We start from the raw sequence: 129398 nt of genomic DNA on the forward strand, positions 1-129398 counted from the left end.
AGGGCCACTGGCAGTTTAACTGGCCTTCCCAGGGTCACACAGCCAACATGCATCACGTCTAGGAGCTGAAAGGACTCACTGGTTTCAAGGTGCAATTCCTCTTCCGTTGTGAGACTAGAATAAATAAAGGGGGATGGAGGGATGCTTTGCCAAACTTGGTCCTCCAGTGACACCTCCTGGGAGGAAGGGGGAATTATTCTGCTTTTTCTTTTGGTGTTTTGCTTTTTCTTCTCTCGGCTTGGGAATTCAGATACTATTTCATTCTTTCTCTTTTGCTGCTGCTTCTTCTTTGAACAAAACCTTTTTTCTCAGATCTCCCACCCTTTGCCATTTCCCACAAAGATAGTCTCGACTTTATTTCAAACTGGGAATGCTGAGACCATGGAGAAGCCCTTCCTTCCTTCCTTCCTTCCTTCCTTCCTCCCTTCCTCCCTCCTTCCTTCCTTCCTTCCTTCCTTCCTTCCTTCCTTCCTTCCTTCCTTTCCTCCCTCCCTCTTTTCCTTCCTTCCTTCCTTCCTTCCTTCCTTCCTTCCTTCCTTCCTTCCTTCCTCCCTTCCTTCCTTCCTCCCTTCCTTCCTTTCCTCCCTCCCTCTTTTCCTTCCTTCCTTCCTTCCTTCCTTCCTTCCTTCCTTCCTTCCTTCCTTCCTTCCTTCCTTCCTTCCTTCCTTCCTTCCTTCCTTCCTTCTTCCTGTCTGTCCATCCATCCATCCATCCGTCCGTCTGTCTGTCTGCCTGTGTGTCTAGTGACCTGTGTATTTCCTCTCCCTTCCCCTAATGATGAAAGCAGTTCAATGAAGACTGAAACTCGACAGCACTCTCAGTGAGATGCTACAGGTAAGGTTGGGGCATCCATCTTACAGAGAAGGCAGGCCCTCAAGAAAGCCGCTACCTCTGTGCCCCGTGGCAAGGCAGAAGACAGCTTTGTTTTGGTTTGTTTAACTGATTATATGAAAGTCTTGGCCCAAAGGGCAGGTCAAGCCTGGGGCAGGAGGGAGACGCCTTACATGGAGCGCTGGGCCCAGCAATTCTTCAAGGGCAAATACCCCAAATGTACTCCTAGGCTGGCTCTTTTCATAACCTCACCCTGACCCAGCTAGCCATTCGGGGCTTCATCAAGAGACGCTCTGCTCTGCCCTCTGACAAGCCCTGACTCCCAACAGGGTTACATTTCAGAGGCTCAGACCAGGCGTCAAAAACATGTCTGTCTACTCCAGCCATTCCGGGGTGAAACCCTGAGCCCTGCAGGCTCTCAAAGTGGCTCGTTCTCTGGCGCAGCTGCTTTCTGAACCCGTTATGGCCAGGAAACTTGCTCTCCTCTGCATCTACTTTGGCCAAGATCCCTAAATCCTCGGCTTTCTTGTGCCCAAGAAATGCCTCCACCTCATTCGTGGCTTTCCTTCATGACCCTTTTTCTCCCTTCCCACAGTACTGGGAAAGCTGTCAAGTTCTCATGGAACTTCACGCCGCCTTAGCCCTTCCCCCTTTCGTGGTCCTGCACTCTTACTGACCACACAACGGCAGAATAAGCATCCATCAATGACTCTCCAAGGGCTTGTGGGGGTCTGCTAGGTTTCCGGCTCTTTGCTAGGCTCTGGGGACACCAAGATATAAATTCGCCCTGTATCGTCCGGCACATCCTCGTCTGCATACCTTCTCCCCTCTGTCCCTTATCCACTGGATAAATGGGTTCATTTGCTGTTCCCCGTGTCCTCGTGGGCCCGGCATTCACTGGGAAGGAGGTGGGGAGCGCCTTTCCCCCACTGAAGGGACGGGGGGACAAACTCGCCCCGAGTGACAACATTCACAGTCGACAGACTGCGCCCCTTCTCCGAGGAGAGCACAACAGCCGCGTCCGTGACCTCCCTTGGAGGACCCATGGAGAAGGCTCGAGAGAGACCCGCCTCGACAGACCCGGGCCACCTCGGTCCTCCTCCCTCCCGAAAATCGCTGAAAGGTCCTCAGGCCAGCGACCTCATTGTTTCCCACACAATTCAGAAACGGCCTCCTTTCCTGGGAAATGGGAGTCTGCTGCCCACACAGACATTCCCGAGATCTCAGCAAGCCACACTAGCATACTGCAGCTGGGTCTGAAGCCAGGAAGATCCGAGTTCAAATCCAGCCTCAGGCACCTATTCATTGTGTGAGGCTCCCGCGCCCACTTCCTCCCATTATGCTATAAGAACGGCAGCACCAGCCTTGCACAGTTGTCTCACCAAGAGAACATTATACACTGCTTCGCACAGTTTCCGGCATGTCAAAGGCACTCGGTGTGCTCCTGCCCTGCCTTCCAGCCACGAGAGCCAAGTAATGGTCAAGGACAGTCCGTTTTCTTTTCCTCCATAGGACAGGTTACTTCCATATAAAAGAATGGCAGCCGACAACATGGCGGCCAACGGGCAGGGGGCGCCAGGAGGAAGGAGCCTCTCTCTGGTGAGTCGGAGTCCCTCGCACCCTCTGGCCGACCCAGCCCACCATGGCCCTCTTCCTGCGGAGAGTGAAGAGCAGAGAACAAACCAAGGCCAAAGCCAGCAGATGGAAAGGCAACGAAAGCAGCAGGACCGCTACATTCCCCACAAAAGGGCCCGAGGCTGCCGGACCAAGCTGCACGGCACTCGGGGCTCTTTCTGCCAGCTGCGTGGGGGGACCCTGTTTGGGGGTCTTGTTTTTCCTCTCTCTGATGATTACCACTTTTTTTCCCAAAGGACTTGGGGGAAAAATCACTCCATAAAAATGATCTATCATCTCCATTCTTGAGAGTCTTTGAATGAGTATGGAATGTTATTCCACTGCAACATTTGATGTGTATCATCAACAAGAAGAAACAGAAAGAAAAGGGTTTTGGTACTATGTTCCACCACTATTACTCCTCCATTGCCCAAGTAAGTATTCACATACTTAAACCACATTCCATTTAATTGTGTTTGAGTTTTAAAATATATAAATATCCATAAAATATATGAACTCTCTCTATAAAAGAATGGCATACTGTCACAAGGAAGCAAGACACAACTATCCATCAGAGCAGAAGGACAAGCAAGAAGAACAACCCCTCCAAAGGCTTTGGTATTGATATTTCTATTGAGACAAACAACAACTGTGTTAGGGAAAAGTTTAAAGAATCAATAGGAATGAGTGTGCCTAAACAGTAATAAGCTCCATTTCTTGAATGAAACACCTTGGCCACATCTCTCCTCCTTTCCTCCAGTTTGGTCATTATTTCAGGGAAATGAAACTCATTTTCAGTCTACACAAAGGAAACCTTGCCTTCCATTGAGAAAATTGCCCAAATGAAGGTACCCAACAGTTCAGCACCTAAAACACAGTGGCATCACTTGGGACCTCCGTTTAGAATTAGAAATTAAGGAGCTTTCTGGAAACAAAGAAATCACCTGAAACTCCCCCGATACATTCCTGTGTGCATTCTCAATGGATGGGAGATGGTTCATGAAGTAGACATACTCCTAGAAGAAATTAAGACACTCAGCTCTCATTCAGTTTCTTGAGGACATTCTGATAGGAGATATCTTGGAAACTGAAGGAAAAGATCAATATAATCTGTTGGAATCAAAGGACATGATCAGTGACTTCAGACATTCTCCTTCACAGAGAGACTTCCTATATTTCTTATGGTTTACTTTGATTCCACTCAATTTAAAAAATGTTTCTCTTTGAATGACAAAACATGAAATCTTGCCTTCTCCATGTCTGCTGCTTACCTGTGGATACAAGAGCTTTCAGAAAACCAGACTAAGTTCTTTCTCTAGCAACCAAGACATACCTGCAAATCCTCAATACCATGCTGGAGTCAAGAAACTGTCTTGGGGCCCATCTGTCTTATTTCCTTTTTCCAACAACCCATCATGAAAAACACAACATCATCTAATCATTAATGTACACGATGCATACTCTGGTCTATTCCTTGAATTAAGTACACTAAATATTCTTTATCCCTTTTGGGTTTTTTATCCCTATTTGGCTTTGTCGTGGATCTTATCTATCTCTTTGAAACCAACAGAATGATGTCATCTTGCTTCCCAATGAGGAATCACCTTCGCTTGTGAAGACAATCGATAGCTCAACAAAGAAAGCACATGGCCATATTGTATATCACAGCTTTCTGATGTCCAATAAAGGTTAGGAAACTCAACAGATTCACTTTCTTTGGGTGCCTCCAGCCTTTGGGATTTATTTCTTAATAAAAGAAAGTCATTGTAACTGGGAAGTAAGAGAGCTCTCAAATCACTCATTTGAGAAAAGCAACCCAAACCCTTTAAGCCTATACTGCAAGAGCAGAGTGACAAAAAGGAGGCGTCCAGGCACAAAAATATAGAGTAGCACTTCTCACACTAGCAAGGAACTGGAAACAAAGCAGGCACTTCCCAATTGGGGCTAAACAAACTGTGATACATCAATGGAATGGAATATTATTGTGCTTTAAGAACTGATAGATATGATTATCCAAAATCAGTTAAAGAACAAATCATAGAAACAATTAACAACTTCATTGAAGAAAATGACAATGAGGAGACATCCTTTCAAAATCTATGGGATGCAGCCAAAGCAGTACTCAGGGTGAAATTTATATCCTTGAGTTCATATATTAACAAATTAGGGAGGGCAGAGGTCAATGAATTGGACATGCAAATCAAAAAAACTTGAAAGCGAACAAAGTAACAATCCTCATAAGAAAACTAAATTAGAGATTCTAAAAATCAAAGGATAAATTAATAAAGTTGAAAGTCAAAGAACTCTTGATTTAATAAATAAGACTAGAAGCTGGTACTTTGAAAAAAAAACAAATAAAATAGACAAAATACTGGTCAATCTAATTTTTAAAAAAGGAAAGAAGAAAACCAAATTGAAAGTATCCAAGATGAAAAGGGAGATCTCACTCTAATCTCCTCTAATGAAGAGGAAATTAAGGCAATCATGAAAAACTATTAAGAAATGATAGGCATAAACTCAGGGAAGCCTGGACAAAACCTATGAAAAGTGAAGTAGGCAGAACCAAGAGAACGATATACACAGCAATCGCAACATCAATGAAAAGAATGGCACAAAACAATTGAAATGAGCCTTTGTAATTATGACTGGAGATGTAAGGAGAGGCCTTTTCCCACAATGATGGGAGAATCCTGCAGAATTGTTTTTAATTTTGCTGTGCTTTTTTCTTTCTTCACATATGTGGGGAATTATAAAGGATGGCTCAGGGTGGAGGAGAGGTAGAATAGCAAGTGCTATAAAAAACAAAACTCTGTGTGTGTGTGTGTGTGTGTGTGTGTGTGTGTGTGTGTGTGTGTGTGCGCATGTATAAATAAGGGGAGCAGTCCAGTGGTTTGGTGGATTGAAAGCAAGGCCCACAGACAGTACATCCTAGGTTCAAATGTGGCCACAGACACTTCCTAGTTGGGTGACCCTGGGCAAGTCACTTGACCCCCATTGCCTAGCCCTCACTGCTCTTCTGCCTTGGAATCAATACATAGTATTGATTCTAAGACAGAAAGTAAGGTTTTTTAAAAAGATATATATAAATTCATTTAATAAAAGAATGGAGCAATGGAGTGGCATGTTCTTTCCATTTAGGTTATTAATAGGAATTTTATTATTGTTTGGGGCAGCTGGGTGGCTCAGTGGATAGAAAGCCAGGCTAGAGTCAGGAGGTCCTAAGTTCAAATTTGACTTCAAAGGATTCCTAGCTGTACAATCCTGGTCAAGTCACTTAACCCCCACTGACTAGCCCTTACTGCTCTTCTTCCTCAGAAATAATACTAAGCATCGATTCCAAGACAGAAGGTGAGGGTTGCTCTTTTTATTATTGTTCTCTTTGGAAGAGATGGAAAGGTTGGAAGGGAATACCTCCAGCAGTAGCCCTTCACAGCTTCTGAGGCCCGAGGCTCGCTCGGGGGTATCTTGCTCCCCCAGCCCGTGCAGCCCCCGAGCTGCCCTGATCATGGCAGCCTCTTCCTACAGGGGATTTTATGGCTCGGTGTTGTTGGGCTTGTTACTTGCATATTTCTGCAGAAGCTCCATTCTCAGTCTTCTCCCTGAACGTGACCCTCCCTCGTATCATTCAGCATTTGGACGGTGCCTAGAGAGAGCTTTGGCTCCCCTCTCTGCCCTACGAAGGGGGGGGGGGGGAGGATCCTCTGTTTCCGGGCTGGTCCTGGTCTTGCTACAATGAGGATTTCCACCACTGCGGCGGGCTCCTACTGCCCATTTACTGAGTTTGTGGTGAGAGCCTCAGACGTTTCTTCCCACGTACGACGGCAGCATTGCATTCGTGTGCCCGTTTGTTCTCTCCACCTCCGGCGACGGTGATCCGCTTTGGCCGGGTCTTTGTTGCCCACAAATATTTGGTGTGTCGCATTCCTAACTTTCTTGGAGCACCTGCCGACCGGTAGAAGCACCAGGCCAAAGGCTCGGGGAGCCCCTCGTCTCACCAAGCTGCCATTGGAAGCATGGGTGGGGTGTGTACTTAGAGTTGAGGTTGTAGGATTTTCTGAGGCTGATGGGGCAGGGGGAGGGGTGGGTTGGCTAGGAGGGTTAGTGTTAAAATTAATTCAGGTCCTTCTATGGCTGCTAGCTTTGCAGCAGCATCTGCTCAATCATTTCCTCTAGTGGCTTGGCCTGAAATGTTTGGTGAAGGGAAAGGCAAGTTAGAACAGACTGACGTTCTCTCTCTCCCCTCCCCCCCATTTTCCAGTGGGAGCAAGGACAGACGTGGCATTTGCTTGGTGTAAGAGGGGCACGACTGACACCACACAGGGCCGTCCCTGGAAGGAAGGAGGGAGAAGGGAGGGATGTTCCTGGCCTTGAAAGCCTCCCCTGCACTCCCGAGACAAAGCAGCCCCTTCAAGGAGAAACCAGGAGCTTGACGTCGCCGCTGGACTGTGACCAACTGCTGCCTCTCCAGAGTTCCACTGAGCACTACAAAGCAGGGCCCACCTAGTGAAGGCTCCTGGAGATGCCCCGAAAGTCCAAGCCCCGGGTCTGCCCCTCTGCACACCTCATCTGCCAGCCTCACTCTCTATCTGTAAGGTGAAGGCACAGCCTGATTTCTGAAGATCCTGGAATCGCAGAAGAGCAAAGAGAGAAACCAAAGACCAAGAAGAAGGGCCTATTTGTGCACCCAGAGGTCCGAGGGACCTCTGCCGGGTGCCTTTCACTTCTTACTGTGGAGCCGCCTCTGCCCAGAGGTCCCCAGGGAGCACGCTGCGATGAAGAAGCAGTTGGGAAAAGCCTCCCAGTTCTTCCATTCCTAACCTCTGCCATGGCTGTTGTGGCAAAGTGGAATCTGCACTTTCTCACCAACTGTTCCTCCCAATCTCCATCCCCAACGGCGCTCTCTCTTCATCAGAAATGTGCCACTGGGGAGAGTGAGAGGACTTCCTACTTGTGTGACCCTGGGCAAGTCACCTAACCTCAACTGGCGACACACGGAGGGGAGGGGAGGGAGGGGGGAGGAGGGAGGGAAGGGGAGGGGAGGGGAAGGGAGGGAAGGGGAGGGGAGACTCTCAGTCACATTCCATGAGCTCAGACTGCTCCTTGAAGGGATCAAATAGACCCTTCTGTGGTCCCTGGAAGTCTGCACAGCACTTCATGCATTGACATAGGCATTGGAGCTCTTCTACTTCTTTTTCAGATGAGTAAGGGAGGCTCTGAAAGATGAGATGGCGGCTCATGAAGCCAGATTTCCATCTGTTAAAGCTTCCTCGTGCCGGGCCTAACCAGGACAGAACGTCCCTAGGGTGCACTCAGATGGGGCCTAACCAGGACAGAACATCCCTGCGGTGCACTCAGATGGGGCCTAACCAGGACAGAACATCCCTGCGGTGCACTCAGATGGGGCCTAACCAGGACAGAACATCACCGGGGTGCACTCAGACAGCCCGTACTGAGCCCGGCTGGCATTGGAACTCCACAGCTAGCTGGCTTCAAAAAGGAGACAAGCTGATGCACACTCATTCTCCCCCCTTCCCAGTACAGATAACATACAGGCCAAGACCATTGGGAAACCTCGTGCCACTTGTCATCACTGATGGGCCATGTTCCTGTCGGGAGAAAGTGGAGAGCAGGAAGGGAGCAGAGCCCCTCTGAGGGCAGGGCCCGGGCGTCAGAGGGTCATCTAACGCCCAGGTGCCTACACTAAGCCTGCGTCTGCCCTCCAGGCCAACGAGAACGGAGATGCCCGGGAGGCGCGAGTCAGAGAAAGCCCCTCAGGAGGCGATGGGAAAGCGCAGAGGTTCCCATGCTACTAACCGACGGGTTACGACCCGAAAACAGTAGTCAAACAAGAATTTTCATTTCAAGGAATGACAAAATCTTCCCAGCACTGACCAGAGCAAAACTGTGTCAGAGACAGAAGTGCAGTTTGGTGTCACACACGCAGAAAAACCGCTTGCACTGTTCTCTATAGGACAGGCACACGCTGGGGACACAAGGACACGGCCCACCCAGAAAAATAGCAACATAAAGAAAGAGCCGATTGCTAGGAAGGAAAGAACTAAAGAGAGGGATGTGAAGAAGGGAGGGAAGGGAAGGAAAATGGAGACAGACGTTTCTCTGGCATTTTTCCCCTCGGTAAAAAGTCATTTCAAAATGCTTTGGCCCGACTGCTTGGAGGATATGGCCGGAGCGGGAACGGACTCATTCAGAGAAATGTCTCCTCCCCCAAAGCTGGTGTGCTCAAGTAGCACATGGTCCTTCGGGGATTCCAATGTGCTTTATTTAAGAAGAGCAACCAATCAACATCATTGAAATCACAGGTCGCCTTTACCATTCATCCATCCTGCGGATGAGGGCGACGACTTTCTGCTACTAAAGCGTTGACTCTGGAAGCTCCCAGGATCATCCTCGAACTGACTGTCCCTGGAAGAAGAATCTCAAGTGTTTGAAGCAGAAAAGGGCTGGGGGGAGGGGGGATAGGAAAAGCTGTGGAACACTCTTCAAAAAGAGACACCTCAACTTGTTCACAAAGGAAACTTTATCAGTGCCGTGCATGCTTTCCAACTCCTGCAGAAACTCCCCAGAGCAATTTCTGAGGAGGGCAGCATGGACGTTTCTGAGAGCAGAGGGAATCAGAACGGAATACCAAACAATCAATTCATGTAGCAAAACGTAGACGGGAAAACAGAGAACCAAGTGTGAAGAGGATATGCTTAAAAACGGCAATGCACTCCATTCTGTTTGCAGGCAATCCATGTACACCAGAAGGCACTGTTATCCACATATAAATCCACCAATTATACATGGCAAAGACCTGAGAAGTGCAATTGGGCTCAACCTAAGCCACCTTTGGAGGACGCGGTTTGCTCTGAAGTCCAACCTTTTTCTTTCTGAGAATTTCAGACACGACCGTGGCTGTATGGAACGCAAGGAGCAGGGAGGAGCTCAGTGTGCTGCTTAAGGAAAGTGGTCGAGCGACCCACTTAACAGGGAGCGCTCCCCTCACTTCTCCCCTTCCTCCTCCAGTCAGCAGCCACTGCTCCGTGTGGGCGTTGCCGCCTTCAGTTGTTGCTGGGCACAGTCCCAAAGCTGAACGCCGGCAAGAGGCCTTTACTGTTGAACGGAAAAGCTCCTGGGGGCTCACTCTTCTTTGTCTCTGGAGTGACCAAAAAAGAGAGTGGAGTAAGAACGGGAAGTGGCCTGCGAATCTTCCCTCCTCTTTCCTAGAGAGAGCACGAGGCTTGCCAAGATTTGGGTACATCCAACCTCTGGGGGGAATCCTGTCTAGAAAACAGCTATAAATGGTACAACCTGGAAAAGTCATTCCTAAGTGATCGTGAACAAAAGGAAAGCCAGTTTCAAAGCTCTTTTCTGTTAGATTTACTGGGAGAAAAAGACGACTCAGGAGCAGCGACGGCTCCTACGATCTCCAGAGCGCTTTCCTCGAGAGGTCTCGGAGACACAATGGCCACACGGGCTCCCTGCACAAGGCCCTCTCCAGGCCTTTGTCCTGAGGTTCAAAGGCCTCTTTTCACTCTTTCACCCCATTTAACACATTCCCCCAAGGTCCCAGGAGCTGCGCTCTCTCCCCTCTCCTGGAGCTGACGAGCGATGCCACCGGTCCTGCGTCTCCCATCACCCACACCCACCTCCTCATCCCTCCTTTCTGCACCAGAGTCATCTTAGAGCCAACCCCAGGGGCGCTTATGGAAGCGGAAGCGCTCCTCGTCTCCTCTGGCCCATGGCCCTCTTGGCTCCCCATCCCTCCTCTCTTAGGGTCGGCCTCTCCATCTACACAATGAGGGCCCGTCGGGGAGGCCAGACCCAGCACCCCCCTTCCAGAGACGCCGACACGACTCACCTGGGGCACTCCGGCGGTGTTCTGCCAGCGTGTAGATCTCCTGGAGCGCCTTCTTCTGCTCCTCGCTGAGCGCCGCCGTCAACAGGTGGTACCAGGCGGCGTCCCGTCGCTGCACACCTGGGGGGAGGGGGGGCAGCACATGAGCGAGCAGCGTCACTTTGGTGGCATGAAGGAGGGGAGCGGCCCAGGTGATCCCGGAAGAGGCCCACACAACCTCCTCGGCTCCCCTACCCTGCAGCTGCCTCTCCCGGCCCTCTGGAGGCACTCTCGCCCCAAGAGCCTGGAGGCCGGTGGACAGAACCAAGGGCCAGACAGACCTCCATCCCCTTCCCAGCCTGTCTGCGGAAGGCTTCGGTCTGGGCTAAGGAACCATCCCTTCCCGTAGAGGCCGGGCCATTCTGCCAGCTCCCTCCCCGGGACTCCGCATCCGAAGCCTCACTGCCTCCCGTCCTTTCTTCCCGGGGAGCCTCTCAGGGCTGGCTGGGGGCCGCGGACACAAGGAAAGCAAAAATGCAGTCCCAACGGGGTGCCATGCATAGGGCCAGGCCCACCGATGGGAGTCCTGGGTTCCAATCTGGCCTCAGACAGTTCCTGGTGGGCTGACCCTCCCCCCCACATGGCCTTGCCCTTTCTGCCCTCTGCTCAGCACCAGGACAATCCCCAAGAACCACGTGCAGAGAAGAGGGCCAAGAACGAGCTCTGTGTGGAGGGGGAACAGAACGCCACGCCGCAGGGGTGAAGGCCCCCGAAGGCCCCAAGCCCTGGGCCAGAAGGCTGGCGAGCGGGCCACGGTCACCCTAGACTCCATGCCAACAGGCATGAGGGAGGTCCCCAGCCATGAAAAGGGCCGCCCATCCCGGCTGCACCACCTCCCCAGATCTCCCTAGAGGAGGAGAGACCCTGAGTTTCTGTGCCCAGGAAGCTCCCATCTAGGGATCAGGACCTACTGAGGAGCGCCTGCGTAAAGAACTGATATTCATCCACGCCGTCGTCCAGATCCAGGGGGGTGCTGAAGCCCTCCAGAGCCGTCTCCTCTAAGACTTCCTCGTCCCAGTCGTCGTCGTCCTCCTCCTCGTCTTCCCCGCCACCGCGCTCGTGCAGCGCTTGCCTGGCCTCGTTCGTGTCTTCCTCGTCGCTTGGGATTTCCTCTGTCAAAAATGGCCCCAAGTCAATGCACAGCACGGAACCCCGGGACGACGAGCGTCCTTCCCACCCACGCAGCGCTCTAGGGGCTGCCCCACTGGAGCCAAACACCAGCTTCTGCCCGTCAGACAGCGGAAACAAGGAAAACAAGTGTCAAGGAATGGGAGAAGAGCCTTGTCTGGTTCATGAAAACTGTACCCATGAACTTGTTTAAAAAGACTTGTTTAAGAAAAGGGGTGGCCAGCTGGCTTAGTGGATGGAGAGCCAGGCCTGGAGATGGGAGGTCCTGGGTTCCAATCTGGCCTCAGACATTTCCCAGTCGTGTGACCCTGGGCCAGTCCCTTGACCCCCATGGCCTAGCCCTTCCCAGCCTTGGAGCCAATACGCAGCACTGATTCTAAGAAAGAAGGTGAGGGGCTAAAAAATAACAATAAAAATTTATTTTAGAAAAAAGGACTTTTCCCTCCTCTGCCAAGCTGTTTCCACCAATCCCTAAGTCAGTCATCTCTCTAGTTCCCGCATCCTGGTCCCTGCAAGAAGAGAATCTCTCGTGAACTTCCTCTGTCTTTGGAGGAGGAAATGTTCGGAATGAGCCGGGTGCTGGTCACGACTAGACTAACACAGGCGTTCTGGAGCTGCCTGAAAGCACTCGCGACCAGGCTGACCTGCAAAAAAAAGGCAGGCGGCTGGCCCTGCCGGGAGGGGGGGAAGCAGATGAAAGCGGAACTCCGGGTTCCCCAGGACCAGGCTGACCTGCAGCCAGGCCAGCAGCCTCACAGCAGAGGGCCTTTATTGGGGTGTCCCACAGTTCCCGAGTTTGTCTACGCAGACGGATCCCCACATATTACACTGTCTCGAGAGATGCTGATGGACCTTCTCCTTCTCACTCTGGTGGCTGAGTTTTGTTGGAAATGAAAATGCTGATGGTTACGTGGGTTTGTTTTGTGCCCGGCCACTGCGCTAGTCACTAGGATTTCCACTGGGTGGTAGCCGGTTTTTCTTGGATCCTCTAAGAAGAGCATCACGTCATCCGCACAGAGGGACCGTCTCGTTTCCTCACTGCCTCCTTGAATCCCTTCGGTTTCCTTCTCTCCAATCACTCCATCTAGCATGTACAATGGGAAGTAGTGGGGTGATGGCGGGCACCCCCAGTTCGCTCCTGATCTTCGTGGGAAGTTTATCCCCATTGCAGATGATGTTGGCTGCTGGTTTTAGATATATGCTGTTTATTATTTTTAGGAACGACCCTTCTATTCCTATGCTTTCTAGTGTTTTTAATAGGAATGGGTGTTGTATTTTATCAAAGGCTTTTTCTGCGTCTATTGAGATAATCATGTGGTTCTTGTTGGTTTGCTTGTTGATGTGGTCAATTATGTGGATGGTTTTCCTAATGTTGAACCAGCCCTGCATCCCTGGTATAAATCCTACTTGATCATGGTGAATGATCCTTCTGATCACTTGCTGGAGTCTTTTTGCTAGTATCCTATTTAAAATTTTTGCATCTATATTCATTAGGGAGATTGGTCTATAGTTTTCTTTCTCTGTTTTTGTCCTGCCTGGTTTTGGAATCAGTACCATGTTTGTGTCATAAAAGGAGTTTGGTAGCACTCCCTCTTTGCTTATTATGTCAAATAGTTTGTATAGTATTAGGATTAACTGTTCTCTGAGTGTTTGATAGAATTCCCTTGTGCGACTCTGCTAGAGCTGCTACTCAATAATGACTCTAAGACAGAAGGCAAAAGGGGTTTAAGAAACAAAAATGCAATGAACAAAAGGCATGATGGGCCGTTTTCTGGAATCATTCTGATTCTTCACAAGCAGGAAAGAAGAGGATGTAGGGCTGATCCTTTATTCTTTTCCCTTGGAGTAAACCCAGGAAGCGGGGCGACCAAAAAAGGCATCTCAGCCCCACTGAGGACAACGCGGCCGTTCTTTCTCTGTCTGCTGATACAGGATACCGGGTGGAGGTTCCATCCAAAGCGGATAGACAGTTCTCCTTAGCTCCCCCAAAGCACATCATAAGGATGCGAGGTCATCTCATGTTGGCTAAACGTGCCCCTGTCGGGAGTGAGCGCGAGCCCCCCCCGTAAAATGAGGACGTTCGATTGGTCTAAAGTTTCTTCCAACTCTGAAAGTCTGGGTTTTGAGTTCGGGGGAGAATCGAACGCCACGAGCTTGGAGAAGGACTTCTTCCGTTTCAAAATTAACGTGTAGGAAAAGCTGGCCGTGTGTCTGCGTAGAGCCGAGTCTGATCTAGTGGCCCGCTGGAACTAGTTTTTTCTCCTTGACATCGGCAATGACTACCTGGCTCTCCAGATTCCTAGTCCTGGTGAGCCCTTCTTGATGCAAGCGTACTCACGTGTGTCACCCAAACCCGTGCTCAAATTCAAAGCAGCATCTTCAACGAGTCCCAGCGATTACCCAGCACTCCCTACTGTCGAGGCTCGTTTTCAGCAGGCATCGGCACCTTCTCTAAAGCTGACAGCGCACTAAACCGTCCAGCTGGCAAAGCAAAGGCACTGCTGCGTTTGTCTCCTAAGTACTCCCAACGTCCCAGTGTCACTTGGGATATCGGTGCCCCCCCCACACACATAGATAGGGGAAGACTCAGCGTGCTGCCATCGAGGGAGAGGAAGCCTTTTGAGCGTGCCGAGAACAAAGGTTCCTGGGCAAAGAAGACTGACTGCACCGATAAGGTACCAAGTTTAAACCAAATTTAAGCTCGGAAGAAAATGTCTTTTCAGATGGGCTTTCGTGGTAGTACCGAGCTGCATTGGAGGAACTATGGAAGGATGCAGAGGCAGCTCCCCCCTCCGACCCGTACCGGCTCTGGGAGCCTGGATACGCTGCTGAGCTCCTCAGGGCCCTCCAGGAGAGTCTAAGACTCGGCCCCAGCAGGTAGCCAGCGGATACTGGCGGGGGGTTTCCACGTCCAGGCCCAAACCCTCCAATGATGGCGACTACTCTACGGTACAGTCAAGACGGCGCTTTTACCATTGACTTCTGCCTCGGCCTTTTCCTCCTTAGAACGATCTTCTTGGCCTGGAAGTTGTCTAGTGGAACAGACTTGTTTGAGGCCCAAGAAAAGGAAAAGGATCGAAGGAACGATCTGTCCAGCCACGGCATCGACGGCAGGCGGTCGGCTCTGTAAGTCCAGGAGGATGCTCAGGCCGATGATACACATCTTGCGGTCATGGTGCCTAAAGGTCAAAAAAAACGAAGGCATCAGCGATGAGCACACAACAAAGACCTGGACAAGGGCTCGGGAACGCGCTCTTGTGAGCGAGCGCCAAGGCCAGTTTTCAGAGCGGCTTCCCATGGGTCCATGGGCTCCGTCGGCCAAACGGTCACGGCCTGAAGGGGGCGCACACTCTTCCGAGGAAACTCGCCCCAAACCCTCTCAAAACGCCGCGACACATTTCTTCAATCATGGCTGCGTTTGCACTTGAACGAACAGGACTTCCTCCACGGAAGCCCACCTGCATTTGGTACAACACGAGAGAAAGCGACTTGGGCGAAAGCCAGGCCGACGTCCACCCGGCCCAAGCACGGCCACAGCGTGAGAGTGGTCTCTCGAGTCACGTGAGCCTAAGCCCGGCCAGCTGGCCAAGAGCAAGTCAGACATGGCGCGTTGGACCCCGACCCAGGAGGCCGACCCCGGCACCAAACGCCCGCTCTGGCTGGACTTCCAGAGCATGTGATGTCAGTCATCGGCGGGACCAACACTGACTTCCCAGCCCAGTGCCGCGGGCGTGCACAGGCAGGAAGAGTGATGGAGCAGGAAGGCCGCCACCCTGCAGAGACAGCTGAGTGTCTGCCTGTCGTGCTTCACGCCTGGTCGCTCCAACGTTTACCTTGGCTCGTGGGCTGCGTTCACTTCCGAGCCATCTGGACGGACGGGCGGATCGAGATAGGCAGCCAGGTTGGCGGATGGCTGGACAGGCAGGAAGACAGACACTCTGCACGCCTCTACTTATCCGGGACTCCTGAGGGAGGAGCTGCTTCCTCCATAGGCCCTCCTGAGCCACAAGCCGCTCACGGGCTGCGCAAGGCCCGTGGGACGGTCCCCGGCGCCCTCGCGGAAGACGGTGCGGCGCCTTGAGACAACGCCCAGGAGGGCCTCTTCTGTCTTCCCGCGTGTGGCAAACACTGGGGCTTGGACGGGGGTTCTTCCGAGCCTTTCACTCTCTTTCCTACCGGCAACTACGGGCCTGAGCGCATGTCGTCTGTGACTGCGCTACCGTCTCGGCCGCTCCCCCGTTCCCCGGGAGTCCTGGCTCGGCTGTGGGTGATCGTCACACTCGGGCTCCGGCCGGCCTCGAGGGAAGCGCGGCGCTCTGGAGGAGGAACTCTCGTCTGAGCTAACTTAAAAGCGAAAGGCGGGCCAGGAAGAGGCCGAAACGCAGCATTCGGGGCGGATGTGCTTCCGAGACGTGGCCGAGGCTTAGGGCGCGTCCCCAAACCACCTGCACCGAGTCGCTTGGGATGCTCAACTCTGCGGCCCTCTGTATGGGACGTGTTTTAAGTCTCACGGCTGGAAAGTTGCAGAGCTTTGAAGGGGGCTCTCGGCTCGTCTGGGCGTTCCTCACTCCGGGATTCCCTGCGGACACTCTCCATCCTCGGCTGGTCTCGGGGAAAGGCGCGCTCCGGTCTCGTTTTACACCCTCACTCTTCCCTGCAACACATTTTCCCCTTAAAGCACCGACTCGGAAGCAGTCACACCGGGACACGCTCCAAGCTTCCCTACTAGTCACTTGGCCCTGTAGGCAGGGAAGACAGCAGGCCGACACATGGTCAACCTTTTCTGAGTCTCGTTCAAGCACCAAAGTCCTGAAACACAGATCAGAACACAAAACGGACCCGAAGCTGAAGAGCAGCTCGGCTTCATCTCCATCTCCCTCCTGGGAAGCGGACTGCTAGAAAGATCCACGAGAAACATTGCCAGAGGATGACTCACGGGGTCCGAGGATGCGCTCAAGCTGGCCATCCAGGTGGCTTGACCCTTCTGTTTGCAGATGAGGAAACTCAAGGTCCTGGAGATTAAGTATCCTGACCCAGTGGAGGGTTCAGAAGCAGGATTTGAACCCGTGTCCTGGCACTGCAAAGCTAGCGCTGTTTCCACTGTTTTGTCTGACGCCATTCAGGCGTTCACGATTTCCAAATCGTTGTCAAAAACACCCAAGGCTCCAAAGGCGAGTGTCAGTCACGAAGCCGCAGAAGATGAAGGCTGGAGGAGACTCCCGAGGATTTCGGATCAGAAGAAGTCCTGGGAATCCTCTAATCCAACACTCAACCGATGGAGGCACCAGTGGAGGTCCGACAGTACTGCACCGGATGTAGTCACTAGTTTCATTTCCAGGGCCAGTGTTTGGCCAACAGAAAGCAAGACAGCCAAAGTGAGCAGGGCTACAGGGCTCAAGAGAGAGCTACGGGTAAACGCACAGACAGAGATTAGGGAACCCCGATTCACACCTCATTTTCTTCACGCCATTTTGGCTCCTCGGAAACGTTCATTTTTGAACTCAAAAGAACCTTTCCTCAAGTTCTAAAAAAGGCAAGAAAACCAAAAGAGCGACTTGGTTTGGGAAAAGTGAAGCTACAAGAGTGAAGCTGGCCATGCAGTGCGAGTCATCAAGAAAACCGACGTGGCTTTGCGGAAGTGTTTCCAGGAAGAACGCGCCGTGGCTCAACGGCGCCAAAACAAACGCCAATAATACAAAAATGCACTCTGGGCTCGGCTGCATTCAAAGGGTCGACGGTCGTGTTTCAGGGGAGACGTTGGGCGGAGAGAGGCTGGGATGGAGGTGATTAACCGCGGACGAAAGGCTGTCCGGTCGGGAGGACATGACCTAGATGGCGCCGCGCTCAAAATCACGTGGGACTCTTTCCCTCCATCTCAAGGTCCACGGCTTTCTGTGGCCTGCGGATGCCGAGAAGCTGGGCGCCCACGGCAGTCCTTTTCACCCCCCGAGGGCAAGTCCTCTGGCCTCCACCGCAACTTTCCAAACATCCTGATACATCTTCGCCCAGTTCCCTTCTGGTTCGGTACTGCTCTCCTGTGAGTCACGCGGGCGCCCCCAATGCTTCAATAGCTCATGAAGGTCTGCCCGATGGGGCCTGTGATCCAACAGCCGCTCAGTCACCAATTTGGTGGCACCTGCTCTTCTCAGGCCTAAAACGACTCCCGGCCCCGAGCTAGCCGACAGGAGTCCCAATCCACGGCGCACATTTCCTGGCCTCCCGCCCTTCTCCGCGCCCTGCCACTTCACACCCACCTCAGCCCAAGCCACGCGGGACAGTAGAACAAGAAGTGGCTGCGACGTGGGACGCCTGGGTCTGAGCCCCAGCTGTGATACTGACCAGCCGTGGGGCTTACTCGAGCGCCTACCAAAACCTCTTTGGGCCTCAGTTTCCCCGTCTGTAAGACGGAGATCATCAGGTTTGCACTGCAGGCATCCCGTGGAGACTGTGAAAAGGCCCTCTGGGAACGAGCCTCCGAATCGTCATCGTGGACCATGGCGGTAGACTCCCTCCCTGAAGGCCCTTTCTCAGTCCCTCTGCAGCAGGGGAGAGCACGACTGCTCGCTCGCTCCTCCTCTGACTCTGCGCTCTCGCTGCTCCTCTTCCGCGTCCGGCCATCGCTGGGTCTGGCCGTGCCGCGCTCCTCCTCCAGAGGCTCCGGGACGCCCATCGCCTCGTGTCGGCATCGGAAGCGTTTCACGATTCGGCCCCTGCTGACGCACGACGTCCCTTCGCGCTCTCTGCAGACCGGCCAAACTGGCCCTCCTGCGCCCTCGACTTGACCCCAGGCCGGACGGCGCCTCGGCTCTGCTTCGGGGGATCGCCAGGCTCCCTGGGGGACGCGCCATCCCTTCACTGGAACGGCTCCCGCCTGGCGGCCGTCTCTCTCCCCTCACGGCCGGCCTGCACGACGTGCTCTGGAGCGTCCAGGGTGTTTCTCGGCCTCTTTCGGGCCTTTCCTGGCCGTCGGAAGGCTGACAGGCTCAGAGCTTTCGCACCACCAGGTGGCGATTCCCAACGAAAACGGGCCGCTCGATGGCTTCCTCGCCTCGGGGGACCCCCAGCGGCCTCTCTGTGCCGAAGTGGCCTCGGGGGTCTCCCGGAGACAAGACTTGAGTCAGCCCATCGGGCCCCGCAGCCTCGTGCCGACCTGCTTCTCCGCCCCATCCGCCAAACGGCCGTCGGCCAACATGGCGAACGCGGGCCCTCCTGGCAGCGCGGGGCCGTGGCTCCAGCTGGCACGCTTCCTGGGACTCGGAGGCTCCTCCAAATCGCTCTCACTGGATACTCCGGTGGCGCCCTCCCGGGCGTCTGGAGGGAAACGGCACGAAGGGGCCGAGCCAGCCTTCCAGGGCACTGGAAAGCCGGACGGTCTCCACAGCTTCCGGCCGAGCCGCCTCCACGGAGGGCAGAAACCACCGCGCCACGGGCTCTGACAAACAACTTCCCGGCCTCCCCGTGGCTCCCCGAGAGCATCGTCACCTTCTGTCCCACGGTCGGTCCTCCGTATTGGCTCCAAGGCAGAGGAGGGGCAAAGGCCAGGCCACTGGGAGGAAGTGGCTTGCCCGAGGTCACACCACCAGGAAGTGTCTGAGGCAAGATGTGAACCCAGGACCTCCGGTCTCTGCCCGCCTCTATCCCCGCTGCCCCAGTCATCCGAGCGGGGAGCAAACCTCGGGGCGCTCCGCGTGCCCGGAAGCTGGGCCGCAGCCCGGCACGTCTTATCTGCGGCTGGTCCAGACCGGTCGGCGACTGGGAGCAAATCTGGGCTCTCCTGGCTCCAGGGAATGGCGCCGACTGGCTCCTGCCCGCCCAGCGCAGACGGCAGGTCGGACCCTGCAGTCTGGCGCTCGCGTCCCGTTTCCGTCTAGAGCACAGGCAGCTGCTTCCCCAGCGAGGCACCCGGCACGCGCGCTGCTCAGCCGGTCCCTCGGGGCGGCCCAGCCTGGCCGGCAGCACGCTCGTCCCTTTCGCACCCTCTCCTGGAGCTTCGCCGCCCCGAGCCGCGACAATGCTCGAGGAAGTCGCGTTCTCGCGCCCCAACGCTGCACCTGCGCCCTCGGCTCCGCCCCTCGAAGCCTCGGCGTCCCCGTAGGCAGGGTGGCGCGCTCACAGCCACGATGGACCACTGCATGGCATACAAGACTGGAGCAGGAAGCCTCCCCTTCCTCCCCTGCCCAGGGCTGCTCAGGGGGCCCAGGCAGGCGGGAAGGGGCTCGGGGGCTGGAAGGACACAGGCCCGTGCCGCCGCCGCGCCCCACGCGAGGCGAGGACGTACCCCAGGAAGCAGTCGGTGTCGTTCATCCACTGATTGATGAACTGCGCCGTGATGGGCCCGGGGTTGTGGGGGAAGTGAAGGCGCTCCAGGGTGTGCAGGAGCAGATCGGGGTTGTAGTACAAGGCAGCAATCGCGACCTGCAGACACATCGTGCGCAGCTCGCTGGTTTTCACCCCTCGCGTCAGCCTTTCCAACACGACTTCCACAAACAGCGGAATACACTAAAGAGAAAGCAGACGAGAAAAGGAAAAGTGAGCGCGGGATTCATGCCAGGCCCGCCACCCATTGGGGAGATTAGTACCGAGGGGGCAGCTGGGGGACTCAGCGGCTGGAGAGCCAGGCCTAGAGACGGGAGGTCCTGGGCTCAAATCCGGCACTTCCGCCCTGGGTGACCCAGGGCAAGTCCCTTGACCCCCATGGCCTGGCCCTTACCGCTTTTCTGCCTTGGAACCAAGATGGAAGGGAGCCAGCCTTTCTCCAATGGCGTCCAGACTTTGCCCTCCCCAGTGACCATCAGGCCCTGCCATCGGCCCAGCCCTTCAACGCCCGACTCTGCGGGCATCCCCGCATCCTCGAGGTGAGGGATGGGCCAGCTGGTCCTCTCCGCGCCCTCAGCACTAACACAGGCCTCGAGACACGTATGGGAGAAACTTTGTCGGCGTCCGATTTGTCCTGAAAGCAGCGACCAGCGTGGGAGAAAGCAGTAAAGAGCGACGGAGGGCTCCGAGGGCCCATCTGGCGCAAAGGGCGAATTGCCTGGGGTGGTGCCGAGGGCGGGGCGCCTACGGGACGGCCCCCCAGCAATGGGGCTCTCTGGACCGCGAAGAATGGAGGAGAGCCGCAGCCCATGTGGAAAGGGTCGTGTAAAAAGACCTGAGGAAGGCAATACGTCAGTGGAAGACTTGAAGGAGGAGATTGAAATGTTAAAGGAACAATGGAAAAAGAAGGGAGAGGCCATGGCCCTTTGCGGGAATCCACGGATAAGTCAGTAACCGCCACTCCTGTGGGAAGAAGGCCACAGAGTGACGGACTGTAGAATGAATGATCGGAAGGAATACGCAGCTTAATAACAACTTTAGAAATAACAACGATAGAAATGATGATAATCCTAGAAAGCACAACTATGGAAATAACCGTAATGACTACAGAAATAAGGACTTTAGAAACCAAAAGGACAGAAATAGGAATTGGGACAATGATGACAGAGCTCCAAATGAAGAAAATGATGATACCCAACAACAATACATGAGAAATGGTGCTCGTCCAAAAAATGCTCAAGGTGCTAATGCCCCTCAGGGGGTGCCCAAGGAACGTCCCAAACAATGAAGGTGGTTCTTCTTAGACTCTATTGATTTTGTTGATGTTAATTAACCTTTTTCAGTTTTGTCTCCTCTCCAAATAGTAGGAGAGAATGAACATAGAACTTAAAACGATACTGGAAAATTATGCACTGAGACCCATTTAAAATGGCCTGAAATCCTCCCTCTGGCCCTATTTTATCTCAGGAGCAGGCCTAGAGGAGACTTACACATCTCACCATTTGAGATGCTTTTTGGACATCCGCCTATACAGGCTAAGCCTTTCTCCCCGGCTTATACATCGCTATTAGGGGGAGATATTACTATTGCTTCCTATATACAGGAGTTACAGCACAAACTGTGTGAACTTCATGAATCCAGAGCTGCAGTACAAGCTGGACCATTAGACTTTTCTCTGCATGGCCTGAACCCAGGAGATAAAGTTTATATCAAGAATTTCAAGCGAACTGGAGCAACTGAACCTTCATGGGAAGGACCATTCCAAATATTATTAACTACTCCAACATCTATAAAGATTGGAGAAAGGGACTCTTGGATTCACTGCTCACATGTGAAGAAAGCATCTTCTGCTGAGACTGATTAACTCTATCCTATCATATGAATTGTGACTCTATCTTATCATATGAATTGGAGATCATAATCCATAGACAAATGGATGCTGTTTTTCAAGAACACATTGAATTCTTGATTTTTCCCTTATTTTTATTATTGCTTTTCTTTTATTTTGATTAGAATATTTGATTTTTTCTCATTAATTGTACTAAAAGTACACATAATTAATATAATATTTTTGCAGTAATATAAGTTTAATATATATATATGTATGTATATATATATATATATACTTGCTATAATATAAATGCATACCCCAAAGCTTTAAACTATGGGAACCTGCCATTTATTGATAAAATGTTATGGGACTGTGATTAATATGTATGATTCCAGGAAATGGGATATAAACGAGGAGCACAGACTTAACCTAAAAAGTGCCAAAAAGAACACACAGGTCAAAATGAAACCAATCCATGTGGGATTGATGAACTTCTACACCAATATGAAAGGAGCTGAAATTAGTGTGAGACTCAAGGTGGCGACACTTGACATATGTTAAGTCATAGGACTTCCTTGTATCTACATTCTTTGCGAAGTACTCATACAAGTACAAAATTTGACTATCATGCTGGCTCCCTATATCCCTGAGAATGACAAAAAAGTCAGACAAGGGAATGACGCTTCCCATCAAAATAGAATTCTAGATTTTTTTTCTTCTTATGTTATGGCAACTTCCTGTAGTCTTGGCTGCAAATGGGTAAGTGAAATATCACTGCATTCTGTCCTACAGACTTGTAGAATAGAAATTACTTTGAATTGGACCTATATAAGGGCCTGTTAGAAATTTTTTAAGCCCAAATAAGGGCCTATTTTGAATTTTTTTCCCCTTATGTTTTTGGTTGTGTTTTTCTCTTCTTTTGATAACTGACTCAAACACCCCCATAACTCAACATTGCATCCTGAGCTGAACTGGATGTTTTTTAACACCTACTTCAGGGGGGGATTGTATTTTAATTTAAAATCCAAGATTTTTTATTTTTGTTTGAGATTGTATTTTTATAAAAATCCAAGATTTTGATTTTGTTCAAGAAAAGATCTTCAAGGAAGAAGCTTGCTAACTCCTAAATCCAGAGAATGAACTGTTGCAGAAAGATGCCAAAAAACCCACACCACATCAAGAAGATCAAGAATGAACTTTGGGTGTGGTTGATTGAACTTAAGTTTGATTGAACATTTATTGTAAATTTATGCCAAAAGGGACTGCCCTTAATTTAGCTTTCTGGTAATGTGCCTAGCAAAACATTGGTTTTGCTTTCTTTCTTTTCTATTTCCTCCCTCACTACTCTAATTTTCTCTTAGAAAATTGAATATTTTATATATCTGTAATTAGAAGTACAAGATGATTATGTTAAATGATCAATGGGGAGACTAGTCTCCCAATGATTATCAGGGGGGATTGTGAATCTTAAAATTTCTCAGACTTGTGAATGTTAAAAATTCTCAGACTCTACCTTAGAACATTTGGTTAAGACCATTCCCCATTTTAAACAATGAAGGAAATTAATCACTAAAAGGTCAAGCAAGCTTAGCAAGAGGTGTGAGGTTTTAGTCTACCCAGAGAAGGTGAGAACTAAAGAAGATGTGAATTAAGAATGGTCAGTCCTGTGAAAATGTCTACTATGATTGGTAGATGTGAAAACTTAGGGGAGGTGACATAGGAGAAAATTCTCTTTAAAAGGAGGTCAGAAGGCCTCTGAACATAACTCAGCTATGGAGCTGAATTGGAGGTTGGTCTCTATCTCGGTGGCTGAAAGGGAGTGCAGCTTTGGAAGCTGAAGTGGAGCTCAGGAGCTAAACTGGAGGATCTCTCTGAACACTAGAGTTTTGCTTGGAAGGATCTTGTGGTGAGTGATTAAAGACTGACTTAGTCTCTCTCTTAAGGCTCAGGCCTAGGCCATGTTGACCTAGGCCCTTCAATACTATATTTCTCTTATTCTCTCTCCTTTTTCTTAATTCCTTCATTTGTATTAATTAAAATCTCCATAAAAACCCAGCTGACTTGGGTATTTCATATTTGGGAATTTTCCCATGGTGACCACTTTATTTTTAATATAAAATCAAGACACAAAAAAATTACAGTTTTGACAATTCAAAGTCTTGAAACCATATTTTCACGGTCACAGTTTATGGCAACCACTCTTTTATCTGTAACATACTGTGGACAGTGTCCTCCCCACCCCCCCCCCCAGTCATCCAGGCTCACAAGCCGAGGGTCCCCCTTTACTCATTCTCTTTCATTTTTTCACACATCCAGCCATGACCCCATCTGGTGGTTTCTACCGTCATGCCATTACTCATATATCCCCCTCCTGTCTTCCGACAATGATGCCATCAGGGAGAAGTCCCTCCCCATCTCACCTCAAGCCTGGACTCTGCCCACTCCCATCCATCCTCTAGATAGCTTCTGGAGGCCTGGCCATGTCACTCCCCTCCTCAGCAGACTCCAGTGGCTCCCTGTCACCCAGGACCCAACAGAAAATCCTCTGGCTTGGCTTTTGAAGCCCTCCATCACCACCTGACTTCCTGACTCTTCCAGTCCTTTCACACTTACACACTTCTCTCCTTCCCCTCCCCTCCCACACACCGGGTACCCCAGTGACTCTGGCCTTCTTCCTCCCATCTCTGGGCATTTTCATGCACCGTAATCAACTAGCCCCTGCCTAGAACTGGGCTAAAGAGCAGACGATAAATATGACCAGAAGGGTTTGTAAAAGTCAGGGTCAGTGGAATAAGGGGCGGACGAAGAATCCCCTTAAGGGATGAGAATAGGGAGTACGGATTAAGAGACATGTAGGCATGAAGATAAATTAGAAGGGATGGAGGTCCATATCAAGAAACTGGGGAAGGCAAGGTGTCATAAGGAAAACAAAGGTGAGGGAATAAGAGGGAAATTTAGAACTCTGAAACTTATATGAATAAATTAGAGAAAAGAACAGATCGATGAATTGGGAAGACAATTCTTAAAAAAAACAGATAAAGAACAAATTAAAAATATCCAACAAACACCAAACCAAAAATCCTCAAAAGTAAAGGCAACACTAATAAAACGGAGTGTTAATAATACCCCTGAATTAATAAGTAAATCTAGGAGCTGGATTTATGAAAAAATCAACCAGATAGATAAACCATTGGTCAATGGGATCAAAAAAGAGAGAAGAAAACCAAATCAATATCATTAAAAATGAAAAGAGTAAATCTACCATCAGTGAAGAAGAAATTAAAACAATCATTAGGAGTTAGTCAGCTCAATTCTATGCCAACAAATTTACCAATTAGAAGTGAAGTGGAAAAATACTAATAAAATTATAAACTGCCTGGATAGACTATCAGAGGAGGAAATCAATATCTAGACAAACCAGTCTTTGGGAAAAAAAAACCAAACAGGTCTCATACATGAACTCCATAAAAAGAAAACATCAGGGGCAGATGGATTCACATGGGAATACTACCAAACAGATAAAAGCCAACCAATTCTAATATTAAATAAATGGTTTGAAATAATAAGTAAAGAGTTTCACCAAACTCCTTTTCTGAAACAAATATGGCATTGATACCTAAACCAGAAGGAGCAAAAACAGAGAAAGAAAAGTATAGACCCAAGATGGTGAACCTATGGTGCCTGTGTCAGAGAGGGCATGCCAGAGTTCATTACTAGAAAGGCAGAGCTGCTCCCCACCCCCCATCTTCACTCTCTGGAGGATATTTCTCACATGACCCACCCCTCTGCCCAGCAGCCCAGGATTACATAGGATTTATACATATGTATATGTATATGTCATACACAGGGTATGACAGATTGACATGATTTTTCAGAAGACAAAGGAGCTAGGATTACAACCAAGAATCATCTACTCAGCAACACTGAGTAGAATCCTTCAAGGGAAAAAAAATTTATATTTGAAAAAAAAAAAATCAAGGCCTTCCAAGCATTCAATTACAAGACCAAAGATGGAACAGAAAAAGGTAAACAGGAAAGAGAAAGCACAAGGGATTTTATAAGGTTAAACTGTTACATTCCCATACAGAAAGATACTTGAATCCCTTGAGAACTTGAACACTACTAGAACAATTAGAAGGCATATATAGACAGAGGGTGGGGGAATAAGCTAACTATGACGGGATGATATCCAAAAAAAAACAAAAATAAGGGGTGGAATAAGAGGAGTGCACTAGGAGAAGGAAGGGAGAGACAGAACGGGGTAAAGGAGGACGAGTGGCAGGAAACATATGAACTTCCTTTTATTAGAATTGACTCAAGGAGAGAATAACATACACACTCATATAAAAGGGGATAGAAATCTATCCTTGGTAGTGGCTAATTTGGTAGTGGCTAAGAAATTAAGTGGAGGATCAATGGAGTAGATTAGGTACATAATTCACATTAGTAATGACCATAAGTAATCAATTAGTTAATAAATCCTAAGATACAAGCTTTTGAGACAAGAACTCACTATCTGATTAAAAACTTTGCGAAAACTGGAAAGCAGTTTGGCAGAAACTATGTTATATAGACCAACATCATTCAGACATAAAGGGTGACATCATAATCAAAATAAAGGGGCGTGGAATAGTTTACCTGAACATAGGAAGACTTTATGACTAAATAAGAGAGAGTAACACAGGATATAAAATGAATACTTTTGATTATATTGAATTTAAAGTTTTTAGCACAAACAAAACCAATGCAACCAAGATTAGAAGGAAAGCAGAAAATGGGGGAAATTTTTATAACTGTCTCTGATAAAGACTTCATTCCTCAAGTATGTAGAGAATGCTGTAAACTGTATAAGAATAAAAGTCATTCCCCAATTCATAAATGGTCAAAAATACTAAACAAATACTTTTCAGATGAATAAAAGTTACCTACAGTCATCTGAAAAAAAATGCTCTAAATCCCTATTGATTAGAGAAATGCAAATTAAAACAATGCTGAGGTATCACCTTTCATCCAGTAAACTGGCTAATATGATAGAAAAGGTGTGAATCTTAAAATTTCTCAGACTCTACCTTAGAACATTTGGTTAAGGCTATTTTCCCCATTTAAACAATGGAGGTACTTGATCAGGAATGTACTGGGAACTCTAACATTACTCCACCCATACTTAGGCATACTTTAGGGGAAGATAAAGTTGTAAACTCCTGATGGAACAATGAGAAAAAGTCCCCAACCCTACTTATAGTGAGGACAAAACCTTAAGCTAGGTCTATTTTTAGATCTAATACAAAAGGGTGCTAAGTACCTATGAAGGTCAAATTAATCACTAAAAGGTCAGGCAACTTGCAAGGGGTAAGCTTAACAAAGAGGTGTGAAGTACTCAGAGGATTTAATCTGAGAGTCTGAGAGACAGAGAGACAGAGACGGAGAGAGGGGGGGGGGGGAGAGAGAGAGAGAGAGAGAGAGAGAAAGGCAGACAGAGAGACAAAGATAGAGACAGAGAGACAGAGAGAGGAACAGAGAGACAGAGAGAGAGAGACAGAGACAGAGACAATCTGTCATCTACTCGACGACAATGGAATCTATCCAGGGCCCAGGGAAATGTGGAGATTGTGTGATCACCAAGAGTACTAACACAATGGGAGGCATTCCAGCTAAAAGCCATAAAGGAGAAAAACTGCTTTTATTTATGGGCATTATTGATATTCTGCAATCTTATAGGTTAATGAAGAAGTTAGAACATTCCTGGAAAGCACTTGTTTATGATGGGAACACCGTTTCAGTTCATAGACCAAGTTTTTATGCAGATAGGTTTTTAAAGTTCATGAATTCCAGAGTTTTCAAAAAAATGCAAGCTTTGAAGTCCTCATCTTCTAAGAGAAGGTGTAATTCCATTGCAGCCTTAAAGGCTACATCCCAGAAAATTGTTTCTTCTTTGAGCCAAGAATGGAAGGATGAAAAGAGTGATTTGCTTACTGAAGGGCAGAGCTATAGCAGCCTTGATGAAGAAGCACTGGGATCCAGGCACCGACCAGACCTTGTGCCGAGCACTCCATCTCTATTTGAAGCGACTTCCTTAGCAACGACAATTTCTCTGCCCCTTGAGTCCTTCTATGATTTCTTCAAATATAGCATCACATTTTTTAATATAATCAAGCCTTTCAGATTCGGAGGATTCTTTTAATTATCTCTATTTTATTTTCTATTTTTTCAATTACCTGCAAAATGTTGAGCTCCAGATTCTCTCCCTCTTTCTCATCCGCACCTCACTGAGCAGCTCTGATCATTCCTAAAATTCTCTCTCCCTGGCCATCTTCCAGGTCAGGCGTTTCTGAGAGGATGTAACCCACGTGTTCTGCTACATTTTGAGTCTTTTGCATTTTGTAGGAAGATTTCTTATTACATTTAAATAATCTCGGTTCTTTTTGCTCCATTCCCTTTTTCAACGAGTTCACTTCGATTCCACCTTCTGTTCTAAATTATTCTTTCTCCTTCCAACTTTTTCCTCGGGAGCTCTAATTGAATTTTTAATTTCTTGCTTTATTTGTGGTCAAGTCATTTTCTCCAATGGCCCTACTCATATTTATTGTGGAGCTATTCTGCTGGCCTCCTTTGACCTCAAATTTTCCTCATTATATTTTTCTTCGTTGTGTTTTCTTCTCTTTATTTGTGATTCTGACCACCATCTTTTTTTCCCTCCTTTGGGACTGTGTTAAGCCCTCATTCTTGTATTCTTGGATAGGGAAGGTGGCTCCCATTGTTCTTCACAGAGTAGTTGGTTGGGAGACCTCAGATAAGGAGCTGGGATAGCCCCATTCCATTCCTCAGTTTCTGATTTCTGCCTACATGTTTTGGTGACCCAAAGTGAGTGTAGGGTTGGGGTTGGCTAGAAGTTGGCTTTATACACTGTTGGAGCTCATTCAGACTTCCGGTCAAGATGGCAGCTTAGAAGCAGTGAAAGTTCAGACCTCGGAAACCCTTCCTTACCGATTGCAAACTGAGTGCTCCTAGGACACTGAAATTCAAGCTGAACAACAGGACAGACCCAGGGAACCCTCCTCCTGGACCTGGATCAAAAGGTATGGCCCCCCCAAAAGCCAAAACCCTAGATCACTCAGATCTAAGGGGTAGGCAGAAGGAAGGTCCCAGGACCCATCCCCCCCAACCCAGAGTGCTGAGCCCAGGGCAGCAGCCCAAACCTCAGGACCAGCAAAAGGGCCTCAGGGCTGGCTATTCTGAAGAACTCACCTTGAAAGCAACCTGAGCCATTCTCCGGGGAGCCCAACACAGACGGCAGGGAAGCATAGAGAGAAGGGGGAAGCCTGTAGCCCCCTGGCTGGGTCCTTACATCTGAGTTTCAAGGGATGTTCCAGCTTTAGGGCACCAGCTGAACCCAATCCCATCAGGAGCCCTCAGAGCTACTGAAAGGACAGAAACCTCAGGGCCGGCAAAGGAGTTGCTCCGAAGATCTTACTTTGAAAGCAACCTGGGCTAGTCTCTGGGAATTCAAAACAGATTGTGGAGGAGGAGGTTTTTTGCTTCAGGGTATAGTCACAAACCAGCTGAACCTAATCCCATCAGGAGCCCTCAGAGCCCAGGGAGGCCACGACCCCACCCCCTTAGAGAGCAGGGTCTTCTGAAAAAAACAGAAACCTAGAGGCAGAGTCAAGAGGGCAGCGTAGAAGGAGCATAGGCCTGGCAGCCTGGCCAGAGCTTTGGAGATCCTCCATATTTGCTCCAGCCATCCAGGAAGTTTAAAACTCAGAGTAAACCCAACCCAACTAAGCTGAACTTAATCCCATCAAAAGTCTCCAGAACCCAGGGAAGCCCAGGCTCCCCACCCATCCTCATTGACTGCTGGACTTTAAGCCAATCAAAAGCCTCCAGATGACAGGGAAGCTCAAACCCCCAAGAACCCTCCCCCAGAGACTACACCAAGAGATCTTCTGTTAAAGCTACAAGAGGGGAGACTGATAGAAGTCCCCCCCCAAAAAAAAAAACAAAAAAAGAGAGGAACAAGAGCACAGACAAATACGGGGAGTAAAGAAGGGGTGAATTTGAGCAAACAACAGAAAAAGAAGAAAGAAACTACAATAGACAGCTACTACTCAGCAAATGGAACAGAGGGGGAGAGATCAGCAAACGATAAACCAGAAATCCCAGCGAATTGGATACAGGCTGTGGAAGAACTCAAAACACAACTAAGAGAGGCTGAAGACAATTGGGAAAAGAACTTAAAAATTAAGATAAGTCATCTGGAAACAGAGGCACTTGAACTAAAACAAGAAAATAGTGTCTTGAAAGCCAATATCAACCAGCTGGAAAATGAGGCAAAGGAGATGAAAGACAAGGTAAAGAGGATGAAAGACAATCTTCAAAGAAAATCAGACCAGAAGAAAAAGGATGACCAAAAAGCCAGAGATGAAATGCAATCTTTAAGAACCAGAATAAAACAACTATAATCAAGTGACATCACAAGGCAGCAGGACACTATAAAACAAAACAAAAAGAATGAAAAAATTGAGGAAAATGTGAAGCATCTCATTCACAAAACAGACGATTTAGAAAATCGTTCAAGAAGAGACAATTTAAGAATAATTGGACTACCAGAAGACTACGACAAAAGAAAAAGCCTGGACATAATACTAGTAGAACAAGAGGGGAAAGTGGAGATTGAAAGAATCCACAGATCACCCCCTGTATTTAATCCCCAACTGACAACACCAAGAAATGTTATAGCCAAATTAAAAAACAACAAGATGAAAGAAAAGATATTACAAGCTGCCAAGAAGAAGCCATTCAGATACCATGGAAACATGGTGAGGTTAACACAGGATCTGGCTGCAGCCACACTGAAGGACCGAAAGGCCTGGAATACGATATTCTGGAAAGCAAGGGAACTAGGTCTACAACCAAGAATAAAATACTCGTCAAAACTGACTATATTCTTACAGGGAAAATTATGGTCATTCAACACAACAGAAGAGTTCCAAGCATTCATGAATAAAATACCAGACCTGAACAGAAAATGTGATGTCCAAGCACAGAACTCAAGAGAATCATCAAAAGGTAATTTAAAAAGAGGGGGAAAAAACAAACAAAACAACAACAAAAATTTTTTAAGAGACTCAATAAGTTAAAATGATATGTATCCCTATAAGAAAAGAGGTCAATGGTAACTCTTAAAAACTGTTGCTATCACCTGGGAAGCTAGAAGAACTACACTCAGAGTGAACAGTGACAAACTGTATAGGATGAAAGGACAAGACATAAATAGGTATATAGATATATGCATGCATAAATACATATACATGTGTATGTATATATATAGATATATACATACACATGACTAGAGCTAAAAAAAAGAGGTTATGACCAAAAGAAAAGGGAAAAGAAACAAATGGGGGTAAATGTATATGTCACAAAGAAGCTCATGGCGGGAGTGGGGAGAACATCAATACACTGGAAGGGTAAAGGGTTGGAGATAGGAAATGCTCAACTCTTACGTACTTTGAAACTGACCCAAAGAGTTCCCAATCCATTGGGGCAGAGAATACATTTGCGCCATATAGGGGAGTAGAAGAGTAAAAAATGGACTGGTGGGGAGGGAAGAAGTACAAGGGAGGGAGAGGGTGGGGGGAAAACTTTAAAAAGACTACAGGGGAAAATAAGGGAGGGAATAAGAAGGGAGGGGGGTAGAAAGGGAAGTAAAATAAGGGGGAGAACTAGGGGGACTGACTATAAACAAACATTGGTGTAGAAGGAAATAGTGAAAGAAGAAAAGGCAGGACCAGGAGTAGAAATCAAAATGCTGGGAAATACACAGCTAGTAATCATAACTCTGAATGTGAATGGAATGAACTCTCCCAAAAAATGCAAGTGAATAGCAGAGTGGATTAGAATCCAAAACCCTACCATATGCTGCCTGCAAGAAACACATATGAGGAAGGTAGATATGCATAGGGTGAAAGTAAGAGGATGGAGCCAAATCTATTGGGCATCAAATGATAAAAAGAAGGCAGGAGTCGCAATCATGATATTGGACAAAGCCAAAGTAAAAATAAATCTAGTTAAAAGAGATAGGGAAGGTAATTACATCCCGATAAAAGGCAGTATAGACAGTGAGGAAATATCTGTACTCAACATGTATGCACCAAAGGGCAGAGCATCCAAAATTTTAAAGGAGAAACTAGAGGAGCTCAAGGATGAAATAGGTAGAAAAACTATACTACTGGGAGATCTGAACCTTCCCCTATCCGAACTAGATAAATCAAATCAAAAAATAAATAAGAAAGAGGTGAGAAAAGCAAATGACATCTTAGAAAAATTAGAGTTAGTAGACATATGAAGAAAAATAAATAGGGACAAAAAGGAATACACCTTCTTTTCAGCAGTACATGGTACATTCACAAAAACTGACCATGTACTAGGGCACAAAATCATTGCAAACAAGTGAAAAAGGGCAGAAATAATAAATGCAACCTTCTCAGACCACAATGCAATAAAAATAATAATTAGTAAGGGTACATGGAGAGATAAATCAAAAATTAATTGGAAATTAAACAATATGATTCTCCAAAACCAGCTAGTTAAAGAACAAATCGTAGAAACAATTAATAACTTCATTGAAGAAAATGACAATGGTGAGACATCATTTCAAAACCTATGGGATGCAGCCCAAGCAGTACTCAGGGGATACTTATATCCTTGAGTTCATATATAAACAAATTAAGAAGGGTAGAGGTCAATGAATTGGGCATGCAAATTTAAAAACTAGAAAGTGAACAAATTAAAAACCCTCAGATGAAGACTAAATTAGAGATCCTAAAAATCAAAAGGAGAAATTAATAAAATTGAAAGTCAAAGAACTATTGATCTAATAAATAAGACTAGAAGCTGGTACTTTGAAAAAACAAATAAAATTGACAAAGTACTAATCAGTCTAATTAAAAAAAGGAAAGAAAAAAACCAAATTGACAGTATCCAAGATGAAAAGGGAGACCTCACCTCTAATGAAGAGGAAATCAAGGCAATCATTAAAAACTACTATGCCCAATTATATGGCAAAAAAATATGGCAATCTAAGTGATATGGATGAATACTTACAAAAATATAAATTGCCTATACTAAAAGAAGAAGAAATAAATTACCTAAATAACCCCATATCAGAAAAAGAAATTGAACAAGCCATCAAAGAACTCCCTAAGAAAAAATCCCAAGGTCCAGACAGATTTACAAATGAATTCTATCAAACATTCAAAGAACAGCTAACCCCAATACTATACAAACTATTTGACAGAATAAGCCAAGAAGGGGTTCTACCAAATTCTTTTTACGACACAAACATGGTACTGATCCCAAGCCAAGGCAGGTTAAAAACAGAGAAAGAAAACTATAGGCTAATCTCCCTAATGAATATAGATGAAAAATCTTAAATAGGATACTAGCAAAAAGACTCCAGCAAGTCATCACAAGGGTTATCCACTACGATCAGGTAGGATTCATTCCAGGAATGCAAGGATGGTTCAATAGTAGGAAAACCATCCACATAATTAACCATTTAAACAAGCAAACCGACAAAAATCACATGATTATTACAATAGATGTAGAAAAAGCCTTTGACAAAATACAACACCCATATCTATTGAAAACACTAGAAAGTATAGGAATAGAAGGGCCTTTCCTAAAAATAATAAACAGTATATACCTAAAACCATCAGCAAACATCATCTGTAATGGGGAAAAATTCAAAGCCTTCCCAATAAGATCAGAAGTCAAACAAGGATGCCCATTATCACCTTTATTATTTAATATTGTACTAGAAACACTAGCAGTAGCAATTAGAGAAGAAAAAGAAATTGAAGGTATTAAAATTGGCAATGAGGAGACCAAGCTGTCACTCTTTGTGGATGATATGATGATTTACTTAAAGAATACCAGGGAATCCACCAAAAAGCTAATCGAAATAATCAACAACTTTAGCAAAGTTGCAGGATACAAAATAAACCCACATAAGTCATCAGCATTTCTATATATCTCCAACCCAGTTCAGCAACAAGAATTAGAAAGGGAAATTCCATTTAAAGTCACCTGAGACAATATAAAATACTTAGGAATCTATCTGCCAAGACAAACACAGGAACTACATGAACACAACTACAAAACACTCTCCACACAATTAAAACTAGATCTAAACAATTGGAAAAACATTGATTGCTCATGGGTGGGATGAGCTAACATAATAAAAATGACTATCCTACCCAAACTTATCTATCTATTTAGTGCCATACCCATTGAACTACCAAAAAACTATTTTACTGAATTAGAGAAAAACATAACAAAGTTCATTTGGAAGAATCAAGGATCAAGGATATCCAGGGAAATAATGAGAAAAAAATAAAAAGGAAGGTGGCCTCAGTCCCAGATCTCAAACTATATTACAAAGCAGCGGTCATCAAAACAATTTGGTACTGGCTAAGAGGCAGAAAGGAGGATCAGTGGAATAGACTTGGGGTAAATTACCTCAGTAAGACAGTCTTTGACAAACCCGAAGACCCCAGCTTTTGGGACAAAAATCCAGTATTTGATAAAAACTGCTGGGAAAAATGGAAGACAGTGTGAGAGAGATTAGGTTTGGATCAACACCTCACACCCTACACCAAGATAAACTCAGAATGGACGAATGACTTGAATATAAAGAAGGAAACTATAAGTAAATTAGGTGAACACAGAATAGTGTACATGTCGGAACTTTGGGAAGGGAAAGATTTTAAAACCAAACAAGACTTAGAAAGAGTCACAAAATGCAAAATAAATAATGTGGATTATATCAAATTAAAAAGGTTTTGTACAAAGAAAACCAATGTAACTAAAATTAGAAGGAAAGCAACAAATTGGGAAACAATCTTCATAACAAAAACCTCTGACAAAGGTCTAATTACTCAAATCTATAAAGAGCTAAACCAGTTGTACAAAAAAATCAAGCCATTCTCCAATTCGAAAATGGGCAAGGGATATGAATAGGCAATTTTCAGTTAAAGAAATCAAGACTATTAATAAGCACATGAAAAAGTGTTCTAAATCTCTTATAATCAGAGAGATGAAAATCAAAACAACTCTGAGGTATCACCTCACACTAGCAGATTGTTCATGCTGTCATGCAAAGGAAAGTAATGAATGCTGGAGGGAATGTGGCAAAGTAGGGACATTAATGCATTGCTGATGGAGTTGTGAATTGATCCAACCATTCTGGAGGGCAATTTGGAACTATGCCCAAAGGGCGACAAAAGAATGTCTACCCTTTGATCCAGCCATAGCACTGCTGGGTTTGTACCCCAAAGAGATAATGGACAAAAAGACTTGTACAAGAATATTCATAGCTGCGCTCTTTGAGGTAGCCAAAAATTGGAAAATGAGGGGATGCCCATCAATTGGGGAACGGCTGAACAAATTGTGGTACATGTTGGTGATGGAATACTATTGTGCTCAAAGGAATGATAAAGTGGAGGAATTCCATGGAGACTGGAACAACCTCCAGGAAGTGATGCAGAGCGAGAGGAGCAGAACCAGGAGAACGTTGTACACAGAGACTGACACACTGTGGTATAAGAGAACGCAATGGACTTCTCCAGTAATGGCTTTACAATGTCCCTGAACAACCTGCAGCGATCTACGAGAAAAAAAAAACTATCCTCAAGGAGAGGACAAACAGAGGGAGTAGAAACACCGAGGAAAAGCAACTGCTTGACTATAGAGGTTGAGGGGACATGATGGAGGAGTGACGCTAAATGAGCGCCCTAATGCAAATACCAACAACAAGGAAATGGGTTCAGAGCAAGGACACATGTGATACCCAGACGAATCACGGGTCGGCTAGGGAAGGAGGGGGGGAGGGGGCATTTGGCGGGGAGGAAAAGAAAATGATCTGTTTCCAATGAACAATGTATGAAAATGACCAAATAAAATAATGCTTAAAAAAAAACAAATATTGGCTGACTGAGAAGAGCTGGTGAAAATCGCTGCTACTGGCTCACGATTCAAGAAAGAATTGAAATGAGTACTTCTTGTGGGAATCTGAAATAGAAGAACCCATGGAAGAGAGCACAACGAGGGATGGGTGGGTTACGTGGCCATTCTACACGTCAAAAATAATGACGCATCAAATGCTCCTGTGTACACTGGCACGTTTATCTGAACTGTTTTAAAAGGTGAGCAATAGATAAGGAGGTGAGAAGATGAAATGGTCGTTAAGGAGATTTAAAGAGTAAGAATGTGGCACAAAGACAAAAGCGCTCCAAGGGAGTATCCGTGTGGAGCAGAGAGACTGCTCTTTCTAAGAATCCTAATCAAAGGGTCCTCCTGCAATCTCTCCTTTAGCTCTTCACCAATAACTTTTGGAAAGCATCAAAAAATTCGCCGTCTCTTCCTTTCTTGCCAGGGACAGGAGAAAAGATTGCCAAGTCGCGTTGGGTGTGTTTGCCCAGGGATCGAGCACGCCTCGCCACTACCGGCTGGTTGCCCCGAAGCAGAGACCATCTTTTCTGTTGCCTTTAAAAGCAAACCTTTGTTCAGCACGTGGTTGTGTGTTAAGACAACAGACAGGCTGCTTCCATAACAGTCATTACCTGATCGATTCCTCTTCCTCGGCACTGAAGAACAATCACTTCTAGGAGTTTGGCCGCGTGACACTCGGCATCTTCTCCTGCATCGCCAGTCAGTACCTACAATCATTTGCTACAGTTTAGCATGGCGACAGACAAGGTGCAAAGGAGACAATCCTAGCAGTTAAAAGCCAACGCCTTTGCCTCCCCCTTCTATGTTACAGAATCACCCAGAATATTAATGACTATTTACATCATGTGATCACACCGATTCTGTGGGAGGGGGCCAGGTGCACTATTTACATCATGTGATCACACTGGCCAGGTGCACTATTTACATCATGTGATCACATCGATTCTGTGGGGGGTGGCCAGGTGCACTATTTACATCATGTGATCACACTGGCCAGGTGCACTATTTACATCATGTGATCACACCGATTCTGTGGGGGGCGGCCAGGTGCACTATTTACATCATGTGATCACACCGGCCAGGTGCACTATTTACATCATGTGATCACACTGATTCTGTGGGAGGCGGCCAGAGCAGACTCCAATAGCATCCCTGAGAGGAGTGTGGCTTTTGGAGTGCTTTCATGGGCTTGTCCAGGGCCACGGAGCTAGCAAAAGAGTCAAGGAAAAAGCAGGGCTCCACCTCGCCCCCATTGGGACATGCCCCACGAGGGACTTGTCTAAGTGACACCTGTGGCTGCGCCCTTTCCGGGGGCCTCTTTCGGAGTGTTCCACAGCTGCCACTGCGCACCTTCCGAGTGACACGGGAGGAGGCCCAGCGGCCCTATGAAAGCGGAGCTCACTGTAGCTGGCTGATGAGCCCCTTCACTTTGCAGCCCTTGCTGTTGGCTAGTCATGGAAGCCCGCAAGAATGGAGGGTGCTCCAGGCTGCTGCCAATGCCTGAGAGCTCCCAGAATTCGCCTGTCTAAACCCTCAGGCACATTGGAGAGGGGGATGGTGGAGACGGGCCTGAGGAACTCGCTGAAGTCACACAGCGGCATAGGCTGGAGCTCAGGCCTGCCCGTGCCTGCTTCAGTCACCAGTCACGGCACCTTGCAGGGGTGTGTGAGTGTGCATGAGTGTGCTGGACGCGGAGAAGGCAAAGACAAAATGAAAGCAGGCCGTCCTCCGAAAGCTCCCATTCGGCCAGGGTCGCCAGCAGGCCCCGAGCACATTGAAGCGTGTACAAACTAGAGGCAGTGGAGACAAGTGGCCCTCGAAGGATGCTCGTGGGGGGGATTCACGGGGCTGGCAGAGTCTGAAGGAAACAGGGACCCTAAGGGCAGTGGCCAGAGGAGAGCCCATTCCAAGAACGAGGCCCGGAGGTGGAAGAAGGGATGTCTGGTGTGCAACACAGCAGATGTCTTGGCAGGCACATAAAGGAGGACGTAGAACAAGCCAGCAAGAGTCAATGGGAGCCAGATTCATCCCAGCTGCGCTTGGGCCATCCCACGAATGGAAGCGGGAGCAGAATGGAGAGCTCCTGGAGTCGACTGTCCTGGTCCAGACAAAGGGGAGTGACAGCCTCCATGAAGGGGCCCGCTGGGCGATCAGCGAGGATTGGAGGGGAGAAATAAAGCGCCAAGCTGACCCGGGATATAAGCAGGGCGCGGGAGAGGGAGAAGTAAAGGAGGAGGCTAGAAGGATGGAAATGAGTGTAGGGGAGCGCCACATTCAGAAGACGGAGGGAGGTTTCAGGGGAAAAGAATCTGCTTCCAGGGTTTGGGTATGGATGCCTTGGGGACATCCGCTTTGAAATGCTCACCAGGAGGCCTAGGCCTGGAGTTCAGGGCTGGCTGTATAAAGACGTGTTGTAATGATAGCTGAATAAACAATGACCATGAAATAAAAGGTCATTTCCAAGTCTTACTAGAATTTGTTTTGAAGTCTGACGGGGTTAAAATGGCACGTGCGCAGGAAAGGAGAATGGCATGATTTAGCAATTCTGTCCTAATTCCCAGTACGAGAACCTTATAGGCTCAATGCTCAATGTTTTACATACTCTATTATAAAGCTTGTCTTTAAGAACTTTGGGAGAAAATAAATACTTTGGCTGCAGTTCCATCCATTACCAGTGGGTGGCATCGCCATGCTTCTAAGAAGCCTCTGGCAACCACGTAGGAACGGGGCCTCCACACCCGCACACAGACGGACAGGTCTGAGAGGGAGGCTTCCCAGAGAGGAAGTATCTCCTCCATCCAGGGAGCCCTCCTCGAAGCATCAGCAGCGTGGAGGCCCGAGAGAGACTCTCTTTCAGCGAGCTTGTTTGGGGGCAGCTGAAAGCCAGGAGCTCGGTCCTCGAATGGCCTAGAGGGCCTAGAGGGCCACAGCAGCAATGGAGACGGGACTCCGGCCACAGATATCCACGCTGGACACACCGGCTTTGTATGTCACTCCCAGGCATGCAGGGGAAGCCCAAGTCACAGCAAGGATTGTGAGAAGGGCCTCCCGGGAAGCGGGGGAAAGCATGGAACCCAGAGTTGGGACGCAGGAGACCGAGGACAGTCTCTGATCCTTCGCATGCGCTCGGCTCCTCGGGGTTAGTGTTCCTGGCGGGAGGGCGATTCAGGCCTCTGGCCAGCAGGTGTGCTCTTCTGTTTCTGAGGGCACCCAGCCAGGATCGGACAACAGTAACAGTCCATTTGACCCAAGTGTTTGACTTTGAACTACTCTATGGCTGTCGTGAAGCCGATGACGCTACAGACTTGGGAGTGAGTGATGAAGATAAACGACAGTTTTACCATCTGAGCTGTGCGACCTGCCAACGTTCTGCATATTTTCAAACAATGAAATTATTTGGGGGAAAAGTGTGGGAAGATGACTCTCGTGGGGAACAGAATGGCCTGTATTAAAGCAGCGAAGGCACAACGGACAGACAATGGGGACCAATTCGATGGGAAAATGAAGAGAGGGCATTCTTACCTTTCTGCACATGGTGTAAATGATCTCCAAGTGCTTAGGGTTGGAGAGTAAAGTAGCCGTATCTATAGTGACATAATTATGCAGGAGGGGCATCATGTCTGAAAAAGAGAAAACGTCACAGCCTGCGAGAGAATCCCCCAAACCGAAATGGCCTTTTCTCACCAAAAACGTCCTTTCGCTTTCCTCACTCGGGGTTAAACTCAGAAGGGCCTCCGAAGTAACCCTCCAAAGCAGTTCTTGTTGACACCGCAAACGGCGGCACACGGCCGGTTGGTTTAAGCTCCGTGACCAAGCAAGCCTAGCGACTGACTACTGAGAACATTTCCGAGAAAGCGCACGCTGCCTATAATGCTCACCTTCCTGGGCCTCCGCACGCTACTTGTGAAGCTCCTCAAACCATTCGGCACTGGCAAAATAATGCTGGCTTTGAGACCAGTTACCAGGAGGAAGCGTACGCTTCTTGTATTCCTCTGACTTACCGACACATGAGGGAACATTCAACCGCAAAATGGCACCAGGAAAAAGGAGCTTTACCTGCAAAGTATTCGAAGCAATCCTGCTGAAAGACTTCAAACAATATGCCCAACAGCTGCCACATCTGAGGCGAAATCATCTGGCAAGTCAAACTATAGGCCAACGAGAGAATTTCTTCATAAAATTCTGGAAGAGAGGAGGAAAAAACCCTTGAAAACCACAAAAGCCTGGAAATGGAACGTCCCTCCAACGACGCTCGTCTTCACATGGGCAACATCTGGAAGCATCTCGCCGTGTAACTGCCTCAAGTTTGTTCCTTGGACTCTGCCCGCCATTCTACTGCTCTGTCCTGCACTGCCAAGGGAGGGGAGCCACGCCAGGTGGGTTTCTGTTTTCACTTTCACTTCATTAGCAAGACTAAAGAAGAACTTAAAATATATTTGAAAAATAAAACGGTATTGATTAGGGCCACAATAAAGCTCTTCTTCTCCCTCAATCTGCAATCATACAGTCGTTGCCAATTGACTTCAAGAAATGATTTCTTCATCGGGAAGGACACTCTGTGGGAGCCATAATCCCATGAGGCTTCTCAATGGCCTGAGAACTACACAGACGTAGTTACTTGGAGGCCCGTGCAAGGAGGGGCAATAATCTTATCTAGAGATGCGGATAAAAAGCAAAAGCCAAAGCCAACATCGTTCCACCCGTGTCCCCTCCAACAGCGCTAAGAGAAATCCAACTGCTCACATCGATGAGATCGGCCTCTTTCCAGACGGAGCCGTTACTCTAGGAGTCGGCCGTCTTCCCCTTCTCCTTTATGCCAGAATGCAAGCAAAGGCTAACAGCACGGAGAGAAAGGAAAGAAAGCCAAACCAATGGTAAACAGGTGAGGCCGAGCACTGCAGGGTCCACACTGGCCAGGAACTAAAACAGCACTCAGCCGGCTCTCCACGTCCTTCCCCTCTGTGAGGAGCGACGTTACACCACACGCTGCATCGTTACCCCTCTGGAATGGTGGCTGGCCATTCCACCGATCACAAAATTGTATCAACCATTCGCTCCTGTCTACGCGCTCCCCCATCCCCCAATGGAGGGGCCCGCACTAAGGCCCCCCCACGTCACTGCTCCAGAGATGCTCCGAGTCTCTTTCAGATGTCCTTCCTCCACCTGCTCCCCCATCTCCTCCCTTTTCTCGGCTGCTTTCCCATTGAGTAGAAAGTCTTTTTGTACCCAACCGAATCGCTGCTCTCCCTCCTCAACAATCAGCGCCGCCGCTCTCCCCCAAAGGCCCCCCCGTCTGTGCTGATGTTGCCTGGGAAAGCCCACTTCCCGCGCTGACTGTCTCCCCTCCCCCAGTGTAGTTTTCTTCCCAAGAAGGAGGCTGGGTGACAGGCAGGCGCCGAGAGCCTCCACAGCACAGCCCAGACCGATGGGCGGAAGGCAGATGAGTGGGAGGCCGCGTGGGCAGCGCCAAGGATTCTGGAAGCAGAGAGGCGAGGAGCCCCGGGCCCTCCCGGCCCAGCAGCTCTTTAGAGAAGGCCGTGGGGTCGTTGAGCCGGTCTAGGCCGTGCAGCCGGGTGTCCCGAGAAGCAGCGTCGGCTCTTTCCAGATGCCTGTGGAGAAGCGACGTTTCGGCCGGTGTGATATTGAGCGTCCTCGGAGGCCGCTCGCCGCTGCCACGGCCCCCGACGCCGCTCTCCTTCCCAGAGTCCTCGGCGCCCTCGGAGGGATCCCAAACGGGGGGGAGGGGCCTGGAACCGCTCTGACCCATGGGCAGGGGAGGCCTCCTTCTGGGCTCTTCGCTCTCCAGACTCCCAGCATGCAGCCTGTATTTGGCACCTCATAGCGGCTTAGCAGATGCCCCATTTATCCGCTCATAGGCTTGCGCTTGATGAGCTTCAGCCAGGCATCTCCGCTTGCTTCCAGACATTTGCCGGCATCTTGAACTCGTGTGTCCGGCGTGTCCGACTTCGTCCTCACACCCGGCCCCCCCTCGTTCTCGTCTACTTAGTCCTCGATCTCCACTCCCAAAGTGACCCTTGGCACGGGCGCCCCCAACTCCTCCCTGAGAAAGCAACAGCGGCGGCCACTAGATGGACACTCAGAGGCGAGCGGCCTGCGAGGGCGCCGAGGACTCTGGGAAGGAGAGCGGCGTCGGGGGCCGTGGCAGCGGCGAGCGGCCTGCGAGGGCGCCGAGGACTCTGGGAAGGAGAGCGGCGTCGGGGCCGTGGCAGCGGCGAGTGGCCTGCGAGGACGCCGAGGACTCTGGGAAGGAGAGCGGCGTCGGGGGCCGTGGCAGCGGCGAGCGGCCTGCGAGGGCGCCGAGGACTCTGGGAAGGAGAGCGGCGTCGGGGGCCGTGGCAGCGGCGAGCGGCCTCTGAGGACGCCGAGGACTCTGGGAAGGAGAGCGACGTCGGGGGCCGTGGCAGCGGCGAGCGGCCTGCGAGGACGCTCGATATCACACCGGCCGAAACGTCGCTTCTCCACAGGCATCTGGAAAGAGCCGACGCTGCTTCTCGGGACACCCGGCTGCACGGCCTAGACCGGCTCAAGGACCCCGCGGCCTCCTCTAAAGAGCTGCTGGGCCGGGAGGGCCCGGGGCGCCTCGCCTCTCTGCTCCCCCAGAGCGAGCCGGGCCTCTGAAGGGCCGGGCCGGGCCCTGCCCACTTTCTTGGGCCCCTCGGAGCCTGAGTGGAGAGCGTGGCCAAAGCAGGGGGATGGCTCGACTTGCCCGGCCCGCGGGGCCTGCCTCCTCTCCCTCAGAGGGTCCCGCAGGCAGCCACGGGGGGCCACGAGCGCCCTCCCTGGATGGGGCCCGTCGGCCAGCGGCCAAGGCTGGCAGGCGTAAGTGTGTCTGGCTACGGTCACGCCATCGCAGCTCACGTGGCCCCCAGAAGCCTGCGGGAGGGAGCTCAGAGATGACGCGGAAGCCAGAGCGGAAAGAGCCTCCGAGCCGCCGCACGGGCCAGCCTCCATCCCCGCAGCCTCCGCCTCGGGCGCTGCCTCCCAGATCTCGGCTCTCCTCGGGCCGCCCTGCACAAGGCCAGACAGAGGGAGCCCGAGGAGCGCTCTGGCCAGCGACCGAAGACGTCGAGGAGCTCCCCCGGTCCTCGGACCCCTCGGCCCCCAAGAGGCCCCCCCGGCGCGAAGGAGGCCCTGAGCCGCGGCAGCAGCCCCCGCCTGTCCTCGGAGGAAGGCGAAAGGCGCCTGTCCTCCACTGAGGCACCGGAGCCGCCGGCCCCTCGGACAGGACTCCGAAGCCTTGTCCCGAGGCCTGGTGTTCCTGCCCTGCCTTCGGTCTCAGAATCAGGGCTGTGTAGTGGCTCCAAGGCGGAAGACGCTAGGCAGTGGGGGTCAAGTGCCTCGCCCAGGGTCACACAACCAGGACGGGTCTGAGGCCAGATTGGAACCCGGGACCTCCCCGTCCCCCCGCCCCCTAAACGCCAGGAAGTTCACTCTGATCGGAAGTGACTTGGGCTGCGCTCGGATCCTACGCCGTCTCCATGGGAGGCCGCCTTCGCTATCAGGAGGGATCAGGAACTAAGCAGGGCAGGCACCCACCTATCACGTGCTTCTGCAGGACGAGGCCGATGATCCGCAGACAAATGCTCTCCAGCTGCTGAGTTATCTGAAAAGGAGGAGCAAAGAGGGCTCAAGACTCACCGGAAGAGCCTTTCCGTGGCGGGCGGCGAGGCACCAGGAAGGGGCTTCCCAGGGGGCCGCTTTGAGCTCTCTTAGCCCGGAGGCAGCACAGCACTCAAAGGGCGCACGTGAGAGCGTCCCGGGACACGCGCACACACACAGAGGGCGCACGTGAGAGCGTCCCGGGACACGCGCACACACACAGAGGGCGCACGTGAGAGCGTCCCAGGACACGCACACCAGGACACGCGCACACACACAAAGGGTGCACTTTAGAGCATCCCAGGGCACGCGCACACACACAAAGGGCGCACGTGAGAGCGTCCCAGGACACGCACACCAGGACACGCGCACACACACAAAGGGTGCACTTTAGAGCGTCCCAGGACACGCGCACACACACAAAGGGCGCACTTTAGAGCGTCCCAGGACACGCGCACACACACAAAGGGTGCACTTTAGAGCGTCCCGGGACACGCACACCAGGACACGCGCACACACACAAAGGGCACACTTTAGAGCGTCCCAGGACACGCACACCAGGACACGCGCACACACACAAAGGGCGCACTTTAGAGCGTCCCAGGACACGCGCACACACACAAAGGGTGCACTTTAGAGCGTCCCGGGACACGCACACCAGGACACGCGCACACACACAAAGGGCACACTTTAGAGCGTCCCAGGACACGCACACCAGGACACGTGCACACACACAAAGGGCGCACGTGAGAGCGTCCCAGGACACGCACACCAGGACACGCGCACACACACAAAGGGCACGGCGCAGGCCTGCCTTCACGGGGCAAAGACACTGCCCGACAGTGTGGGCACAGCCTATACCGGATGCCTCAATGTCGGGGGGGGGGTAGAGAAAATGAGGGTCGCCCAACGTCAGAAAACAGAGGCTGACATCGGGGGGCAAAAAGGCTCTGTAACTCCAGCCTAGACGGGCATGAATTTGGATTCTATACCTTCGGGGGCCTCTATTGCAGAATGAAGAGGCCTGCTAGGAGCTGGAGAATGGCCCTCGGGGGACTACGGTGCCCTAAGAAGGGACGCCTATGAAGAGGACAGAAGAAGACGAGGAGATGCAGGAATCATGCGAAATGGAGAACAACAACAACGTGAAGGAGAAGAACAAAGACCGTGAAACCGAGTTGTGCATAACTATGATGACCCATCTGGCCCGGAAGAGGAAAGGATAAAATGCACCCCCTTTTGGGCCCTTGAAGAATGACCCTTCCTTCTGTCTTAGTGTCAACTCTAGGACAGACGGGCTTAAGGACTAGGTGAGGGGAGTGACGTGACTTGGCCAGGGTCACAGAGCTAGGAGGTGGCTGAGGTCCTATTTGAACGCAGGTGCTCTACCCAGCGTGCTGGCGAGCTGCCCCTTGACGATGGTCCACACACCGAGAATGCTCTCCCCTTCACCAGCACCTCCCAGTTTGGCCTTGTTCCTTCAAAGGCTGGCTCACCTCCTGCCTTCCACAGGAAGTCTCTCTTCCCCTAAATCTGGTGTCTTTCCCTCTGGACAATTTCCAAATCGTGCCTGGCATTTGTGTGCGCGTGGCTGCCAGCAGGAGGCGATGCCCGACAGCCAGGACCTGTCTTTGACATTTCTGTGCATCGTCACACAACAGTCGCTGCCCGACTGGTGTGGCGAACAAGAGCCTCAAAGGGAGCCTCGGCATGCTATTTCCTCGATAGGCTTCCCTGTAATTCAGGAAGTATAGGTGGTAATCAACAGGCAAAACCTTCATTTCAAAGGTGTGGCCGGATGACTACAGTCAGTAACTGGTCTCCCTCTCCTTTGGGGGGGGGGGGGGGAGAGAGACTTTTTTATCTCTTCTTTTAGTTTATCCCAAGTCTAAATACAACAATAAAGTGGATACAAGAAAACGCACCTCTTTGTGATCTTCCACAACCGTCAAAATAGTATCAATGGTGTGCAAAATCCCCATGGCCATCACAGTTTTGTCCTCCACTTCTTCATACTCGTCACTGTGAAGAACTTTGCCAAATATCTCAGCCTATAAAGTAAGGCACTTGGTTATTCCAGTCCTTCCTGTAAAGGGTCGGCACCCGCAGGGCACTTCCCCGTAGGACCTATCGAGCGGGAGGGACGCAAAGCCTAGACTCCCTCCCACGGTTGTCCAGAGAGTTCCTGTCGGTGTCAGGGAAGACCAGGAAGAACCCCGGGACAAACAGATGCACAACAGTAACAGCACTTCCTTCACCCAAGCTGTTTCCGGGAGTCAGGAGAGGAATTTTAAGCTCCTCCTCCTTCCACGCCTTCCACACAGCGGGCGGCCACAGACATAACAGAGTGGAGAAATATCCGAATCGGGGATCATCCACAAAGCTCACAGTCGGCCCTAAGTAGCCAACTGCAATTCGTGTCATTGATGAGCATTGGGAATAAGGACCGTTTAATGAAATGAATTTCAATTAACAATCGTGACATTTCATTGAAAACGACTGATGCGGGCGATCCCTAAAAACGCCCCCAATCCCCGGGAGCCCCTGGGAAGGAAGGGCCAGAGGCATCATCGACGTGCACTCCCCAAAGGCTGCTGCGAGGGTGCCCAACGTCCTGACATTAGAGAAATGGGATCGGAGGCAACCCAGCATCCCATTCGATTCGCTTCCAAAGCGGAAGCTGGGGGGGGATCCTGACCGCTCCACGGAACAGAGTCCTGCCCACAGCGACTCTGCCCCGGCCGAAAGCCAGCCAAGCCTGGGAACTTGTGCCTGCGACGTGGCAGGGCTTATTCTAGAGCAGCATCAAACCGGGTGCTCGCGCGCGAGTTGTGCTCTTACCAAGTGCTGAGTCATGTCCACAGCGAAAGTGGCCACCTCCTGGCTGTACTCACAGATCATCTTCTGGATGACGTTCGTGACGTCGTCGTTCTCGGTCTCTCTGACAATGTGCAAGAGCTCCTGCATAACAGGCCTCACGTGCGCCTTCACATACTCTTTGGCTGATTCGGTTGGACAGTAAAGACAAGGAGCAGCACTTTAACAGCGGAAACGACGGGCGGGGAGGCAAGCAAGCCATCCCACTTGGCGCGACGGGCGGGGAAGCTTCCAAGGCTCTGGGCACAACGGGGCGGTTCCTCCCTGGAGGAGGGCCTCAACACTTTCCGACCTCCAGCCATGGCTGGGGGCAGAAAGGGCCGGAGGGTGGAGGGGGCCACAGCGTGTCCGTGGACAGCCCAACCTCAGCACTTCCCTATTCTAAAGGATGAAGGCTTCCCTCCCTCCATTAGAGCTATTCCCGGCTCGTCCTGTCCTGGCCCCGCAGCCCACACAAGTGCCGCGTTCCGTGCTACAACTGAGTGCCTGTCCATAGAGGAGGCAGACGTGGATCTAGAAGTCAGCATTCGTCTGTTTTTCAGAGTTCTCTTTCTTTAACCAGGCTCTCATTCGCTGCCTGCCCATGGAGATATCTATGAAACGTCACCCTCTAGACAAGGCGGGGACAGCTAGCTAACAGAGTAGAGGCGGCCAAAGCAGGGTCCGGAAAGACCTTGACGAGGCACGACACGGGGCTGGATGGATCGAGGATGAAGTGGAATAAGCATAAAAGCAAAATCTCACAACTGAGTTCAAAAAAATCATCCTCTGGTACAAGTAACAGAGAGCAGTTCATCTGACAAAATCTCGAGGTCGATGGACTGCCAACTCAATGGAATTCAACCGTTTTGAGACGGAAGTCAAAATGTGGCTTTTGAACCCTTTATATTCCATCTTAGAATCAATACTGTATCGTTTCCAAGGCACAAGAGTGGGAAGGGCTGCTCAATGGGGGTGAAGTGACTTGCCCAGGGTCACACAGCTAGGAAATGTCTGGGGCCAGATTTGAGCCGAGGACCTCCCGTCTCTAGGCCTGGCTCTCCATCCACTGAGCTGGCCTAGCTCTCCCTTCAAAATGTGATCTTGTCCTGCATTCAGAATGGCATGTTGAAGACTTGGGACATGACACTCCTTCCATACCCTGCCATGGTCAGGGCACATCTGGAGAAATATGTTCGTTCTAGACAAATCTTACAGGAAACATCAATAAGACAGAATCATCCAAAAGAGTGTGGCCAGAATGGAGATCATGGGTATATGGCTATTGGCTGAAGGGATGTCTAATAAGGAGAATAAGACTCAAGGAGGCCACGATTGGGGCTTCTGAGTACTTGGGAGTCTTCTACATGGAAGGAGTAGACTTGTTCTCTTTGCGTTCAGATAGAAGAAGTTGGAACAAAGAGAAGATATTCTTCAAAGAGGCAAAACTGGCCTTGCTATGAGGAAAACCTGCCTAATAATGAGAAGCAAACAAAAGTGGAAGTGGTGGGTTACCCTGCACTGAAGGTCTTTAGGCAGAAACTAGAGGATCGTTTGTTGGGCATGTTGAAGAGGAGACTTACTCAACTAGGGATTCGGTTGGATGTTCTAGCTCTGAAATTCTAGAATTCTTCAAGAACTGAATTTTGGAGCTGAAGGATTCCTCAGATTATCTACTCCAACGCCTTCATTTCTCAAATGAGAAAACTGTAATCTAGAGAAGTAAAGACATGGACGCTAGGTAACAGCTAATTAGCGGCGTCGCTGAGGGAAGAGGCAGTCTCCTGCCTCACAAGCCAGCACTCTTGCCACCACCATCCTTCTTGGGAGCACTGACCCGCCACAACCCGCACAAAATCCGTCCTAACATCCCCCGGTCTGCACGTTCTCCTAACTTTTCCTCAGGGATCTTCAGCTACGGTGACGAGCTGAAGACGAGGCCAGGCCTCATTTCCCAATGCTGAGGTTGGACAAGTAGGCCCCTTCCTACCTTTCCAGTATTCTCTCATTTTATTTGCCTCCACATATTCCACCACCACTGAGATAAGGGAACCTTTTGGAAGTCAGAGGGAAGCATATAAGCAAGCAATTTAAGGAGGGAGTGACAAACAAGTACCGTTAAGCAGATTCTGACTTTACCTTGTTCCTGATTACAAATTAATGACTGAAGAGCTATTGCAGCCTCCACTTTGACAGGCATTTCCTTGTCTTCAATTAGGCTCTTTTTTGTTAGTTCAACTGCATTTCTTAGGTTGAGCTCATTATGGAATTTCAAAGTGCTGAATGAATGAAGAACCCAACAGGACTGTAGTATAATAAGAAAGTAAGTGGAAGCAATTACAACTTATCAATTATGTAGACAAAAATTCCCTATGCAATCAAATAGCCTAGCTGGGGATGGAGGGTCCGGGGATGAACTGTCAGCGAGTTCCTTTAAAGAGATGCAATGTTTGACCTTTCAAATTGCAAAATGCAATAACTCTTTAAGGGGCACAGGAGAGACAGCTTAGCTATCCTAAGGCAAATTACTGTGCCACCCCAAAATTCCTGGTGACAAACTCCAGATGTCTTTCAGTCCCAGACTAATTAATTCTCTCACACCCTCCTTTTTCCCTCCCAAGCCTTGCCTACCTCCTACCTTGGCAAATGGGTGCAGTCACTCCTAGCATTCCCCCTGGCCACCTCCCTTCATGCTACTATTGTGAAATAGCCACATTGGCTTCTTTCTGTTTTCTGTGACATTTTACTGCCAATAACGATATCATTTGGAACCCTGATCCGTTTCCCTAAATAAAAGGAGGCAAGTTACAAGTCTGTAGAAAGTTTCCAAAGGTCACGTCTGTCTTCGACAAACTATGAAATGGGGCTTCGGCTGGAAACATTGTGAACTCTTCTTCTCCACTGGTACTCCTGTACCGGATGGAAGCGAAATCAGCCTCTGAGGATCCCGTGCCAAAGGAGGCCAGCCTGGCCGTTAGCACTAAGAAGCTTGCTTTGTAATTCTATTTCTAGGGGATTCTGTTTGAACCTCGGGTAACGTTCAACCTGACTACAATTCTAGTCTTCGTTTTTCCTGGAGACTTTCCCATTCCAACCCTCAGCTAATTCAAACTCACTAGTTGCCACGTGCCATGAAAAAGGGGATGTTAACGGGGTAGGTAGGCCTCCCTCCCCAGAAAGACCACACAAAAAGGCTTATTTCCCTCCTACTTCGAAGTCTGGGTTCCTTGTTGAACCTCTCACTAAGTTGTTGGCTTTTTCCCCAATATGAGAGATGAGCCAAAACTGAGCTGACTGCCGGGCAGTGCCAACCAGCCCTGCCTTTTCTGATTCATGTTTCCAGGCCTGTACACTTCTCCAGCTTCCTTCGCTGACTAGTCACTACGGTGCTCTCCCAGGAGGAATTTGTCAGATTCCAAAACAATAAGAGATCATTTCGGTGAACACTTAAAGTATATAAAGCACATTTTGCACATTGGTCCTATGAGGCAGGCAGTGCAGGGAGCACTTTACAGTTAAGGAACCAACTGATCATCGTTTCTCCAATTCCATTTTCCTCTCCACCTCATGACCCCTAAGCCTGTCCTTCCTTTTGGCAATTCCCACGACCCCTTAGTTCTCTCCCGGGACAGAAGCTCTCTCCTAGCTATACTGGCTTTCCTTTGCCATCTCGAATAATCAGGGAACCAGTTTGTTTCTAGGCCATTTCTCAACCATGCCTTGCCAAGCCCCCACTTCCTGCCTTCTTTGTCCCTAATCTTATACTAGCAAAGAGAGATGGAGAAGAATCACAAAACTGTGCTGAGTGGGTCTACTACAAATGTACGTCACACAACTTCCACTGGGCCCTCGCAGCAGCAAGGCAACTCCTCTACATCTCCTTACCCAACTCACTACGCCACTCATCACACAGCCTGTTCCAATGGCTTTCATCTTTCTTGGAGCCTTCCATGGCACACCAGCCCCCAGGCCTCTCAGCTGAAGGAAGACCTTGCCTCCTACTCTACGGAAAAGAATGGAAGCCATTCACCAAGAGCCCCCTCTTCTACCTTCCCTTCAACACCCTTCAGATGTCTTCCTCTCTTTGCCAAGGCAATCTCTCTCCATGGGCCATTCTTGGCATGCTCTTCTTTCTCCCCCAGTACAACGCCCCCTCTGCCATCCTGAATCACGTTTCAACTTTTACTCAGCTGCTGAAGTCATCTTCCAAAAGTATGGATCTGGCCGTGTCTCCACCACCCCTTGCTCTAAAAACTCCAGTACTGCCAGGGTCCTCCACAAGGTGGTCCCTTTCTACCTCTGCAGTATTCTCTCATTTTATTTGCCTCCACATCCCCGTTCTGGCTGTTACTCTCCCAGGACACTCCATCTCTGACCTGGACCTCTTTTCAGGTGTTCTCCTCTGTCTCTCCTCCCCTCCCTCCATGTCCTGAATTTCCTGGCTTCCTTCAAATGGCGGCTCAAGCCCTGCCTTCTGTAGGAGGGCTTTCCAAGTCCCCCTGCCCCCCCCACCCTAAACCTGCTTTAAGGGGCTTCCCTCTGACATTGTCTTCTAGCTTCCACTGCACAAATCTTCGAAGTATAGTTTGTGCCATTACACACGAGGGCAGGGACCAGAGAGTGTTCTTTCTTTTCACTTCTTGCACTTGTGATAGTGGCTGCTTAAGAAATCATTGTGGAGTGACTACAAAAGCACAGGAAGTAGCTGCATGGAAGTAGTAGCAAATTCTCCAATGAATGAAGACGCCATTCTAACCCGGGGAATGGGCATTAGACGGTCTTTGCACAGGCCCTGGGAGACAGCCTGGATCCATGCCGCAGTTAGGCCCAGGAAGTTCAGGGAATTGAAAACACCCCTAAAACCAGGACGAATCTAAAACGGCGAGTTCCAGGCTCCGTTTGAGTGCAGAGAACGACGGCGGTAGCCGCTCATGAAGGAGGCTCGGGGGGACACTTGGTTCAGATACGGAACCAGTCCGAGGCCTCAGTGGGGCTCTACGATCCTGTTCTAAGATTCCGAAATAAGCTCCTTCGGATTTGCTTGTCGTAACACACCATAAAGCCTGGGCCAATCTGAAACGCGATAGATGTTCTTGAACTTGAACATGGCTGGAATTTAACTCTGCCAAAAGCTAAGCAAGGCAGCGCCCGTCGGGACAGGAGATCCGGTCACCATCCAAGGAACAACGGATTGCCCTAACTACTTGGCCCAAATTCCTTTTTGTCCACAAGAAGGCCAAACGCAGGGTGCCCACAACATTTTAGGAATGAAGAAAGAAGGGAGGCTCCTTGGGCACAACACGGACTCAGCAAGTCCCCTGGAGCTGCCGCTGACGCCCACTTCCTTTTTGCAAAGACAGAGAAATCATCCATTTACCCATTTTTAAGCAGGTGCTTTCACTGAATTGCTGGCATTCTTTTTCTTTTAAAAGATCCAATTTATTTATTTTTTTAAACCCTTCCCTTCTATCTTGGAGTCAGTCCTGTGTATTGGCTCCAAGGCAGAAGAGTGGTACTGGGCCATGGGCGTCAAGTGACTTGCCCAGGGTCACCCAGCTGGGAAGTGTCTGAGGCCGGATTTGAACCCAGGACCTCCTGTCTCTAGGCCTGGCTCTCCATCCTCTGAGCCACCCAGCTGCCCCCTTAAAGATCCAATTTAGAAGAAAAAAAGCCTTGAAAAAGTCAGAAAATGAAAAGCAGGACTCACTAAAAATGGCTCCAAAGGCCAATTTAGGAACAGCATTTGGGGGGGTTTTTTCCTCTCACTAATTACTTGATACACTGAACTATGAAAACTCGAAGTTTCCCAAAGGGGCCACCCGAACACGGTTCCTGAATGGACCGAATATCCAACACGGCACCAGGGGAATCCGTTAGGAGTGTGATGCTGCCAGCCTGGTTAGAAGCGGGGAAGCGATTACAATGGCTGCAACGCAGGCCGAGCACCAAGGGGCTCAGTTCTGGAGAGCCGCTGCAGAGACCCGTCTCAGAGCTAGCGGTGCCGAGTTCGGGGGCTCGTTGGAAGTGCAGCCGCGGAGCCAGAGAGACAACGCAAGTGGGCCCGCAGGCAGATCGAGGCGCGCCCTCTGCAGCTCCCTCGGGCAGGGCCAATGTGGCTTCCCTGGCAGCGGACCGACTTTCTCGGGGAGCAGGAGGGGGGCCAGAGCGTGGGGCGTTCCTCTGGGGCAGGGGGTAGAGGCCGTATAAAGGGGCGGACTGACGCCGCCTCGTTAAGAGCGTCAGGGAGCCTCGGGATAGAGCGACCAGAGCGCAGCACTCTACTCGCACAAGAGGGTCTTACACAGGGAAGGGAAGCAAAGGTGGCCAGGACACTTACTCTTGCTCGGAGGTATCCCAGGCTAGACAAAAACAGGGGAAACACATGGTTCTGCAGCATTAATTCCATTTGGTCCTTGAACACACTCTTCTGTAGAAAGGAAAACATGCAATTGTGGGTTCACCCAGGCCCGGCAACCCGGAAACAAGCCCCAAACAAAGCATCCCCTCCAATGGCTCCAGGGTGCTGCTGGAGGAAATGGCCCATTTCCTGCCGGAGAGGCTCTGCGGGGACCAGGAAGTCCTTTTTTCTTTTCTTTTTCTAAGCTCTTGCTGCCTTCTGTCTTAGAACAATGCCAAGTACGGTCCCAAGAGAGAAGAAGAGGGGCGCTCAGGCCATTTGGGTCTATCCACTAAGCCACCTCGCTGCCCTGCAACGATTTCTTAACGAAAGACAAACGTACAACAGTAAGAAGTTGAGATCTTTCCTGAAAAAAGACCATTTGTTTATTCTACTACATAATAAGAAGAGCAAAAGCCTTCTAAGATATTATCAGATTCCCATGGAAGCTAGGTGGCTTGGTGGACAGAAAACCAAGTCTAGAGACAGGAGGTCTTGGGTTCAAATTTAGCCTCAGACACTAACTCGCTGTGTGATCCTGAGCAAGTCACTTAGCCCCAGTTGCCTGGTCCTTATCACTCTTCTGCCCTAGAAAAGTTGTTCAGTATCCCTTTTGTTTTGTTAAACCTTTACCTTGCATCTTAAAATGGATACTGAGTTTTGGTTCCAAAGCAAAAGAGCACACAGGCAATTGAGGGGAAGTGACTTGCCCAAGATCAACACAGCTGGTAAGTGTCTGGGGACACATTTGAACCCAGAACCTCCTGACTCCAGGCCTGGCTCTCTAATCGCTGGGCTGTCTAGGTGTCCCTTAGTATTTATTCTAAGACATAAGATCAGGGTCGAAAAAACTAAAAGATTCCCATGGGGAGAAATCTGAGACCGGAGAGGTCCTTGAGGGTATCGGTAACTACTTACTGAAAAATCATGTATAATACAGCAGATCAGATGTATCTGCTGTGACGTACTCAAATGAGCGGAAGTGGCCACGAAGACTTGGGAAAATGTGTAAAAAGAGGGACTTCTGCCACTCGCCATGTCCTTCTTTTCTGCTACTCTACCATTTCCTGTCCCATTTAATGGAGGAAATGAAGACAAAACTCAGCCCAATCAGTTCTGGCTTTGCTTTTCGTGTGATCTGGTACCCAAAAAAAGAAAAGTTCATAGAGGAGAGGATGGAAAGGATCGGCCAAAATCCACATTCACTGCAGATTCGCCCCGTCACCGGAGAGAATCAGAATTTACCCCAAAGCATTTCAGCTTTGCCAGCAAACGTTGATTTTCCCCCCAATTAAGTCACGTTTTCAATTGCTCCACAGACCACATCTGGTTGAAAAAAATACCCAGGAGCAAGAACGTAGCGATCATTCCTCCCAGTTGTTCCAAAATAATGGACTCTTTTGCTCTATTCAGCTATCAAACCATGTTATTCAGCCTCCAACCGAAATAGGAGGAAACTCTGTTAGAATATTAAATTGAACATGAACCTTCAGTAAAATATCGGCCAAGGAGCCTATCACGTGCAACGCTCCATCCTTCTTCCTGGGGTCAAAGTTCGGCTCTGTGAGGATTTGGTAACAAAACGACATCATTTTGGGCAACACCTAGAGAAGAATGACATCAGTTTTAGTCTACATGACCTCAGACAGGCCTCCTCCCTCAACACGTCATTCAAAAAGCAAACTTCAAGTGATTTCCATCAATAAAACAACCAAAGGAGCATGGAGAGCCCGAAGGTTACCGTTCCGATAGATGCTACGACATGTACGGAACGCAACGGAACAAAAGCCAGTAATGTAAGGCCTTTCCACTCCCCAATGCTGGAGAAACAGCCCCCCGGAACGGACTTCCAACCATGTGTTTCTGTTGCCCAAACGCGCTGAGGACACTTAAAAGTGGGCGAGCGGTAGCGTACCTCTTTTCTTTTCTTTGCGGCAGTGTAGAGCAGGTTCTGCGCCGCTGTGGTTGGAGACGCGTAATCTTCAAAAACGTCTAAGATTGCAGACAAGGAAACCATTAGGAGCACGATTTTTGACTGCAGCTAGAGAAAACCTTTGGGGAAAAGGTGACTTCTTACTCTGCAGCATCACAAGAAAACTTTAGTTTACGGCATAAAATACTCGCTTCTTAGATGGAAAAATCGCAACCCAGAGAAGTCGTTCAGGGCGACAGTAAATACCGAAAAAACCACCTGCAACCAGCAGATGTCAGCTGCAACGATCGTCTGAGATCGGCAGAAACATCGTAAGCAGAGAATCCTGGCCCGACAGCTGGCAAGGACAGCGCCCAGAAGGAAGCTGTCCGGCTGACTTCAAACTACAGGGGGCAGTTCTCAGGCTCTTCCTCAATGAGTGAGGAACGTGTAAACCTCTCTGGGGACGTCAAAAGCCCTCATTTAGTGCAGGCCACTCCTCAAGCACGAGCCCCCCTCGCTGCCCGGCACGTGTCGTGTCCACACACTGTGATCGCGGGCGAGTCACCGAGAAGGCGAACACCGAAGGAAGAAGCGTCTGAACCGTAAATACGGTCACGGCATCCTGCAGAGACTAGACTGGGGCCGTGCTCACGTCCTGCCTCTGCCTCTCCTGCCCAGGCTAGGAGGAGCAAGTCACCCGACCTAGCCGGGTCGCAGAGCACTGCCTGGAAGCGCGTGTCGCTAAGCGAGACGCGTGGAGAAAGATCCTAGCCAAGAGCTGCCCACACTGGTGAAATACGAGGTCAGAAGAGGAAGTGTCTGCCAGCTTACTTCCAAAACATGACGAACAGAGTGTCAGTCAACTAACAGACAAGTCACTAGGGACAGAATTTGTGCAAATGATTTCCTGATATTGTTACTGAATAGTAGGGACAAAGTAAAATGGTGAGAACTATGGGGCAAACTCAGCAGACCACTCTCACGCGACAAATATCGATGTATATGTGTATATATATCTTAATTCAACTTAAATAGCCCCTCCAAAGAGATTTTGGACACTGATGATATCGTACCTTTAAAAGGATCACGGGGGGGGGGGGGGGGGGAGGAGGACTTTGCTACCACAGAAAAAAATCTTGAAGCGGACATTTAAGAGCCGCGGGAGGAAAAACCTGCCGGGACGTGCTTTGGTGGAACAAGAACTCTACAGAGTCCGGGGCGATTCCTGAGGACAGCTGAGGGAATGCTTTGGGGGAAGACTGGCCGGCACTCAGAGAGGCGGCCCAAGCGGGGCAGCAGGGGAATTGGGAGTCTAGAGAAAGGGCCGGAGTGAGACAGTCCTGGAGAGGGTCTCCATCATCGGCACGCGCTGCTCACATTCTCATCGTCGACAAGGATCACGCTTGGCCGCGCCTCTAAGTGGCGTGGGAAACGGGGAGAGGGCAGCTTTCCCACCGCTCCACTTGTCTCACTCTGACGGAGACAGCGGCCAGGCACGAGGCCAGAGGGCCAGGGGTGACCCGCGCTGCTCTCCCTCCTCCGAGCTGACAGGTCTCGAGACACAGAATAAACACCACATTGGGGGCAGGGCCAGAGCGGAAATCTGTTGTGCCTGACTGGGCACGTTGCTCGGGACCAAGACTTTCATTGCCGATCTCCTCTTTGGGGGAGAGGGTAGGAGAGGCGTGGTGGGGCGAGAGATGGAGCGGCACCAAGGTCCAATCCTAAAGGGCGGCAGTGGAAAGAAGGGAGTCCAGAAAGGACGGCAAACAAGCAGCCCAGCTTTGAAAGGCAGACGGCGGAGCTCTTCTCTGGCAAAATGGAAGGAAGCCGAACAGAACAGAGTCACGATTTGACTGCCAAGGTTGTTTTCTGTACACTGGGTGGAGGGAAATGCCCACTTTATTTGGTAGTTACTGAAATAAAATTGTAAATAAAAAATCGGGGCAAGGCAAAAAGAAACAGCTGTTCGAAAAGCCGCTCCGGCCTCTATCAGAAAGTCCACGGGCAAAAAGAGCGCCGTCTCTTCCCTTTCTCTGGGCGCCTGAAGGCACAAGAGGAAGAAGGGCGGACTGCACACCCCAAAGATCGCTCCCCCAAATCTCACCTCTGGCCGGACTTCCCTTCCTTTCCTTACCGCTGCTTATTTCTTCTCAGCTACACCTAAACGACTTTGTTCACTTCCATTTTTAAGATTTGGGGTCCTAAGTTCACGCCCCTCTCCTTGGCTGTCCCCCCGACTTGAGAAGACGAGCCATTGGCCAGGGATGACACGCGAGGCATCCAGCCGATCTCGCCACACGAGCCACGTGGCGAAAGAAGGCGTGGCCAAAAGGCCCCGCTAAGGAAGGAAAGGGCAACGACTCGGCTCTGAGCCCGCTCGTTCTCCCTCGAGGGACAGGCCGCATCTGTCACCAGAAGTCCTTCGCGATTGGCCAGACTCGTCTTTTGGAGAGTGTTTGGGCCAGAAAAGAATCGAGGCCTTTTGTACACGCCCCCTGGAAGGCGGGGGTCGCACCTCGTAAGTAACGGGGTGAGAGGCGGACCCGGAATAAGGGCAGCCGAAGGGCTCCTCTACGCCCCTCCGGGCGGCCCTAGAATAAGGGCAGCCGAAGGGCTCCTCTACGCCCCGTCCGGCCCTAGAATAAGGGCAGCCGAAGGGCTCCTCGACGCCCCGTCCGGCCCTAGAATAAGCGCAGCCGAAGGGCTCCTCGACGCCCCTCCAGGCGGCCCTAGAATAAGGGCAGCCGAAGGGCTCCTCTACGCCCCTCCGGGCGGCCCTAGAATAAGGGCAGCCGAAGGGCTCCTCTACAGACCCTGAGCGGCCCTAGAATAAGGGCAGCCGAAGGGCTCCTCTACGCCCCGTCCGGCCCTAAAATAAGCGCAGCCGAAGGGCTCCTCGACGCCCCTCCGGGCGGCCCTAGAATAAGCGCAGCCGAAGGGCTCCTCTACGCCCCTCCGGGCGGCCCTAGAATAAGGGCAGCCGAAGGGCTCCTCTACGCCCCGTCCGGGCGGCCCTAGAATAAGCGCAGCCGAAGGGCTCCTCGACGCCCCGTCCGGCCCTAGAATAAGGGCAGCCGAAGGGCTCCTCTACGCCCCGTCCGGGCGGCCCTAGAATAAGCGTAGCCGAAGGGCTCCTCGACGCCCCTCCAGGCGGCCCTAGAATAAGGGCAGCCGAAGGGCTCCTCTACGCCCCGTCCGGCCCTAAAATAAGCGCAGCCGAAGGGCTCCTCGACGCCCCTCCAGGCGGCCCTAGAATAAGCGCAGCCGAAGGGCTCCTCTACAGACCCTGAGCGGCGGGGGCCGCTCCGGAGACTCTGGAGAGGAGCGCGCGGCTGCCCTGCAGAGCACGGCCTGCGCGCGAGGCAGCCTCAGAAGTAGAGCTACATGGATCCCCCCGTTCGAATCACCGGCTAATCATCCTGAAAAGAGCAACAAGGGAGAAAGGAAAGCGTCCGTTACCGAACTTCATGCGGATGTATTCGTACGGGTCCTCCTGCCACAGCTCCTCGTCCTCGTCTTTGTAGCACATCACCGTGAAGATCACGTCTTCGCATATGTTCTAGGAGCAAGGAAAGTCTCCATCAGCAAGCGCACCTCTACGGACATCGACCCCTTGGCTAAGAAAAGCTTCTGGTCCTCACCAGAAGGAGGAGGGCCTCGGGCACAGCCCACTGACCCCCCGGCCACAGGACAAGGCCCGCGACGTGGCCGCCAACGTAAGAAAGCGCTTAGAAACATTCAGTGACACGACGGGGCACGCGGGCTCCCCGGGCCACCGCCAGCGGGGCTCTGAGACCTTCCTGGGCCTTGACGTCAACACTTCACAAGGGAAGGGGAGGCCCAGATCGCTTGGGGGACCCGAAGGGCCAGAGCCCCCTGGCACGTTGGGCACTGGCGGTCCCTTTTGGGGGACAAGCATGAGCACCTTCGTCGCCAGAGGGGCCAGAGGGGCGAGCGCGAAGGAGAAGCCATTGTCCTTTCTTCCTGGCTTCAATAGAGTGCGCACAAACCTAGTGTGAGATGAGGCGGCCTAACGCAAATGCAAAGCTGCTCAAGATTGGGGGAACAACTGCGGCTCGCAGAGAGGGCGCCCCGGAAGTGGAGCAGAAGCAAGCGCTCTCCCCAAGCACGGGCGAAGACACATTTTACAGGCATCCTGGGGAAGACTCGACTCATTCCACAGACCACCCCCACGAAAAGCAGGAACCCAAGTTGGGCATGTGAAAAGAAGGGCCCGGAGCTCCCAGGAACCCACAGACGAGCGGCAAGCAGGAAGCAGAAGCTTGCGGCTGTGCCCCTTCCCTGGAGGAGCCCAGCGAGCCGGGCCTTGGCCGACCTTCAAACCACCAGCAGGGCCCCAGGGGAAGGAAGGCATCCTGGGACACGCGGCAGAGCAGGGGGTGTAGTCGAGGCATTGCCGTAAAGGCAGAACCGTAAGGGTTAAGCCTCCTCTTCCTCCCCAGTTGAGTTGCATCGTCGGGGTCGTGGGTTGAACTGTGTACAACCTGCCCAGCTGTGTGCTCAAGGTTGGAATAGCAGCTGTGGGAGGATTGACAAGGTCTGTGAGAAAGAAACTGTAAGGTCGGAGTAGCCAGCAGAAGACTGATAAGGGTTGTGAGAAATGACGAGAGTCTGTGGGAAAGTTATTTCTCTGTCTTTGTTTGGAATCTTCTCGGTTCTTCCCTGTGCCTGGCAGGTCACGCCATGAATTCCTATGAATCTGCCCAATTATTGGTTCCTGCTGTTGCTGGGCGGTAACATTATATCTTCCTGTGTGTTAACCTATATATTGCTTTGTTTGAACTCAATAAAAGGTCGTTACACATTTTCCATTAGCGTCCATTCATCACTTTGCATAATCGTTACCCCACGCAAGGTCGCAAGAAGGTTGGCCACCTTTCAGACGAGCCTTGCATTTTGGCGCCCAAATAGGGACATAAATGCCGTTCGTAACCCCGATTCTTTTGCTGGTCAAAGGATGACACAAAGTGACGGGCTTTGTGACAATATCTTGGATTGGGTAAGCAGAGCAAATTTGGGACAGAGCCAAGAGAAATCCGTCTTTACGGGTTTCCTCTGTTCTATAATCTTTTCTATCTCCTTTCTTTGTTTTGTGGGTTATTTCTCAGGTGGTATGGGAAACTCAACTGGGGAGGAAGAGGAGGCTTAACCCTTACAGTTCTGCCTTTACAGCAATGCCTCGACTACAGAGGGCGCCAAAGGCCCGAAAAGAGGCAGCCAGGAGCCAGCAGGCCAGACTCACCTGTATGTGTGGCTTCATCTGCTTCCAGGTTATGGAATGCACGACCCCCTGGTTGAGATAGTTCAGCGTCTGCTGGAGGACGCGTGGAGCGACGTACTCTTTCTGCCGATACTGGTTTATAATTTTGAGAAGTACCTGGGGAGAGTTTGCAGGGAAGGAAGAGAGGCATCAGCCAGAGAGGGGGCAGCTCCAGCCCCAGCCCGTCCCCTCCCCAGAGGTGGCAGAGCCCATGCCACGGGCAGCAGGACACCCCAAAGCGGAGCCTGAGGGCCACTTGTTAGCCACGCCAAACGGTGTCCATCCCAGTCCAAGAACATTTCTTAAAACCCAATAAAGGAAGTCCCTGCCCTGGAGGCACCCCAGAAGAGACACCCCAGGACTATCATCACAGCCTGGGTAGCCAAGGGACGAATTTAGTTCCCATCATCTTAAATTCTAGTTTACCAAATTTGTCCGCGACACAGCCAGGCCCGAGACCCGGGCCATGCAACGACAAGCCTGGGTTCTTCAAGAGCAGAAGAATAAAAATGTATTTCTTGGAAAACTTTCTTAAGGCTTCCCTTTTCTCAGAATCAATCCTCTGTGTTGGCTTCAAGGCAGAAGAGCAGTAGGGGCCAGGCAATGGGGATGAAATGACTTGGCCATGGTCCCACAGCTAGGAAGTGTCTTGGGCCAGATTCTTTCCAAATGACAAGATTGTGATATTTTCATGGATATTTCCTGAAAATGTTAGAACTATACAAATCAAGGCACCAAGATAACAGTAAGAGCCACGAGGCACGGTTAAGATCCCACTACCCTTCACTTCACTTCACATAGGCATCCGTTATGCCCAGCTCGGAGTCGCTTCCAGCGGGAACAGAACAATAAAATGAAATCCCACCTTGTCTGTGCAGTACGCAGGCTGGAAAATATCTATAGGCAACCCTTTTTTTAACCCTTCACTTCCCTTCCAGCTTAGCACCATAACTGTGTGTGGCCTCCCCAGCTAGGCCCTGGGGGGAGGGTCTGAGGCCAGCTTGGAGCCTGGGCCCGCCCTCTCCATCCATGGAGTCCCCATGGATGCTCCAACCCCAGGCCTCTCTTCAAGAGGAAGAGGCGGCAGCATCAGGGTTGCTCAGACACACCTTCGTGGGGACGCGCGTGCCCAGGGGCTCTCTCCTCCCTCCCTCTTTCCTGTCTTTCCTTCTGCTCTTTCCTCCAGCAGAGGATGAAGGATACAGAGAGGCCTCTTTCCAACTCTAAAAAGCACAGCGCTAGCAGTTTTTAAGAGGAAACATCGACAGGACGGCCAGAAAGCCATGTGGGAAACTGACTGTACCTTGTATAAGACAGAGGCAGCAACCAGGAAGACCTGGGTTCGAGTTCCATCTGAGACCCAGGCAGGCTAAAGAACAAGCTTTGGAGAGCAGAGTTAGCTTCACTCTCTAAGAGGCGGAGACCAAAAGTACAAGATGGAGATTAGGAGTGTTTCCATAGACCAGAAGCAGCAGGAGTCAGCAGCATGAGGCTAGCTAAAGATGTGACAATCACCTTAGCTTGCCAGAAGAAAACGGCTTATGGCCAGTCAGAAACAAAGGCTCCTGCACACCAGAAAGGCCAGAAGAGCGCAGCAGACGCTGTGGGAGAGACTCAAATGCCCGCCCCAGCCCCCCAGGGAATGTAATGGCAGGCTTGGTGCTGTATTTGAGGGGGATCCCGAAGGCCCATCTCCTGAGCCTGGACCAGGGAAGCCCTAACAGAATCAGGGAGGAGCGGGCTTCCGGCAGGAAGGAAAGGCCATGGGAAGTGGGCTGGCATGTTAGGGAAGAGCACAGCACAGGGCTGCTCCCAGGCAGACAGACGCCAAGCACTCTCCGCTTGGTCTTCTCCACATTTCCTAGAAGGCAGGAAGGCGGGGGGGTGCATGGTTCAGCCAGGCAAGGTCCTGACAGCAAGGCAGGCTGGGCAATCGCCACCTCCGGGATCTTCGCCCGCATAGGCTATCCCAGGAAAAGGCTCCCTGCCGTTCTGCTTGGACGAAATGGGCTGAAGCTGCTGCAGGCTCAGGCACGCCAGCCTCCATCAGGTTTGCTGCATGAAGCTCAGTGGCACACCCGATTCCTGGCCCCTTTACCCCACCTGCCCAGTGCCCAGGACCCACCCGGGGCAGCAAAAGCATTCCCTGCCCACTGGGCCTCACAGGGATGGACAGAGAGCCAGGTCTGGGCCGGGAGGTCCCGGGTTCCAGTCTGAACGAGGCACTCGCTCCACCCCGTGCCCAGCCACCCCCAAAACTAAGGCAGGAGGGAGAGGCTGAGAAGAGGCTTCACCAACCGCGTGCACACCCCACGAGCAGGGCCTGTACCTGGTGACCCAAAGATCCACTCTCGGCCTGAATCTCCCCCAGCATCCAGGGAGTACCAAAGGCTGGCGCCTCCAGAGACGGACACGGAACCAAAACGGCTTTGCCTTCATCCACGGGCTTAAACTCCCTCCGAAGGGGCTGCCCAGGCTCTGGTCAGCGTCCACGTCAAGTGTCACTGCATCCCGGGGTCCCCCAAACCCGTCAGGGGTCAGGGAACCTCTCCATGCAGGAGAAGCGGAAGCAGTGCAGGAAGCAGGCTGGGGCGACCCCACACCGAGGACGGAAAGGAGGGGACAGCCATTGGGAAGTCCTTAAGGAGGTTCTCGCTGTTCTGTCCAGGCATGTCTGACTCTTCGTGACCCCGGGAGCACCCAGGACTGTCTTCTTGTCATTTTCTTCTCCCATGATACCAGGGGATCCTGTTGTCGGTCAGTCAGAGGTTAAGTGACTTGCCCAGGGTCACACAGCTAAGAGCTTCCTGAGGGTGGATGGGAATGGAGGCCTGCCTGGCTCGAGGCCTAGGGCTCTAACCACTGAGTCACTAGCTCCTGACACTTGAGGAATGAAGAGCCCGATCCCCTCCTGCATCCGTGCTGCTTTATCAAAGACGCAGCCTCAGACGGAGAAGCCATCCAACTCTGCCAAGCAGGCCGGTGACCAAGCTCTGTTTTAGAAGTCCATTCCAGGGGAGCCAAGATGGCGGCCGAGCAGCCCCTAAAGCCCAAACCTCTCCGACCGTCCTTCCCAACCAATATCGATGCTGCACTTCAAAGAAAAAAGAAATCCAAACCCAACAATAAGTCACGAGACTCTCCTGCTGAAAACAACCAGAAAGGTCGCCACCGTGTGTCTACTTTCAGGGGAAAGGGAGGAAGAGGCCCCCGCCAGTGCCGAGACCCGCAGCGAGACCCCGCGGCCGATGGGAGCCCTCCCAGAGATGGACGCCCACCTGGCGTGGCCCAGGGCTCTTGACAAAGGCTGGCAGGGAGGGACACCCGCTGACAGGCCCACCCAACAGATTAGCTCAACCAGCTGAATGCACTCGACAGCTGAGGATGAGAAAAGAGAAGCCTGGGCTCCAGGGCAGAGCAGCGCTAACCCACTGGCTCAGTAAGTCAGCTGAGGACCAAGCTTGTATAGTCCGTGGGGCAGTAAAAAAATAAACAAAATGAGTCAACAAGAGGGAAAACAGCTACCATTGAAAGATTCTATGAGGGCAAAGACAAAGAACAGGACCAACGGACAGGATGAGATCCACAAAACATGAAGCAAAGCATCAAAAAAACTAGAGAATTGGATGCCGGCTATGGAAGAACTTGAAAAGGAATTTAAAAATCAAATAAGATGGGTTGGAGTAAAATGGCGCAAGGAAAATGGCGGCCTAAAAACCAAAAAAGGTCATCTGGAAACAGAGGCATAGGCATGGAAAGCCAGAACTGACTGGCTGAAAAATGATGCAAAAAAATTAGAAGAAGAGAAGAATGACTTGAAAGGAAGAATGGACCAAAAGAAAACTCTTACCTTCTGTCTTAGAATCAATACTGTGTATTGGTTCCAAGGCAGAAAAGTGGCAAAGGCTAGGCAAGGGGGGTCAAGTGACTTGCCCAGGGTCACCCAGGTAGGAAGTGTCTGAGGCCAATTTGAGCCCAGGACCTCCTGTCTCTAGGCCTGACTCTCAATCCATTGAACCACCCAGATGACCCCAGAAATTCAGTCTTTAAAAATTGGAATTGGGCAATTAAAATCTAATGACTTCATAAGAACCAAGATATATCAAAATAAAAGCAAAAGAATGAAAAAACTGAAGATAATATGAGACACTTCAATGAGAAAACAACTGATATGGAAAATAGATTCAGGTGAGACAATTTAAAAGTCATGACCAAAAAAAAAAAGCCAAACATCATACTATAGGAAATTATCTCCAGAAACTAACCTGAAATTCTTGAACATGAGGGTAAAATAGAGACTGAAAGAATTCACAGGTCACCTCCAGCATTAAATATTAATTAAGTCCCCAACTGACAACTCCCAGGAATGTCACAGCCAAGCTCAAAAACTCCCAGGCCAAGAAGATATTGCAAACTGCTAGAAAAAAACAATTCCAATATCATGGAGCACCAACTAGGATTATTCAGGATCTGACAGCATCCATGCTGCAAGATGTGAAGGCTTGGAATATCCTATTTCAGAAGGCAAGGGAATTGAGTCTATAAGCAAGAATCGTTTACCCAGCAAAATTGACTATATTCTTTCAGGGGAAAGTATGGTCATTTAATAAAATACAAGATTTCCAAGCATTCCAGAAAAAAAAAAAAGACCAGACCTAAACAGAAAACTTAATACCTAAATACATAATTCAAGAAAAATACAAAAATGTAAATAAGAAAGGGGCTTTAGTAAGGCTAAATGGCATGTATTCCTAATATCTTAAACTCTCAAAAATGGTATCATTATCACAGTAGCTAGAAGTATACATAGAGGGTGCAGCGGTAAGCTGTTTTGAATGATATGTCAAAAAATATATAAAAACAAGGGATAAAAAAGAGGATAATACAAAGAGAAATGGGAAAAGAGGTAAAATGGGGTAAAATATATCACATAAAGAAGCGTGGGGAGGAGGGAGGAGAAGACCAATACAATGTAAGGGAGGAAGAGATTGGCAACAGGTAATACTTAAAGCTTACTCTCATTGGAATTGGCTCGGAGAGGGAAGAACAGTCAGATCCATTGGGTTACAGAATCGTCTCTTGCCCTATATTGAAGGAGAAGGGTAATAAGAAACAGGGTGGTGAGAGGGGAATAACATAACGGAGGGAGAGGCTGGAATACATTCAAAAGACCCCATATAATAAAAGAGGAATAAGAAGGGAGGTGGTGGAAAGAGGGGGGGGGGGGAGACTAACTAAAAGCAAAACACTAGAGGGGAGGGAAAGGGGAAAAGGAGAAAGGTTAGGATAAAAGGAGGAAGTCAAAATGGAGGGGAATACACAGACAGTAATAACTATGAATGTGAATGGGATGAACTCACCCATAAAAGAGAAGCAGAGAGCAGAATGGATTATAAATCAGAATTCTACCATGTTGTCTACAAGAAACACTCTTGAGGCAGGTAGACACACAGAGGGTAAAGGTAAGAGGCTGGAACACAATCTATTGGGCTGCAACTGAGACAAGGAAGGTAGGAGTAACAATAATGATTGTAGACAAAGCTAAAGTAAAAATATTTGATTAAAAGAGATAAATAAGGCAATTTCATCTTGGTAAAAGGTAGTATAAATAATGAAGAAATATCACTACTTAGCATATATACACAAAATGGTATGGCATCCAGATTTTTAAAGGAGAAACTAAAGGAGCTTAAGGAGGAAATAGATAGCAAAACCATGTTAGTGGGAGACCTCAACCTCCCTATCAAAACTAAATAAATCGAAACCAAAGAATATATAAGAAGTAAGGGAATTGAATAAAATATTAGAAAAATTAGAATTAATAGATATCTGGAGAAAACTGAATGGGTATAAAAAGGAATATACCTTCTTTTCAGCAGCACATGAAACATAGACAAAGACTGATCATGTACTAGGGCATAAAAACATTGCAAGCAAATGGAGAAAAGCAGAAATAATAAATGTAACTTTTTTCAGATCATAATGTGATAAAATCATAATTAATAAGGGTTCACATAGAGATAAATTTAAAATTAATTGGAAACAGAACAAATTATAGAAACAATTACTGATTTCACTGAAAAGAAAGACGAGGACACAACATATCAAATCCAAGGGATAAAGCCAAAACAGTACTCAGGAGAAAATTTATATCCCTAAATCAACAAAATAGAGAGGAAGGAGAAAAGTGAATTGGGCATGCAACTTAAAAAGCTAGAAATTGAAAAAATTAAAACTCCCTAATTAGAAAATCCTAAAAATCAAAGGAGACATTAATAAAATTGAAAGTAAAAGAACTATTATTTGAAAAAACAAATAAAGTACTGGTTAATCTATTAAAAAAGAAAGAAGTTTCTGAGAGCCATCAAAGACCACCCTGTTTGACATGGTCCACGTGGAAACCGGGGACAGCAAAGCAGCCCACAGGAAGGATGGAAACACCCACTGAAACTCCCCCAAGTGACTTTCATTATTAACATCCCCTTATTATTGGAATTGCTATGATTATTATTCTTACTTAGCCCCAGGAAAAATAGATGAGAGCAACATGCTTTCAGGGTTAATACGGATGTCCCATTCTATCCCCCTAGGATATTACCAGGAGAGCCCACTTACAAATTTAAACCTAAGGATTCTTATATACCCACTTAGATAGGACCCTCTTTTCTAGGCATAAAAACTCCTGGCAAATCTGTGCTCTGAATTCCCTAACCTGTATCTGGGTCATGTTGATTCTACCCTCTGATCCTGCACTTAGCAACAATGTTTCATTGACTATCTCCCTAGGCTTTCTTTTGTTGTTAGGTTCCATGGAAACATGCATGTTGAGAATGAAACTGTGTGCCAAGGAGATGTGTGATCATGAGGGTATAAGATAAAGCCAGGCCTCAGCCAAGGCAGAGCAGTTTATCCTGTAAAATCTGTGCTGCGGGTTGAATGCAAAAGCTGTGTCCCATCCATCGTTCCACCAACACCATTCCACCTCCAAGACCCCATCCCCTGTGGGAGGCTGGCCAACCCCACAGCAAGAAGTGAATCAAATTAACAATATCAAAGATGAAATGGATGGTCTCACCTCTAATGAAGAGGAAATTAAGATAATTTTTAAGAGCTATTTTGCCCAATTATATGGCAATAAATATGACAACCTCGGTGAAATGGGTGAATATTTACAAAAATATAAATTGCCTAGATTAACAAAAGAGGAAATAGAATACTTAAATAATCCCATCTCAGAAAAAGAAATTGAACAAGCCATCAAGGAACTCCCTAAGAAAAAATCCCTAGGACGAGATGGATTCATAAATGAATTCTATCAAACATTTAAAGAACAACTAATTCCAATACTATCCAAACTACTTGACAAAATAAGCAGCAAGGAAGAGCCTTAACCAAAAATTTCTTATGACAAAAATATGGTACTCATTCCCAAACCAGCAAAACCAAAAACAGAAAGAAAACTACAGACCAATCTCCTTAATGAACATAGATGCAAAAATCTTATATAAAATACTAGCAAAAAGACTCCAGCAAGTTATCACAAGGATTATTCACTATGGCCAAGTAGGATTCATACCAGGAATGCAAGGATGGTTTAATATTAGGAAAACCACCCATATAATTGACCATATCAATAACCAAACCAACAGAAATCACATGATTATCTCAACAGATACAGAAAACACCTTTGACAAAATACAAGACCCATTCCTAATGAAAACACTAGAAAATATAGGAATAGAAGGGCCTTTCCTCAAAATAATAAACAGGATATATTCAAAATCATCAGCAAGTATCATCTGCAATGGGGACAAGTTAGAAGCCTTCCCAATAAGATCAAGAGTGAAGCAAGCATGCCCATGATCACCATTATTATTTAATATTGCATTAGAAACACTAGCTGTAGCAATTAGAAAAGAAAAAGAAATTGACGGGATTTTAAAGTAGGCAATGAAGAAACTAAATTATCACTCTTTGCAGATGATATGATAGTCTGCTTAAAGAATTCTAAAAAATCAACTAAAAAGCTAGTGGCAATAATCAACAATTTTAGCAAAATTGCAGGATACAAAATAAACCCACATAAGTCATCAGTATTTCTATTTATTTTTCAACAAAACTCAGCAGCAAGTTAGAAAGAGAAACTCCATTTAAAATCACTCGAAACAGTATAAAAGATTTAGGAATCTATTTGCCAAGAAAAACAAAGGAATTATAAGAACACAATTATAAAACATTTATACCCAAAGATCTTTAAAAGATTGCCTGCCTTTTGATCTAGTCATACCACTGCTGGGTTTATACCCCAGAGATAATAAGGAAAAATATTTGTACAAAATTAGGCATAGCCACCCTCTTTGTGGTGGCAGCAACAAAAATTGGAAAATGAGGGGGTGTCCCTTGATTGGGGAATGGCTGAACAAATTGTAGTACCTAATGGAGATGGAATACTATTGTGCTGAAAGAAAGGATAAACTGGAGGGATTCCATGTGAAATGGAAGACCTCCATGAACTGATGCAGAGTGAGAGGAGCAGAGCCAGGAGAACACTGTACTGATACAGAGATGGATACATTGTGGCACAATCGAATGTACCTGACTTCTCTACTAGCAGCAATGCAATGATCCAAGACAATTCTGAGGGACTTAGGAGAAAAGAACGCTATCCACATCCAGAGGAAGAACTGTGGAATTGCAGAAATGCAGAAGAAAAACAGGATCAATCACAGGCTTCAGTAAGGATAAGATTGAGGTTTTGGCGTTAAAGATTGCTCTACTGCAAATATGAATGATATGGAAATTGGTTTTGAATGAATAGGTATCGAACAATGATACAGGGAAAACCCAGTGGAATTGCTTGTCAGCTCCTTCTCTGAAATAAAATGAAGGAAATAGGATATGCGCCAAGCAAGACTGGTTCTTAAAAGGCAGACCACAGAATGACAGGAAGAGCATCATTGTGCAGAAGTGACCCCACAGCTACCATGACAACATCATGGCTTTCCTGTCCAGACTAATGATGAACCCAATCCCTAATCTAATTGTTCTAATAAGAACGTTAATCTGTTCAGTTTGGGAGAGGGCTTCTAATGTATCTGATGGGCACTAACACGTTCCACAAATGTATGCTGCAAGAAGCATCAGCAAAATTCTTCTCCTGGTCCTGATCAATGATAATCAACTGATTCATAAAGAGCCTTTAATTGTCCAATTCTGTTCTCTCCAAGCACCAGAACACTCAGCTAGACCCAGAGGTAATGCCTTGGAACCGGTATTTTTTTTAATTCCATTTGCTCCATTCTTCCAAGCTCTCTCTGGCCAACCACGCAGCTCATGATCGGCAAAGCAGAGGTCATCCAAAGCCACTAGTTTGATAGCTGGCTATGTCCACGTTCACATACTTTTCTCAGGATAGGCAGAACCATCCGTAGTAATCCAAACATTTTCTAGGGAAATGGGGAAGACTACAGATATGGAACAATTCCGCTGCAAGTCCCATGAAAAGGTCTTAGGGTGCAAAGACAGAAGCTTTCATGGAGGGGAACGGGTACTGGGGCTAGGACTGGAAGTCTCAGCATCCAGTAAGGGCACCAATAAGCCCAATGAGCACGATGTTGGATACACCATTTCCAGCTGATAATGGAAACCATCTTGTTAGACGGCCCTGCCTGCACTACCTAGCAAATGATGGGCAATTCTACATGAAGGGTAACCATGAGGCCCGGCAACATCCTTTCAGCAGCACCCAGAGTGTAATCACAGGAAAACAATCTTTCCTCAAATATAATAAAAACAAGGGGCCGTCGTAGAGGTAAAAGTGCTAGAAGATCAAAAGTTCTGTAGTCACCAGCCCGCAGTGCCTGTAAAGGCTCCACAGCCTGGTCCATATAAGGAAACCAATTTCAGAAACACAGACACCGTAAGATGGTGGTGTAAGAGGAAATACTGGTGGCTGTCCTGTATTTACTCTTCCATGGCTAGAGCCTATTCGATTCCTTACTCAAAATAGGTAGATTCAGGAGTCATAAATACTCCATAAGTAGAATGTGCTTTCCTTATTTTAAAGATAAACTCTTACGTTCCGTCTTGGAGTCAAGGCCATGGGGGTCAAGTGACTTGCCCAGGGTCACCCAGCTGGGAAGTGTCTAAGGCCAAATTTGAACCCAGGATCGCCCGTCTCTAGGCCTGGCTCTCATCCATGGAGCCACCCAGCTGCCCCCTCACATTTTCATTCTTAAAATATTTCAGTATTTATAAAAATCTTCAAACCGTAGTTTGGAGATTTACAGCAAAACTATTGTTTCATTTGTAGACTTGGTTACTAAGTCGTCCATCATGCCACCATTTCTACAAGCCAGGAAAAGGTTTTCTTTTTTTGTCTGACCGGATGGCTCGACCACCATACAGTGGCTCGGGCTGGCCCAGCAGACGGGAAGGATCTTCTTTCCATTTACTGAAAGTCTCACGTGGGAGGGAGCGTCCAGCGCCAGATGACGACCTCCACAGACTTTTTCAAAGAACTTCATTGATTTCTAGCATTCTAAACTCCAGCTGGCTTCTTACTGTCGCTTTTCCGCTGGCTACATTCCTGTCCAGACAATTTTCAAGAGAGCAGAATCCAAAGACAACATTCGATGACACAAAAGATTTTCCTGAGAAGGTGGGGGGTGTAGAGAGAGAAAAAGAGGAAGTCTCTACTGCTGAGGGGTGAGCATTGAGCTCATCCGCCTAGGCTGTCTGAGCAGAGAACGGATGTGAGGAGACCGGTTTTTCTTGGGCACTCGATCGACTAAATGGTTAGAGGACAACGTCTGGCAGATCGCGCGGTTTGATTGCTGGCCCTTGCTTTGCTGCCACTAGTCCAAGCAGATCACGTTCAGTCGTTTGCTAAGAGTCAAAGGAAGGTAACTGAGGCAGAGAAAGAGGAGAGGAAGGACAGGGAACTAGGAGAGGACTTGCGGAATGAGCAAACGGAACACCGGCTCCTCCCCCACCTTTGGTTCATGCCTCCTGTGGTGGCTAGGCTGGAGTCCTCAGCCCAGGGAGCCTGGACTGGGTTTTAGCTGAACTGTGGGGGGACCCGCTGGCGTCTCTCCGTGCCGTCTTCTTTTCTAGTTCCACCCTACCTCGTCAGTCAGCCGTGAAAGACACCAATGTATTAGCCGAGAATAAGATTCTCGAGCTGGAGTCCCTTAGAGAGACACATATTCCACCGTCCAGCAAGAGACAGAGCTGACCCAGAAGGCCAGTGGCTCAGGTGTGGGCGGCACATCATACAGGATTAAAGGAAGGGAATAAGGAAAGCAACTGTCCAGCGCAGAAGCAGCTGCACACGGACATGCGGGTCGCTTGAGATTTGTCGAGAAGAAGGCAAGCGACCGACTCCCATCAGCGTAATCTGGGTCCCAAGTGGAGCATGAAACGAGTCCGGTCTCTACGCAACAGGTCGTTTCCCAGCCGGGCAGCAGGTGAGGTTCAAACAACCCCGGAAATGTTCTCGCAGCACGCTAACCCTTGTTGGTAGAGCGCCGAGTGGGACAGCATTCGGGAAAGCAATGTGGATTCTACAAGCAAAATGGCGAAAAGCTTGGGGACAAAAGAAGCCATTCGAGAAAGGAGTGCCTACAGCAAAGAACTGGGGAGTGGCTAAGCAAATTGTGCTACAGGATGTAACGGAGCACTGCTGTGCCCCGAGAAATGATGGGTGATCAAGGCAGAGACCCACGAAGAGCTCTGGAGGCACCGATGCACTGAAGCAGCAGAGCCAAGAAAACCGTAGACACACTTACTACAGCGTCGTCAATGGATCCAACAACTCCACACTCCAAAGCCAAAAGGAAATAGAAAATCGAGCCCATGGAGGAATGGAAAAGGAAAGGACAGAGGAAGCAGGACTCGAGGGAGGAAATAGGGAAGGATGCTTCCAGCCTAGCCTTTCCGGGATGGGGGAGCGCCCGCGACGTTACGCATTGGATGTGATGCCCAACTTTTTCAGTGAATTCATCAGTGTGGCTGCCCCGCTTTCCCCCTCTAAAAATCTACCTATGGCATGGCTTTCTGGGAGGGGGAGGAGAGGGATGCTTGGAATGACTTGGGAGGATGTTAATTTTCTTTCCACGTTTCACCTCCATGATTCTCACTTCCTTTCATTTTAGAAATCATTTTAAACTTGTGCATAATTCCTATGAATGAATATTAATATACAATAAAACATAATACATTTTCATTGATCTGGTACAGGTAAGCTGTGGTTTTGGGGGGAGGTTTTTGGGAGGCATCACTTGGGGATATTTTGGAGCTACAGTACGTGTCTTGAGCATCCTTGTCCTTGTCATCTCTCTCTCTTTTTCTGTCTGTCTCCGACGGTTTTGTTCGTCTGATATTTAGTCAATCCTTTCAGCGGTGTGTTTCAGGGTGCCCCGTTGCCTCACCAGAGTTCCGAGCTCCGACTCTGTCTTCGTGGCCTCTCTGGGAGACTCACTGGGGCTGCTTTTCTGGGTTAGGGATCGGGACCACAATGTTTTCAGAAGTCCATGCTTTTCGCCCTTTTGGAAGTCACCTCTGTGCCAGCCAAGTCGCACCACCGCCACAACGATCGGTATCTCCTTGCCTGCCATCTGTCCTTGGACCTTGGTAGAGCCCGGAGCCCCGAGCTCAAGAGCCTTGAGAATAGCAACCTGCCAGCATCCTGGGGGGCAGCCTCTCGGCAAAGGCAGTCTGACAGCTGCTCTTGCAGGAGCGATATTAGAAGACTGAGAAAAAACCAGTTCTTGGCATTGTCAAAGGATCAGAAACCAACATAATCTTATCAGCAGGAATGATGTGAAAAAAGAAGCACTACTATCTGCTTTGGACCTTTCTATCTGACTTGCAAATGAATTCTTCTATATCCGTAGTCTCCCCCATTAGGATGTGGGTTCCTCGAGAGCAGGGACTGTCTTATGTTATGTCTATTTACATTCCCAACACGTAGCCCAGAGTTTTGTACATACTAAACTTAATAAATGCTCCATCATTAATTAATTTACTCATGATTCCATTAAGATCCCCCAATACACAATTGCTGGACGAAGCAGGAAGTCCAAAGACTTATTGGACTGTTTGGGTTTTATTTAAAAAACAGGAAACCCTCTAAAATCCTTTGTACTCTTTGGGTTTTATAAGAAAAGCAGATTCTCAGGGGCAGCTGGGTAGCTCAGTGGATGGAGAGCCAGGCCTAGTGACGGGAGGTCCTGGGTTCCAATCTGGCCTCAGACCCTTCCCAGCTGGGTGACCCTGGGCAAGTCACTTGATGCCCATTGCTGAGCCCTGACCACTCTTCTGCCTTGGAACCGATGCACAGTATTGATTCCAAGATGGAAGGCAAGGGTTTAAAAAAATTTTTTAAGATGATATGGTTAGAAACAGCATGACTAGGAATGAAAAGTGTTATTATTCTATACTGAATACAATTAGTATAGATACTAAACTGATAAATGAAGCCATTTTTTCGATAAGAGAATTTGGACATACATTCAACTAACTTCACATTATTTGGTGAAAAGCTTTGTTACATGTTGTAAAATCCATAATATTGTTTATGTCATTGTGAGGCTTCTAAGTTTTCCGGTATTAGTGATTTGGGGAGGGGAAATCACTGTAAAAGGAATGCAGGTAATTTGGAAATAAATAGGAGTATTGCCAGATCACTGGAAAATTAACTACGCTTTTGATAGACTGTTGTCATTAGGGCTTTGAAAACTGTCAAGTATTTAGTAGAGCGCATTTTACTTTAAAATGAATAATATTTACTAATTTAAGAATCTGGGCCAGTAGCCCAACTTTGTGACTATCTGCAAGTTCTTCGGGCACTTGTCAGGTTTCCCGTTCCCTGCGTCTTCAGCCACGTCCAGGTGCCCAACCTTATTAACTCTGGAAGAATACTGTAAAGTTCCAAAAGAATGGCACGACTTAATGAAAAATGAGGATGGCTCAGGGCTGAAGGAACGAGCCTCACAAGTTTATTTTACAAGGAATGATTTTTATCTGATAGACCATTATGGAAATACAGCTGGAAAGTTACACCTTTGAGCCAACTTCGTATTTGACAGATCCCGGACTGGCATTTGATTTGCGATCCGTTCCGCTAGGAATATCGATCGACCTCAAGGTTTCCAGTAGCCAATGGCTTCTCTGGATCTTTAGGGAACTCCATAGCATGCATTTGCTGTCTGGTCCTACAATGTGATTCTTTTGATAGCTAAAGACTGATTTTTCTTCCAGACAGATTTAAACAAGGATGAATAAGTTCATAGGGATTGAGTGCTGTTATTACGACATGAGGAAAAATCATAATAGCTGTCCCCAGCTATGATTAGACCTCTTGGCACGATAACTTGACATTGCTCTGAGTTTTTATTTCAGGTATGACTGAATGAGTGATCGCCGTGCCAACAAAGAAAAAGTCAAGTGCTGCTCAAAGGGAGCAAAGCGTGAGAAGTGCTGCAAGCGGACGTCCGGGCCCGAGAACGTAGGAGGGATGACCTGAAGTAGGCGCAGTGGGCGTCTCTTGGTTCAGTGTCCCTACTGTGCCGTTTCCTGACCTCAGGAACATGAACCTGACTATGGTACCCTGGGAATAATGGGGAACTTTGTTCCGTGCTCCAGATGTTCAAAAACCTTAAAAAAAGGCCAGGCTAAGTCGGTAGGACTCTGGTCAGGTGAGCTGTAAAACGTTTACACACACGCACGCACACGCGGAATCGTGCTGCCATATCCGGCATCGGAGTTCCCACGACGAATGCAAGGATAACAGATGCGACTGTTTTTAATCGTGCTGCTCTGCCCTTGTGGTCGCTGCTGGTCATATACTCTTTTACAAGATTTTCCTTGGAGTATCGCATTCCGTCTCGATGATTCGAGGATGAACGTCTCCTCAAAGGGGGAAGAGAATAATTAGGGCCAAAATGTGACGTGGTAAAGAGGCAAAAGGTTTTTATCTTACTGGAGTGATAAACGGCACAGGGAAAAGCAATAAGGTTAGATTGTTTTCTCTAAAAAGTAATGTCTGTGTGTGTGAGAGGGAGAGAGAGAGGCAGGGAGAAGGAGAAACTGCCTTTCAAATAGAACAACCAAAATGAGAAATGACGACAATCTCCATAAGGTTTTACCATTAAAGCCCATAAGCAGACCAGGATCTTTTCATGGTTCACTCAGGGTCGAGGTGATGCGGACCAGAAACCTCGTCGGCTACAAAGAGTGACCCAAAGCACGGGAGCTCTCTGCTGCTACGCCCGCGAGTCGAGGCTGGCAACAGCGTCTGCTGCCTCTGTTGGAGTCTCGGAGCACGCGTCGGCAACAGCCACCGGGGGGCAGAGAGAGAAGCGGAGCGGCCCTCCTGCTTCGGGCTGCTTCCTGCCAGATGACGTAATAAGCGTCTTTCTGAATTACCCTTTGGCTGCCCGGTTACTGACGGTGGAGGGGACCTACACCCCGAATCAGAGAAACCTGACACAAGCTCCAGCTCCTCTAGCCCACTTCTTCCCCTGGATGGGTAAATCCGGCCTGCTTCGTGCCTTCCGGAACGGCTTCTTTCCTGGTTTGGTTAAGGAAACATTTCCTAGCCAGAGGACGAGGTAAGCGCCCTTCTCTGCTAGTCCTGAAGCACGCCTTGGACGTCAATGCTGGCCATCCAGTTACAATGCAAGAACTACGTAGCGGGGCTCGGTCCAGCCTCCTTTCTGCGGGACGGCTTCCAGTTTTCCCAGCAGGCGATCGATACGGAGTCCTTTCCTGGGCACTCGGTGTTCTGCTTTACAAACGAGCGAGTAAATCTCGCTGTTTGTTCCATCTAACCCACGGCTACTTTATTCCACAGCTGGAGCTCTGGAAATGTTATTTCCCCTTTGTCCCGACTTGTTCTCATCAATTCCCCTGATATTTGGGGGTTTCATCTTCCCACATGAGTTCTGTGGCCATCGCGTCATTTCATGAAGTATCTGTTTCGTCATTCGGTAGGGATATCAGTAAAAACATAACAGTACGGTCATTATTATCATACTGGTACCACCTAGCCATGAGCACTGAATATTCCTACAGCTGATCCACCTCCAGAGAAAGAACTGTGGGAGCAGAAATGCAGATGAAAACAGAAGATCTATCACTTGTTTCTCTGGGGACACGTTTGGGGGTTTCAGTTTTATAAGATTATTCACTTACAAAAATGAATATGGAAATGTGTTTTGTGTGATAATACATGTAGAATGCAGACTGAATTGCTTGTCAGCTTCAAGATGGGGGAGGGGAAGGAGAGAGGGAGACAATATGGATCATGCGACTTTGGAAAACTGATGTGGAAATTTGTCATTTAAAAAAAATGAGTCAATTAAGTAATCAATCATTTAATTAAACTATTCCTCCAGCTGTTGAAGTTGTGCTTCCCTGGTTTCTTCTTTCCTCCCTTCCCTCTCTATACTTAAATATTTGACAAAAAGATATATCTATAAACAAAATTAAGTCTTGCTTGCTTCTATTTATCACTTCTTTCTCTGGAGGTGGATCTACAGAAGTCATTCTTCCAACAATATTTCTATTGCAAATATATGCCATTCCCTTAATTTGCTTATTTTACTCTTCATATAGGGCTTTCCATGCTTTAAAAAAAAATTATGGTCCAGTAGTATTTCTTCACAATCATATACCCAACTTCTTTAGTCATTCCCCAATTGACAGGTATTCCCTCAATTTCCAGTTCCTTGCCACCACAACAAAGAGAACTGTAAATATTTTAGAACATCTAGGTTCTTTTTTTATTTCCCCTAATCAACTTGGGAAATAAACCTAAAAGAAATATTTCCGGGTCAAGAGGAATTTTACAGTTTTATAACTCTTTGGGCATAATTCCAGATTGCTCTCCACAGCTCCACCAACAGTGTATTAGTGTCCCCACTTTTCCAAATCCCCTCCAACATTTGTCATTTTGCCCTTTATTTTTTAACTAATCTGATTGGTGTGACATGAGAGCACCAAGCTGTTTTCATTTGCTTTCTCTAATTCGTAATGATTTCGAGCATTTTTTAAGTTATATAGATGTATATACATACATACATACATATTTATATACACACATACACAGATATCTTTGATTTCTTCTTCCAAAAATGACCATTTATCAACTGAGGAACTTAACTGATTTTAACGAAGTCTTTTCTGTGCTTTGGGGAGGTTGGGTCCCCCTTCTATTTCATGGTGATTTGGAAAGAGATTTGCCTATTACGACTTCTTTTATCATCATACAAAAATGTTCATTTATGACGACTCCTTTTTGTACTCTGTGACTTTACTGAAGTTATTGTCTCAACTAATATCTCTGCTTACCTGAGGATTTTCCAAGCAAGTCATCAGATCCTCAGCAAATAGGGACAAGTTTATCTCCTCTTTATCTATCTTTATTTCTTTAATATCTTTCTCTTGTCCTCCTCCTAATGCTGTTGCTAGTGGGAAGAGTAGGCATCCTTGTTTCACGTCTGAATTTACTGGAAAGGTTCTATTGAATCCTTACCAATCCTTAAGGTGCTTGCTTTGGGCTTTAGTTGGGTACTTATGTTTTTTTAAAAGGCCCTTTTTGTCTACACTTTATAGGTAGTGCTGCATTCTGTCAGTTTTTTCTGCATCTGGAAGTTAATCCTGTGACTTTGGATGTTTTCGTTTTTAATTTGATTGTGTTGATCTTTTTTTACTCTAATGTTGAACCATCCTTACATGTCTAGTATAAATGGCACCGAGTCATAATGATTAACTGCTGGAGTCTGGGAGAATTGTGCTAAATTTTTGGAGTCACTGTTCATTCACGACATTGACTCATAGTTTTGTTTCTGCTCTTTCCCACCCCGGTTTTCGGAATTAAGTTTATATTTAAATGATAAAGTTATTCTGGTAGGCTGCTTTCTCGATTTTTGAAAGTAACCTGGGAAACCGTGTACTAGCTGTTCTCTAAAGGTTTGATAGCATTCTCTTGGGAATCCAAGAGGACCCCGAGTTTGGAGTGTTTTCCCTGGTGTTAGTTCAATCACAGCTAGACGCATTTCCTTTTCTGAGGCTGAATTACTGAAGCTCTCTCTCTGGTCTTCGAATAGTCGGGGTATGTTTTTGGATTTCTGTTTCATTTGTGGTCTCATTCTGGAAGCAAATAACTGCAAGCTGTGTTCTGGTTATTCTTTTTATTTCTTCTGGTTTTGTTGTGGTTTCATCTTTTTCATTTGCCATTTTATTGACTTTTCTGCTCTCTTCTTTTTAATTAGATTAGCCAAAGGTTTATTCGTTTTATTTGTCTTATAAAAGAACCAGTTTTTACCTTATCATTCCTATGATATTGTTTTCAATATATCTATTTCCCCCTTCATTTCTCATATGTCCTCTTTTGTGCTTCTTCAGGTTTGTTTTTCGTTGGTTTTCTAACTTTTTTAATGAATATCGAGTTCACTAATTTTCTCTTTTCTTGCACAGTTAACATATCGAGGACTGTTTTAGCTACATCCTAGAAATTTTGGTATATAGTTTTACCTTCATCATTTTATTTTACATATTTTCCTTCACCTAATTATTGTTTCTCTAATTTGTTTGTTCCCTCATGTATTATTTAGGTTTAAATTGTTAAGTTGCCATTTGGGTCTCTATCTTTTATTTGTGGTCCCTGAGCCATTACTATGTGACCCTGTGAGGTTGATCCTCTAATATTTCATATTTATTTGAAATGAGATACGGCATTTCACTTGTTTGTCTCAGTTTCCTCACCTAAGACCTGGGGATAATAATAGCACCTACCTCCCCAGATCAAAGGAAGTAATAATTATTAAGTACTTATCACACATTATTGTCATTCTTTATTGCATTCTTGTCTATAAAGGACATTTTGACTATTCCTGCCTTTTTACATTTGTCTGCATTATCTCTATGCAAAAACCAACATGGTCGATTTTTAAGAAAGTTCCGAGGGCAGCTGGATAGCTCAGTGGATGGAGAGCCAGGCCTAGAGATGGGAGGTCCTAGGTTCAAATCTGGCCTCAGCCACTTCCTAGCTGTGTGACCCTGGGCAAGTCACTTGACCCCCATGGCCTAGCCCTTACCACTCTTCTGCCTTGGAGCCAATACACAGTATTGACTCTAAGACGGAAGGTGAGGGGTTAAAAAAAAAAAAGAAAGTCCCACGTGGTCCTGAGAAACGCTGATATTCTTTTGCTATTGCATCTAAAGGATACCACCAGTTTAACTCTAGCTTCTTCAGCAATTTGTTCAATTCATATTTTCCTTTTTGTTTGTATTATCCAAAACTGAGAGGCGGATGTTGAAGTCTCCCGACACTGTCTTCTTGAAGTTCAGAGAGAAGATATTTCCTTTACGCGTTCGGATGCTAAGGCATTTGGAGCACCTAGTTTATTGCTAATATCAGTTTCCTGTCTCTGGTTCCTTTCAGTATGATGTGCTTTCCCTGTTTACCCTTTTTTATTTTTTGAATGTTTAATTTTTGCTTTCCCAGATAGCACGCTCACAATTTGGATTTACTTGATGCATAGTTCATTGTTTTCTACCACCTCCATTTTATTTTCTGCAGGTTGTTTGCTTTAGCATTTTTTTCTTAGCGACAGATTGTAGGATTTCATTTTCTTGTGTGATCTGGCACTTTTTTTTTCATTTTATTGGATTTCTCTTACTCTATTCACACAAAATTATGATAGTTCAATGTATATTTTTCCTCTATCTCTAATATGGGTTATTTTTTCAAGCTCTCATGTTTTCCGTCTTCTACTAGATACACAGCACAGTATTCCTTTAGTTACTTGACCTAAATTTTTTCTAAGGTGGCGCTCTTCCTCTCACCCTTTATCCTCTCCTCTCATTTGTTAGCCCTTTCCCTTTGAGGTTTTGCTTATTACTAACTTTTTTCCCTCCTGCTTTTATCTAGTTATTTCCTCCTCCCTTTTCTGGGGTCAGTCACGTGTATTCCTCCTTCTCCTCCACGTCAAAAGATTCTATTCATTGGGTGTTTTTTAATCACATTTCTTGTGCCCCGTTCCAAAAATCATTTCCCTCACGTTCTCTCCTCATCTGTCCCATCTTCTCAAGATCGTTATCTCCAATCCATGGCCTTTCTTCCTGGTCTCTCTTTTTTCTAAATTCTTCGTGCCATCAAAATTTCCAAGGTATCTCTTCGAAGCTCTCCGCTCTAGGCTTCTGCACTGTCCGGTAGGCCTGCTTTGTGGATTCTCCTTTTCCATTGTGCTTTAATCCCAGAAGAGCGATTACTGTAGGTGTCAAGATGGACAGGACGCTGCCCCGTGGCTGGGTCCCTCTCCGGGCACATCCGGGATTGTGCATTCCATCCCGAAGCCGTCCCTCCATATGACAAAAATGCTCCTGCTCGAGTCCCTCCCTGTGTCCCCCCCCGCCAGGAGCCCGCTGTCCCCAGAAGTTCAGCACCAAATGTCCCTAGCCATCTCCCCTCAGCTGTGGAACCCCCTCCTGCTCCCAGAACAAGGCCTCCTTCCTCCTCCTCCTGAGAACCCAGGAGGCCCTCCCCATGCTGCAGTGAAGTCCCACAAAACAGCCTGGTTCACGCACGTGGGGCAGAAACACCAGACCGTACTTGGCGGCCGGGCCCAGCCTTGGCCTGGGCTCCCTGGGGATGCTCCGCCTCGGCCCTCGGCCGCCATGCTGTCTGTCGTGACGGTCTCTCCTGCGTTTACAGGCTGGAGCTTTTCCATTAGCAAATCATCTCCTCGGGTTTGGTTCTTCTAAGCACGCTCCCGGCGTCTTTTTCTGACTGGATGTCCATCTTTTTTCAATCACAGGAACGGGGCAGAGCAGATCTCCTTCAGCTGCACCCTCGGCCCCGACACTCCTGAGGCCATCGCCCCACGCCAGCCTGAGGGGTGCGATATGTGCCGAACTTGCTTCTGACCTGGGTCTCCGAGTGTGCGGCGGCGGGCTTGTCCGAGAGGTGGTCTGTGACTCCTCCACCTGGCGCCCGCGTCCCCGCACAGACGTTCTGACTGCTTCCTGCAGGACAGAGAGGAGGGTTCCTGGACCGAGACGCCGGAGCCTTGGCTCGTCTCCACACGGCGGGCCTGTCCGTTTCAAGGCCATCGTCCTTCGCCGATGTCTGTGGGTGCTCCCGGCCCCTTGGTGGCGGGAAGGGCCCGTCCGCGCTCACCAGGACTCCTCTGTCGTGAGGCCCTCGGGAGCAGCACGCGAGGGGCCTCCCTTCCCCTTCCACAGGCTTCCCTGCCTCCTCGGGAGTTCTCGCTGTCGCTCTGGGGCTCAGTCCCAAACGCCTGCACGCCCTTAGTGCACGGGGGCACCAAAGTGCCTTCTCGCGTGACCATCTGCCCCTCGCCTCGTCTGCTCGCGCACAGCGTCCCTGCCCGTCCCCTCTGAAGGCAGGTCCTTCGGGGGCGTCTCTCAAAGCGTCGCCATCACGGCCACCCTGGACGGCGTCCTTCGGGGCGTCTCTCAAAGCGTCGCCATCACGGCCACCCTGGACGGCGTCCTTCGGGGCGTCTCTCAAAGCCTCGCCGTCACGGCCACCCTGGACGGCGTCCTTCGGGGCGTCTCTCAAAGCGTCGCCATCACGGCCACCCTGGACGGCGTCCTTCGGGGCGTCTCTCAAAGCGTCGCCATCACGGCCACCCTGGACAGCGTCCTTCGGGGCGTCTCTCAAAGCGTCGCCATCACGGCCATCCTGGACGGCATCCTTCGGGGGCGTCTCTCAAAGCCTCGCCGTCACGGCCACCCTGGACGGCGTCCTTCGGGGCGTCTCTCAAAGCGTCGCCATCACGGCCACCCTGGACGGCGTCCTTCGGGGCGTCTCTCAAAGCGTCGCCATCACGGCCACCCTGGACGGCGTCCTTCGGGGCGTCTCTCAAAGCGTCGCCATCACGGCCATCCTGGACGGCATCCTTCGGGGGCGTCTCTCAAAGCATCGCCATCACGGCCACCCTGGACAGCGTCCTTCGGGGCGTCTCTCAAAGCATCGCCATCACGGCCATCCTGGACGGCGTCCTTCGGGGGCGTCTCTCAAAGCCTCGCCGTCACGGCCATCCTGGACGGCATCCTTAGGGGGCGTCTCTCAAAGCCTCGCCGTCACGGCCACCCTGGACGGCGTCCTTCGGGGGCGTCTCTCAAAGCCTCGCCGTCACGGCCATCCTGGACGGCGTCCTTCGGGGGCGTCTCTCAAAGCCTCGCCGTCACCCTGGACGGTGTCTCCTCTGAAGGCAGGTCCTTCGGGGGCGTCTCTCAAAGCCTCGCCATCACAGCCATCCTGGACGGCGTCCTTCGGGGCGTCTCTCAAAGCGTCGCCATCACGGTCATCCTGGACGGCGTCCTTTGGGGGCGTCTCTCAAAGCCTCGCCGTCACCCTGGACGGTGTCCCCTCTGAAGGCAGGTCCTTCGGGGGCGTCTCTCAAAGCATCGCCATCACGGCCATCCTGGACGGCATCCTTCGGGGGCGTCTCTCAAAGCATCGCCATCACGGCCATCCTGGACGGCATCCTTCGGGGGCGTCTCTCAAAGCATCGCCATCACAGCCATCCTGGACAGCGTCCTTCGGGGCGTCTCTCAAAGCATCGCCATCACGGCCATCCTGGACGGCGTCCTTCGGGGGCGTCTCTCAAAGCCTCGCCGTCACGGCCATCCTGGACGGCGTCCTTCGGGGGCGTCTCTCAAAGCCTCGCCGTCACGGCCATCCTGGACGGCGTCCTTCGGGGGCGTCTCTCAAAGCCTCGCCGTCACGGCCACCCTGGACGGCGTCCTTCGGGGGCGTCTCTCAAAGCGTCGCCGTCACGGCCACCCTGGACGGCGTCCTTCGGGGGCGTCTCTCAAAGCCTCGCCGTCACGGCCACCCTGGACGGCGTCCTGCGGCGAGCTCTTCCCTCTGGCTGGGCAGGAGGCTCTCCGATCTCCTCTGGGCCGTTCCGGGGCCTTGCTGGTCGCGCACGGAGAGCTCAGAGAGGAGCGGCACGGCCGTGGCTGTGACCTCGGACGGGCTTTGCGAAAGACGGAGAGTCCCTGCGGGCTTTGTCCCCGTTCAACAAAGCCCCATTCAGGGGTCCCCACTGAAGGTGGGCGGCTCAGGGACAAAGAGACTGACTTACACAAGCTACAGGAAGTGCTCGTAGAGCCTGTTGGGACTAATGGCCACAGTCTGGCTCCCGTTTCCTGAAAACCGGCAGATCAGGGCCGACTCTCGCCTCTCTCGGTCCAAAGTCCAGAACTCCTGGGAAGCCGGAGTCCCGGGGCCTCGACATAAAGCTACCTGCCTGCCCTGCCGGAAGGCTACGAATCTCATTTGGACCACAAGAAGTTATTTTATTTTCACACGTATTTAACTAATACTTCTAAATCTTAATGCCAACTTAATGGGTTTGCTGTGGGGGGAAAAGGACATCATAAATTTAAAGCATCACACAAATGGGAGTCATTCTCTTCCCCCTCCCCCCAACGTGTACCTTCCATCCCAGAATCAGTACAAGTATCAGTTTCAAGGCAGAAAAGGGATCAGGGCCAGGCAATCGGAGGTTAAGGGACTTGCCCAAGGTCACACAGATGGGAAGTTATCTGAGGCCAGGTTTGAACTCGACTCCTTTCGTCTCTAGGTCTGACTCTCTAGCCACTGAACCACCTGGCTGCTCCCATTACCTTTTCTTTAAAATGGAAATAAACTCAAAGTCCACAAAACAAATGCCCTTCCCTTTAGAAAGTAGAACGTTTATATTTACCTGTTGGATGCCAACTGCATACGTTTTCAAAAAGAATTCTGAAAATTCAAAGTATTCCTTGGTGACGTTTCCTGGGCTTCCATATCTTAAAACATACAGAGAGAAAGTGTTTCAGTGCTTGATTTTTTAAAAGTGAAGCAAGCATAAGAACTCAATGAGAACTGCAGAGTCCTGCACACAAAAGGCGAGGGAAGGGTTTCTATTTGGAAATTGAAGACTGCATAAACGAGTCTTCTGTTAGAGGAAACAAAGGAGCTAAGATCTGTGCACCAATGACTAGGATGAAGAAAAGCATCTCTTGTCACCCCGCCTTGCTCTCTCGCTTCCCCGACGGCTTTGCCACGTCAGGCAGTCCCAGAGAATTGCACCCAAACGTTGATAGCTTTAGTTCCATCTCTTCAACCTTCACCACCAGCATTCCACAAACACTATTCGGCCGGAAGTTCCCTCTCGTCTCACACCTCCCACAGCCGGCTCTCCATTCTGATCTGATGTCCAGTCCGTGGACACGTCCTCTCCTCAGTCTGGCTTCATAGTGTGTAGCGGAAAACCTGTGACCCTAAAAAAAGAAGTACATTTCCCAGGAGCCCACTGACTTCCTGCCATGACCTGCTTCAGGGAATAAACGGAGTGGGCGTGTCTCCTTTCTTTCTTTTTGGCTTGATGTCATAAACATGGCGGCAAGCGGGAGGGTTTTGAATAGGCTAATTAGTCATGGGCACGTGGTTTCTTTATTTGTTACCTTGTTATTCCTTTATTTGTAATGATCGTCATAAAAGCTCTTAAAACGTCCTATTTTTATTATTGCATTAATTTTAATTCCTACATCGGCCACTCTGGTCAGCAACTCCAATGATTCATCCACCCTAAAGTGTCTGCTCTTCCCTTTCCCTCCAAAAGGCCTTCTAATCTTCAGCCCTGGGCATCTCAAACATTTCCACGTGCTCCCTCTTGCCCCAAGGATACGAGAGAAAGCCCAGAAACCGTGCGACCGTCACACACTGCAAATTCCTGACATTTACATTGACCTCAGATACTTGTTAGGTCTTTACGACGGCCTTTTCTCAAGCATTTTCTGCCTTGTTCCACAAAGACTATTTGAGCACTTGTCTTCTCTGGCCCTTCTTGTCCTCTCGCACAGAGGACGAGTGACTTGGCTTCCTCTTGTTCTGAGATGACCACAACATCCAGCACAAGCTTCCTCCTCCACACCCAAAACCTTTCAGTAATTTCATCAACTCTCTGTTCCTCTCCTACTTCCTATCATTCTACTCCGAAGCAAGGAAGAATCTCTTCCTATGAAGATCTCTTCACTTCAAGCCTTCTCTAAGCCTTTTCCTCTCCATAAAGCATCCCCCAATCTCCCCAGAATCTTCCCTTTGTCTTTATTCCAGGCAAATATGCTCTGTTATGGCCAGCCACCAAAGCATCTTCTGTCACTCGGTCTCTGCCATCAGGCTCCCGTCTAATCTCTTCTCAAATACACTCAACTTCTTGGAAAGTCATCTGCATAACGCTTCCACTTCCTCACCAATTTCTCAGCACTTCCACCTTTCGTGACCTGCTTTATAACCCTAACCCTAAAGCCCTCCTTAACCTTTCCGTGTCCCTGAGTATACCTTGTGGGTACATTTTCTCCCCAAATCCCAGAGTGCCCAGACCCTGCTCCTACTGACCACATCCCCCCACCCTGCCAAGCCTGACGTCCTTCTCTACTCGTACAGCGGCGTTTACCAGACCGCCCTCGTTTGGAACTCCTTCACGCCCCAAACGTAATCGGTGTCCAGGCTCAGCGTTTCTTCCTCAGCAGTTTCTCACACATCCTCTACTTCCTGTCTCCGTTAACTTAGAAGAAAGTTTAAAAAGCCGCCACTGCATCAGCTCAGGCTACAACCACTAATCGTCGGCCCCACGACGTCAGAAAGCTCCACGGACTCAGCCCTCCAAGCCATCCTTGGTGCGGCTGCCCCAGTGGCTCGACACAGATCTGGCGATCCCATTGCGCTACAGTGTCCGATGACGGAGTGCTTCTCGGCCGCACATAACACCCAAGCTCTGGCGCCGCGCACACAAAGCGCTCCGTAGCGCGGGGCCACTCGGCTTCTTCTCCGCATTCCTTGTCTCCCCTCTGCGCCACACTCTGGCCAGGCTTGGTGCTCACCAATTTCCACGCTGCTCCCCATGCTGAATGTCCCTCGTCTGGTCTCCCTACAAACGTTCTAGCCATCCTTTGAGGCCCAGCTTCAGACGCCACGTCCTTCCCCGACCCCGTCACCCAGAAATGGCCGTTGCCGACCACCCGCCATTGGAGGACCTCGTCTTGCCCCTTTCTTAGGAGACATCTTTGGCATGTCATTTATGTGTGGGCCTTTTAGCCACCTGTCGAGTATCTTGTGAACTCCGTGAGAGGAAAGACTGTCCCCCCGAACGAGGACATCGCCTCCGGCGTGCGGCGGAGCGTTCCTGGAGCGTAAGCAGCCAAACGTGACTTTTAGGTTGTTTTTTCTATCGATGAACATCAGAAAGCCTGGCTAAGCTCAGGAGTCCGTGTGAGGTTCACGTGGCTTTTTCAGGGGAAACACGGGCTCCTCTGAGCCCCTCTGGATGGATCACTCTTGAACGTTCCAGCGAAGTCTCCTGCCCGCGGTTCGGCTTTTCCCCCTAAAGTCATCTTTCTCCCCGAACGTGTCCTCGAGCCTCCGAGCACCCTTCGCCCGGTGCTGCGGTCGCGGCGCGCCAGCGCAAGTCTCCGCCTGATCGGCCCCGAGAGCCCCTGGGCGGGAGCGCGCCTGCTCGTGCTCTCGTGAGTGCGCAGGAAGAGCGGCCCTCCCGAGGGGCCCGCGCCCACGTACCGTTCGAAGAGGCGAGCCACGATGTGCAGCGCCCACTTCTTACACTTCCACCACACCAGCTCGGGTCGGTCATCTTCGTCGATCTGCAGAGTCTCCTGGAAGAACAGAGACCAGGGATGGGCGGCAGGGCCGGCGAAACCTCCCTCCCGCCCACAGCAAAGCAGGAGGCAGCTGGAGGCTCCGGGGGCCCCGGGAGCCGCCGCCGGCTTTGGCTTTGCTTTCACACAAAGCGACACGTGCGGACGGATTCTGGCCGGACAAACGGGCCGCCTGGACCCCCGACCCCCCCCGGCCATGGATCGGCGAGCCTGCCCAGGCGCCAGCGTTCAAACACAGCCGTTCATCTCTCGTCTCCGAGCCTTTGTACCCTCGCCTCTGCCCACGAGAGCGCCCGGCACCCGAGTCCACGGGGCCCTCCATCCCTTGGACATAATGTGCGTGAACGGCCACAGCCAACAGGATGGCGGGAGCTCGTGGGGCACTCGTTCTCCGGGTGCAACTGCAACGGCAGCGGGCCGGCAGCGCAGGAGCAGAGGGAGGCCGCCGCGGGCCTCGGGGGCGGTGCGAGGGGCCCGCGAGCCAGGCATCCCCGAGCCCGGGACCCGGCGCCCTGCAGCAGCCGGAGGGGCCCGTGAGGCTACGCGCCGAGCGCGTGCACGTGGGAGAGCCTGAAGAAAGGCCAGCGAGCGGCGGTGAAGGGAAGACACGGAGGGCCAGCGAGAGCCCCGCTGACTCGAGCCGGGCCGCCGTTTCCGGGGAGATGCCGCAGATCGGCTCACGCCCGCGGGCCGCGGCGACGGGACGAGAGTGACCGCATGCCGCGGCCCCGGGCCTGCTCGGGAGGCTCCGCTGCACGGCCGACTCTACGGCTGCGCGCTAAGCCGGCCAAGAGAATCCACAAGAGGCACGTGACGCGCTCGGGGTCGGGCCGAGGAGGCGTCCGCGAGGGGCCCAAAACGCGGCCGCCCCACAGACAGGAGCGGCTGGTGGGCAGCAGCAAAGCGCTGGCAGTCCGCGGGAGGAGCGGCCGAAGGGCGGCTCCGGAGCCTCGAGAGCAGCGACTCGAGGAGCAGAAGCAGGGCCGGGAGAGAAGAGGGCGGGAGAGGGCCCTCGGGAGCTGGGGCCGGGCCAGGGGCACGGCGGGGAGGCCTTCGGAGGAGCTGCGGGGCCGACCGAGCCCAAAGGGGAGAAGCTCCTCCGAAGCGCGCCGCGGGGCGTCAGCCGGAGGCCCCCCACCCCCAACGGGCAGAGAAGGGGGCCGCGAGGGAGGCGACAGGAAAGCTAGCCGGGCCGCCGCGGCTCCGGACGCGCGGGACGAGCCCGGCCGGCCTTACTTACGGGGGGCACGAGCCGGTCGATGATGGTGCGGAAGATCTCCATCCAGTGCATCATGGTCTGGCTGTTCACCAGCTGCAGCGGCAGCGCGTACTAGGGGGGAGGAGCGCGTTACTGTCAGCGACGACGAGCCGGCCAGGCGGCAAGGAGCGAGGGGGGGCGCGGGGCCCGGCCGGCGAGGTCTCGGGGCTCGCTCTTGTCTGTCCTCTCCTGCTAAAACGGGGGGCCCAGGGGAGGGGGGGCCAGACCCAGAGGCCCACGTGCCGGCCTCCAATCTGGCCTCAGACGCCTCCTCCCGGGGGGACCCTGGCCAAGTCCCTCGAGGCCCTCCGGACGCAGCGGCCCACGCGCACGGGGGGCCTCTGGGCAGGGATGGGGACACGCGTTTCGGGGCCCATCCCAGCCCCTCAGCGGCAGCGAGGCCGGGCCCGGCTGGACTTCGGGGTCCCAGCGAGCCTCCCCCAGGACGGAGGCTCAGCCCCCCGACGGTGCTCCCGTTGTGGCCGTGGGAAGGAGGAAGGCCGGACTCGGGGACACCCAGTGACCGCAGGCCCGCCGCCCCCGAGGGCGCCCACCTGCACCAGAGCGTAGAAGATCTTGAGGATCTGCTTCTGGAGCAGCACCGAGTAGTGCGAGGGGTCGGGCAGCAGCTGGACCATCTGCTGCTGCACGCGCGGCAGGAACACGTGCATGGCGGCCATCAGGGGCTCCCTCTCCTCCGCCTTCTTGTACCTGGGGGCCGACACGGGCGGTGAGCGGCGCCCCGCGGCCTCCGGGGGGCGCCGGCTCGGCCCGGAGGGGGGCGCACTCACTCGTAGGTCTTGACGAGCTGGTAGAGGCAGAGCAGGCTGCCCAGCCAGCTGCCGCTGCTCGGGGACTGCAGGTAGTAGCCGATCTTGTCCACCACGGCCGTCCAGTGGCCCGGGAAGTCGTGCTTGATGATGGCCCGCAGACACATGGTCAGCTGCACCCTGGGGGGAGGGGAGCCTCTGAGGCAGGGCGGCCCGGCCTTCACCGCTCCTCTGCCTGGGAGCCCCCGCACGGAACGGACCCCGACACGGGGGGAGGCCCGGCTTTCGAGCCAGAAATCGTCCCGTTCTTGGAGGAAAAGGAGCAAGAGAAAAGCAGCCCTGGGGACCGACTGAAGGATTCTCTGGGGGGAGGGGGAGGGGGAGAGGGAGGAGGGGGAGGGGGAGGGGGGAGGGGGAGGGGGGAGGGAGGGAGGGGGGAGGGCGGGAGGGAGGGGGGAGGGGGAAAGGAGGGGGGAGGGAGGGAGGGAGGGAGGGAGGGGGAAGGGAGGAGGGAGGGGGGAGGGAGGGAGGAAGGAAGGGAGGGAGGGAGGGGGGAGGGGGGAGGGAGGGAGGGGGGAGGGAGGGGGAGGGGGGAGGGGGAGGGAGGGAGGGAGGGAAAGAGGGAGGGGGGAGGGAGGGAGGGAGGGGGGAGGGAAGGTGCACACACACGCACGCACACATACACACGTGCACACACGCACACACGCACACACACGCTAAGGGGCAGGTTCTGTCCCTTAGGAACCCGTGTCCTGGAACGGAGAAGACAAAAGAAAAGCTGAGGTGAACCGAGAATGGCAGGAAGTGAAGGGAGAACAACAAGGCACAACCAGGTCTGTCCACGCCCGGCCCCGCCGGAAAGCCGGAAGGCCCCCCGCCCCGCCCGGCCGTACCTCACGAGGTCTGGAGAGCGGATGATGCCTTCCACGATGTGATCCCGGATCTGCTGGCGGTCGTTCTCGTGGATGTTGAAGGGGAACACGGCCTCTCCGGGCGGGGGCTCGCGGTCCGGCCAGTACTGCGTCACCATGTTCTTCAGGTAGATGGCAGCTGCGTCACAGAGAGAAGGCGGCTCGGCTCAGCCCTGCACTGCGGCCCAAAGGTGGGGAGCCCCCCTGAGGCACGCGCGAGCCGGAAGCACCCCTCGACGGAGCCTGGAGACGTCTAGAGACAAGAACAGCAGGCAGCGGCCGGGGTGAGCCCGGCCGGGCCCGTCCCTGAAGCCCGCCTTGGAGCGGACACAGAAGGGGACGGCCCGAAGGAGGAGGCGCCTTACTGCACGCCCTCGGCAGCGCGTACGAGCGCGGGCAGTCAGGGACTCGGGCAAGGACAAAGAAAAGCCGCCTGGCAGGCGCAGCCCTTCCTAGAAGCGAGCCCCGAGTGACCAGGAAAGCTTCTGAGAGGAGGAGGGAGGCCCGAGGCAGCTCCCCTGGGCCCCTGGGGCCTCACTTCCTGCCCCGAGAGCCTGCTCCACCAACCCGCCACCACGTTGGAGAGGGGCACGAAGACCAAGCGCCTGCCCTGGCCCACGACGAACATGACAGGCCTTGGTCTGGGAGTCTGGAGGCACCAGAGGGAGGAGGGAGGGGGAGGGGGAGAGGAGGGGGAGGGGGCCCAGGGGGGAGGGGGAGGGGGAGGGGCCCAGGGAGGAGGGAGAAGGGAGGAGAAAGAGGGAAGGAGGGAGGGAGGGAGGGAGGAGGGGGGAGGATGGAGGGGAAGGCGAGGAGGGGGAGGGGGAGGGGAGGGGGCCCAGGGAGGAGGGAGGAGGGAGGGGGAGGGGAGGGGAAGGCAAGGAGAAGGAGGGGGAGGGGGAGGGGGAGGGGAGGAGGGAAGGGAAGGCGGGGAGGGGGAGGAGGAGGGGGGGAGGAGGGAGCGGCTCTGCGGGGAAGCCCAGGCCTGGCTCCCAGGCTGCACTGCGGAGCCCTTTAGGAGCTTGGGTTGTACCACGGAGCCCACAGCTGCGAGCAGCATCTTTTTTACGCGCTGGGCGGCTCTCCTCCCGCCATAGGAGTCGCCTGGCTCTCCCACAGCGCGGAGGCCCTCTCAGCAGACCCAAAGGGCACCGTGACTGGACGCGAGGCAGCGGCTCCCCAAGAAAAGGCTCCGGAGAGGCGCTCCTCGTGTTGGGCGGGCGGCTGGCCGGTGCCCGCCGCACTGCCCAGTTCAGAGCGGCTGGCTCGCCGGCGCCCTCCACAGCCGGCTAGGTGCCGGGCGGCAGGGAAGGCCCAGGCTGGCAGCCTCCCCTGGGCTCTCCTTGGAGCGGGGCTGGGGGCGCCGTTTGAGGTCAGCACTGAGGCCCCCAAGCCCAGCAGCGACTTCCCGCCCGGAAGATGCCACAGAAGGCGGGAGGCCAAGCGCCTGGGGGGCAGGGCCGGACAGGGCGGTCTCTTACAGCCCCGCCTCTGCCCGCCTGCCCTGCGGAGTTGTCTTCAGGGACTGGCCTCGTGACTGCAGCTCCCAGAGGGCAGGAGAAGAGGGCGGGGACGTGTGGGCGGGATCTGGGCTCACGTGAGGCCCCTCCCACAGGAAGAGGCGCAGGCGCCCGGGGGGTTCCCCGTGGGGGGGCCTGGTCCTGGGGGGGCACAGTTTGCGCTTCCATTTGTCCCCTTCTTCTTTAATGCCCTGAAATGCCGGCTGGATCTGGGGGCAGCCGGGCGGCTCAGCGGAGGGAGAGCCGAGCCTGGACACAGGAAGTGCTGGGTTCCAATCCGGCTCAGACGCTTCCCAGCCCGGTGACCCTGGGCCAGTCTTCTGCCCTGGAGCAGGCCGGCGGGCGAGGGCTAAAGCAGGAGGCGCAGACCGCGATGGCCGCGCTGCGAGGAAAAGGAGCCACGGAAAGGGCCAGTCGGTCAGTGGCCGCCCGCAGTGACGGAACTGGGGGGGTGAGTCTGCTCAAGAATGAACGGGAGGCCTGTCGTCCTCCTGGGCTTGCTCGGGCCACTGCAGCCTCCGGTCCTTCGGCGCCGCCATTCACGTGCTGCCTGGGGACAACCTGCCCCCCCCCCACTTTGGGCAAAGTGCGGATGAACCCTGACACGAGGCCTTGTGGAAGGGCGTGGCATCGGCCTCGGCCGCTCCCCCTCCTCTCCCTCGACGCCATCTTGTCGGGCCTTTTCACTGAAGGCATCAAGTTTCAGGGACAGGGAGAGAGGGAGAGAGAAGGGGAGGGAGACCGGAAGAAGAAAGACAGAGGGGGTAAAGGATTCCTTCAGTCCTTCCGGAGCAGCAAGGTGACTGGACAGATGGAGAGCCAAGCCTCGAGGCGGAAGGAGCTGGGTTCAAATGTGACCTCGAGTATTTCCTAGCTGTATGACCCTGGGCAAGTCCCTTGACCCCACCTGACTGGCCTCTAGAGCTCTGCGGGCCTGGACGTCCATCCCGGTGTGGGCCAGGCCCTCTGCTGGGGCTACAAAAACGAGCCGGCCCTCTGGGCCAACAGGATGCCATCCGGGGAGGGGAACGAGAGGAGCCGAAGGGGGGCCGCGGCTGGGCCTTCCTGGGGGGGAGGGGGAGGGACACACACAAAATGGCCAGCTCCGCCTGGAAGAAGGCTCTCTCGCTGCCCAGGCCCGCTGCTCGGGCTCCTCTCTTCGGCTCTCCTCCGGGCAGTCCCTGCTCTGCTCCAGCTCGACTTCCTCCTCCCTCCTCCTTCCCTGCAGCCATCCTGCGTGTGGGGCGGCCCCGGGAGCATCCTGGGCGCAGGTGGGCCGCTGGGGGGGGCAGGGAGGCCCCGTCTGCGCCGGCCGCCTTCAGGACGGGGGTCCCTCCCTGCGGGGTCTTCGCGGAGCGCCTGCACCCACAGAACAGACTCCTCTTCCCTGGCCGTCCTCCATGGCAGCTCCCTGGGCCTCGCCCTCCTTCGGGGCCGGAAACGCCTCCCGGGTGCGGCCCTGAGCCAGCTCAGAGCCAGCCGACAGGCTGTCCAGGCCCTTCCTGCAGGCCTCACTGCCCCCCCCCCCCGCCCCCATGTCGGGCCCACCAAAGCAGGGCTCGGCCCGAGAGGAGCCTCCGTCTGGGGCTGGAGCTGACGGGCCTCTCAAAGGCGGCTGGGACAGGAGCCTCATCTTGGCTGGCTCTCCAAAGGGAGAGAAATGGAGCAGGGACAAGATGGTGATGAGGAGTCGGGAGGACCCGAGTTCAAATCTGCCCTCAGATACTTTGTAGCCGTCTGCCCTCATCTAGCGGAGGAGGGAAGGCCAAGGAGGCTCCGTGCCAGGCTCGCGGCGCGGCGGCCTGCCGAGGGATGTGGGGGTACCGGGCGCCAGAGGGCCCCCTCCGCCCCCGGGGCCTCCAGCTGCTCAGAGCCACTGAGAACGGCCACCAGGACAGCCTCTGGTGAGCCCCAAAGGCAGGAAGAGGCCCAGCGGGCTCTCGAAGCACGTCTGTGTGCGCAGCGCCAAGACAGAGCTCGCCGAGCGGAAGCTGCTCGGCAAGTGAGCCTGCGCATGGGCAGACGGCGGGCCCTCCCGCTCGGGACTCCCCTTTCTGGCATGGTACAGCTTTCTAGGATCGCAGGTGGCTGAGCCAGGGGTGTGTGTGTGTGTGTGTACACACACGTGTGTGCATGTGCACTGTGTGTACGTGCATGTGTATTGTGTGTGCGTGCGCGTTGTGTGCGCATGCGTGTGTATTGTGTGCATGTGTATACATGTGTATTGTGTGCCTGCGTTCACATGTATTATGTGCACGTGTGTGCGTATGTGTGCGCATGTGTTGTGTGTGTGCACGTGTGTGTGCGCGTGTGCACGTGCAAGAGAGAATAGGCAGAGGCTGACTAGGGAGGAAGCAGCTGGCGAAGGCCACGCCTTTGACCCTCACAGCGAGTAAGAGCGTCCGCCACGGCCCGGGCTCGGTGCCCTCGCAGGGCCGCCCCAAGGCAAGAAGCCGGGAAGCTCGCAGGGCCGTGTCCGAGCGCTTCTCCTGAGCACAACGTGAGGAGGCCGTCGTCAGCCCGCTTCCCCCGTCTCAATGCACGTTAACGGCTGAAAAGAACCAAAAGGGCAGAAAACTCACCTGCCTGACGCACCGGGAACTCCACTTGGTCCGAGACGATGATCTGAAGCAGGCTGGGAGCAAAATTGATAATCTTGTAGGACTGAAATCACACAAGAAAGAGCCCGTGAGAACATACAGCAACCCAGCAACCTCTAGAGCGGGACACGTCAGGCGTGGCGATGCCCATCCCACTGCTCGGGCCAGCTCAAGGGGAGCCCCGGGCGACGCGGTACCCTGAGCCAAGTCCGAAGACGCCAGGAGACCGGCCGATCTAGGCGGGGCGCCTCGACCGTCTCCTCTGGGGCTAGCAGGGCGCCGGACAAGAGCCTCTCCAGCTCCCAGCTAGCAAAGAAAGGGCGGCAGCCAAGAGCACGACCCAGGCAAAATGCTGTCCAGAAAAGGGGGGACAATGGCTGGGCGCAGCGGGTGGAGCGGCAGGCCGGACATTCCTTAGAGGGGTGACCCTGGTCAAGTCACTTCACGGGGCAGCCCAGCCCTGGCCTCTCGGTTCTCTTCCACCCAGACCGAAGATGAGGGTTTTGAAAGCTTTGGAAGAGGATCGATACACGTGACCAAACAACATCACAACGTGGAGGGGAGGCGATTCCTCGAAAAGGGCCTATTCTGAGACTGCGGAGCACGGAGAGGCGGCACAACAGGAAAGAGATCCCTTCCTGAGGCGACACGTGGTGAGGAGCAAGAAGCCCACCAGGAAGGCAGACGTGCCAAGGACTCTGAGGAACTGTCCCATGAATGACTGCAGCCCCAACAGAAGAACTAGACTGGTGTAGACTGGACTAAACTGGACTGGACTGGTCTAGACTGGTCTAGAATGGAGTGGACTAGACTGGAATGGACTGGGCTGGAATGGACTAGACTGGAGTGGACTAGACTGGTCTGGACTAGACTGGTCTGGACTGGACTAGACTGGACTGGAACGGACTAGACTAGAATGGACTAGACTGGACTGGGCTGGAATGGACTAGACTGGAGTGGACTAGACTGGTCTGGACTAGACTGGTCTGGACTGGACTAGACTGGACTGGAATGGACTAGACTACACTAGAATGGACTAGACTGGACTGGGCTGGAATGGACTACGCTGGACTGGAATGGACTAGACTGGAGTGGACTGGGCTGGAATGGACTAGACTAGACTGGAATAGACTAGACTGGACTGGGCTGGAATGGACTAGACTAGACTGGGCTGGAATGGACTACGCTGGACTGGAATGGACTAGACTGGAGTGGACTAGACTAGACTGGAATGGACTAGACTAGACTGGACTAGAGACTCCGATTTCCCCCATGCCTGACGAGGCACAATGAGAAGAGCCAACGTTTGGGGAGTGCCAACAGGCGACAGGCATGCCAGCCCGAACCCTGTGACGCAGCAGCTGTGATTATCTCATTTTACAGACGAGGGAACGGACACAAATACAGACTAGGTGACTCGCTCAGGCTCACACAGCTCCTGAGTGTGTCAAGTGAAATTTGAATTCGCATCTTCCTGACTCCAGACCCTGCTCTCTCCCTGGTGCTACCAGCTGAGGCTCGATCCGCGGGCAAAATGAAGGCCCACCAGGGTCCAGTAGAAGATCCTCTGCTGTGGAAAGCCCTTGACAATGGGACGTCCCTCAGGGCCCTTCCCTTTCCTCGGAGGAGCTGCCCCCCTCCTTGCCCTTGTCTCCCCCAGTCTGGGGCGCCTTCCCCAATGGGCTCCTCCTCTGCAACTCCAGGCGCCCTCACTCCAGGGTCTTCCCTCCATGGAATGCTTCTAATTCATCCCCCGTAACGCTGGCTTCTCCAGCACCCGCCCCATTGGCCAGCGTGTGTGTGGCAGCGGTTACGTGCCAGGCACCGTGTAAAGCACTTGATCAACATTCTCTCGTTTGAGCCCATTTTCAGAAAGGGAAATGGAGGCAGGTCTGAGGCCGAATTTGAGCTCGAATCTTGGGTACTGTAGCTCAGCATTCTACCAGTAAGCTGCCGAGCCTGTGAGCTCCCTGAAAGCAGGGGCCCGCTCGGTGTTCAGAAGGCCCTTTCGAATGCTGATGGACTCAATGACTGAAACAGTGACGAAATACAGAGGAAAGACACGTTTCCAAAATTGGTCAAAACCAGCACAGAAAGGCAAAGAGAAAAAAGCTGAAGGGCCTCCCTTTCCCGAGACAGCCCCCAAGTTTGTGTTTTCTTCTCTAGATGTGCTGCCACGAGGTCCTTCCCAACAGGGAACTCGACTCCTTCCCAGAGCACTTGCGATCGCCGTCAGCCAAAGAAAAGGAGAAGTGAAGGGGCGTAACTGCACGCTGGCGACTTCAGGGCTTTCGTCGCTATTCTCTGAAGCACGTTGTTCTCCAAGTGACTCTGCTCATTCTTTATAGGTCAGTCATAGGCGGTGCACCGTCCAAAGCCTCAAAGTGGCACCACATCTAAAGACAGCCAAAAACCCGAGGAGTCCACTGGAGCGTGCCAAAAAGGCAGCCAAGAGCCCACAAGAAATGGGAAGGAGGCCTGCCGGCAAAGCAGGGCAGACTGGCGGAGCCAGGTGCCCGGGGGCCGGGGGTCCCAGCCCCAGGAAAACCAAAAGCAGTCCGAAACGCCCAAGACAGGGACCTAATGAGCCCCCAGGATGGCACAGCCTAGCTCACCCGAGGGCCGCCCCAACACTCACAGGACGACACCAGGATTCTATTGGGAAATGTAGAGGCGCCAGGGGTCCCCAATTCGAACCTCTTTGCAGAGGCTGGGAACTGCAAGTGTACAGAGTGTGTCCGACGCTGGCTCAGTTTTGCTGAACTGGGGCCCTTGTTTCACTTGTCGTTCCTCTTCAGGCATAACGAATGGTTACTAGGGGAAGAGAAAGACTCTAAGGGCGGCCATCCCCATCTCCAGGTCGGGTCTGGCTCAGGTGGGCACAAGAAATGAAATGAGAATTCGGGGGGCGTCTTGTAGAAGCTGCAGAGGACACACAAAGGCTGGCCGTCCACATTAACGTTGGCCCCTAGAGAGCCAACGACCAAACACCGGAGCCACATTTTACGATAAGGAGCCGTAAGAGAAAAAAAATCCAGACTTCTTCTCTGGTACGGAAGGAGGGCCAAAAAAGCTTCCCCACATTTTCCAGCCCGCCAGGGTGCCGCCCCCCTAACCTCCCTGGCAGAGGAGCTGCCTGTATCTGGAAGAACGTAATTCTACAAGAACAAAAAACATCGACATTCTTTTTAAATACCGTTCTAGAACATCCCAGTGCAAAGCCCGACAGCATGGAGACCCAGGGGAATTGTGTTTGGCTGTGGGACGGGCAGGGGGAGGGGAGGGAGGGAGGGAAAGACTAGGACTCTTGTTCTAAATGGGCTAAATAAACGTTACAAAGAAGAAAAGAAAGAAATATATTGGCGAAACATAAGAGAAGACCAGGACACTCACACGCACTACCTCTCCGATTACTTCTCCCAATCACGAGGCACATGCTGGCCTCACGCACGACGCTGCTGCACGCAAGGATCGATTCTTCCTGTAACCATCTTCCTTGGGAGAGAATCGCCGACCTGGGACCGCCAGGACAAATTCGGTAACAGATGGAACCTACTTCCATAACAGTCCCACCACGTGGCTCCAGTGCCTGGCTCCTCCCTTCCACAGCCCATCCGACGCCTCGCTTTTTGCCTTGTTCCATCTCTGGTGCCTCGAGGAGCTAGAAAGCCGATCAGGAATGGCTTCTTCTAGCACCCGCCAGTTAAGAAGGATCTCCATTTTTAAGAGCTGACGATGTCACTGAGCTCTACAGGAGCTACCCTGTGAACCCACGTTTACTCGGGCCGGACGGATCGATTCCACGCCAGCCATTCTGGAGGGCAAGTCAGGAGTGTCCCCAAGGGGATGCCTCCGATCTGGGTCCCTGCCCCAAAAAGGACAAAGCCAGCCCTGTACAGAAAGGTCTCAGCTGCGCTCTTGATGGCGGCAAAGAGCTGGAAACGGAGGATTTGTCCACAGCTGGGGAATGGCTGAACACATGGCAGCCTGTATCGGTGATGGAATATTATTGCTAGGAAGACGACTTCAGAAAGAGCTGGAAAGAGCTGCAGGAAGGGATGACGCAGAGAGAAATCGGGAGACCCAGGAGAGCACGGTCCACAGGACAGCGGCCCAGGCAGTGCGGCGACCGGGCACAGTCCTGAAAGCCTCGTGACAGGGAACGCTCTCCGCCTCCAGAGCAAGAATGGCTGGCGTCCTCCTTCACAGCCCTGTATCTAGGGCTGTATTGGCTGTGTGGGACTTGGCTCTCACGATGACCAGTGTGCAAGGGGTTTGGCATGACAATAAAAATACATCTTTAAAAGAGAATTAGGGTTCTCCGTTTGCTTTTTAGCTTTCCGGAGTTTATCTACCCCAGCCTAATTACAGCCGAGTCCGTGAGGGCAAACTCCATCTCTAAATCTTTTAGAGTGCGACTTCAGAAAGCTAGCTGCTTGGACTTTATGAAATCTCAGTCCAACTGTTTATCTTTAGAAATTTTGCTTTCTTGGAATTTATTGTGATCGAAAGGTTGGGGGGTTTAAACCGTTCCCTGCCATCAGAGAACCAATGATGTGTTTGGCTCCAAGGCAGAGGAGCAGCAAGGCCTAGGCAAAGTGGGGCAAGAGATGAAGTTTCCCACTTGGGGTTAAGAAAAAAAGTTGTAATTGGGCGCTCGGGAGAGATGAGATCTTCCAAGATAAAAGTAAGCCAAGAATCCTAATTATTTTGAAAAGGTTTTACATGAATCAGAATAGTCCAAGCAGAATAAAAAGTAGACAAGTGAATTCACAAAGCTGGGAGGTGTCTGAGGCAAGATTTGAACCCATGACCTCTCTTACATAATCTAAACGGTTCTTTGGCAAAGTGCTTTTCGGCTCTCCTGGCACTTGTCACTGAATGAAGACTACGTTTGTGCTCTCGGGGTTATCAAACGCTAGCATTCTGGGCGCACTGGTCACCAGGTCTTACTTTTTGTATTCGGCAGCTTTTTGAGGACGAATGCTTGTTCTTACCACAGCTACTTCCTGGCAGATCCTCAATGCTTTAGTGCCCCAAGAGCCTGTAATTGGTCCGTCAAGCTCCATAGACTCTTCTGCTCGTCGGAGTGGCACTCTGGGAAATAGGCAGTCACGAAGGAGAGGGCGGAATCATCTGTATCGCACGCAGCTTGGCTCTGAAGACACGGGCTCTCCGTGATTTTCTTCCACAAGACTGTGTGCTTGTGTTAGACGAGTGCCAAGGGGTCTCGAAAGGTTCCTTTGCAGAAGCTCAGCAGATCGTGCTGTCGTCCTCCTCTTGGCTCAGCAGCACCATTGGAGATTTCCCACGCCCCCTGAAGCGGCTCTCCCATGTCTTCCGGCAGTTCTCTGGATCGCCCCAAGCAAACTTGGTGGCAGCAAATAGAGACCGTTTTCGTTTTCTCTCTAGACTGACGACGCTCTCAACGTCCTTTTCTTGTCTTGCTGCTACAGGTAGCATTTCCAGGACCGAGTCAATAATAAGGAAGACGCTAAGCTTCGTTGCTCTGCCCCGGGGTCTTTCCGGGAACTCGTCTGCTCTGAATCCCAAGCTCAACCTGGATTTTCAGCCACCAATTAGTATGAATTATAGTCAACAAAGGCCATTCTATTCCCCGTTTCCATGTTTAAACACAGAAGAATTCCTGCTTTAGCGTTGGTGTGTTTCATTTTTCTGATAGTTTTCCCAACAGGGAATCTTCCTTGAATTCTGGGTATAAATCCTACCCGGTCACGGTGTGTAACGTCCTGCCGTCTCTGTGCCAATCCTGGATTTACTGTTGGCACCAATACTGCTCAGCGCTTTTTCTTGCTTTGCTTTCTTTCCCCGCTATTCATGTCGTAGGAGTACGCCTCATTATTTTTTCTGAATGATTTCTGCTGGTCGTTCTTTTAACATTTTCTGGACGTCCCTTGCAAATCTATCAGGTCATCAGACAGGCTGACCGACTTGGTTTCTCCTCCCAGAACGAGGTGGTCTGTGGGCTGGAATCTGTTTCCTTCCTGTTTTGTTAATGTCAGTATTGCACGTTTTGCTTTGTTTTTTAACCCCTCACCTTCCATCTGGGAGTCAATACTATGCATTGGCTCCAAGGCAGAAGAGCGGTCAGGGCTGGGCAATGGGACTTGGCCAGGGTCACCCAGCTGGGAAGTGGCTGAGGCCAGATTGGAACCCAGGACCTCCCATCTCTAGGCCTGGCTCTCCACCCACTGAGCCACCCAGCTGCCCCTAGTATTTCATGTTTTTGCCCAATCCATTGATTCCATTAGTTTTCAATGCTGATCCCATGTAACAGTTTCTGATCATTTTATTTGGAGAACAAATCTGAGGCTCCGCTTCCCACTGACAAGACTGGTAGATATAAAACAAACAAAGCCCAGAAGGTGGCAGGATGCAAATGGCATTTGGAGCAGGTCTTTGTGTTGCCCAAGAGGAACCGATCAAAAGGACGGTTTCGGAGAAAGCTGGGAAGCCGCACGCACGCCAACTGGTCCTGAGCAAGTTGAAGAGAGCCAAGCAAACTTGCTGCCCAAAACCAACACTAAAGAAAACCCATTTTGAAACTCCTCAGCACAATAGCCAAAAGATGAGGGATCCAACGCGGAAGAGAGGGGCTGGACTACACCTACTCAGGGAGGTAGATTTCTCGTCAATTTGAGGGGCAATTAAAGGGTTAGTTGGGTCAGCCAAAAAAGGGAAAATGATTTTTAAAAAGTCCGAGCAAAGAGGCCAGAAAGAATCACACACGAGCAAGGCAACTCTGAAAGTCGCAGAAAGCAAGCTCTGCCAAGAAAGTCCAGTCTCCGTTGCCTTTTTAGGTTTTAGTGGCGCTTCTTGAGCCCACTATTAAAAAAACTAAAAACCGAGGTGCAATCTACAAAGCAAACCCAGCAGAAGCCCAAGTTCTCGTAAAATCCTCTTTCCTGTTCGTTTCCATATACGGAAGTGTGTGTTTGTTGATGGCTGTCAAAGCACGCCAAAGCTCCCCCTCAGACCCATCAGATTGGCAGCAATGACACAAAAGGAAAACGGCGATTGCCGGAAGGAGTGTGGGAAGACAAGTCTACCAATGTAGTATCGGCGGAACTCGAAGTCGTTCCAGCCATTCTGGGAAGTTAAACCGCTTGTTCCTTTTGACCCAATCAGGGCACTAGCAGGCATATATCCCGCAGAGGTGAAGACAGGAAAAGGGCCCACAAGGACAAAAACATTTAAAGCAGCACTTTCGAGTGCAGTAAAAGACCAGAAAGGCTCGACGGCCATCAACAGGAAGGGCTGAAAAAGCTGTGGAATGGCGGAATGTCATCGGACTGTAAGAAGTGGCCGAAAGGAAGATTTATCAGGAACCGAGCGGACGCAGGGGAAGAACTGAAGCTGTAACCACGAGAAAGCAAAGGAAGACCGCTCTGGCAGCCGTAAGAGCACGCGCTTCCCATCTTGGAGGAAGAAGCAATGGGCTGAAGCTTCGTTCAGAAGGAGGCAGACGTTCACAAAGTCAGTGGGCTGGTTTGTTTGGCTTGAAAAGGAGGACGGGGTGAAAGAAGAACGAAGAGCCTCCAGGAAGCATTGGGAAAGTGCCCAGAAAACGAGGGAAACAAACCCGGGGGAAGGTGGGCCAGCTCGGCTAGCAAGCTAACGCAAGGAGCACTTTTCGGAGCCCCTGGGGCAGCAGGTCGGCGTCGCGTGGCCCTTGGGCCTCCTAATCCTCATCAAATGGAGCTGCGATCTCGTGGGCTGGAGAAGCTCCTCCAGCGCCCCAGCACTGCCCGTCGGGGGTCCGTGTGCTCCTTACTCTACAAAGGGCTGCCGTCCTCCTCTTCGGCGGGTCCCCGGCCCTCCGCCTGCTGGTCTTTGCGCGGCCTGCTCAGTCACACGTCAGGCGACGCGCTCCTCTCGTGCGCTGCCCTTCTCAGCAAGACCACGCAACCAGGTGTCCATTCCGGCCCGATGCGGCGCCCTGGCAGCCATCTCTCTCGGCAAGTCGAGGCACGAGGTGTCTGCCCGAGACGCTCTGGGGCCTTCTGGGTCACCCGGCTGAGGCAGCTGCTTCCGACTGGCTCAAGTTCGGTGAAATGGCGGGAGCTGGTGTCGGGGTCCCTGCTCTGGCCAGCGTCCTGTCGGCTGGCTTCGGGGAAAGCTCGAAGGCAGCAGCAGGAAGGCGTGCAGGGCAGGCCGAGAAGAGCACGTCAGGAAGAGAGGGTGCCGCGCTCCCTTTGAAGGCTGCAGCTGGGCCTCGGAAGCTTGGCTCCGCCCCAAGTCAATGGCCACAGGCAAAGGGATGAGGGCCTTCTCTGGACCCCCTTCCCTCTGGCGGGACCGAAGGTATGGCCAATTCAGGCACCTCCGGGGCTTCCTTTCACAGCCAACAGAGTGGCCATAGCCCACCTGGAGCGCGTCGCCCAGGAGCACCCCTGACAGCTGTCCCAGGCCACAGGGAGGCTCTGCCTTCCCGCCCCATCCCACGCCATCCTCCGCCCCGGAAACCTTTGGGCCGGATCGCTGGCCTTCCCTGCCATGCCGCTGGGCAGAAGGCTATAAGCAGGCCGGCCCTGCAGCAAGGCAGTCCTGCCACCGTCCGCTCGCCCCAGGCCGGGCTTCCTCCTCAGCGCCCAGCTTAGCGGGTGTCGGGGCGGCCACCCACGCAAACCGGCCGGCCGCAGCCATTCCAAGCAGGCTCGTCCCTCTGCCCACATGGCCACGACCCTCCCTCGGCGTCCAGTCAGCTCACGGAGACCCAGGCCTTCTCTCCGCCACCCGAGGGCCGGCCTCCGGCACGCACGGCCGCCCTTCACTCAACAGCGTCCCCACGAGACTCTCCGGCTTCCTGCCAGGCTCCTCCCTCCTGTGGGCGCGCCAATCCGGGCATGCCGGGCTCCTCCCCATCGTCCCAGTCCAAGAAGGAGAGAAGCTGGGCGTCAGCTACAGGAGGGGGCAGAGGAGGGCAGGGGAGAAGACGAGCCTTGTAGCCAAGGAGAAACACTCAACTGACAGGGAGGGAGGAAGGGAGGGAGGGAGGGAGGGAGGGAGGGAGGGAGGGAAGAAGGGAGGGAGGGAGGAAGGAAGGAAGGGAGGAAGGAAGGAAGGGAGGGAGGGAGGGAGGGAGGGAGGGAGGGAGGGAGGGAGGGAGGGAGGGAAGAAGGGAGGGAGGGAGGGAGGGAGGGAGGGAGGGAGGAAGGAAGGGAGGGAGGAAGGAAGGAAGGAAAGAAGGGAGGGAGGGAGGGAGGGAGGGAGGGAGGGAGGGAGGGAGGGAGGGAGGGAGGAGGGAGGGAGGGAGGGAGGGAGGGAGGGAGGGAGGGAGGGAGGGAGGGAGGGAGGGAGGGAGGGAGGGAAGAAGGGAGGGAGGGAGGGAGGGAGGGAGGGAGGGAGGAAGGAAGGGAGGAAGGGAGGAAGGGAGGAAGGGAGGGAGGGAGGAAGGAAGGAAAGAAGGGAGGGAGGGAGGGAGGAAGGGAAGGAAGAAGGGAGGGAGGGAGGGAGGGAGGGAGGAAGGAAGGAAGGAAGGGAGGAAGGGAGGAAGGGAGGAAGGGAGGGAGGGAGGAAGGAAGGAAGGAAGGGAGGGAGGGAGGGAGGGAGGAAGGAAGGAAGGAAGGAAGGAAGGAAGGACGGAAGGGAGGGAGGGAGGGAGGAAGGACGGAAGGGAGGGAGGGAGGGAGGGAGGGAGGGAGGAAGGAAGGAAGGAAGGAAGGAAGGAAGGAAGGAAGGAAGGAAGGAAGGAAGGAAGGAAGGAAGGAAGGAAGGAAGGAAGGAAGGAAGGAAGGAAGGGAGGGAGGGAGGGAGGGAGGGAGGGAGGGAGGAAGGAAAGCAGCTCCTTTTGTCAGAGGACCGGAAGGGCAGAAATCCTACTGGTGGTTGGTACAGAAGAGAACTCAAAGGGCCGTCAGGCCGTTCTGGCCTCTGACTGCTCTGGCAAACACTGGGAAGGAGGAAAAGGAAGGTCGGGAGCAGCGGCACCAGAAGGTCTGTGCCTGGCCTCCTCCTCGTCTGGCTCCTGCCAAGGCTCGGCCCTCGGAGCACGAGGCGTCAGCCCGGCCGGGGTGCAGAGCCCCATCGACCAGGGGAGCCCCCCGCAGAGAAGGGGCCTCCCTTCGGTCCCCGCCACTGGGGAAGAGCGCTCCCCGGCTCTGCTGGCGGCCGGGCCCAAGCTGAGCCCATTCATCCCGGCCCGGGCGGGGGGTGCCATCAGCCGCCGGGTCCGACGCGGCGTTCCAGGGGTAGAGGCCGGCGCTGCGGGGAGGCAGCTGGCTCCTCTCTGGTCGCCGGGGCTCGGAGAAGGCGGGAAGAGCGAGCGCCCGGCCGTTGGCAGGTGCTGCCTAGCCGGGCGCTCGGCTGAGCCCCGGCTCTGCCCGGGAAGCTGCTCGGGGCCGCAGAGAGCCCAGGCGGGAGCTCACTTAGCGAGCAGAGTGAGCACAGTGGGTCAAGGCGGGGAGGGGCACCGAAGAGTCCAGAGCCCTGCGAGGCCCAAGAAGCGCACAGCAAGCGCACAGCAAGCGCACGCGGGGCGGAGAGTGAAGCCTCCGGGCCTAGAAAGGGCCGCCGCCTCCAGCCCTTTTACAGGCCCCCATTTCAGAGGGGAAACTGAGGCACGTGAGCCAGGACTGCCAGCCCCAGCAGAGAGCCTCAGCAGGAAGAGCTGCTGCAAAGGCCGCCGCAGTGGCCGGAGCGCTTCCCACAGGACATCCTGGCTGGGGAGGAGGCAGGCAGGACCTTGTACAGGGGGAGAAGGCTGGGGAGGGCGGAGGGCCGAGGGGGGGTGGGGAGCAGGCGGGGAGGTGGGCCATCCAAGGGGTGCTGGGGCAGGAAACCCAGAGCCGGGCCTGGGGGGCCCCCAGGAGGGCCAGAGGGAAGCCCCCCCCCATGGGGCCCCGGGCGCCCCTGCTGCCAGTCTAGGGGCTCTTCTGCAGCAGCCAGAGAGGGGGCTGTGGGCAGGCCCGGCTCTGGGGGAACCCTGAAGGCTCCCACGAGGCCGCTCCCGGCTCGGACTCCATCTGGAGAGGAGGAAAGGGAGGCAAAGGCCTGGGCTCTGGCGGTTAGAGGCGGGATCCGAACCCAGGCTCCATCTGCCCCAAGCCCCCCCCTCCTCTTTTTGGAGTCCTTCCCGGTCCCTGAAACACAATCTCACCCCCCCAAGGCGGGCCTGGGGGAGCCACTCACTGCCACAGTCCGGGGCTCCCCTACACGTGGGAAAAGACGGCGGGGGGGGGGGGGGGGGGGCGGGGAGCGCAGGGTGCCCGATAGGTGACAGACAGGTGCCTCAGCACGCCCCACCCCCACCCCGGCCCCCCCTCCAGGCCCAGAAGGAGGGAGGGAGACCGGCGCTGGGGGGGAGGGGGCGGAGAGGGGGGAGGGGGGGAGGAAAGTCAGGGCGGCCAGGCAGGTGCAGCTGCGCTCTGCCCCTTCTCCTCCCCCCCCCCCAGTCCCGAGGCCCGGGGAGGGGGGAGGGGGACAGAGGACGGGAGGAGAAGAGGAAGGAGAGAAGGAAGAGAGGGGAAAGGAGGGGGAGGGGGAGGAGCGGGAGGCGGGAGAGGGGGCGCCTCAAGCAGCCCGGCCAGCCGGCCTCGGCCGGTGCTCACCTGGTTGAGCTCATTCTCGGCTGCGATGCGCAGCTTGGGATCGATGGTGCCTTTCAGCGCCTGGATGATCCGGTTGGGGTCCATCTTCGCCTGCGCAGCGGAGGTGCCGGCGGCCTCGGCTCAATAACCTCCGGCCTCCCCTCCCCTCCGTCCCGCCTGCCTGAGGCCCAGTTGCCGACTCTCGGCCCGGCCGCCCCCACCTGAAGCTCCTCGGGGCGCCGCTCCTACGCGCCGGGCCCTAAGTCCTTCCCTCCCTCCCCCGCTCCCCAACTCCCTTTCCATTCACCGGTTTGCGACAGCCGTGCGGGGCGGGGGAGGGGAAGGGGAAGGAAGGGAAGAGCCGCCTTCCTTTACGGCGGCCGCTCCCTGCTTCCCCTTCCCTCCTCCTCCTGGTGGCGGCCCCCTCGGACGGGGGCGGCCATCTTGTTGTACGGAAGGACGCCCGAGTCCCCGCTCTCCGTAGTGCAGCTGCCGCAGGCCCCACCAGGGGTCAGCAAAGAGCAGGGGGAAGGCGGCGCGGCGGCCCTAGCCGAGGCGAGGCTTGGCGGGCTCCGTGGCCCGGAGGATGGCGGGAGAGCCGACCCCCACATCCCGGCCAGCTCCGGCTCCGTCCCCGACGTCTCCTCGGACCTCCGAGGCGGAGGCAGTCCCCGAGCCGCGCAGTGCAAGTTGGGAGCGCGAGCGCCGCCCAGGAAGGTTTAAGCACCGGCTGGCCCCGACCAGAGGAGCCTCTGCAGAAGTCCGGGGAGCGGCCCTGGCTGGGAGCCGTGGGGGAGGGGCGGAGCGGGAGAAGCTAGAGGAAAGGCAGTGAGCTCCTTCCGCTGGCTCGGCCTCCTGGCCACTGGGCTCCATTGCCAAAGAGCGGCTCGCGGGGCTCTCTCCCTCCCCGGCTCTGGGCGCCTTCCTGCCGGGCCCGTGCGTTCCTCCCGGGGAGAGAGGGAACGTGGGGCCCGTGGGGGGGGGGGGGGGCGGAGACGCCGCCCCGGAACGAGCCTCCCAGCGTCGTCCTGGATCCTGGGCGCCCAGCACTGTGGAGCCAGTCAGTCCCCGGGGCCTTTCTCCCCCCCCCCCCCCCCCCCAGGGAACGCCTCTGCGCATCAGGAGGAGGCCTGTGGCCCCCCGGGCGGCCTCATCCCAGCACCTCTTCACTACTGATGTGCGTGCAGGAGAAAGGAGGAACAATCCACAGAGGGCACAATTGGAACTCAGGACCCGCAGGGGGGGGGGCGGCTTTCCCAGTCTGCACAGCCCTGGAAGTGACTCATTAATCCTTTTGCCTGTTTTCTAGGGTAAGGAACGAAGTACCAGCCCCGTGGGGGGGGGGGGGGGCCCTACTGTGGACCCCTTGTTGTTCCCTGAACTGTTCCCAGGGGCAGCTGGGAAGAGAGCCAGCCAGACAGACAGGAGGTGCTGGATTCTAGCGTGGCCTCAGCTCCTTCCTGGCAGGGTGACCCTGGGCAAGTCACTTAACCTCCACTGCCTAGCCCTGGGTCCGCCCAGTAATGGCAAGGACAAAAGGCGGCAGCACGTAGTTTTCTTATCTTCACGGTCACCGGAATCGATTTGGTGTGGGAAAAGAGCCAAGAGAGACTTCAGATGAATGCTGGAGAACAAGTTGGGAAACAGAATAGCCGCCATTTTGTCAGGAAGGAGTCGGGGCTCAGAAAGTCATTTTGCAGGCCATTCCAGCTGACTCCAAAAATGTTGAACACAGCACCTGCGGCAAAGCACGCCGGCCCAAACTTGGCATTTGGAAGGAGCGATTCTGGGCCCCCGCGCTCAGGCCTGCTTCTCTGCGCTTCTTCTCTTTCCTTGGGCGCCTTTCAAGGGTTTTATGGCTCTTCTGTGGCCTCCCTTTGGCTACTCCTTTTCCCTTCAAGCCCACCTTCCAGTGAACAGAAGGAGAAATGTAACAAGGTATGCACAGCGGAGCTGAGCATCCTCGGAGGGCCGTCCTGAGGGGCCGAGGCTCTTCTTCCTGGCCTGTCTCCCAGCAGCCTGTCCCCTCCTGTTTGCGCATGGCCCAGGGACATTCCATTCTACTCAGTAATTCCCCAGCCCACAGGCCCAGCTGTAGACCCGCATCCTTTCCTTTTCCTAGTTTTGCCCTCTTTAGGATCAGTTTGTTCCTCCTTTATCCCCACTCGCTTCCCTATTGAGTCTGGGGTACTTTTGTATCAAACCATCCTGCCCCCTGTGCTTCCTCATTCTCCGGGAATGACCAGTAAAATCCCACCCCGTCCTCCTGCCCTTCGTCCTCTGCTGGCTGCCCTCTGGAGCCCGCAGAGCTCATCCCTTTCTCTGATTTAGCTTCCTCAGGACTATCCAGGGATTCTGTAGTCGACCGAACACCGTTGACCTTACAAAGCCCCTTCCAGCGGCTCAGTGTGCCCCAGCTTCTCTCAGCTCTGGCCTTTGGGGGGCGTTTTAAAGCTCCTCCTCAGCTCGGCTCTTTTGAGTGGAATGTTGGCCCGTGCCCTGTTGTTCTCTGAAGTGGTGCACTTCACAACGTGAGTTCAAACGCCCAGAATTCACGATGGAGCCGCGATTTATTGATAAAAGAACAAAGAATCTTCCCCCGCGACAGCCTTCCCTGGTGGAAGCTGCTTCGATCTAACGTTTTGGAACAGCTTCTGTAGGGTTACAAGATACGTGGTTTACATACAGGTTCTTAATCAAACAAACCCTTATCACCGACACAGGAACGTGGGGTCCTCAGATTTATGTGGGGCTGTTATTTAGGGCGATTTACTTTCGCAGCCATTAAGTCACTTGGCTGGCCATGTGGTCCATCCTGACCTCTTTGAGAGTCCTCAAATTGCTTCCTCTTCTTGCCCTTTCTAATTCTCACCCCCAAGCTAGGTGGAGACTGGTCTGCTGTCTGCCCCAACAGCTCGACTTCCTGGGGGAGGGACGCCAAGTCTGTTCCCTAAAGCACTGCTGTCAGGGTTTTTTACCTGGTTTATCTATTGCCATTTTACTTTCTTCCCCTTTTTGGACTACTTCACCTTCGAGATCCAACTGTCCACCTGCCTCCCCAGGACGATTCTTCTTGTTGCAGGCCGTGATTCTGCATAAAGGCTTAGATGGCTTTTGGACTAGTCTAGGCTGAGTGGTCACTTACAGGTGTTCTGGGGTCCGTGACTCCGGGGTACTTGGACCGCTTCTCTCTACAGCCCGTACGTGGATTTCTTCTTCGATGTGGGAGCTCTGCATTGGGGCTACGACATTCCTGGCAATATTCCTTTAGGCGTTCCTTGCCAGAAGCATCCTGTGGATTCTTTCTGATCTTCACTGTGCCTTCTGTCTCCAGCGGATCTGGACAGCTTTTCTGTACGATTTGTTGAGCTAGAGTAGTCATTCTTTCTTTTAATCAGAGAGTCCAATCATTCATAAATTATCCCTCCTTGACCTGGCTTCCAAGTCCATTTTTTTTAACCTTTACCTTCCATTTTCGGATCAATACCATTTTGGTTCCAAGGCAGAAGAGCAGTACGGGTAGGGAATGAGGGTTAAGTGACTTGCCCAAGATCACCCAGCTAGAACATATGTCACCTAAGGCCAGATTTGATCTAGGCTGTCCAGTCTCTAGACCTGGCTTTTACTCCACTGAGTTATCTAACTGTCCTTGTCAATGGTTTTTTCTATCAGATATCTCATACTATCTTCTGTATTTTCAGTCTTTGGATTTTGTTCTAATAGTTCTCATTGTCTCATGGGTTCGCTGATTTCTTTTTGGACTATGCTAGTGTTAAGTTGTACAAATCCCGGAACTATTAAAGTCGTCAGAAAAACCAGGAAAGAGAGAGTGTTCAATATCTGGCCGCCACGCAGAGTCCTACACTCTGGCACCAGTCTCTCCGAGAGGATGACTGCGTAGATTATTCCCCAGGGAACAACAGAACTTGGGGAATTCATATACTTTTGGGGGAGCTACGGGCCGGAAATATGGTTGATGGACATTGCCATGGTTACGAGGAAATGAGACCCAAACTTCACTGAGAGGATGTAATCAGGCCTGGGAAGGCAGCCACAGTCAAGGGCTGGGGCAGCCGGGAAAAGGGCACTTCATATTTCCTTAGTCGGCTAGCCCCACCTAAATAGGATTACCCATTCCTCTAAGGTCCGCTGTTCAGTCTGAAGTGGTGCTTCTGAGACGTATTCTCAGGGGAACAGGGACAAACTTGGGGTCTCCGGATTCCAGCGTGACCCCAGTTTTTATGGAATCCACTCGTTGGGATGGTTTCTTTCTCTTTTGCTCCTATATAGGCTGTGAATATAAAGAAAGTTTTCAGCTGCGATTTGTGTACGTTGAGATAGAAAATGAACTGTGGCTTAAATATGTAAGCCTAAATGAACAGGCGAGGCCTCATTTGTGTGAGAACAGTTTGATTGTTTGAAGGGGCAGATAAGTCATTTTAATTTCAAATGAATAATATACGGACCTAAAAAACCAGCTGTCGCCGGAGAGCACTCTGGTCCCTCACGTCATTGGCAATGACTCAAGACTTCAGGGGATAAGGTGCACCGTATTAAAAATAATATGATTTGGAGGCTATGGGATGATGAAGAACTCTTGATTTCATTCAGGAAATTCAGTGGCTCGTCTCAGAAGGAAAAGGGAAGTCACTGAGGCTGGAAAGGCAGGCACCTGAGATTGACAAAGGAATGGTCAAAGATGGAAAGGACAAAGGCTGGTGGGAGCTGTTCAAGTTGGGACAATCAGCTGACAAGATTCAGCTGCTAGCTTGGGGTTGGCTGGACTTCCATTTATACTCTCTAAAGTTTAGAAGAAATGCAGGGCAGCCAGGTGGCACAGTGGATAAAGCAACCAGTGAGCTGCTGATCAGGAAGTTTCATCTCGTCTGTCCTCAGAAACTTACTAGCTGCCAAACTGCTTAACCCTATTTGCCTCAGTTTCTCCTTTGTAAAATGAGAAGGCCAAGAAAACTTCCCATGGGGCCACAAGAGATTTAAGAAAGGACTTGGAAACGTTCAAAAGTGCCTCTTGCTGTTTCCTACCTTGCTCTGGCTTCAGTGGGGGAAAAAAGGTTTGTATCTGCTTCATCATAGAGGAAGAGATGTTGACATCCAATCAGGTAACACAAAATTCTGGTGCTGCTTAGGATTGTTTGCCTGCTCTGACAGGGATGGCCCAGCCTCCTGGGGAGTGGCTAAGCACACTGTCTGACCTGTAGGGCCTGAAGATGGCCAGTCTGATGAGCTCTGTGGGGAAGGCAAGGAGCCCAAATGGGCAACTTCACATGGAAGAGGGATTTCACTCGTGCTCAAATCAATGGGTAGAAGCTACTGGAGACAGATTTCTGTTTATGGTCCAGAACAACCCAGCACTTGGAAATGAGCTGCTCCAAGCATGACGAATTGCCCATCCCTGGACATTCTCAAATAGCCACTGGATGTTACAAGAGAAATTTGTCCTTTCTCACCTCGAAGGCTGCTTCCTTCTCTCAGATTCCACAAAGGCCAAAGCCAGGGTACATCAACCAGTCCGAAACAGGAAGACAGCTGCAACTTCAGTGGGACCTGGACTAAAAACCAGAGGGGACCCGAGGCAAAACTTGGACTTCCGTGGAAAGCACTGGACTCAATTCAACACACACACCTTTATTTGTTCACTTATTTATCAATTGCCTTTAGAAAGGGATATTTATTGAGGTGGTACAGTAAGCAGCAGCTACAAATATCCCTCCAAAGTCTGTGGCATTCTCTCCCACAATACACAGGGTCCAGTGAAAGTCCACTCAAATGTGGAGAGCACCTGGTTGCTGGCAGTTGTGTTAGTCCCTTCTTAGGTGTGGCATAGTTTTATGCTGGGCACTTTGTAGAGCTGTAAACCCATAGACATGGCTGTTAAGGGTCCCAGTGTAGAGCGTGCCAGGTCCGGAGTCAAGGAGACACATCTTCCTGACTTCAGATCTGGCTTCAGACTCTTCCTAACTGTGTGGCCAATTATTGGGGGGGGGGGGGGAGGAGGGAAGAGCTGGAACACTCCTCATTCTATCACTGGGATATCAATGTTAACATACATTTGAGCTTACATTCTACTGGAAGGGAGAGAGGACTCACATACTCCCCAAATCTCAGCGGGCTTAAAATCGGGACCAAGGATGAAAATTCTCTAGAAACGCCTTTGGAAAATATGTTCTCCTCTTTCTCCACAACCACCTCTACCTGAGCCTGGGAAACGGAAGTGGGCCGGATGTACTCCTTTAGCATTTCTGAAACTTAGCTAAGTTATGACTAACGCTGCAACGCAATAACCTTCCTTGAGCAGGAATTCAGGACATGAAAAGCTTAAGACCTGCCAAGATCACTGGAATGAGCGATGCATATGGAAAAGCCAGCGAGGGACCCAGATGTTTACGGAAAGACTCTTCACTTTGACCAGTGGGTAGTGGTAGCAAGGAAGAAAGCCAAGATCTATTCAGTGGATGATAAAGACAGGGACTTCCTGAGCAGCATCACATCTCGGGCCTTACTGGTTATTGATTTCCTATTTAGCCAAAAGAGAAGAGAGAGATGGGACAACAGCTGGCAGAGCAGGATCAGACAGGGGCAGTGATAAGGAGCAGGGAAAGAGCTAGCAGAAGGAGAGACATAGAAGATGGTGCAAGAGTGCGGAGGATCACGCAGGCGATCCGAAGGAGAACACAGAGCTGTCCCTGGAGAGGCTTTTCCCTTGGCAAGGGACACAAACCACTTCTTAGGACCTAGGGCCAGAGGAGGAAGCGATGGGAAGACAGCTGAGTGATAGAGGAGATCTTGATGAGTGGCCTCCAGTTTTTTCCTTGAAGCACGAAGCAAGGTCTTCAGTAGAGAGAGTTTGGGAAGGGCTACCACAGGAGGCTTGAGAAGTGAAAAGGTTTAGAACAGTCGCTGGAGTGAGCAGGACGGTGCACTGAAGAGGGAGGTAGAAAAGGATTGATCGCCTTGCTGTAGAGAGGGCCCAATATCCATTTGCAGTGGCCCTGGTCATCCCAATTTTGTGATTTTTCTTCAGCTCTATCAGCTGCACATGAAGAGGAGCAAAGGCAGAGAATGATTCTTCAGCAAGGAAATGCAGTGCTTGGCCCTGGGTGGAAGGCGGATTGCAAAGGGAAAAGGCTTGAGACAGGAAGACTAAAACTATTGCAGTAGATCAGGTAAATTAATAGCAGTGAGGTGACCCAGTGGAGAGAGCTCCAGAGCAGGAGTTGGGAGGAACTGGGTTCCAATCTGTCCTCAGACACTTCCTAGCTGTGTGTCCCTGGGCAATACACAGTATTGACTCCAAGACAGAAGGTGAGAATTTATTTTTAAAAAACAACAAAAAACGTGTCCTAGAACCCAGTCTGTGGAGGCTGTGTCAGAGTAAACTCATCAGGAACGTGGGAGGGCAGATGGGGACGACTGGCCTGTAGCACATGGTGGAGCTGCTCGTTAGTGGCTGCCCTCTGCAGGGGCCACTTCTGAGAATCCAGAAGCGACTCCAGGTCCCAGGGAGGCGCTGCCTCCTCGTCTTGAGTTATGCTAAAACGAGGCTTTATTTTAGATGTAAGAACATGGATCTTATAAATGGACACGTTAGAAAGACGCCTTCTCTCAACTTCAAGATCAACTTCACTTCTTAAGGCCAAGGAGAAAGTACTGAATCATGCCAGGCTGGAATGTGTCTGGAGAGGCCTGGCAATAATGCATGCTCTCCTCTGCTGGAACAAGCCTCAACTCAGAGGAGCCCCACGTGCCAGGGCACGACAGGATGTGGAACAGCCCAGGTTTCCTTTTAAACTATTGTCAAAGCATGCCATAAAAGTCTCCTTTAAAGACATGAGCCAGCTCCTTGCAAGACAGGACTCTTCCAAATGCACTCTAAGCTTACGTTGCAGGAGTCTCTTAAGCAGCTCAATGTATGGTCGTGGATTTGCGCAGGCAGAGAGGAATTCCGATCGCTGATGACACCGAAGACCCCAACAAATTAAGAATGAAGATTCGGAAGGGAGATGCCATCATGAGAAATGCTCCTCCAAAAAGCAGGCAAACACCCCAAGTGTTAACGGGAAATTGATGGTGTGAGTTAGAATTAAAAGACCTAATAACAAGGCCCACAAAGGAAATCCAAGAACATGGCACTTGGTGAACATCACCCTCCCAGCCTGTTTTCCCCAGGTGAAATCCTTGTGATTCTCCCCTCGTAGGAATGGCCAGTCTTTTTATTTCATTTTTTCTTTTCTTTTCGTTTCTTTTTTTTTTGCCTTCTTCTGAATGGAGTCTTTAAGATAACAAGTCCTAAATTCCATCTATTCTTCTAATTCTGGAAAACAGTGAAAACACAGAGCCCTACTGCTAGTGGGCACCTGACACTAATTAACATTTGAATTTAATCCCTCTTCCACAATATCACGGGGAAAGACTTAGACATTCTCAGCAACACAATGATGGGCCAATTCTGAAGGACTTAGAATAATAGATGCCCTCCACCTCCAGAGAAAGAACTGATGGAGTCAGATGCAGATAAAGTCATAGCATTAATGTGTTTCTGTTGTTGGGTTTTGGTTTTATATGTGAATTCTCTCACAACAACGACCAATATGGAGATCTGTGTTGCGTGCTCATACATGAATAACCTTGTTCAAACTGCTTACCAGGGATGGGGGAGAGAAAGGGAGGAAGGGAGACAATTTGGATCTTATAATTTTGAAAACTACGTCAAAAATTGTTATTCCATGTAATTGGGAAAATAAAATATATTTTTTAAAAATCTCCCATCATACTTTATATAAAACTTATGCTCCCATAAAAAGAAAAAGGGCAAAATGTGTTGGGTTTTTTTGAGCCTCTTGGCTAAATTACAAGTTCTTCAGGGGCAAAAACTTTTGCCTTTATCTAACCAACACTGAATATATTGTTAGATTCCTTCATGACTCCTCAATGACACAGATCCTGAAAAGGCAATAAGGCAAGGTGAGACCTCTCAATTCATACAGTGCCACTATAGAAGCCAACAACTTCAGTGCCTAGCCAATAAATCACACTGACTTGCACTTTTCATCATCCCTCTGCCACAGCATCCCCAGTAAAGACATCTTAAAATCCATTTTAATCATTCCCTATAGTCTGGAAGAATTTTCCAATCAGTAGGACCCAGTATCTATAGAATGGCCAAGATTATTGGATATTTTTGAACCCAAATCAAATATACTAATAAAAAATCTCTTAAGTGTTTACACAAGGCACTGTGCTGAAAGTTGGCATAAAAAGAAAGGACAGAACAGTCCTTGACCTTGAGGTATTCATGTTTTAATGGGGAAAAGCCAATTAGATACATGAAAAATATAGATTTATATATACAGTGTGAAGATTAAATTTAACTGTCCCCTGATTATAATAATGAAAATACTTAACTCTCCCCTGATTGTGAAGATTAAATTGTAACCCCTGCCTAGAACATAGTTCTTAAAAGTTAAGTATGGAGATCTATCCATTTTTAGATTTAATCATCAAATGTGCAAACACCTCATTTCACACATTGGGGAAGGTCTGTGTGTGATAGTGGATGATAAATCAGAATCGAATGACTGCATTCTGGGCAGTCCTAAAACAAAGCATCAACTGTGATTGATAGGCATGAAATTAGGGGAAGACACTGGAAGTGACGAAAAAGAAGTGTCTTGAAAAGAAACTGTTACTTCCTGTGAGATGCAGTTCTTCATTTTTTGGAAGTGGAGACTGGAGGAATTCTTCATTCTTTGATCTGCTGACTGGATGTGAGACCCTGTTCCTTTGAACTGACATGTGGAGTGTGAAAAGCTGACTCTTAACTGCTGGATTTTTCTGAAAAAAAAAAAAACTATCCTCTGGAGAGACCTATGCTTGAAAGAAACTTCCCAGATCCTTGGGTTTGCTGAGACCAGCTGAAACTAATTCTCCCTGCCCAGAGGGACCAGGAGAAAATTACTTAGTGCTCAGGCTAGATATCTTACCTTATCCTCTCTCTGATTTCTTGCTTCACTCTTTCTACATTTTGTAAATAAAATCTTTGGAATTAATTAAATCCCTGATGGCCACACTCTCAAATAACCCAGTCCAATCCTTTTAAAATTAACCCCCTTTCCCCCCATACAACAGAGTAGGTGGGAGATCATTTCACAGGGGAAAGAATTAGCAGCTGAGAAGGGGTGTGTTGAGCCAGAAAGGCCTCCTATCAAAGTTGTCATTTAAGAAGAGTTTGGGAGGAAGCCAGTAGTCAGAGCTGAGGAGTGTAAAACACTTGTGTTTGGCAGGACAGCCAGTGAAAAGGCATGTTCAAGGACCAGCTAGAAGGCAGAAGGTAAGAAGACTGAGGTCTTTTAAAAGGGACTTTAAATACCAAATAGAAGACACTAGGTTTGATCCTGAAGCTTATTGAAGTTTCCTTACTACATGGGAGGGGTGGAGATGATCAGACTGGCACCTGAATGGTAGAAAAATTGGAGTGGGAAAAGATCTGAAGCATGGAGACCAACCAATAGTCTTTTCCAATAGTCCAAATGAGAGGTGATGAGGGCCTGAACTAAAGCAATTGCCAATGAAGAGACGGACATTTACGAGAAGGTAGAAATGACAAGATTTGGTTATTAGAGATATGAGAGGGAAAGGAAGGAGTCTAGGATGACATCTAAGCAAAAAGTTCTGGAGATACTGATATCTTTTGTGGTAGAAGGGAAATTTCAAAAGAAGAGAGGCTTTTGAAGAGAAGGTGAGGTCTGTTTGGGGACACAGTGAGTCAGGTGTGAACAGAACGCAGGCTAAAGATTAGATTCGGGAATCATCTACATAGACATCATTGAAATGGTAGGAACTCATTGGATCACTCGGATATATAAATATAAATAGTAGATGAAGAAAAAGAAGAGAACCTCAGACACAGACTTAGGCCTGTAAAGGATAATTTTAGCTTTGTGACCTAAACTATATTAATTGTTGATCACCATGGATATCCCAAATAATAAAAAAAAAAATTTACCCAAGTCAGTCTGGAAATTTATGGTGATTTAATTAATATAGTGGAAAGAAATTTAAGAAGAAGGGAGACGGAAAGGCTGTAGTATATCTCCTGCCTGGCTTGTGCCAGGTGGGAAGATTAGAGGCTCTAGAAGGTAAGGTTTTAGAGAGTAAAAGAGGAAGGAATCAGCCTGAATTCCAAGAGGGCTCAGCCAAGATGCCGGAATGCTTAGCATGCTGCCAGCCAGAGAGACCTCTCCAGGAAAAAAGGATGAAGAGAGGAAGTGATGTGCCCTATATAGACAGTTTTACGTCACTTTCCTGTGTCTCATCTGTACCAATGTTAGCTTAGCTTAACTTAGGACAGCCTAGGGGTCTGTCCACTGTTTCTGCACATGTCTGTTGAAGGCCATCTTCTCAGAAACTTAATCCTTGAGTATGGTGCAGACATTCCTGACCTTGTTAAACTAAGTAGGGTGGAGAAATGTAGAGTTCCCAAGACTTGATTCTGTTAGACCAAGCATCTCCATTGCTACTAATCAGGAAATAGCTAAATCAGATCTTCTAAAGTATGGTCTGAGTAGGGTGGAGTAGTTTTAAAATTCACAATCCCCTGAGGCCCAAGGAAGACTAGTCTCTCCAATGGGTCTTGTAAACATACCAGCCATGAAATTACAATAGTTAGGGAGGAAAAGAAAACAGAGAAAGCAAAACCGATGTTTTGCTAGGCACATTGACAAAAAGCCAAATTAGGGGCAGTCCCTTTTGGCATAAAAGTGTACATTTACAATAAATGTTCAATCAAACTTCAGGTCAATCAACCACAACCAAAGTTCATTCTTGAACTTGATGTAGTGTAGGTTTTCTGGCATCTTTCTGCAACAGTCCATTCTTTGGATTTAGGAGTTAGCAAGCTTCTTCCTTGAAGATCTTTCTCAAACAAAAAATTTTAAAATCTTGGATTTTTATTAAAATACAACCCCGCCCCCCCTGAAGTGGGTGCTAAAAAAACATCCAGTTCAGCTCAGGATGCATTGTTGAGTTATGGGGGTGTATGAGTCAATTATTAAAAGAATTGAAAAAGAACAAAAACAAAAAATAAAAAAAATATAAAGAAAAAATGGGAGAAAGTTCAACTTTTGGGGAAAAAAATTTTCAAAATCATAATCAAAATACCAAAATCTGTGTATAAGAAATGTTGAGTAAGCAATAATAAATTCATAATAGGCCCTTATACAGGTCCAATTTAAAGTAATTTCTATCCCACAAGTCTGTAGGACAGAATACAGTAATATTTCACTTACCCATCTGCAGCCAAGACTACAGGAAGTTGCCATAATATAAGAAGGAAAGGAACTAGAATTCTATTTTGATACAGAAGCGTCACTACCTCTTCTGATTTTTCCTTCATTCTCAGGGATATAGGGAGCCAGCGTGATAGTCAACTTTTGGCACTTGTCTGAGTACTTCACAAACAGTGTAGATACAAGGAAGTCCTAAGACTTAGCATATGTCAAGTGTCACAACCTCAAGTCTCACACTAGCTTTTCCTGTGTGTTCTTTTTGGCACTATTCAGGTTAAGTCTGTGCTCCTTGTTTTTATCCCTTTTTCTGGAATCAGACACAAACATTAATCACAGTCCCATAACATTTCATCAATAAATGGCAGGTTCCCATAGTTTAAAGCTTTTGGGTATGCATTGATATTATAGCAAGTATATATATATATATTAAACATATTACTGCAGAAAAAAATATTTGTATGTACCTTTAGTACAAGAAATGAGAAAAAGGGAAAAAATCAAATATTCTAATAAAAATAAAAGCAATAATAAAAAAATGAGGGAAAAAATCAGGAATTTAATGTGTTCTCAAAAAAACAGTATCCACTTGTCAATGGATTATTATCTCCAATTCATGTGATAGGATAGAGTCAATCAGTCTCAAAAGAAGATGCTCTCCTTACATGTGAGCAATGAATCCAAGAGTCCTTCTCTCCAATCTTTATAGATGTTAGAGTAGTTAATATTTGGAATGGTCCTTCTCAGGAAGACTGAGTTGCTCCAGTATGCTGGAAATTCTTAATATACACCTTGTCTCCTGGGTTCAGGTCATGAAGTAAAAAGTCTAGTGGTTTGGCTTGTACTGCAGCTTCATGGAGTATTCATGGAGTTCACACAGTTTGTACTGTAATTCCTGTACATAGGAAGGAATAGTAGTACCTCCCTCCAGTAGTGATATCTATGCAGGGGAGAAAGGCTTAGCCTGTATAGGTGGATGGCCAGAAAGCATCTCAAATGGTGAGATGTGTAGGTCTCCTCTAGGCCTGCTACTAAGATAAAATAGGGCCAGAGGGAGAATTTCAGGCCATTTTAAATAGTTCTCAGTGCATAATTTGCCAATCATAGTTTTAAATTCTTTATTCATTCTTTCAACTTGGCCTGAGCTCTGGGGATGATATGGAACATAGAATTTGGGAGTTATCCCTAAGCAAGAATATATTTGATTTATTTAAGACAGAATCAGTAAAATGACTTCCTCTATCTGAATCAACACATGCTGGCACGCCAAAGGAGGAATAATTTCTTTTAAAAGCACCTTAGCAACAAAAGCTGCTGTGGCTCGGGTCACAGGAAATGCTTCCAGCCATCTGGTCAGTTGATCTAATATGACTAGACAAAATTTATAATGTCCGGCCTATGGCATTGTTATGAAATCTATCTGTAGGTACTCAAAAGATGTGTAAGCCAGAGGATGCCCACCAAAGGCTTTGCCACGAAAGGCATTTTGGTTATATGCCTGGCAGGTAGAGCAGGCTGTACACACTTTAGAGGATATAGTAGTTATACCAGGGGCTATCCATACTCTTTTAACAAAGTCCACAATGTCCTGGGTGCCAAAGTGACCATTTTTATGAATAGACTAGTAAATTTGGTGATAGAAACTTTTAGGGAGCAGGGGTTTTCCTTCAGATGACACCCATACTCCATTAATCTGATTTGCTTTGAATTTTTGCTTCCATTTTTCCACTTCCATTTCATTATAGGAAAGTGATACATTTAAGTCATCAGTGGTTGTTAATATTAAAATTAATTCAGGGCATTCTACCAAATTCTTTTTACAACACAATCATGGCACTGATCCCAAAGCCAGGCAGTTCAAAAACAGAGAAAGGCCAATCTCCCTAAAGAATATAGATGCAAAAATCTTAAACAGAATACTAGCAAAAAGACTCCAGCAAGTCATCACAAGGGTTATCCACTATGACCAGGTAGGATTCATACCAGGAATGCAAGGATGGGTCAATATTAGGAAAACCATCCACATAATTGACCATATCAACAAGCAAACCAACAAAAATCACATGATTATCTCAATAGATGCAGAAAAAACCTTTGATAAAATACAACACCCATTCCTTTAAAAACACTAGAAAGTAAAGGAATAGAAGGGCCTTTCCTAAAAATAATAAACAGTATATACCTAAAACCATCAGCAAACATCATCTGCAATGGGGATAAACTAGAAGCCTTCCCAATAAGATCAGGAGTAAAACAAGGATGCCCATTATCACCTCTATTATTCAACATTGTACTAGAAACACTAGCAGTAGCAATTAAAGAAAAAGAAATTGAAGGTATTAAAATTGGCAATGAGGAGAACAAGGTGTCACTCTTTGCAGATGATATGGTGATTTACTTAAAGAATCCTAGAGAATCAACTAAAAACCTAGTGGAAATAATCAACAACTTTGGCAAAGTTGCAGGATACAAAATAAACCCGCATAAGTCATCAACATTTCTATATATCTACAACCCATTTCAGCAGCAAGAATTAGAAAGGGAAATTCCATTTAAAGTCACCCAAGACAATATAAAATACTTAGGAATCTATCTGCCAAGACAAACACAGGAACTATATGAACACAACTACAAAACACTCTCCACACAATTAAAACTAGATCTAAACAATTGGAAAAACATTGATTGTTCATAGGTGGGGTGAGCTAACATAATAAATATGACCATCCTACCTAAACTTATCTATCTATTTAGTGCCATACCCATTAAACTTCCAAATAAATTTTTTTTACTGAATTAGAAAAAAACATAACAATGTTCATTTGGAAGAACAAAGGATCAAAGCTATCCAGGGAAATAATGGGAAAAAAAATACAAAGGAAGGTGGCCTTGCAGTCCCAGATCTCAAACTATATTACAAAGCAGTGGTCATCAAAACAATTTGGTACTGGCTAAGAGACAGAAAGGAGGATCAGTGGAATAGACTTGGGGTAAGTGACCTCAGCAAGACAGTCTATGACAAACCCAAAGACCCCAGCTTTGGGGACAAAAACCCACTATTTGATAAAAAAAAAACTGCTGGGAAAATTGGAAGACAGTATGGGAGAGATTAGGTTTGGATCAACATCTCACACCCTACACCAAGATAAACTCAGAATGGGTGAATGACTTGAATATAAAGAAGGAAACTATAAGTAAATTAGGTGAACACAGAATAGTGTACATGTCAGACCTGTGGGAAGGGAAAGATTTTAAAACCAAGCAAGACTGAGAAAGAGTCACAAAATGTAAAATAAATAATTTTGACTACAGCAAATTAAAAAGTCTTTGTACAAACAAAACCAATGTAACTAAAATCAGAAGGGAAGCAACAAATTGGGAAACAATCTTCATAACAAAAACCTCTGACAAAGGTCTAATTACTCAAATTTATATAGAGCTAAACCAGTTGTACAAAAAATCAAGCCATTCTCCAACTGAAAAATGGGCAAGGGACATGAATAGGCAGTTTTCAGTTAAAGAAATCAAAACAATTAATAAGAACATGTAAAGTGTTCTAAATCTCTTATAATCAGAGAAATGCAAATCAAAACAACTCTGAAGTATCACCTCACACCTAGCAGATTGGCTAATATGACAGCTATGGAAAGTAATGAATGCTGGATGGGATGTGGCAAAGTCAGGACATTAATTCATTGCTGGTGGAGTTGTGAATTGAACCAACCATTTTGGAGAGCAATTTGGAACTATGCCCAAAGGGCGCTAAAAGACCGTCTGCTCTTTGATCCAGCCATAGCACTGCTGGATTTGTACCCCAAAGAGATCATAAGGAAAAAGACTTGCACAGGAATATTCATAGCTGTGCTCTTTGTGGTGGCAAAAAATGGGAAAATGAGGGGATGCCCTTCAATTGGGGAATGACTGAACAAACTGTGGTATATGTTGGTGATGGAATACTATTGTGCTGAAAGGAATAATGAACTGGAGGGATTCCGTGGAGACTGGAACAACCTCCAGGAAGTGATGCAGAGTGAGAGGAGCAGAACTGGGAGAACATTGTTCACAGAGACGGATACACTGTGGTATAATCGAACGTAATGGACTTCTCCATTAGTGTCAATGCAATGTCCCTGAACAATCTGCAGGGAGCTACAAGAAAAAACACTATCCTCAAGCAGAGGACAAACTGGGAGTAAAAACACCAAGGAAAGGCAACTGCTTGACTACAGGGGTGGAGGGGATATGATTGAGGAGAGACGCTAAATGAGTACCCTAATGCAAATACCAACAACATGGAAATGTATTCGGAGCAAGGACACATGTGATACCCAGTGGAATCTCGCATCAGCTATGGGAGGGGTTGCTGGAGGTTGGGGAGGAAAAGAAAATGATCTCTGTTTCCAATGAATAATGTTTGAAAATAACCAAATAAAATAACGTTTAAAAGTAAAAAAAAAATTTTTTTTCAGGCCCTTCTATGGCTGCTAGCTTTGCAACAAACAGCATCTGCTAGATCATTTACTCTAGCGACAGGGTCAGAGCCACCTGTATGGGCAGAGCAATGAACTATAGCCAGGGCTTCAGGCAGCTGGAGAGCAGAAAGAACCTTATTAATAATTTCTGCATTAGCTATAGATTTTCTAACTGAGGTTAAAAATCCTCTCTGGAGCCATAGCATCCCGACTGAATGACAAATGTCAAAAGCATATCTAGAATCCGTATATATTGTTGCCTTTTTACCCTTGGCAATTATACAGGCATGTTTCAGAGCTATGAGTTCTGCCCCTTGAGTGCTAATATTTGAGGGCAGTGAAGCTTACCACTCAGTAGCAAATTCTGTGACTACAGCAGCTCCAGTGTAGCGTATGCCATCACTCATAAAAGAAGAACCATCAGTAAATAAGACCAGATTTGGATTATCTAAGGGAGTGCCCGAGAGATTATCTCGAAGCTTTTCTACCATGGACACTAGGGTTTCACAACTGTGTAATGGTTCTCCTGAAGTTGTTAAATCTGAAAGCAAGGTGGCAGGGTTAAGGGTTGAACAGTGTTTCAAGGTAATGTTTTCATTGTTTAACAAGGTTATTTCATACCTTGTAATTTGCTGATCAGAAAATGCCTGTGTTCTATGTCTTAGCAACAATGCTTCTACCTCATGTGGGCACATAATTGTTAATGAGTATCCTAATACTAGATCAATAGTTTTTGTCACTAGTAAGGCTGTACCAGCTACTCCTTTAAGACATGGTGGTGCTCCTGATGCTTTTGGGTCCAATGGGGCAGGATAATAAGCAACTGGGCTCTGAGAAGCCCCCAAAGCCTGAGTTAAAACACCTGAAGCTACCCCACTTTGCTCATGTACAAACAAAGTAAATGGCTTGTTGTGATCTGGGATGTCTAGAGTGGGGGCAGACAGGATAGCCTGTTTTAGATCTGATAGAGCTGACAGGTGTTCTGGCTCTAATTTGAGGGGTTTGGGGACCAAATCCCTTGTTAATGCTATAAGGGGTTTAGTAATTTCCCCATAGCAAGGAATCCATTGTCTACAAAACCCTGTTGCTCCCAAAATTGCTCTCAATTGTTTCTTAGTGATAGGAGCTCTTAAATTTTGAATATTCTCAATTCATTTGGGAGAAATAGAGCGGACACCCACAGTCAGGATGAAACCCAAATATTCTACTTTAGGAAGACACCACTGAACTTTACCCTTCAAGATCTTATGTCCTCTTTTGTGCAATTCCAAAAGGTGTTTACTATCTTCCTGGCATGCTTCTGCATCTGTTGAAGCCAAGAGTAGATCATCTACATATTTGATTAATTTGCTATTTTTAAATGTTATCTTTGTCTTGGCTCAAAATTTGTGCAAATAAACTCAGGCTTTCCACGTAACCCTGTGACAGACGACTCCATGTATATTGAGAGCCCTTCCAGGTGAAAGCAAAGATATGCCTGGATTTCTCATGTATGGGTATGGAAAAGAAGGCTGAGCACAAGTCTACTACTATAAAGTATGTTGCTGTGCTAGGAATAGAAGAAATAATTGTATGTATATTGAAAACTACGGAGTGTCTCTTTATAACATGGTTGGTGACAGCACTCAGATCCTATACAAATCTATAGAGGTGCTTGCCATCAGGACCCCATTTTTGATTTTTAACAGGCAGGATAGGCATGTTATATTCAGATTTACAAAGGGATTATTATTCCCTGATCAATTAATGAGTTTATTACTGGGATAATACCCTCAATTGCCTCTTTTGAGAGGGGATACTGAGGTATGGAAGGAAGTGGACTAGATTTAGTTTTTATCTGCACAGGAACAGCCAACTTAAGTAAGCCTACATCGGAAGATGTGGCCCACAGAGACTCCGGTATATCTTTAGGTATTACAAAGGTGGGATGCTGTTTCCCCTCCTGATTCTCTGAGAGAAGTATAGGGAGTAAATTTAAAGATTCCTCAGGTACTTCCAATGATAAGGAACCATCTGGGGAGCAAGTTATCGTGGTTCTGTTTGCATAGAAGGTCCCTCCCCAGCAAATTTAAAGGGGAGTCAGGCATCAAAAGGAAGGAATGTTATACCTCTAGGGGTCCTACAGACACCATTCTAGGGGAAAGTTTTTTTAACCCTTTGGGGTATTCCTGACACTCCCATTATATTCTGAGCCAACAGAATAATTATGTAAATCAGGTGTACTCTTTAATACAGACCTGGAAGCTCCATTGTCTAAAAGATGATCATAATAGGTGTTACCCACCTTTAAGGTAGCATGGGGTTCATTAATTTGGGAAGGGGGAAGTGGATAGGGACAATGGATAGTAGGACATAAGGATCTGGAAAATCAAAGGTTGTATCCCCCAATTCCTGTGCCCCAGCCCCCCACACACACCATTGTATTTGGGAATTTCCTTGGGCACCCCCCTGAAGGGCACCCCAAGGGGCATTAACACCCTGAGTATTTTTTGGACAAGCACTACTTAAGTTATATTGTTTTGGAGTTTTTTGGTTTGAGTTGTTTTCCCAATATCTATTCCTTTATTTATCATTCTGAAGTTGTGCTTTCCATTATCATTATTATAGTTATTATAATTATCACTTCTGTAGTTGTTATTAAACTGCATATTCCTTCTGATAACCTTGAGTAAAGTTCTACACTCTATCATTTTGTGGCCTTTCTTCTCACAGAATTGGCAGGTAATGGATCGATAATTGGATTCCTGGAGAGGGGCAAGTGCCATTGGTTGAGTATCATGCCCACTTTCTGATTTACTCATCTTATCTTTGAAACATCTCAATTCTTTATTTCCTCCATGACATTATTTTCTTTCTCCTTTTCTTTGTTTCCCTTTGAAACATATAGAGCTGTTTTCTGCAATTCTTCCAGGTCCATCTCTGGCCATCTTGGGCAATGTGTTCTAAAATAATCCTAATCACTTTGCAAGAGTTATTGACAAAGTGCCTTCTAACTTGTCTTATGCAATTTTCTTTAGATAGGTCAAAATCCAGGTACCTACCCCCAAACTTGATTATTCTGTCCATGAATCTGGAGGGTGTCTCTTCCTCATTTTACTTACTTTTCTCAAATTCCGTTCACTTGTCTGTACTGTCTGCACACTCTCTAATTGCTGTTAGGATGGCCTCTCTACAACAGTATAGTGATAAAAGATCCTGAGGCATTATAGTCCCATTCAGGATCCTGACATGGCCAGTGTGCTGCATTGCACCCCCTTGTTTTGTTGACATGAGCAATTATTTTCCTCACTGTGGCTCTCTCAAGAGGGGAGAGAAGCCACAAGGTAGGAAGATAGAGACAGGATAGAAGTTTTGGATCCCACGAGGGGGATGACGGAGTCCAATTAAAGATATGAGGTGGTCAGAATGAGTCTTTATTAATTATCAATGAGCCACAGCCAAGCTCTGATCAAAGGACCATTCCGTAGGCTTTTCCAGTCCAGAGATCCATACCACACAGGTCAGAGAGATGAATAGAGAAAGATTAAAGATGGAGCTTGGCCAGAGGCCAAGCTCCTGCAAGGACAGCCATCAGCTAGCCTGAAAGAGAAGAGGAGAGAGAAGGCGGAGCTTGCTGGGCTAAATATAGTTTTTGATATGCAAATATACACAGTACATAGGGATGATTCTTATTGGTTAATGACAAGGCATAGGTGTGGTTTCTCTTAACCAGGTGAGAACAAAGAAACCTGTTTTCCCGCCGAACCTGGGGGAAGCTGGGGTCAAGGGTCAGAGGCCTTCCCAGCCATGAGCAATACTGAGCATGCTCAAGACTGAGCCTGCTCTCTTTTAAGGCAATCTGCACATACCAACTGTTCCCCTTGCCCATAGCTAGGGGGTGGACTGCTACACTCACATTCAATTAAAAAAGCCTATAGCAAGTTTTCAATGTCCCTGCAAAACGGATTATACTGAAAAAATATGTCTGTCACCTTTTTTGTTACTAGAAAGGAATCTTGTTCATATGTGGGGATATTTATTGTAAATTCATTTATTTCTTGGGGAGTAAACAGTATATTGTGCCTTAAAGTCACCACATCCGCATTCTGTCCTATTTCATGTACTTCTCTTAGAGGAAACAGGCTTCTAATCGAATTTGGTACCTGTGGGTCAGTTTGACTAAGATGAGTTTCTTTAGGAGGATGAGATTTCCTTTGAGCTGGAATTTGGTTTTGGGTAAGAGAAGGAACATGAGAAACTGGGATTGCAGGGGAAGGGTCTTGAGGATTAAGTTCAGCCAAGATTTGCAGACCATGAGAGAACCAGTCTGATAGTTGATCTATAGGGAAGGTGTTTTCCATCTCTATTTTGGGGAAGGAAATTTCCTCATTTAGAGGTTCAGAAACAGGTCGGTCAGATCCAGACCTGTTTCCGGTGTGGTGGATTGATCCTGTAAGAAACATTTTAGATTGTCTAATTGGGCTTGCATGTTCCCCTGCATTTTAGCCTCAAAATTTTTAATATTTTCCTGTGTTTTATATTGCATATTTTTTATGTTTTCCTGTGTTTTATCTTCAGATTTTTTGCATCATTTTCTGTATCTTAGCTTCAGATTCTTGCATAATTTCTTGTATTTTAGCTTCGTAATTTTGTGTGTTTTTCTGAATTTCAGCTTCAAATAATTTTTTTTATGTTAGCATCTCTAATCATAGTACTGAGGAGTACAAAAATGACATTATCTAATAATATAAAAAATTGGAAGTATGCTGAATTCTTCAATGTCCCTAATTCTTCAACCGCCATATAAATGTCAAAGAATGTAGTATTCATATATATATATATAGTAATTATTTTTCTAACGGACATCACAAAACACGTGGGGAGCAGGACAAGGCCAAAACTCTCTTTAGGTCCCCTTCACTCCAAATTAAGAGTAATCTAGGCAGTTGTTCACTGAGGGAAAGGGGATTCATGGCTACAAAGCTTTCCCAGTCCTGCCACTTTGGATTAAAAAAAAAAAAAGAAAAGAAAAACAGCTGTATTCTATCTAATTTAAGGAGGGAAAAAAACACAACAAATTTACTTCCCTCTACAGCTGATCAAAATAAGCTATTAAAAGCTGAATTTAGGGATAGTCACAGTAGAGAAAAGGTTTAGGAAAGTTAAGAAGATTGAGGGTATTTCGTCACAACCGACGTGGTCTCCAAAACTGTAAAGGATAATTTTAGCATCGTGACTTAAACTATATTAATTATTGATCGCCATGGATAGCCCAAATAATTAAAAAAAAATTTACCCAAGTCAGTCTGGAAATTTATGGTGATTTAATTACTATAGTGGAAATAGATTTAAGAAGGGGGAAGGAAGGGCTGTAGGATTTCTCCTGTCTGGCTTGTGCCAAGCAGGAAGATTAGAGGAAGGAATCAGCCTGAACTCCAAGAGGGCTCAGCCAAGATGCCGATGCCAGAACCTGAATTAGCTCAAGGGCAAACTCAGTGCCAGACAAATAGCTGCCACCATGCCAAGATGTCAGAAAGCTTAGCATGCTGCCATCCAGAGACGCCTCTCCGGGAAAAGAGGCCAAAGAGACGATGTGATGTGCCCTATATAGACAGTTTTATGTCACTTTCCTGCTTCTCATCTGTACCAATGTTAGCTTAGCTTGACTTAGGACAGCCCAAGGGTCTGTCCGCTGTTTCTGCACATGTCTGTTGAAGGTCATCTTCTCAGACACTTAATCCTTGAGTATGGTGCAGACATTCCTGACCTTGTTAAACTAAGTAGAGTGGAGAAAGGTAGAGTTCCCAAGACGATTCTGATAGACCAAGCATCTCCATTGTTACTAATCAGGAAACAACTAAATCAGATCTTCTAAAGTATGGTCTGAGTAGGGTGGAGTAGTTTTAAAATTCACAGGCTTACCCATGTGAAATGAAGATCTAATAAAGAAGACTCTACGAGTAGTCAGGAAGGTAGGAGGGCAGCTAAAAGAGAAGAGAGTCATGAAGATCCAGAGAAGAAAGAACATCCAGGAGAGGGTGATCTCCAGAACAAGGGAGCCTGGGGAAGGGCTCTCTGATTTGACAATTAAGAAATGATTGGCAAACATCTATTCTTTTCCAGTAAAAGCAAGTTTTGATTCAAAGACCAGACAAACACAGCAAATTGGTTCTGGCTAAGAGTTTCTGTATCATAGCAATTACTCATTATGGTTATGGCTGTTCAAGGTTAAATGAGTCAGCCTGTCCACAAGGACACAATCTGCAGTCAGCATGGGCTTCTGACCCTAACTGTTTGGTCATGCTATTTTCTCCACTTGAACGGGAAGTGTGAAGACCAAGTAAAACGACCTTCATATGGAAATGAAATACGAAGATGTTGCATTTTCCACATCATTCATCTTGGCAATAAACTGCTTTTCCAAAAACCTACAGTTTTAAATGCTAAAGTAACCGCACTATCAGCTGTCGTTTTTAATAGTTAAATTCTAATTTAATTGTCTTTAATTTCTTTAAGCCCTCCATGAGAAGTACAGAACCAGTTTAGAGAGGATCCCTTGGAGCAGCTGAAATGATCACAATTTAAATAGTGAAGTACAGCAACAGCAAGTACACCAAAGCTCGCATTCAAACAATATAATGCACTCTCTCCCTCCCCAAGCTTCACAAGGGCCAGTCTTTGAAAGAAAGACCACCGTATAGGTCTGCTTTGAATGTTTTAACTGGAAATAACACCAAACGTCGTACCAATATTCCTAAACGACATGTGCAGACCGATCCTCTCTCTCCTTTAGCCCTTCCTTTCCATATTGGAATCAATATTGTGAATTGGTTGCAAAGTAGAAATGTGGTAAGGGCTAAGCGATGGGGGTTGAATGAACTGCCCAGCACAGCTAGGAAGAGCCTAAGGCCATATCTGAACCTACATCTTCTCATCTCTAAGCCCAACTTTCCATCCACTGAGCCACCTAGTTGCCCCTGTAGTATCAATTCCAAGTCAGAAGAGCAGCAAGGGCTGGGCAATCAGGGTTAATTGACTTGCCCAGGATGACACAGCTCGGACGTGTCTAGGGCCAGATTTGAACCCAGACCCTCCCCAGGCCATCTGGCTGCCCAAAGTTAGATCTTTTTAATAAGCATAGAATAAATTTCCAAAAGCCACATCTGTGACATCAAAGAACACAACTGAAGATTTTCAAAAGTAATCAACTGCACAAAAATCATGTTAAGAGAATGTTTTAGAACATTCATGATAATATGGGAGCATAAGATACTTCTATAAAAATAGTGGTTTTCTCCTGCCAAAGAATTTTAAGTTTCTTGAGCTAAGAATTGATATTTTCTTAGTGATTGAGAGGAAGCAACTTCATTTTATGGTCAAAATTTCCTCCTGACACTTGTATTTTGGGGCTATTTCTGAAAAGGACCTATTCATGGATTAAAGGTTCTTTCTTGTTAGGTTTTGGCTACGAGTAAACAAACTGATACAAATTTGACGGTCGCCATCGAGAAGAGTTCTGCTGTAGCTCGTATAAAGGTGGCAGCTCAGCCGCCGAGGACGTGCCGAGGAGCAAAATCGACGACACATTTTCAAAACGCTGCAGCAGAAGAGCCAGGTCTGCCCGTTCCACTAAGACGT

The 129398-nt window shown here is 49.9% G+C and overlaps 1 protein-coding gene across 3 annotated transcripts; it reads right to left on the reverse strand.

Moving 5' to 3' along the window:
- Positions 1-8965: 8965 nt before the first annotated feature.
- IPO8 (importin 8) lies at positions 8966-108925 on the reverse strand. Of its 3 annotated transcripts, XM_056797353.1 has the most exons (25): positions 105029-108922; positions 93441-93522; positions 89321-89477; positions 88449-88607; positions 88212-88368; positions 87640-87729; positions 86302-86396; positions 83450-83534; positions 59682-59816; positions 57878-57977; positions 54416-54492; positions 53988-54104; positions 52441-52530; positions 48243-48408; positions 46089-46249; positions 45173-45298; positions 43185-43251; positions 39684-39809; positions 39150-39247; positions 36239-36334; positions 19749-19969; positions 14444-14649; positions 11254-11454; positions 10307-10423; positions 8966-9601 (listed from the first exon to the last, which is right to left on the reverse strand). In XM_056797353.1, exons 1-25 carry the CDS (start codon positions 105110-105112, stop codon positions 9507-9509), a joined length of 3108 nt encoding a protein of 1035 aa, XP_056653331.1. In that variant the 5' UTR covers positions 105113-108922; the 3' UTR covers positions 8966-9506. The 3 variants fall into 3 exon arrangements, with proteins under 3 accessions (XP_056653331.1, XP_056653332.1, XP_056653333.1); XM_056797354.1 differs by lacking the exon at positions 93441-93522 and having other exon boundaries at positions 105029-105166; XM_056797355.1 differs by lacking the exons at positions 46089-46249; positions 48243-48408 and having other exon boundaries at positions 105029-108925.
- Between the last annotated feature and the right edge of the window lie 20473 nt (positions 108926-129398).

The sequence above is a fragment of the Monodelphis domestica genome, chromosome 5 (assembly GCF_027887165.1).
Source record: "Monodelphis domestica isolate mMonDom1 chromosome 5, mMonDom1.pri, whole genome shotgun sequence".
NCBI classification, from domain to species: Eukaryota; Metazoa; Chordata; class Mammalia; order Didelphimorphia; family Didelphidae; genus Monodelphis; species Monodelphis domestica.

What these genes read in the sequence shown, in the direction of transcription:
- IPO8 (XM_056797353.1), bottom strand. Translation starts at nt 105,112, where the DNA reads ATGGACCCCAACCGGATCATCCAGGCGCTGAAAGGCACCATCGATCCC. An exon ending in AATTTGTAATCAGGAACAAG is followed by an intron (nt 46,250 to 48,242) that starts GTAAAGTCAGAA and finishes CAACCGAATCAG; the next exon opens with CCAAAGAGTATGTGAAGGCG. An exon ending in GAGGAAGAGGAATCGATCAG is followed by an intron (nt 19,970 to 36,238) that starts GTAATGACTGTT and finishes CTTTCTCTTTAG; the next exon opens with TGTATTCCGCTGTTTGTGGA.